The 122,769-nt window shown below is 34.8% G+C and overlaps 6 protein-coding genes across 17 annotated transcripts in view; 4 read left to right on the top strand and 2 right to left on the bottom strand.

Moving 5' to 3' along the window:
• The first annotated feature begins 7,835 nt into the window (after nucleotides 1–7,835).
• On the top strand, nucleotides 7,836–58,886 carry LOC128228959 (interferon-inducible GTPase 1-like). Of its 11 annotated transcripts, XM_052940546.1 has the most exons (16): nucleotides 7,836–7,935; nucleotides 8,671–8,791; nucleotides 33,405–33,507; nucleotides 35,375–35,419; nucleotides 37,268–37,312; nucleotides 38,079–38,123; nucleotides 41,636–41,680; nucleotides 46,054–46,098; nucleotides 46,830–46,874; nucleotides 47,849–47,893; nucleotides 50,457–50,501; nucleotides 53,734–53,778; nucleotides 54,454–54,498; nucleotides 55,103–55,147; nucleotides 56,157–56,194; nucleotides 56,522–58,886. In XM_052940546.1, the coding sequence occupies exons 3-16, from the start codon at nucleotides 33,405–33,407 to the stop codon at nucleotides 57,737–57,739; spliced, it is 1,854 nt and encodes a 617-aa protein (XP_052796506.1). In that variant the 5' UTR covers nucleotides 7,836–7,935; nucleotides 8,671–8,791; the 3' UTR covers nucleotides 57,740–58,886. The 11 variants fall into 11 exon arrangements, with proteins under 11 accessions (XP_052796506.1, XP_052796509.1, XP_052796508.1 ...); XM_052940549.1 differs by lacking the exons at nucleotides 7,836–7,935; nucleotides 8,671–8,791 and adding an exon at nucleotides 32,537–32,743; XM_052940548.1 differs by lacking the exons at nucleotides 7,836–7,935; nucleotides 8,671–8,791 and adding an exon at nucleotides 32,537–32,758.
• LOC128228961 (uncharacterized) lies at nucleotides 18,717–22,273 on the top strand. Of its 2 annotated transcripts, none has more exons than XM_052940560.1 (5): nucleotides 18,717–19,075; nucleotides 19,579–19,749; nucleotides 20,126–20,225; nucleotides 20,484–20,546; nucleotides 21,538–22,273. In XM_052940560.1, exons 1-5 carry the CDS (start codon nucleotides 18,940–18,942, stop codon nucleotides 21,704–21,706), a joined length of 639 nt encoding a protein of 212 aa, XP_052796520.1. In that variant the 5' UTR covers nucleotides 18,717–18,939; the 3' UTR covers nucleotides 21,707–22,273. The 2 variants fall into 2 exon arrangements, with proteins under 2 accessions (XP_052796520.1, XP_052796519.1); XM_052940559.1 differs by having other exon boundaries at nucleotides 20,096–20,225.
• On the bottom strand, nucleotides 20,793–28,354 carry LOC128228960 (putative nuclease HARBI1). The gene is made up of 4 exons (XM_052940558.1): nucleotides 27,526–28,354; nucleotides 27,168–27,267; nucleotides 26,475–26,647; nucleotides 20,793–21,682 (listed from the first exon to the last, which is right to left on the bottom strand). The coding sequence occupies exons 1-3, from the start codon at nucleotides 28,242–28,244 to the stop codon at nucleotides 26,567–26,569; spliced, it is 900 nt and encodes a 299-aa protein (XP_052796518.1). The 5' UTR covers nucleotides 28,245–28,354; the 3' UTR covers nucleotides 20,793–21,682; nucleotides 26,475–26,566.
• Nucleotides 58,887–70,304: 11,418 nt separating the features above from the next.
• On the bottom strand, nucleotides 70,305–77,180 carry LOC128228285 (uncharacterized). Its single transcript, XM_052939501.1, has 4 exons — nucleotides 77,130–77,180; nucleotides 74,430–75,340; nucleotides 72,796–72,873; nucleotides 70,305–72,068 (listed from the first exon to the last, which is right to left on the bottom strand). Exons 2-4 carry the CDS (start codon nucleotides 75,334–75,336, stop codon nucleotides 71,242–71,244), a joined length of 1,812 nt encoding a protein of 603 aa, XP_052795461.1. The 5' UTR covers nucleotides 75,337–75,340; nucleotides 77,130–77,180; the 3' UTR covers nucleotides 70,305–71,241.
• Nucleotides 77,181–84,150: 6,970 nt separating this feature from the next.
• LOC128225924 (interferon-inducible GTPase 1-like) lies at nucleotides 84,151–91,368 on the top strand. Its single transcript, XM_052935818.1, has 4 exons — nucleotides 84,151–84,217; nucleotides 84,951–84,992; nucleotides 89,773–89,810; nucleotides 90,151–91,368. The coding sequence occupies exons 1-4, from the start codon at nucleotides 84,151–84,153 to the stop codon at nucleotides 91,366–91,368; spliced, it is 1,365 nt and encodes a 454-aa protein (XP_052791778.1).
• Nucleotides 91,369–121,354: 29,986 nt separating this feature from the next.
• LOC128228059 (interferon-inducible GTPase 1-like) overlaps nucleotides 121,355–122,769 on the top strand; it is a 22,468-nt gene continuing 21,053 nt past the window's right edge. Inside the window, exon 1 of the mRNA XM_052939104.1 lies at nucleotides 121,355–121,359. Within this exon, the coding sequence (XP_052795064.1) occupies nucleotides 121,355–121,359 (5 nt within the window). The remainder of the gene's footprint in view (nucleotides 121,360–122,769) is intronic.

Here is a 122,769-nt window from a genome sequence, read left to right as displayed (position 1 = left end):
CAATCTAATAACCAGTTTTCCTTTGGAAAACCTGGTAAAAAAACCTGCAAATCTGTATATACTGTGATACAAACATGACACATGCAAACTAGACTGTGTATCATAAAGTGGGCACTGAACAAATATTACCTGTTCCAATGGAATGTGCCAGTGGGGCCTGCACTGGACGAACTGGTGTACTAGAACAGCCTCCTGCTACAGGACTGGGTGTTGCTTGTGGTGGCCTGTGGGAAACTGATGGCGAGGAAACAGCAGACATACGCAGTGATGGTAATGGTGGTGGAGTGTAGGTACATCTTGTAGCAGCAAACAGTGACTGCGATCCTGGACTGTCAGAAGTCAGTGCGGATGATGAGGCTGGCTTCCTCTTTGGTCCTTCATTGTCATCTGACAAGTCAGAATCAGAGTCAGATTCATACAATTTTTTCGCTGGCCTATAAAATAAAAATAAATGTGATTTAACCAAATGACCTTAAATATCATTCATAATTAACGGTGTCTTAAGGGTATTGTACTCAATATTTGTAGTATTTGATTGATTGGACTTTACTGCACAGCAACACACGTTTAAGCCATATATAGCGCTGAAAAAAATTAAATGGTAAAAAGACATAAGGAAAGACTATATCACAGGAGAAGTACAAAGCTGACAGAAGACAAAAATGACAGCTGTTCAGAACTACATGCAAGCAAGAGTTTTCTCACTTGATTAATTTAGTAGGTTTGATGACTGGGAAGCCTTGTGTGAAGTTCCATTGCAATGCACCAAGTGGTTTTTTAAGAAATAATAAAAGTTCCCAAGAGGGGTTTATATGTAAATAAACCACGGTTGCGAGTTTTCATGCGGAAGAATATATTATGAAGGCCTGATAGAGAGATATATTTTCAGCATGAAAACGAGAAAGATATATCCCGATAGGGAACTTATTATTTCGATTCTAACATAATTTACACGATAATATTAAAATGGAAACTATGCTCCGTAACAATGGTGTTAAAACTTAATATTTACCCGAGCTAAAAATGTGGTTACTTACTTTCTCTTTCTTTTGCTTCTTTCTTCATCAGAGGTGGCCAGGTCAGAGGTCTCTTCTGCCTTTTTCATTCGAAGGCTCACCTTTTCATAGTCCTCTGTAAGTGACAAGATGCATATTTTAAAGTATGTTTGTCTACAATAGGATTTTTATTATAAATCAAGAATACATATATATTTTATACAGCTTAAATAAGCTTGTGCCATACAAGAAACACAAGCTCTGTTTATATAGACTTTCACTGACCAGATAATGATTTGTTAACTAAACAGACCATTTAATATATAAACCTAAGTTTAGAAGTCAATTCTTTTGGACTTGGTAAGTTCTGACATTTACCCGCTCTGCGGTAACACCAATTACATCATTTTAATGAATTTCAATGGTATTAATTCAAGAAATAATGTACTGATGGAAATTGTTCAAACATTATTAATTTTGATACACAAATTGCATTCAGTTTAAAATTTTAGCTAGTGCATTCAAAGTTCTCTAGCTTTTCTCAAATCTGGACAGCTTTTATCTTAATAGTATGCTTGTCATAATTTGAACCCCAAAATATAAATGCAGCATCACATGGCTGTCAAAAGCAAAACGTAAAACCCAACCAAATAAACAAAAGCAAAACGCTTACCATCTTGGTACAAGATCTTTTTAACTTGCTCGTAAGTCCAGTTTTCTGATGGCGGCTCTCTGCTCCGTGCAGCTTTTCTTATCCTTAAGTCGGTTTTGTACGGAGGATACCGTACTTCTCTTCCCGAAGCCACCATCCATTCCTTTGGAACCAGGGCAATTTCATTCGATTGAAATTCAACTATGAGATACATAATTGTGCCTAGTGTAAGAAGGGTAAATAGTTATTTGATTGTTCAGTTCTTTGTAAGACAAATAAAGAAATACATATTTTATGTCTCTGATTCACCTTTTGGTAACTTTAAAACCATGCATGTACGGGTTGACAAACCTACATTTTGACATTTTTACTTGTGAATGTTAAAAATACTAAAAAAATCATTATGAATGGTCATTAGTTTACACTACGAAATTGTCCGTGTTATTTATTATGGTTATAAATAGCTTTGTTCGTCTGGCGAACAGGATAGGAGTAATATACCTGTTTTCGACGTTTATCTGGTGAATGCGAAACATTTATTATTGCAATAACCCAACAATAAGTAGCAGCGGACAACCTATTCACAAAGTCATTGTGAAACAATATCGCATTTCAAATTTGATTTTAGTGACAAAAATAAAGAAACCAACCTTTAATTTAATATTCCAAAACTTGCAACCTAGCTCAAACTTAACCAACCTTTAATTTAATATTCCAAAACTTGCAACCTAGCTCAAACTTAACAAACTCTTGGTAAAGGCCATACTTAGTGAAGGCCATACTTGGTGAAGGCCATACTTAGTTAAGGCCATACTTGGTAAAGGCCATACTTGGTGAAGGCCATACTTAGGTTAGGCCATACTTGGTTTAGACCATACTTTTTGGTTTATACCATTCTAAGTTTAGGCCATACTTGGTGAAGGCCATACTTGGTGAAGGCCATACTTGGTGAAGGCCATACTTGGTTTAGAAATTCGTTAATCAAATTCAAGATATGTTAGTATTCAAAATAATATAAAAAATCACCCATAATGTTCTCTCATTTGTTACAGTATTTTGGCTGCCAGTCAAACAGTCAAAATAAGAGTATTTGTTTACATTGTTTGAAGGCCCGCTCCCCAATTCATTCGTAAAATCTTCGGTATTAAAAACGTATTTATCAGTGACATCACACTATAAGCGACCACAAACAAAACGAAACATCCAATAGACTTTATAAAATAATGATTTAAATAAATTTCAAATTTGTTTATCATGAAACATATATTAAACAAAATTCAATAAGCGACAAGATATATATAATAAACCTTCAAATTGTGTGAATTAGTGGAACAACAACAGAATTGTTTTTGTATGGCATCAAAACACATTTGCATGTGACTTCTTGCAATCTAACTGTAGCAATATCATCACACAGTTGGGAAACTTTGAACACTCTTAAATCTGAGGAATGAAGGGGCTCTGTGTAAAAGGAGCTGACAACATGAGACCTAAACCATTGTACAACAAAGACTCTGTCAACTGATTCCTCAGATGGTGTCAAAATGTTTCTGACCAGACCAACCTTTTCACCACAGAGAATACAATTATCTCCCTTTTCGGTCGAAATTACAAAACCAGGAAAAATGGCCTCTTCAAATTGACAATGATCAACAAACTCACGAATGCGTGGACCATTATTATGCCTTTTCTTCACAATTCCTGTATTTGGAATGATCAGCTCTCTTGTAGCATTTGACTTCTCAGACAACCTTCTGATGACTTGCTGAAGAGGGTAGTTAGGTTTACGAACAAGCTTTTTCAAATTCCCTAAATAGCTTTCAAAAGGAAAGCTTGAGTAGCTGTCAAGTTCACCAAACCTCATAACATCATCTGCTAAATGGACTAAACCGTGAACATTGTACACATACTGGTCTTCTTCATATAAATGACCAAACTGTCTCACAAATGTTATGAGAAGTTCATTTGCAAAGTCCTTATAATGCCGACATAAAACTGGGCTTGATAGACAATATATGGAAACACACAGTAACCTGAAATGTTCATACATTTCTTTTGACAAAATTCCTTTGAGTGCAACTTGACCAGTGTATACTAAAAACATTCGAAACTCTGTAGCCTTCCATCTGTCTATTTCATGCAAAGACCGACCTTTTCTAAGAAACTCTTTTGGCAAGAATGACCCAAGATGAGAGATTCGGTCGGAAACACGCGAAATGAATATTGAGCCTTGCCTAGCAACCCCTCTTGTCCAAACCAAAAGAAGCCTTTTCAAAACTCCCAAACACACAAGATGCATGTAGTCTAGAGGAAACTGGCTAACTAGACCTAAACCTGATCGGGAAAGTGGGGATTGACCTATGTGATGATCAGCATATTCCATTTCGTCAAACTGAACATCTGTTCGCAGAGTTGAATTTGTCTCTGTAAATGTAACACGGTGGTTTATGTACCTTCCTCTTTGTATACATTTATCACATCCATAATACCCAGAGTGACCTTTATTTTGCTTGACATATGCTCTAGCTGGGGTATCACAAACTACACAAGAAATTTCCACTTGAATAACCCGGTCTGTTTGTGGCACTTTCATACCAGAATGTTTCATTACAGTGATGTCATTGACCAACCGTTGTAGGTAATTGTTTACACTATTGGGTTTTTCCTTTCCAAGGTAAATCCCAATAGGAAATGGCTTAGAAACAAAAGGGCGACATATTCTGCCTAATATAGGCCAAAACTGTGTGCTTGAGCTTTTGAACAAAGGTAAACCATCAATGTTGAGCTGTACTTGTACTAGAGGTATGTCACCTATATCCAATACGGTTTGAAGTTGAATCTGTTCCAACAAACAGTTTTCTAGACCAAAATGATGGTAAGAACCAGTACCAATACTCTCTATTTCGTAATTTATTTTTGTTTTAAGTAGTGTGCGTGGATCTTTTGGCAGATTAGGATGGAATTTTCTTAACTTTCCAAGGAGATCTCTTACTGCATTTATTGGGATATTGAACAGTGAAACCCAGACACGCAGATCATCTTCAAGTTCTGAATCATCCAATGTGTCATCTGACGAGTCAGAATCAAAATCTGAAAGACACCTATTCTCACATGCAGCATCTATATCAAAGATGCTGTCTTCAGTAACAGAGGGGCAAATTTGACCTAACCTAGTAGATACTCTCGACTCGTTTTCAACAGTATCCTCATGGACAGTGAGGTCACATTCAAATGCAGACACTGACTGTTGAATATGACCCAGATTTGAAAACAAACTTTCTTCACTATGCTGAGAAGAGTCCCCTGATGGTGAAACTGCGCTAGGGTCAGAATTTTTATTATGATCATCATGTGCATTGGAAAGGTCCAGCTGAATTGAAGATAAATGTTTAGCAACCTTTGATTTTACACTACGATAGTCCTTATAATATTTAGCATCCTTCATAATGAAACAAAAAAGCTAAATAAGCAGCAGAAAATGTACTAAAAATTTGAACAAGAAAGCTCAAATTCAACTAATCACAACGGTTTTTGGGATTCAAAACTTTACACTGCTTACATTAAGCAGAGAAGGGCATATTGCATTTCTACCATATCATGAAATCAAAGTCCAAATTTAGAAAGGAGAGCAAGCCAGAAAACGTGGATTAGATAACAAAAAATGTGTCAATTGCGTAAATATATATACAAGTGGTAAACGGTAATTTAAAACAGAAACAAAATTTCAAAAAATAAATATAAAATCTACTGCAATGCCCAAAATCTCGTATTCAACGATGGATTATTCAATTTCCAGAATCGCGAAAATAGGTTACAAAAGGTGAATCAGATTAATTACCATTCATTCGTGATATTTCAACAATTAAAATATTGTTTAAAGACGTTGGTAATTATAATAGGGAATACCTCTAATACATAATTATGTCAGGACTTCCCGGGAGCTTGGTTTATTTTTAAAAACGATTTGATTTTCGAAACCAATATTTACCGATCTTGTTTCTGGCGGCACAGGAAATTCGTGATACGCATGCGCGGATTTTGTATTTTTTTTGTATTATAAAAAATTTAAACGTGCCATTTATACACGCAATGAGTTGGCAGAATGGGAAACTATTTTTGTCATAATGCCTACGAAACGAAAAAAGAAAAGATAAAATATCTTTTCTTATACACCCGTAAACATTTTGTATTTTCATATGGGCTACACAAATGGGTCCCTCATGGGTCCCATAAGGATACACGTGCGTTTTTATCTGATCCGTGTGACTTTAATAAACAATGAAAACACATTAAGCTATGTTTTTTACTACATGCAGCAGTATGAAGGGACCCTCGATCATGGGTACGACCCATATATATATATATATATATATATATATATATAATATATATAATTATAGGCCTAGCCCAGATGGGGCCCACATGGGACCCATAAGGGTAACCATAAAAATTATTTTTCGTTTTTCTCATCGATCTCGAGATTCTGTGTCAAAAGAAAAACATTTTGAAATAATATCAAAACTTATATTTCTCAAACGCATTGTCCTTGCAATGATCAGGTTTTTTTCACTATACATCTGTATAAGGGACCCACAAGGGTCCCATATGGGCATTCCCATGTGGGCCGAGCCCATATGGGACCCACATGGGGCCAATATAGGTACATGTACAAACAATGTGTGCATTTTTTTTTCACCCGAGTGCCTCGAAACAATACAAAAACAACATAACTTTGATAACTGCAAGCAATACTCGGGATGAGTGTCAGAAATATCATTTTTATACTACATAGCAGCATATGGGACCCTAATGGGTCCCATATAGGCCAACCCATATAAGCAGAGCCCATATGGGACCCACAGAGGACCCATAAGGGCAAACAAAAGAATACTATCTGCGTTTTTCATCATCTGAGTGACTTACACCCATCTCAAAACATATAAATATCTATTTCCTAAACACATATTTGTTGCATTGGTCAGTGTTTTACTTCATATCGACATAAGGGACCCTCATGGGTCCCATATGGGCAAGCCCATATGGGCGTTGCCCTTATGGGACCCATATTGGTCCTTTATGGGCAAGCCCATATGGGCTTGCCCACATACAGCCCATATGGGACCCATATGTGCATGTTTGCTGGGGTGGAATGCCTCTATTACCCCAGTTCTGCTAATTTTACATGACCATGTATAGGCGTGCATATGGCTGGGCGTGCTCATTAAATATTCTAGTCGGAAAGTATTTTTTAAAGCCTCATTCAAGATAGTTTTCAGAAGTTCATTTAGTGTTCTCTGTTGATGCACATGCAGACCCTGTACAATGCTAGGAATATGCGATGCAGGTTCGACAACTGCCAAATGCACCCTCTTACACTTATTCCAGGATATACTGTGACTGCGTAGAGACTCTTAAGGGTCCGATGTTGTAAGCAGTCTCGACAACGATTGTGTAGATTGTCAACAACATATAGAACATAGACTTCTCGATTAGCACATGGCCAAGAACGTTGTGTTTTCGAAAAACCGTGTAGTATCAAATTGTAATACTCAATAAAAACAACATAAACTGTCAAGTAAATATGGAAGCCGTTAAAAAAATCGCTACATGCTTATATTGCGCATTACCATAAAATGTTATTGTTCACTGTGATTAAATATTTTTTACATTTCTTGACAGTTTCATATTACATTACTTACCATTAGTAAGTCGGCTTTTGAAGTTGAAACGAAATACCTAAAGCTGATTATCCAAAGGTCAGGCAAGAAAACCTTGGTGGCGCAATATGGTATGCAAGCGGCAGAAAGCATATCTGACAATAGTAAACCTAATAAACGTTTTTAAGTGAAAAAGGTTCCCTTTTCAATTAAATAGAATGATTCGAAACTATGGCTAGTCAATTTGAGTCCAAATGTAAAAGTCCTTGCTTCAACTTAATTAGCAATGCCATGAATAGCAATTATGGAAATCCAGATCATTCGAAATATTATACATAGAATAGTGTAATTAATATATAGTCACCCTAGAACAAAAACTCAATAACTGCACAAATAAACAGAAGCAGATATTGAGTTTCTGCACTAAATTGATGAATTATGCTACCTTTAAGCAAAATATCAAGTCCTTAAGTCACATTGGGGGAGTTCTCAATTGCTTTTCCGACAAGTTCTGCACTAAGGTGATGAATTATGCTACCTTTAAGCAAAATATCAAGTCCTTAAGTCACATTGGGGGAGTTCTCAATTGCTTTTCCGACAAGTTCTCAAGTGATTTGGATAAAGATTTCATGTAAGTAAGCACTATTTTATCTGTTTATTATGAAGTGCCTTCGATGTGTATTTAAATATAAATATTCTCTTTTATAAGAAACCCCTTTACATATTTAAACAATTTTTGATGTGCAAAGTTAACGGAGTACACTTTTGTATGATATTACATGTACTATTGTATATGTGGTATACTATACATACAGTAAGAATATAGTACAAAACATACCCTATATTCGATTTTTATTCTAAAAATCAAGTAATTTTAGTTAATTTCTACATTATACCTGTACCCCAGCCGGCAAGGCTCAATGGGTCCCATATTGGCTGAATATGGGCAAAAATCCCACATGGGGCCATATAGGACCCATGTTATGGTTAAGAATGCCCAGATGGGACATTTTGCTCACAAACACTCACCTAGTTTCAACAAGTGTCGATTTTAAATAAGTGATTGTTCGTACAAGATATAGACCCAATATTCTTTTATTGTAAAAGGGAGTTATCGAGGGTACTACAAGCAAATATTGTACAGACAGTATTTCGACATACACTGGTATCATGGTTTATCACGATGGGATTAAAAATAATCTAATTTTTGTCTGTTCAAGGTTTGGCTGACTCACCCGCCTCCGAACGTTACCAACGACAAATGCTATAATTATCAAAGTCGCAAATTTGAATGTCATAAAGGAAACTAAATTACTGTCGCTTAAATGTAAAACAAAATTGTTGAGATAACCCCTGTATTTCACAGGTATCATGGCAATGATTCACATGCGAATGGGGGTATATATATAACCTACATCACGAACGCCGCCTGTTACCTGACTTGGAGTGTCGCTTAAAAGGAAACACAGATATATTCCGTATAAAAAGTAAGTTATTTTACTGTTGTTTTACAATTCTTTTGATAATCATTCGTATTTATCATTAAAGAGAATTGGGGAATATTAAAACTCGGCTCATAAACTTATATATTTAGAACACGGAAGTAGTGTGAAGGATTAGTAAAAATCTCATTGAAATCTTGACTATAAATAGTCGGTGACAATCTTGGTAACATTTTTTATGCAAACTTTTGTGTAAAAATGAATGTTATTTTACGTTGATACTCTCTGGCATAGCTGAGAAAACCAAGATGACGTGTAAGAACGCCGTCATTTCAGCATACCATCAGTTTATATAAAAGACAAATGATATATTAAAATTGAAATATGTGTGGTGTGAACTGTTTCAACATATACAGTACATTGCAAAAGAAGCTATTTGAATGGTATGGTCGTTTAAAGGTCAATGGTAAAATTGTAGACCAAAAATACTTAATTTAAGCTAAATCACTATTTATAATTAGTTATTAGTCTACTGAAATAAAAGTTATTGTAACTTTTGTCTATGGTATTCACTAAAATAATGAGGCTTCAAAACCACGATTGTCTTATTGTATATTTTGATTATTTTCTTAAAATAACAACATTCCAATTATGTTAACTAATGTAATTTAAGCCATTCTATCACTGCACATGTAAAAGCATGTTGAAAACAATGTACTTGAGTAATAAGTCTGTTGTTTTTTTTAAATTTGACAATGATCTCAATGATCTCTTAAAAGCTGTAAATGATTTTAGTCACCATTGTGTGATGGGTATCAGTACAGTTCATTTGCAAAGAAGCATTGGTAAAATGACATTGTGAAGGTATTTAAAGGTCAATAAATACATTTTAGCCCCGAAATGCTTAAATAAAGCTTCATAACTGATATATTTAGCCTTAAATCAATGGCCATGTAAAAGCATGTTGACAACAAAGTATTTAAGTGAACTGACAGTGTTTAATATGCATAAACACATGTTTAAAGGATACATCTTTCAACTGGTGAGATTTACCCCACCCAACGACTTAATTATGTTGGGTAGGTACTGATAAGTCAAAATGCTCTTCAACAGGCACCAATCAGTATGCGTGATTATTTGAAAGTATGAAATTGATATGTTAATACTGATCAATCGAAAATCGTAGTTTTTTTCACGAGGGACATTGAGAAATAATCCTGTTTGTGAAATTGACACTGATCTCTTAAAGCTGTAGATGATTCTGGTTATCAAGGTGTGATGTTCAATAATAATGGTTTCAAATGTATCAACCAGACCAGCATACTATTTTTTGATACAACATAATTTTATCAGATCTAACTTCATCCACCTATTTCTTGACATGTTGTTTCTCATTTTTACCCAATCACTCATACGCTTTAATTTACTTCATTGGATACCCCCACTCTGTATATTTTCTGTTATTTACTTAATTTCACACCACCGTTTTAATTTTTCAATACGATTCACAATCATTTACACTATCTAACAGTGTAACTACAATTCATTACATTGCACTTAGTTTACACCACTCACTTAATGTTTAAAAGCAGCGTGTAATAACGACAAAAAAAAGACATTTTGACCAACATTATGCATTTTCCATCTTCTATAGCTTACATTTTCATTTGTACTGGTTTGATTATTCTTAATGTTTCTATACCATATATTGTATTGTTCATCTTGATAAATACTGTTTAAACTAATTATAATGGTACTTTTTAATTGCAAAATCAAGAAATATTTGAAGCACGTATTGCTATGTTAGTGGCTTAATTGAAACTAAAACACTCAATTTACCTGTTGATGTACAAACGTAGTTGTTTGATATGGTTATGGTTGAAATGGGTAGATTTGGTAAACAAAACAAAACGAATACAATTTTATATCAAACTGTATAATTTACATGATAGAAATATTTTACATTGTGAATGAGTTGCCAAGATAAAAAAAATCCTCTCGGAGAAGGAATGTTTAAATAACTGCACAATGTTTTAATAACTTAGTTTGTGAAATTGGAATGAAATTAGAAAATTATTTTTGAATAAAAAGTAGAAAAGAGTCAAGAAAAGGGTGATTTGTTTTCTTTTTAATTGTAGCCATTTTATCGCTTAAAGACACAAATATGTTAAAATAACCATTATATTTATCAAAGCATTTTTTACTTTGAAGACTTAATGATTAAACTAATGAAGATATGTTGATTAAGCTACGACGATATGCTTAAATCATAATACCGAAATTTTATTTTGTCTTCTTGCTTATTCATTTAGTGTCTTTTTTGTTCTGTATTGACTTAGCGGTGAATATATGTGTGCTCATCCTTCAAGATTTTATATCATTTTACCATACGTTTAGAGTACAAAGACAAGCTGAAACTTGAAACTTGGTTTTGATAAACTTAAGTGCGTAAAACGTTCAACATTTAGATCATATATCAGCTCTTCGGTTGGTGGTCGCTACTTTATAGCGACATTGTGCTACCAGTTTAGTTGAATTATTGAGGAAAGTCCAATAAAGTTAGCACTTGTATTCGACAGATCGTTTCCTAACAGTAAACCATATGAAATAGTTGTTTGTTCAAATAATTAAAAGGTTATGTAATACAAAAATATCAATTTCTGCTGGTGAACACGTAATCGCACTTTTATCAGTCATCATTTTAATATATCATTGATATAAATGCCTGAAGTAAGTAATGGCCGAAAATAGCGTTCCTGTATATATACGTGCCAAAAATATAAATTCTGAAAATAAATATGATTGCAGTTTATTCTCTGTAAATTCCTTCAATTGTAATAAACTTTACCATTTTATTCTTACATAATTCATTCATTTTACGAACTCTTGAAGCGTAGATATGCTCCGATCGAAAGCTCAGTAGGGATTGCCTGCCACGAAACATTGTGGCGCTTTTATAATATCTCAGGAACACAACAAGGAATTACCTTTAAATAACGAAAATGTCACTCAAAAGGAAAGCATTAGACAAAATAATGATGACAATGCAAATCAAATGAAGTGGGGGTCAAATGATTGCCTCAGAAAAGAATGTTATGAAAACAAATGGCAGCCATATTAAAAAAAGGCTTTAATGAATCCTTAAAAACTTTTGAATGTGAACCAAAAAAAGGTCTCTGAAAAATGAGTCGTCGTCTTCCACATTTCGAATCTAGACCTTCACCAACGGATGTTGTGCCGATTTAAACAGATATGGCCAAAATATTGTGTACAGTCATTACCTCCTTAACAATGAATACTAAAACGAATGCCAATATATCATATTGGTTGAAAATGTCCGGCCATATCATTGTGCTCAATCCTGGCCAGCTGTTTCGTGTTTTCGTCAATAGTCTAAGTGTCAGACCAGCTATTTTAGGAAGTTGTGCAAAACGTGCCATTAAAAACATTTTTAGCGCCCCGGTGATTACAAAACATTCCTTTTTTACAAAGCCACAGAAACCTTAAAGTGTATACTGTTCACCAGTGAACTCCTTTCGTCAGTTACCATCTTAGCTTTCTTATTGCATGACGCTGTTTCGTCTCGCCGTTTTTTTCGTCTTATTCCTCTTCTCCGTAGCTACACACCTTCCTAAAATAGCTGGTCTGACAAGTCCTACATGGTAGAAAGGTGGAGTATGCATTGCCCTTTTCTGTTGGAACCCTGAAGCGTCTGTGTCTCTGATCATATAGAATATCAAAAGCCTTTGACCGGCAGGCATTGACACGTTAGAACACTTGCAGATGCCGGAGTGAATGGTGGGTGATGGGGCTTGTGTCGTTAATTCGACCTATCGCTATAGGTGCAAAGGGTGCAAATATGTTCGGTTGTAAATAACCTGTCATCTGGGTCGTAGGCATTGAACACACGGCCTCCCTGTCTTTCTCTTACATCTGGACAAAGCCATCAGCTTTGGCTTCATAATGTGCTGGCAGATAGATGTCGTCGGCGTCCACTACTTTCCTTACCTTTTGTTGGTTATCCCGTCGCAAGCTACTTTTATTATTTTATTACGACCACTGCGATTTTTTTATGTCCAGGCGACCAAAGGACACTTTGAATGTTTCTTTACCTAACTTTCGAATTGAAGCCCCACGAAGACAGGTTAATCCCATCAACACCATATGATTGTCCTCGTTGCCCCGTGTCTGCTGGAAAGTGACTGGAACGCCGTCCACCTGGCCGCGGATGTATATACCGTCGCCAAGATCCCTGGGCGTCATATCGTATTTATGAACCTCGAACTTGTGCTTGCATCGCCAACAAAAGTTTGACCCGTGACAGTATTTCACTCAGACTTCCTGTCTGTTTAATGGCACGATTCATACTTCTCATTGATCAATACGCTCTTCTCTTGTTTGGTGTTACTTTTGTTTTGGCAATCCCTTGCGAAATGACCCCGCTCGTGGCAATGATGGCAAAGTTGATTCTTCTTGGCGGCTTACCTTGTCCCGAAGCCTTTTTTACTGTTTCTAGTTTTTGCAGCAAGCGTTCTAAAATTTGAAGAAGATGTCAGGCGGGGCAGTTGGAATTTCCTCATTTATGTAAGCCATCTAGACAGCGACACGCGGTCTCTTCAGGACCGAACACGTCTTAGTTGCTCATCGCTGTCCACTTCTGGTTTCCGGTCTTCGACGTCAAGTGCGTCTAGCTGCATTACGGCCCCTCAATCCAGCTTTTACCTTGGTACAGCTCACGACGTTGAACTTGGCCTCGTCCATGTTGCGCGCCTCCTTGTTAAACAATACCGCGTAAAGAAACGTCTTGTCCGTCTATTCCAGTGCCGAAGGGTCTTTTCATACAACCTTTTTTCAATTCTGGTGAGAAGTCCCCAGCACTCTTACAATGTTCATCGTATCTTCCGCTACATTTAACTGCAAATAATTGATCTGTTACAATAATACTGTACCTACCCGTCAGTTCAGTAAACAAGGTCTCTTATTTGCTAAACACTTCTGCTGTAATCTGGGCAAATACGAAATTACTCGATGCCCCTCCATTTTCGGCAATGACTTGTTTAAACGCTTTTCACAATACAAGGCGTGATTGAAAGCGATTGATTCAAAATGTGTCAACCAAACGTTTCAATTCTCTATGTGTTATAGGAGCCACGACCTACCAACCACCTCATATAGATCACCACTTTAGGTAAACTCCTAAGCACGTTTAAAATGCACTCAAAGTTGGCCATAAAAGGTAAAAAAGTATCATGGCTGGGTCTAGTACTCACTAGACTGTAGAAGGCTGGGTGTTGTAGGGAACATGACCTACCAACCACCTCAAATAGGTCACCACTCTAGGCAAACTCGTTCGCTCGCTTAAAACACACTCAAAGTTGGCCCCAGGAAGATATAAAAATAGCTTTATATAGTTACGTGAGATTTTGGCGCGACAGTTAAACCGTCCAGTTTCATTAAGTGGGCGTCGGGCGATAGTAAACTTTTTCGGGTTTGTGAGTTATAATAGCAAATAATATGGATTGACGTTTGTACAAAATATAGAAAACACCGAAACATGGTACTATTTTGATATTGTTGATATTTAGATTGATATAATTACCTAGATATGTTTGCGAGGTTTGAATATTGATACATAAATATTCCAATTTTGCACTGAATAGTTGTCAAAATGATTTGATCTATTTCAAATTCGGGTTCATGACGTTAGCTTCAAATGCCTCCAGACATGCAACCTTTAACTGTCAGTCATAGTTACTTCGCGCATGCGAAGATGGCAGAGCGATCTATGAAATATAGACGACTAAAGTATTTAGACCGACAAAATACTCTCTACGACATAATGTTGATATTCATCGTCAATTCCGCTCTACACGATATGGATCTTCAGTAAATATGGTAAATCCTCAATTGCAATTGACCCACAAATAAGTGCAAACACCAAAGTATAAAATTATTTAACTCATTTAGACGAAAAAAAGATCACTACTGGTAAACGGTCAACCAATACAACTTTGATTTAATTAGATCTTTTTCTCGAAATTTGTATTTGCATAAATTTTAATACTGATTAATGTGACCTGTCTAAAACAGCATGTGAACAAATAAATATGAAATAAAGTGTTTTCAGGTGAGGCATATATTTAACAAAACTTAACAACCTAAAAAAAATAATATCGATAAGCATATACCCTAACTTTAAGTTCTATTAATTGAATTTACATGTCAATAACTTTATATTTATAATCACTAATAAGTGGAAATAAAGAGTATACACATTAAATAGTTGTTTTATGATGACAGATACATTTGGAAATATTAGACATCCTACATCGGACAACCTATAAAAAAGGAATATAGGGATACTAAGGTTAATCACTTAAACATTAACATTTACTTTTGTAATAATAGCCTTACCTAAATCATGTTAGATTAGTTCGAAAATGTGTCGCATACTTCTGCAAATTATTGAATATGAAACTTTGAGTACATATTCGTCTAGTAACAATACTGACACAATGTATGTGTCAAAGTGAAAAGTTTTATTTAAAACATACCTATAGATTTAAGCAATCATGCGTAATTTTAAAAGCGTACTCATTTTGATTCGGGTAAGAATTACTACACCAGAAGTATTTCCATACACTTTTTGCCGAATTAGTTTTACTAAATAATTAAAGCTGAATACTCACTTATGTAACAGTATATCATAGATGTTTGTAAAATAACTAAACATTCGTAACTAATGTAATAATACAAAACGTTACATGATAAACGATAAGACTACAATACACATGTAATAATAAGAACGCATACATGCCAGCTGATCTAACTAAAATGCATTGTTAATTTATATACTATTCTTTATATTATTAAAAGGTCTTCGTTATCAGATGTAATTATTTAGATAACAATTTGCATGTTTGGTCGACGTCTATAAAGTAGTGGTATATATTTACGTCTTATATCAGAGTAAAGGACACATTCCATAACAAAGTGATAATCGGCTTTTTGACATGTGTTTAATTTCCTCTCATTAACGGGTATAGTTACTATTGCCTATCATCCACTCTCGATCATAAGTCTTAATGCAGATACATGTAGCCTTGATAAACTTAATTGAAACCTTTTAATACTTCGTGAGATTAAGTAAGGTTGGAGTTTAAAACGTGCTATATTGTTACAAAACAATGCTCTACTGGGGACTTTTAATCTTCTATTCCAGTTTTGGATGAAATTTTCATTAAGTCTCTGCTTAACATAAACAAAAACCTAATTATCATTCCCTACGTCTTTGAAGAGCCATATATCAAAGAAACCGAGTGAACTTTGCTTGTTCCCAATGTACCTTAAATTCACACGCTACATTCACTACCTCAAGGACAAGGTCAGGAACATTATAGGGTCAAGGAACGAAAGTTCCACAACATTCGATAGTTGTGTGCATCCTATTTGAGATGACAAAAATGTAAATTGAGTACTTGTATGTTTTTATTTAAATCAGCTTTCTTTTTCTTGAATCGTTTACATAATTAAGTAAACTACAAGTGCTATGGTAAGAGCAAGAACCCTCTCGGGATATGTCCACTAATCTAATACGACCCCAATGTTTAATTGACTACTTGTGTTAATTATAGAGTTTCACATTTGTTTGGTTGGCTTTAAATGGCCTTTATGCTTGCCAAATATGTAGTTTCTAATGCCTAAGTCCGAAAATAGGTATTATTTCTGGGACATTGAATAATTCTAAAAAAAAAAAAATATTCTAGGGTTTATGAACTTAAAAAAATTTATAAAGAAATTAAATTGAAAAGAAAATAAGACACAACAAATTGGTTTTGGATGGCATTAGCTATCAAAAATAACGAGTAATTGGATTTTAAAATAGCAAAGCTTTTCTCACGTATTTTTTGGAATAAGAAGGCAAATATTTCCATTCTTCAAGGGTTTCTGTTTTTACATCGACTGACCCTAACGTTCATTTCAATATGTGAGCTAGGGTCGATCAAGCCTAGTTTAATAAGATTATGAGCTTGAATGACCCTAACCATTTCGCTGGAAAATAATTGCACTTTTCCAGCACCTGTACGACCGATTACCAGGGTAATCAAATATGTTGAGATCGGGGTGGCTGACTGGATTGTCTGCCATCATAAAGCGATTTGAACACAATACAAAACTTAAGGAAAGAACTGTTAAACTCAAAGTAGCGGTAACTTCCCTTAGCACTAAGTTAATGCGCTATATGAAGTTGGAAATTTACTAGATTCAAGCAAACATTTTTTTATTATCTGATTATCGAACGATGAAGGTCGCCGATCGCCGAGTTACGAATGTCTGCCGATATAATTGATTATCGGCTATCATCGGCCCATCACTAATGAGTAGGCTGAAGAGAGCTGCACATAGGTTTGTTTAGCACTGAAAGGCCAGAAATGATTTGATCTTTAAGTCTTAATCAGAGCTGCAAACAGGTTTATTTGGCTCTGCAAAGGCGCTATGGTCGCTAAAATTAGTTTAGTTGACACAGAATATGCTTAATAAGAGATGTGCATGTATTTGGTTTGCTCTGAATGATCTTCATCGTCTTTGCCAATATATGATATAATTAAGTCATTATGAAAGAGCTGCATACATGTTTGTTGGGCTCTGAATGGGCTTTATGATTGTCAACTGTGTAATTTTGCACTAATTTTGCTAGATATAGGTTTCATATGTTTTTCTTTGGCTCTGAATGGGGTTCATGGTCGTCAAAGAGTGTCGCTTTTAGAACTGATTAGGCTTGATCAGAAATGCACATATTATTATTGAGCTTTAAATAGGCTGGTGGTTCCCGACCTGTAGTTTTGGAATGATAAGGCTTAATTAAAGCTATTCATAAGCTCGTTTGGCTCTCATTGAATGCGCTTCATTGTTGCCAAAATGGAATCTGCTTGACGACGAGAAGGCTTTATTGGAGCTGCATATGTGTGGTTTTGGTCTGTATATGGGCTGTTTGACTGCCATCGTGTGATCCTTTTGGTACGGAGTAGTCTTAATTAGAACATGGCATTGTTTTGCTCCAAATGGGCTTATAGTTACCACATGTAGATTTTCTGGCACTGCAAAGTCTTTATAAAAAAAAAATCTTGTTTTATTTTGTGTGTACTTCAATCTAGCGAAAATGTGGTCAATTTGGCACTGTGAAGTTACAGCCAGCTGCCTTTGTTTTGCTCTGAATGTGCTTTTATTGTATCAACATTGAAATAAAAGAGAACTGGACTGACTTAAGTATAGATCCTCTGAGGTTTGTTTATATATGAAAATGCTTTACTGTGATCACAAAGGGAATTGTCAGACGTTGAAACATTTTGTGAAAAAGCCTTATGTGATTTAGAATACCGATATAATCGTGCTTTGGTGTTTGCCTGACACATGGTGGACTTAACTGTAGCTGCATTTGTGTTTATTTGGAACTGATATAGATGTGGAAGAGCCCTCCTGTGGTATTTTTTACTCTAGATTATTTTTTGCAGCATATTTTGGATTGATTGGGCACTGAAAACCTTTATAGAATATATTTACATTTAATGGCCACAAGTTAAGCAAAACTAGTCTTATTTGGCCCTTGATAGAGCTTCATAGCCTCTTTGTTATAAGTTCGGCACAAGTTTTTTGGACACACAATGGACTTGAGAACAATCAGTATATGGTGGCTATATAGCAGAATTTGGTAGATTTTGCCAATACTGAGGTTGAATGAGCTCTGACTTAACTTTTGTACCCCCCGGATGGTGCTTGTTTGATAATGTGTAAGCTTGACTGTAACCTTAATAGGGATACAGAGGAATACTGGGGACCCTACTCAGGGGAGATACAAACACTATTTGGCTTTCTAAATATTTATTTGACCTGGAATAGATGTTGTTTTGGGGTTGTTTGGAAGAAGACATCTGGGGCCGTATTCAATACCTATCTGAGATTTTCTCTTAGATTCATCCTTATCTTAATTTGAAATCTTAAATCGGTCCTTAGATTGAAAATGTGAACTAAGATCGAAATCTAAGTCTTATTCTAAGATCCTCTCTTAGAACCACTCTCAGATTCGTCACCAAGCACGCGGTTCTAAATATAGATATTCTGTAGTTTCCCAGCGTTAAAAATAGTAACAAAAATGCGCGGACGTTGTAGAAGTTATGCAGACGATGTAAACAAAGATGGCCGCGAATAACGAGAAAAAGAGAAATCCAAACTTTTCAAAAGAAGAATGTTTGTTAATTTGCAAGCTGATGGGGGAGGAGAGTGGCCACGGCATGTCAAAACACGCCTTATATAAGAAAGGCTATACTTCAAGTAAGTACATCTTGTTATTTGCCAAGTAATTGAAAACTAAAGATAAAATTATCCTTGAAATGAAGAAAAAAATGATCATTCATAACCAATATTACGCTTTCTCATTGATATTCATTTTACTTTGAACACATTATAAATAAAAGAGAACGATAGATTAATTATATATATGCAAATTATTTATTTGGAACAAATTTTTTGCCTAGTTGTAGTTATCCAGTTGCAGGTTTTCCCGTGCGACCCCCCCCCCCCCCCCCAAAAAAAAAAACCAACACACACAAACACTGTTTCCCGGAAATTATAAGCATTTTAAAATAATTTCTATGTCAATATAATTTGTAAATGAAAAGAAGATAATCATGCAAATATTTTATGCTCCTGAAACTTCCTCCTTCTCCCCTAGTTATGGATTCCTGGTCATGACATTTGGATTTATTGATAATTAATAATGAAAAATCATGCATGTACCGTATATTCATTTTTTTATAAAACAAATTGTCCTTAAGGAATCACCTCAGAGACGAAAAGAAAAATGTGGGAGACTGTTGAGAGAAGCTTCAATGTCCAATCTACAGGAATACATAGAACTGTAGACCTTCTAACAAAGAAGTGGGACAACTTGACCCAAGTCCACCGCCCTAAGTTCATGGACTACAAAAGGCAGCTTCATCTGACAGGTTCATATTTTTCTCATTTTACATATATCTATGAAATAGTAATTGTAATATTATAACTACATACTGATTCCCTTTTTTAGACATATTAATAAATTTAAAAAGTGAATTTTGACACTTTCACATACTTATTATGTACATAAATATTTTCTTAATGAACTCTTGATTACATTAAGAATTAATTGAAATGAAATGTAATGACTCAACTCAACTCTCAACTTGCCATTATTTCCACCACACTTGGTGATATTCATATTATACAGTAATTAAAAATAGAAATGATAATACTGTACAAAAGTCACAAATAATTTATCAAAAGTTAATGGAAGCAAAACATAATTTTCTTCAGGAAATGGCCAAAATACAGCCTCCTTGTCAGATTTGACAAATGCTGTCATTGATGTTATTGGCAGGGATGGCTGTGCCATGGATGGAATCGGTGGATCAGAAGAATTTGATTCAACATGTATACAGGAAAGGTATCAATAGATGGAATATCTTACAAACCAAATTTGAGATCTTCAACAATAATGCATAATGCCAATGAACTTCATCTTGCTATATTACCATTGAAATAAATAACCAAATGGGTCAATATGTGAACATATGTGTACTGATTAGATGGTGGAAAATGATATTTTATAAGGCTTAAGTTCCACATCCTACCATATACAGAAATGAGTTGATGTGTGAATTTTCTCAAATAAACAATAATTATTTTAATCTTTATTTTTCAGCCAAAGCAGATCAGATGTTGGTCTCAATTCACAGCCTGTATATCAGTTTGTAAATGATTACACGTAAGTATCTCTCACAGTCACTTGTTGTATAACATTTTCATCAAGCTGTTGATGTCATCTTTGTTATAAAAAGTATTCTTAGCTATTACTAACATATCCATATCTTTTAACAATAACATCTGAATGTAACCAATACATTTTAAACATTAAAATATTCAAACATTGCCATTAACTTACACATTCACATTTCTGAGACATCATATCACTAAGACATTTATATGAATAAGACATTCATATCACTGACAGATTCACATCACTAACACATCCATATCACTACCACATTTTTATCACTAAGACAATTATATCATATCACTAAGACAATTAATTATATGACTTACATCACTCAGACAATCATATCACTAAGACAAACATATCACAAAGACATTGATATCACTAAGACATTCATATCACTAAGGCATTTATATATAACAGGGTGAGATAACACTACAATGCACATTGATATAAAATAACATGAACACAGAAATGATTTCAGATGTATACCGACATGTACATGTAAATATCTAAGGACTTAAATAAAACATAGCACACATTCATGGACTTTTTGGTGCAATTTACTGCTTTAAGAGATGTTTCCTCTTGCCAAAATATCCCCATGAAATTATATTTTCCAAAATAATTAATAAGATTTTCAGTGAATACAGCAATGAATTGCTTAAAAAAGATAACAACATCTTGATAAGACTACCTGGTAGCCATTTTAGATTAAATGCATAAAAAGCTAGAAATAGGTCTATTTTATATTATACTTTCCATTCAAACATAACTTTGTATTTTTCCCAAAGTTTGGAAAGTCCCAATTTGGTACCAGGTTCAATTCCAAAATATATCACAGACATTCTCGGGTATGATCAAGTTGGGAAAAATATTTAAAAATGACTCTCACATTCTAAACAAGTCAGCATAGTGACTTTTTTTACAAGATTTGCAAAAATATGATAGCACATTTTAGAATTAGAGTTTGTAATTCCAGGACATATCAGCCAGTGTTGGAGGCAGATGAGGTTCCTGCCACGTTTCATCTTTCAAGACCTGAGGCTAGCACGACTTCCAAAGTGTTCACAACCTCTACATCATGCAATCAATGTTGCTGTCAGGAGTGTAAAGCAATCAGGCAGCTGCAAAAAAGAAAATTAGAATAAGAAGTGGCTATTTTAGCAAAGCAATTAAAAAAAGAACAATAAAGATCAATATGCACATTGAGTGCTGATGCCAAATTTTATTAAAATTACATACAAATATTTAAGTTAAATTTTGTGGCATTGACAGGTTAAATTTGGAAAGAGATTACAGTAAAGGACCTCTAACTACATTCTTAATATCCGATATATGTCTGTTGCCAATTATCAGCACATTTTAGTACACTTTTATTATAGAACATAGTTATGTATTTTGGTACTCTTTAAAGTCTTTGATTAAAACTATTGTTAACTTGCATGTACCGAGTATTTGGTAATCCACCTTGTTGTTCATTGATGGCATTTCAGAAATTATGCAACTTGTGTTCTGCACAACAGTGTTTTACCCATACCTAAAGTTATGTTTCAAGAGTAAGGCTCCAAATTTGATTAGTCTATGTACATTTCACTCAAGGTATATCCATGTTTAACTTATATGGGGGGAAAGCACTTTAAACTACATGTAATACCACTCTCCTACAGAACCAAAATTTAACCTTAAGCTATTCATTTGGGGTCCAAATTAGCAAAAAGACACATGTGACCATATACTGAAACAAGAGGGCCATGATGGCCCTGTATCGCTCACCTGTAGCTTTGCTAAATAAAGTGAACATTCTGACCTATTATCATAAAGATCCAATGAAAAGTATGGCCCCTAGAGGCCACTCTTTTATTTGTCCCACTGACCTAGTTTTTTACCCCACATGACCCTATCAGTAGGCAATGCTTCAAACCAAATATTTAAGACCTAGTCCTTGTGGCTTCAGACAAGAAAATTTTAAAGTTTTTTCCTATATAAGCCTATGTAAAACTTGTGACACCCAGGGTGAGGCCTCTTTTCACCACAGGTGCACAAATTGAACAATCTTGGTAGCGGGCCACTAGGTTATGCCACATATAAAATGCCAATGTCTTGTTGGTTTAGACAAGAAGTTTTTTGTTCTATATAAGCCTATGCAAAACTTGTGACTCCCCCCAGGATAGGGCCTCTTCTCCCCAGGGGCATAAATTGAACAATCTTGGTAGAGGACCACTTGGTTATGATACATACCAAATATTGAATGCGTAGGCCTTGCATTTTCAGACAAGAAGATTTTTAAACACTTTCCTTATATAAGCCTATGTAAAACTTGTGACCCCCTAGGTGGGGCCTCTTATCACTTCAGGGGCATAATTTGAATAATCTCGGTAGAGAACCACAAGGTAAAGCTACATACCATATATCAAATGCCTAGGCCTTGTGGTTTTAGACAAGATTTTAAGTTTTTACTAAATAAGCCTATGTAAAACTTGCGACCCCCGGGCAGGGCCTCTTATCACTCCAGAGGCATAATTAGAACAATCTTGGTAGATGTCCATAAAGTAATTATACATGCCAAATATCAAAGCCCTAGGACTTCTAGTTTTGGAGAAGATTTGTTAAGTTTTCCATATCTAAGTCTATTTTGACCTCTATTGTGTTCACAAGGTTTTTCTACTAATTGACCTATTGACCTAGTTATTGACGGTAAATGACCCAATATCGAACTTGACCTAGATTTTATAGAGATGATCATTCTGACCAAGTTACATTTAGATTAGGCTTAAGTTGTGACCTCTATTGTGTTCACAAGGTTTTTATACTAATTGACCTAGTGACCTAGTTATTGACCGCGAATGACCCAATATCGAACTTGACCTATATTTTTCTAGAGATGATCATTCTGACCAAGTTGAATTGAGTTAAGCCTAAAATTGTGACCTCTATTGTGTTCACAAGGTTTTTCTAATAATTGACCTAGTGACCTAGTTTTTGACCTGGGTTGACCCAATATGGAACTTGACCTAGCTTATGTTAAGATGATCATTCTGACCAAGTTTCATTAAGATAAGGCTAAAATTGTGACCTCTATTTTGTTCACAAGGTTTTTCTAATAATTGACCTAGTGACCTAGTTATTGACTGCGGATGACCCAATATCGAACTTGACCCAGATTTTATAGAGATGATCATTCTGACCAAGTTGCATTAAGATTAGCCTAAAATTGTGACCTCTATTGTGTTCACAAGGTTTTTCTACTAATTGACCTAGTGACCTAGTTATTGACCGCAGATGACCCAATATCGAACTTGACCTAGATTTTATAGAGATGATCATTCTGACCAAGTTGCATTGAGATTAGGCTAAAATTGTGACCTCTATTGTGTTCACAAGGTTTTTGTACTAATTGACCTAGTGACCTAGTTATTGACCGTGAATGACCCAATATCAAACTTGACCTACATTTTATAGCAATGATCATTCTGACCAAGTTGCATTGAGATTAGGCTAAAATTGTGACCTCTATTGTGTTCACAAGGTTTTTCTACTAATTGACCTAGTGACCTAGTTATTGACCGCGGATGACCCAATATCGAACTTGACCTAAATTTTATAGAGATGATCATTCTGACCAAGTTGCATTGAGATTAGGCTAAAATTGTGACCTCTAATGTGTTCACAAGGTATTTCTACTAATTGACCTACTGACCTAGTTTTTGACCCCAGATGACCCAATATCGAACTTGACCTAGATTTCATAGAGATGATCAGTCTGACCAAGTTTCATAAAGATTAGGTCAAAATTGTGACCTCTGTTGTGTTCACAAGGTTTTTCTAATAATTGACCTAGTGACCTAGTTATTGACTGCGGATGACCCAATATCGAACTTGACCTAGATTTTATAGAGATGATTATTCTGACCAACTTGCATTGAGATTAGGCTCAAATTGTGACCTCTATTGTGTTCACAAGGTTTTTGTACTAATTGACCTAGTGACCTAGTTGTTGATCGCGGATGACCCAATATCGAACTTGACCTACATTTTATAGAGATGATCATTCTGACCAAGTTGCATTGAGATTAGGCTAAAATTGTGACCTCTATTGTGTTCACAAGGTTTTTCTACTAATTGACCTAGTGACCTAGTTTTTGACCTGGGTTGACCCAATATGAAACTTGACCTAGCTTATGTTAAGATGATCATTCTGACCAAGTTTCATTAAGATAAGGCTAAAATTGTGACCTCTATTTTGTTCACAAGGTTTTTCTAATAATTGACCTAGTGACCTAGTTTTTGACCTGGGTTGACCCAATATGAAACTTGACCTAGCTTATGTTAAGATGATCATTCTGACCAAGTTTCATTAAGATAAGGCTAAAATTGTGACCTCTATTTTGTTCACAAGCTTTTTCTAATAATTGACCTAGTGACCTAGTTATTGACTGCGTATGACCCAATATCGAACTTGACCCAGATTTTATAGAGATGATCATTCTGACCAAGTTGCATTAAGATTAGCCTAAAATTGTGACCTCTATTGTGTTCACAAGGTTTTTGTACTAATTGACCTAGTGACCTAGTTATTGACCGCGGATGACCCAATATCGAACTTGACCTAGATTTTATAGAGATGATCATTCTGACCAAGTTGCATTGAGATTAGGCTAAAATTGTGACCTCTATTGTGTTCACAAGGTTTTTGTACTAATTAACCTAGTGACCTAGTTATTGACCGTGAATGACCCAATATCAAACTTGACCTACATTTTACAGCGATGATCATTCTGACCAATTTGCATTGAGATTAGGCTAAAATTGTGACCTCTATTGTGTTCACAAGGTTTTTCTACTAATTGACCTAGTGACCTAGTTATTGACCGCGGATGACCCAATATCGAACTTGACCTAGATTTTATAGAGATGATCATTCTGACCAAGTTGCATTGAGATTAGGCTAAAATTGTGACCTCTAATGTGTTCACAAGGTATTTCTACTAATTGACCTACTGACCTAGTTTTTGACCCCAGATGACCCAATATCGAACTTGGCCTAGATTTCATAGAGATGATCAGTCTGACCAAGTTGCATTGAGATTAGGCTAAAATTGTGACCTCTGTTGTGTTCACAAGGTTTTTCTAATAATTGACCTAGTGACCTAGTTATTGACTGCGGATGACCCAATATCGAACTTGACCTAGATTTTATAGAGATGATTATTCTGACCAAGTTGCATTGAGATTAGGCTAAAATTGTGACCTCTATTGTGTTCACAAGGTTTTTCTACTAATTGACCTAGTGACCTAATTATTGACCGCGGATGACCCAATATCGAACTTGACCTAGATTTTATAGAGATGACCTTTCTGACCAAGTTGCATTGAGATTAGGCTAAAATTGTGACCTCTATTGTGTTCACAAGGTTTTTCTACTAATTGACCTAGTGACCTAGTTTTTGACCCCAGATGACCCAATATCGAACTTGACCTAGATTTTATAGAGATGATCAGTCTGACCAAGTTTCATAAAGATTAGGTCAAAATTGTGACCTCTATTGTGTTCACAAGCAATTGTGAACGGACGGACGGACGGACGGACGGACGGACGGACGACGGACGAAGAGTGATCACAAAAGCTCACCTTGTCACTACGTGACAGGTGAGCTAAAAAATATTTGCCTTTCCCCATGTGGGTTATATATTTAACTGAAAAAGCCATAAGAATAAGTGTTCATGAGCAGAATTTGTATTTTGTTCAATAGTATTTTGCATTGAAAACAAATTCTTAGATACATTATTGAATGTGCCATTGATACTTTATTTACTATTACTTTTAACAAAAGAATACATTTTATAAACATTGCCATAACATGACAAAAGATGCTAAATCATACTTGGTAATGTTAATGTTGAATTAAATTATTTTACCAAAGTATGTTGAAACAAAGTGGTCTCTGTATCTTAGCCCAACAAGATTGTTAGCTTGAGGCTGCACCCTGCCATCATCACCATTTCCACCATTATTGTTGTCTTCTATAGCTGCCATGGGAATGGCTCGCTGCTTGCAAATGTTGTGCAAAACACAACAAGCAATGACTAGCCTTTTAAATAGAAGTTATACATGTATGATATATATATATATATATATATATATATATATATATATATATATATATATATATATATATATATATATATATATATATATATATATAATTATATATATGTATTTGATGATTTATAACTAACATAAGAATTTTAAGAAATTAGCTTCATGATTTTTAAGTGCAATTCCTTTCCTCCTTAAATGTGTATAGTATCACTTGTGTGACCGTTTAAATCTTAATACAAAATTTATTATGAATGTATACTGAAACTCTACACAACTTAACCAACAATATTGAATTCCGTATTGAATTAACATTCATAAAAAACTTGTTGTTGTTATAATGTATTGCTGTACATGAGTTAAGTACTAAGTGTTACAATTAATTATTTAATGTAATTGTATTCTATATTCTGTAACATATTATTATTGTAATGGTTTTATTTGAAGTTAAATTTCAAATAAATTAGGTTACACTTAAATTGTTCATCTTATATTATAATTCACCTGCTCACTTTAACTGGCTGGAGGATTATTTCCCTATGTAGAATGCCAAACCTCCTCTTCAACTGACCTATCCCTCTCTCAACCAAAGCTCGAGTGACTTTGTGGCTCCTGCAATAAATATTATTGATGAAACAGCCTTTGTGTGTATGAAACAAAAATTGAGCTGCTAATGTAATGTTTATCTAAAAGTTGCATCAATTTTTGTTTTGATTCCAATTACATCTAGCAGATCAGACAACAGAATAAAATAATTTGGGCTCTCAATTTAATTTATTCAAAATTTAATCAACCACAATGTTACAAGATCAATACATGTAGGGCTATGCATTTCAGATTATGCGGAGTTAAATTAATTTTGAAACATACCTGTTATAGGCTTGTTCGGCCTGGGTTTGCGGAGCTAGGAAAGGGGTAAGCAGCCACCTTTTGGCTGGATAGCCGCTGTCCCCAAGCAGATGGAAACCGTGTGGCATGTGGCCATTCTCAAAAAGGTTGTTTAACGAGCTTTCTCTTAAAACTCTACTGTCATGCACGGATCCAGGCCAGCGTGCAACAACATCAATTATATTGTACCATCCGTCAAAAACAACTTGAACATTTATACTATGTTTCCCTTTTCTGTTGACATAAATTTCTTCATGTTGATTGGGTGAGGCAATGTTAATATGGGTTCCGTCTATGGCCCCAATGACTTTCGGAAACCGTGCAATCCCCTGCATTTGCACGGCATTCCGTCTGAATTCTTCAACACTAACTGGAAACCTAATAAATTGCCTAATCAACGCAGGTGATGACAGAGCATTAATAACTTCAGTCAACACACGTGACACTGTTGGCTGACTGACACCATGTATGTCCGCATCATTTAACTGTATTAAGCCAGTTGCTAAATATCGTAATGTAATCAAGATTTTTTGTTCAGCATTTAAGGCGTTATTTCTGGCTGCTTTAGGTGAAATGTTAGCCCCGATCAGCTGTGTTAAATAATTGATTCCAGCTCTGTCAAATCTGTATCTATTTATAATATCCATTTCCAGTAGAGTATCGAGATTCGGGGCACGATCCATGATCTGAAATAATAGCATGACATGTTATTTAATCATAATTTAAATTAAAAAATAACATCATGACAAATACTTTGAAAATTTATCAATTTTGGCCGATAGTTTGCATTAAACTTACATGTAGCTTTTTAGTAAAGAAGTACTCCTATTACCTGGTTGCAGCTGCACATTTTTACGAGAAGTATTAACATTCATGAACTTACCGTAGAAATCTTTTCTTTACACAATTTTAAAGATTTCTTTACTAAGCTTATACGAAATTTGATGGGGCAACATGACAATTCATTATTATGATTCTATTTTTTTATAGTAAATATATATATGCTATCTCAGTTCACATGAATGGTTTCCTTTTAATTTATAAGAGATGTATTCTTATGAATCAAATCATTGATATTTTCACTATCATTACTTACAGTTGACTTTATTTCAGTAATATTTTCAACATTGTTTCTTTCTGTTCCGAGATTTACCTTTGGAGAACCAGAAGATATTGAAGGGGGTAACATATGACAAGAATTGGATTGTGATATAAACAACACAAAACAAAACCCTCTTTAAATCACCCCCTTCAAATTGGAATCCAATCTCTATTACATCCAGATAATGATTTTTTTGGCATGTTATGATTTTAATTCGAGGTAACATTCTCCTTTCGAATTCTAAACATGTCTGACTGCTTTAACTATTTTATCACTGACAGTTGACATTTGGACATAACACACAGTCAAACAAATAAATTGACATAATTGTTTATTAACATGTGTCTAAGGTGGTAAACGAATATCTTTCATGTTATTAATCATCAAATGCCACATAAAAAAAGGTTATCGACATGACATAAAAAATACCCATTGAAGAAATGCGAAACGGTTGAAATGAAACATTTCCGGAATATCGCGAAATTATATGATGTAGTTAAGGCGTTCGCTAATGTAATATGCATTATTTTTGCCGTTGGTAGCGAATCAATCAACACCAAAGAATGACAAATCAGACGAATAATACTGTAATAATTCCATGTTTTTACAACTCTTGCATGTGTTTTTAGGTGAGATATTTATTCGACCTTCACATTTCCATTCCCACTCCCTATTGTACAGTAGGTTACAGAAAACCATAAAAACGAAAAAAGGTACTTACTGCTGAGCGACAGGAGAAGACTTTTTTTAAAATTCAACCAAAATCCCCGTAAAATACCGTGATCTTATTATGTTATGAAATATTTAAGGAAGGTAAACACTTCCTTAACTTCTTCAAACGATCTTAGTTGAAATCTCAGATTCTTGAACTTACTAAGTCCAAATCTTAGAATCTGGTAGAATTGAGGACCAATCTAAGAACAAAACGACCAATCTAAGGATGAAACCAATCTAAGATACATATTGAATACGGCCCCTGGTAGGGAAAACACTGAATAAACTTCAAAAGTGATAGTGGATAGGACTACAGAAAGCTCACAAAATACGTTTTATATGAAGCTTACTAAGCCCTGCATGCGCTGAAATAGGGCCATTGTGTGGTAAGCCTGATTTTGATGTTACAAAAGAGATAAAATATAATTAAAACTGGTTGACATTTTAATAATGTTTAGACATTTTCAAATGAAATGTAGAAATAAGTAAAAACGCTGTCGAAATCGGTCCTATTTGCATTTTGACATTCAAATGATTTTGAACTTGACTTTAAAATGCGTAAGTGCATCATCAAACAGATATATCATATATCCATAAAGATATATTTTAATGCCACATGGGAAATTTTGCACCTAAGGTATTCTTTGGGCGCGTTCATATGGTAATTAGGAACATTAAATTTAATAAAATGCAAATAATTTGTGTTGGAAAGAACATTAGACATTAATGAAGCTTATATTACTAACGTACAATATCAATGTCTGTATTTAATACCGTTCTTATTCACTAAGCGATAATACGTTGCAGTAATTTAAATAAAGTAAAAAGGATATATGTCTTTCTAAACAGAAATGTCATAAAAACTGCACGTATTCACGTTAATATTATTCTTAACGAAAAAATAATCAAGAATTTGTTTAAAGTTATCAACTTCTGAAGTATCAGGTGAAAAAGGATTGAAATACCTTTTATGATTAAAAATATTTGATGTTTAGAATTCCATTTTGATAGCATATGAGTGTTCAAGAAAAACCAAATAGCTAAACTTGAAAACAAAATATTTATATAAATTATTGACATGATATTTCCAACATTTCAGTCTTTTGTAGTCTTTCGAGAAATTTCAAAAAAAAGTTTTACAGAAAAAGTTGTATTAATGGCAATTCCCCATCTTTACTTGTTTACCGTAAATCCATGCGAAGTTAAAATAAATAACCCAAAATCATTTGTTATGCTTATATGACATGACATACCTGGGGTAAACAAGATCCCATCTCCAGACTTGGGGCAAGTGTGTTCCCATTGCTAAATTTTCGCTGTATTTATTTACGTTCATATCATCATATTTTATGTTTTCATAAAATCTTGAAGGCATTTCATTGTAAAATACTCAATATAGAAAAATATTGAAAATTTCACTTTGTGAAGGCAAATAAACAAAAGAAATCTCAGCTGTTTGCCTTTTTCGAATTGAGAGGAAAGTAATGTAACGGTCCCCTGTAGGCGGCGGATGTGCGTTCATAATAATGTACCGGTCCGCTGTAGGCGGCGGATGTGCGTTCTTAGTATAACATTTCGTTATAGACGGAAGTACTTATGTTTACTTGGTTGGTAGTATGCAATTTAGCAAAGCCCGGGCTCTGTGTGGATTGAGAATTTACTGTATATAAAGTACAAGCAGACCCCTTCAGGGTCGAGCATGCTTTTCTCTGAAGGGTTCTGTTGGTGTTTGTTGGTCTCGCACGTTGCAAATGGTGGCAGCGGTGGGATGTTGACAACTGCCGAATCGGAGTTGCCTTACTCACGAGTTTCCCAGACCAAGACTCTGAACGAGTCTTTGCGGAGAGAAAAGTAATGTAACGGTCCGCTGCAGGCGGATGTGCGTTCTTAGTATAACATTTCGTTATAGACGGAAGTACTTATGTTTACTTGGTTGGTAGTATGCAAATTAGCAAAGCCCGGGCTCTGTGTGGATTGAGAATTTACTGTATATGAAGACCAGCAGACCCCTTCAGGATCGAGCATGCTTTTCTCTGAAGGAACTGTTGGTGTTTGTTGGTCTCGTATGTTACAAATGGTGGCAGCGCACGTTACAAATGGTAGCAGCGGTGAGATGTTGACAACTGCCGATTCGGAATTTCCTTACTCACAAGTTTCCCAAACCAAGACGAGTCTTTTTGGAGTGGAAAGTAATGTAACGGTCCGTTGTAGTCGGCGGATGTGCGTTCATAGTATAACATCCCGTTATAGACGGAAGTACGTATGTTAACTTGGTTGGTATTATGCAAATTAGCAAAGCCCGGGCTCTGTGTGGATTGAGAGTTTACTGTATATAAAGTCCAGCAGACCCCTTCAGGGTCGAGCATGCTTTTCTCTAAAGGGATCTGTTGGTGTTTGTTGGTCTCGCACGTTACAAATGGTGGCAGCGCACGTTACAAATGGTGGCAGCGGTGGGATGTTGACAACTGCCGAATCGGAGTTGCCTTACTCACGAGTTTCCCAGACCAAGAATCGGACGAGTCTCATCGAAGCGGAAAGTAATGTAACGGTCCGCTGTAGTCGGCGGATGTGCGTTCATAATATTGTAACGGTCCGCTGTAGGCGGCGGATGTGCGTTCATAATAATGTTACGGTGCGCTGTAGGTGGCGGATGTGCGTTCATAGTACAACATTCTGTTATAGACGGAAGTACGTATGTTTTCTTGGTTGGTAATGTGCAAATTAGCAAAGCCCGGGCTCGGATGTATATGGACGGTTTACATTATCAGAAATCTTTATAATAAACTAAGCTGCATGTAGATCGCATAGTAATTTTAATTCAGCAATTATACTTTTCACTGTACTCATGGGATTTTAATTGTTTATGCAATAACTCTCTTCTCTATTAATCGATTAAGACTTAATTATACAAAATATTCCTTAAAACCCAACAATAAAATAATACTATTATTTAAAGTTTTATGCTTCATATTATGTACCGGCATATATCCGAGATAAGTTTCAATGGTAAATGGTCGAGATGTTCCGAATGAGATAGAAGAAACATGAGACGTTTGTTTATGTTCAATTTCATAAAGGAACACGCAGCACCTTTGTAATTGTTACGCGGTATGAATATTAAAGTGTTTGATAATCATTGATTTTAGCATGAAATTTTAGAAGGATTATTTACTTAAGTCTTTCGATGTAAACAATGCTGAATAGACTGCAAGTTCGCTATACAAATGAGATAACATTCATAGCGCATTTGAAATGAAAACAAAGGATTTAACTACAAATACGCCGTCTTCAATTTTATTGGTTGATTGATCTGCTATAATGGAAATACTGGAATTGAGCCGAGCTATATCATTTTAAAATAAAGACGATTTTGTTGCCAAAAAGGTGAACACTATCAAGGTGCTTTTTCAAATTTATGCGGAATATTATGAATACCCGTAAAAAAATCTTTACATTTATACAGAAAGAGAAATTCGGAAATTGTTCTAACTGATTCTGGTTTCATTTAGTAGAAAACCGTACTTAACAGACGTAAGTTTTTACATTTTGTCACTTTTATTTTAAGATAACCTTTCCTTTTGCCTATGTTCGATTGCTCATGACGGAACATATTTCTCAAGCTGTTTCGCATAGTAATGATGGCAAGTTTCTGAAGTGATTGTCGTTTTCAACATAAAAGAGCAGACAAGCTCGGTTGTCGTTTCCTAAGGTGGCACTATATCGAAAGATAACGATCTATATAGAGTATAACGGTTAAAAATAGGAACGGGTTTTGCACATATGTATAATATACTTAACAATTCCACAATGGAATTCCACATGGACGCAGACTTATTTTTTGCTCAATGGGCGAACACAAGACGAGAAGATTCCACAAGCTTGGCAGCAGAAGCATAGATTAAAAACAATATCCAAACGGTCTAGAAGTATGGCAACGGTATCATCGGCTTGCTAGATAAACTGTAAAAGTCTGATTTGCCTTCAGATAGATCAACTTTAATTATGTTATTAAAAAGCTAAGGCTATCACTTAACGTATATTTCAGATGTTCGAGTCGGTACTGTTGACACTTTTATTTGGAATTATCGGGTTGGTTTTATACGTATGGCTAACAAAGAAGGACAATGCTAGAGAGTCACCTATGCCAGGTAGGTAACGCCCTTTATATCACAAATCACACTCAAAATGAGTGCTACTCCTTTTAAAAGCAAAATATATTATACTGTCATAAATACCAGACAGACAACACATTTACTTTCATAGAAATCTTTATTGGTTATACCCAAGGGACAAAAGTAGTGCACAGCCTTTATTACACTAAGTTAGCTTAAATACATAATCCATTAATTATTGATATTGTATTATATTTGTTCGTTTCAAAGCGGGTCTGCGTCTTGAAATACGTTCAAGGAACACTTTTTGTTTTCATAAAACGGTAGATACCTGACTTTGCTAGAAACTTTGGCGAGTTCAAACCATGCCGTATGTCGAGAGTGAGTGGACGCGACATCGCTATTATCCGTGTCAACGGTAGTATCGTAAATCAAACAATGTTCTTTGGAAGCGGGAACGAAATTACTTTGTCCTAGTTAGTCGTTATTATCCATCTTGCACGTCAATATAAGAATATGTAGGACGTTAATAATTGTAATGAAATGGTTTAAAATGATCGCAAGCACTTCCAGCTATACTTGTATGCGAAATATGTCAAACAAGTTTGACTTAAAATATCGCATCTTGTCGTCAATGTGACAATGTGACAGTCTATTACGCCGTTAAGCTAAGCTATCATTGTCAGGACACTGATCATAATCGAGTCTTCGATCAGTCGTGGAAGTGTTTATCAGGTTCAATGAGGTGGTCATAGTCCATACGTTTATTCCATATGGATAACTACTTAATCAACGAGAGTACGAAGGGAATCTAAAAGGTTCGACACAAGGATACGTTTGATCTAGTACACCCATAGTCCATTCGGAGCTCCTCGGCAATATTTTGTGTATGCCGGTACATCAGTTAAAGAAGTTCGTAAATTTTGAATAATATCATTAACTAAATGTGGTGTTTAAGAGTTGTATTTATTGATTTTAGTTTAAATTGATTGCCAGTGAATTGTTTTATTGCAAACATAATTAAGATTCCGAAGAGTTAACTCATAAATTTAACTGCTTAATAAGATTACTACGCGATCTTTTTGCAGCGGATTTAAACGTACATATACCACTTTTTGAGTATGTAAACCGTAAAAATACATCCGAGGTTGTTTTCGATAAAATGGCCGAGGAGTTCTGAATGCCGAAAGTCGGGTTAAACACGTTAGGGTATTCCACTATCATACTTTGCCAGCGTTTTTAATTGTTTTTGATTGTATAAGACTACTTACGACCTATATCATTTTAATCATTCGAATGCAATAGCCTGCGACTTAAGTACACATTTTGGGTTGTCATATTGCAGTCGTACAAAATTCACTCCATTCGCACACAATCTTATACAATATAAACGTCGTGCTACAAACCGAATAAACTGTAACAGTCCCAGGTTTGGCAGCCATGTGTCTTGACGAATCGTTATGACGTAAACAGCTTTTTTTATGGACGGACACCCAATCCAAGTTTTACTAGTTAATATATACATCTTCTAAACGACATCTTAATGTACTTTAGATGACAGTAGTGCAAAGTGAAGCACTCATTTACTGATTTTAACCCCCAGTTTTCACTTAATTTACACTGAGCGTGCCAATGCAGTTATAACCCCTACATTTACCAACGACTACAGTTTGGATTGTGTGTTTGATCCAGTTTGTGTTTGTTGTCCTGTTGCTTTGTATGTGTCTTACTTAGTGTTTGTTTGCCATTGATCATTGTGCGTTAGGATCATTGTTATATTTTGAGGTACTGGAGTGTCCCTGTTGTTTCCAATGGTAATGTATTGCAGAGTAAAAGATATGAAATTACAAACATTAAAAATAAGTTAAGCAATGCGTTGATAATGAGGACGTTTTCCTTTCAGCTCAAAATCAAGTAGACACTGAAGCCATTCATAGCTACAACGAAGGTATGTATAATACCACTTTACCAATATAAGTGATCCTGTTTGCAACAGAAAGGCAAAATAATAATGTCACTGTGTAGAGTCAAAAAAACAGACGCCATATATAGATTCAAGAATACTTACGCAACAATGAAAAATGAAAATACCGACGCCACTGTGTCAAATTAAGAAAACTGATGCCACTATGTAAAACAAGAATACTAACGCCATTATGTACAATCAACAATACTGACACCACTATGTAAAATCTAGAACGTTGACCTAACAAATTAAATTCCAAGAATACTGACGCTAATGTTTGTCGAATCAAATGTTTTAGCTCGACTATTCGAAGAATATGGAGGGACTATACTACTCGCCAAATCGTCGTCACCTATTTTTAATTCACTTCATACTTCACACAGTTGTGAAGGACCATTACACAATTAAGTAACATATTGCCATCATCCGTTAATGCACGAATGACACATTATTTACTTACTAACAGTTTAAAGTTTAGGGGCACATTATGTCTGGTTTAAACATGCACTCATACTCTCAAAAAAGATTTACCAAAATTAGTATTATTGTTTAAACATTCAAATAAAAATTAATAAATGTCGAAAACAATGGTTGGATATCGAGTATATTTGAAAGAAAAACGCATAAAATACGGTATTTCAACCTTAACTGTCCATAAATGCAAAATTTATTGATCAATTAAAGGTTCATCAGTCAAAATTGATGTTTGTAATACATTTGAATGTTTGATTTTGAATAAGAGTGTCACTTTAAGTTATATGGCAAGTTTGAGGTTTCACTAATAAACTACTATTTCCCTTCATTCAATTGACTTCATACTTCAAATTATTGTTAACGGCCATCACACAATAAGGTTAAATAACTCAATTATCCTAAATACAATTTATGGCCCTTGATTGTCTTCGAAAGTTAAGTTGATATATAAAAGCAACTTATGTCTTTTAACTCAGATCTCAAATTCCTATCAGTCAATGGACTTCATACCTCATACAGCTTTGCACGGCTATCAAAAAATGGATTTAATTACTTCATATTGCCCTATATACAAATCAAATTATTGATCGACTTACAAAATTTGGTTTAAGTTGTATGGCAGCTTTGGGATTTAATTCTGATCCAAAAAACGGTAATTCAATTAACTGCATACTTTACACAGTTGTCCACGGCTTACACAAAATAAGATAGCGTAACTTTATATCCACTCAAATTATATTCCATGATTTGTTTTCCTTTTCTTTCCTTTTCAATTGATATTGACAGGCACATATTATATTATTGATGTGTTCATTTCAAGGAAAAGCGGTGCATAGTTGAGCGCGCTGTCCTTGGATAGCTCTTGTTGCAATTATTCTTCTTTCTAACTTAAGACTAAATCTTCAGCTTACGACTTATTTGTCACGTCCAGTATTGGAAAATCAACATCAGTATAAAAAGTCCATTCATCAAACTTTCATCAATCAAAAATAAATGTGTTTAATAACCTAGAAGAAACATACCTATTCTATTATTATTTGGCTGGCAATTGATAATATTTGGTTTCGTTATATCTCCTTTTTTCATATTTAGGTAATAACTGGTACATTCAAGATAAAGATGTCAAATATTGAAACGGTGTTTACGCTTTTCTCTACAAAATTCATGCAAACCATTTGCAATCGTGTTTTTACACGAATAATAGGTGAAAAGATGTCACATTTTCAAAAACCATTTAAAACATATTAATATGTAGTTTTTGTATTGGTTTGATAAATCTCAGTATTCCATTCAATAAACCATTAATACCATTTGATGAGGATGTTCAACTTATTTATAACATTGTTTTCATTTAAGGTCGTAAAGAAGCAGAAACTGAAGACGTCCGGACAGAAATTGAAGGTAAGTGTTTTTTTGATAACGATATATGTTATAGTTGAATATGGTAATATAAACGAGTAAAAACAACAGAATAATAAGTTAATTTGAAATGAAGCCATATGAATAAAATGAGCTATGTTCATGTTTATTCAACAGTTATCAACATTTTTTGGAGATTATTTATACGAGCTTGACAATCATTAACCATTTATCATACAGCACGGGAACATGTCGGCGGTTTTTAAACTCATAAGACGATTGTCGTGTGATTATCGCCAATCTTTAGCAATTGTTCGGCGATAATCCACAACATATGTCGACAATTGTCCGATAATACTCGGGAGAAGTTTACTTTTCACAGCTGCGACGCTTTTTTTCAACTTTTGTTACCAGTTCCGGCGACCTCTTGTCCCCAGGAACCCGAATACCTTTCGCTATATGTCGTATAGATTTGAACTAATGTCGCATATGTTCAGATGGTGCCTATGTGAAAATTTGCTGTTTAAAAATTCTCAACATCGATTAAGCCTCACGTACGATGCAACGTTGTATTCTTGCTTTGTATGTGCCTTACTTAATGTTTGTTTGGGATTGATCACTGTGCGTCAGAATCATTGTTATATGTTGAGGTACCGGATTGGTCCCTGATTTTTCCAATGGTAATTTACTGAAGAGTAAACTCCTGTGCGAAATGATACGAAGTAACAAACATTAAGCATATAGAAAGCATTTTTTATACTATTCTTTATATTATTTAACAATGTATATTTAGGTAAGTCTTTTTCAGCTGAAAATCAAGAAGTCACTGAGGCCGTTCAGAGAGACAAAGAAGGTAAATGTTATATAACATCGGTATAAGTGATAAGTTAAATTGTATAGGATCACGACTTCTGACAGAACGTTGTAAAGTCAACGAAAAATGACGACACTACGTAAAATAAAAGAATAGACGTTACTATGCAGAATAAAGAATACTTACGTAACTATGTAGAATCAAGAATACCGACGTAACTTTGTAGAATCAAGAATACTGACGTAACTTAGTAGAATCAAGAATGCAGACGTAACTTTGTAGAATCAAGGACTCTAACGTAACTATGTAGAATCAATAATACTGACGTAACTTTGTAGAATCAAGAATATTGAAGTAACTATTTAGGATCAAGAATACTGACGTAACTATGTAGAATCAAGAATACTGACGAAACTATTTAGGATCGAGAATACTTACGTAACTATTTAGGATCAAGACAACTAACATAACTATTAAGAATCAAGAATTCCGACGTTACTTTGTAGAATCATGAACCCTGACGTAACTATTTAGAATCAAGAATACTGACGTAACTTTGTAGAATCAATAATACTGACGTAATTTTGTAAAATCAAAAACACTGACGTAACTATGTAGAATCAAGAATACTGATGTAACTTTGTAGAATCAAGAATACTGACGTAACTTTGTAGAATCTAGAACACTGACGTAACTGTGTTGAATCAAGAATTCTTACGCAACTATAACGAATCAGGAATACTGACGTAACTATGTAGAATCAGGAATACTGACGCAACTATGTAGAATCAAGAATACTGACGTAAATTTGTAGAATAAAGAACACTGAAGCATCTATACTGACGTAACTTTGTAGAGTCAAGAATACTGAAGCAACTATATAGAATCAAAAATACTGACGTAACTTTGTAGAGTCCAGAATACTGACGTAACTATGTAGAATCAAGAATACTGAAGCAACTATAATGACGTAATTTTGTAGAGTGAAGAAAACTGAAGCAACTATGTAGAATCAAGAATACTGACGTTACTTTGTAGAATCAAGAACACTGACGCAAGAATACTGAAGCAACTATGTAGAATCAAGAGTACTGACTTAACCTTGTAGAATCAAGAATCCTGACGTAACTTTGGAGAATCAAGAATACTGACGCAACTAAGTAAAATCAATAATACTGACGTAACTATTTAGGATCAAGAATACTGACGTAACTAAGTATAATCAAGAATACTGACGTAACTTTGTAGAATCAAGAATACTGACGCAACTATGTAGAATCAAGAATACTGACTTAAATTTGTAGAATAAAGAACACTGAAGCATCTATACTGACGTAACTTTGTAGAGTCAAGAATACTGAAGCAACTATGTAGTATCAAGAATACTGACGTAACTTTGTAGAGTCCAGAATACTGACGTAACTATGTCGAATCAAGAATACTGAAGCAACTATAATGACTTAACTTTGTAGAGTGAAGAATACTGAAGCAACTATGTAGAATCAAGAATAATGACGTAACTTTGTAGAATCAAGAATACAGACGTAACTTTGGAAAATCAAGAATACTGACGCAACTATGTAAAATCAAGACTACTGACATAACTATTTAGGATCAAGAATACTGACGTAACTAAGTATAATCAAGAATACTGACTTAACTTTGTAGAGTCAAGAATACTGATGCAACTATGTAGAATCAAGAATACTGACGTAATTTGTACAATCAAGAACACTGAAGCATCTATACTGACGTTACCTTGTAGAGTCAAGAATATTGAAGCAACTATGCAGAATCAATAATACTGACATAACTTTGAGAGTCAAGAATACTGAAGTTACTATGTAGAATCAAGAATACTGAAGCAACTATAATGACGTAACTTTGTAGAGTGAAGAATAGTGAAGCAACTATGTAGAATCAAGAATACTGACTTTACTTTATAGAATCAAGAACACTGACGCAAGAATACTGACGTAACTATGTAGAATCAAGAATACTGACGTTACTTTTTAGAATCGTGAACACTAACGTAACTATGTAGAATCAAGAATTCTGAGGTAACTTTGTAGAATCAAGAATACTAACGTATTTATGTAGAATCAAGTATACTGACGCAACTTTGTAGAATCAAGAATACTGACGTAACTATTTAAGATCAAGAATACTGACGTAACTTTGTAGAATCGAAAATACTGACGTAACTATGTAGAATAAAGAATACTCACGTAGCTTTGTAGAATCAAGAATACTGAAGCAACTATGTCGAATCAAGAATAATGACGTAACTTTGTAGAATCAAGAATACTGACGTAACTTTGTAGAATCAAGAATTAAAACACAACTATGTCGAAACAAGAATACTGACGCAACTATGTCGAATCAAGAATACTGACATAACTTTGTAGAATCAAGAATACTGACGTAAGTTTTTAGAATCAAGAATACTGACGTTACTTTGTAGAATCAAGAATACTGACGTAACTTTATAGAATCAAGAATACTGACGCAACTATGTAGAATCAAGAATACTGACGTACTGATTTAGGATCAATAATACTGAAGTAACTTTATAGAATCAAAAATACTGACGTAAGTTTTTAGAATCAAGAATACTGACGTTACTTTGTAGAATCAAGAATACCGACTTAACTTTATAGAATCAAGAATACTGACGCAACTATGTAGAATCAAAAATACTGACGTTACTTTGTAGAATCAAGAATACTGACGTAACTTTATAGAATCAAGAATACTGACGCAACTATGTAGAATCAAGAATACTAACGTAACTATTTAGGATCAAGAATACTGACGTAACTTAGTATAATCAAGAATACTGACGTAACTTTATAGAATCAAAAATACTGACGCAAGAATACTGACGTAACTTTGTAGAATCAAGAAGTCTTACACAACTATGTCGAATCAAGAATTCTTACGCAACTATGTCGAATCAAGAATACTTACGCAACTATATAGAATCAAAAATACTGACGCAACTATGCAGACTCAAAAATACTGACGCAACTATGTTGAATCAAGAATACTGACGCAATTATACAGAATCAAGAATACTGACGCCAATATGTAAAATCAAGAATACATACGCCAAAATGTAGAATAAAGAATCCTTACGCAACTTTTTAGAATCAATAATACTAACGTTACTATGTGGTATGCAGAATGCTGACGTCATTATGTAATATCAAGAATACTGACGCCACTATGAAATTTAAATAAAACATCGAGTATTGGAAAAATAACAGTCTGCCGCCATTATGTATAATAAAGAATACTAATGCCACTATGTCAAGTCAAAAACAATTTGGTTTTAAAGAATGCTAACGCAAATATGTGTATAATCAAAAACAAAAATTCAAGTTTCATGCAAACCATTTTCAATTATGTTTTTACATGAATAATGAGTGATTTCATGTCACATTATCAAAGTCATTTAAACATGTTAATCTAAACATTCCTTTAAATTAACCATTAATGCCATTTGATGAGGACGTTTAACTTATTTTATAACATTGTTTTATTTTAAGGTCGTAATGAATCAGTAACTGAAAAAGTTCGGATAGAAATTGAAGGTACTTGTTACATTCAATAACGATAATACATTATAGTTAAATATGGTAATATGAACGAGTAAAAACAAAAGGATAATAAGTTAATTTAAAATGAAACAATAAATGAGCTAAGTTCATGTCTTTTCAACAGTAATCAACATTTTTGGGTGGATTATTCATCCGAGCTTGATAATCATTAACTCTTTATCATACAGCACGGGAACATGTCGGCTATTTGAAACTAATTTAGCCATTGTTCAGCGATAATCCACAACATATGTCGACAACTTTCCGATGATACTCGGGAGTAGTATATTTTTTAACAGCTGCGATGCTTTATTCTACTTTTGTAACCAGTTACGGCGAGCTGTCGTCTCGGGGAAGTACCTTTCGCTATATGTCGTATATATTCGAACTAATGTCGCATATGGTCAGATAGTGCCTATGAGAAAAAGTGCTGCTTAAGAATTCTCAATATCGATAAAGCCTCACGTACGATGCAACTTTGTCTTGTTGCTTTGCATGTGTCTTACTTAGTGTTTGTGTGGCATTGATCCTTGTGCGTAGGGATCATTGTTATATTTGGAGCTACTGGATTTGTCCCTGTTATTTCCAATGGTAATTTCTTGCAGAATAAACTCCTGTGCGAAATGATACCAAGTAATTGACATAAAACAAAGAGCAACAATCTTTTTTATTTTAGATTTTATAGTTTTTATAGAATTCTGAAGACTAAGTGTAAAACCAAAGATAATTGATGCCACTACTTAAAATAAAACATAAAAGATAATATGTGGAATCAAGAATACTCACGCCACTATGTAGAATCAAGAATACTGACACCACTATGTAGAATCAAACATACTGGACGCCACTATGTAGAATCAAGAATTCTGAAGTTTCTATGTAGAATCAAGAATACTGACGTTACCAAATAGAATCAAGAATACTGACGCCACTATGTAGAACCAAGAATACTGAGGCCGCTAAGTAGAATCAAGAATACTGACGCCACTATGTAGAATCAAGGGTACTGACGTAACTATGTAGAATCAAGAATACTGACGTTACTATGTAGAATCAAGAATACTGACGCGACTTTGTAGAATCAAGAATACTGAGGCCGCTATGTAGAATCAAGAATACTGACGCCAATATGTAGAATCAAGAATACTTAGGCCGCTATGTAGAATCAAGAATACTGACCAAGTATGTAGAATCAAGAATACTGAGGCCGCTTTATAGGATCAAGAATACTGACGCCATTATGAAATATAAATAAACCATCGCCACTGTGCAAAATAAAACATCATGCCGCCACTATGTACAATAAAGAATTCAAGTTCATGCAAACCATTTTCAATTATGCTTTGACATGAATAATGAGTGATTAAGATGTCACATTATCAATGTCATTTCAAACATATAAATGTGAACCTGTTGTATTGGTTTGATAAATCTCAACATTCCTTTATATAAACCATTAATACCATTTGATGAGATGTTTGACTTATTTTTAACATTGTTTTCTTTTAAGGTCGTAATGAAACAGTAACTAAAGAAGTTCGGGCAGAAATTGAAGGTTCATGTTATATTCGATAACGATATACGTTATAGTTGAATACGGTAATATGAACGAGTAAAAACAACAGGATAATAAGTCAATTTGGAATGAAGCCTTAAATAAGCTAAGTTCATGTCTTTTCAACAGTTATCAACATTTTTGGAGATTATTCATACGAGCTTGACAATCATTAACTATTTATCATATTGCACGGGAACATGTCGGCGGTTTTTAAACTCATAAGACGATTGTCGTGTGAATATCGCCAACCATTTCGCAATTGTTCGGCGATAATCAACAACATGTGTCGACAATTGTCCGATGATACTCGGTTGTGGTTTATTTTACACAGCTGCGACGCTTATTCCACTTTTGTTACCATTTGCGGCGAGCTCTCGTCTCGAAGAGGTCGAATACCTTTCGCTTTATGTCGTATACATTTAAACTAATGTCGCATATGGTCAGATAGTGCCTATAAGAAAAAGTGCTGCTTAAGAATTCTTACCATCGATGAAGCATTACGTACGATGCAACTTCGTCTTGTTGCTTTGTATGTGTCTTACTTAGTGTTAGTTTGGCATTGACCCTTGTGCGTAGGAATCATTGTTATATTTGTAGCTACTTACTGGTAATTTCTTGCAGAGTAAACTCCTATGCGAAATTATACGAAGTAATAAACATTAAATAAATACATGTAGCAAACAATATTTTTATTCTATATTTTATAGTTTTTAACAATGTAAAATCTGATCGGTTTACTTTCTGCTTAAAATCCAGTAGTCACTGAAGCCCTTCAGAGAGACAACGAATGTAAATATTATGAAATAACACCAGTATATGTGATCCTGTTTTCATTAGAAATCGTGTAGATAAACAGTATAGTATCAATACTTCTGACGCCACTACGCAGACTGAAGAATTCTGACGACTAAGTATAAAATCAAAGACAATTGATGCCACAACGTAAAATAAAACACAGAAGATACTATGTGAAATCAAGAATACTGACGCCACTATGAAGAATCAAGAATACTGACGCCACTATGTAGAATCAAGAATACTGAAGCCATTATGTAGAATCAGGAATTCTGACGTTACTATATAGAATCAAGGATACTGACACCAATATGTAGAATCAAGAATAATGACGCCAATATGTAGAATCCAGAATACTGACGCCAATATGTAGAAACTAGAATACTGACGCCAATATGTGGAATCAAGAATAATGACGCCACTATGTAGAATGAAGATTACTGACTCAACTATTTGGAATCAAGATTACTGACGCAACTACGTAGGATCAAGAATACTGACGCAAATATGTGGAATCAAGAATACTGACGCCACTATGTTGAATCAAGAATACTGACTCAAACATGTAGAAACAAGAATACTGACGCCACTATGTAGAATCATGAATACTGAAGCCGCTAAGTAGAATCAAGAATACTGACGCCACTATGTAGAATCAAGAATAATGACGCCAATATGTAGAATCCAGAATACTGACGCCATTATGTAGAAACTAGAATACTGACGCCAATATGTGGAATCAAGAATAATGACGCCACTATGTAGAATGAAGATTACTGACTCAACTATTTGGAATCAAGATTACTGACGCAACTACGTAGGATCAAGAATACTGACGCAAATATGTGGACTCAAGAATACTGACGCCACTATGTTTAATCAAGAATACTGACGCAAACATGTAGAAACAAGAATACTGACGCCACTATGTAGAATCATGAATACTGAAGCCGCTAAGTAGAATCAAGAATACTGACGCCACTATGTAGAATGAAAATGAAGAATACTGACTTAACTATGTAGAATCAAGAATACTGACGTTACTATGTAGAATCAAGAATACTGACGCACTTTTGTTGAATGAAGAATACTGACGCAACTATTTCGAATGAAGAATACTGACGCAACTATATAAAATCAAACAAACTGACGCGACTATGTAGAATCAAGAATACTGACGCACTTTTGTTGAATGAAGAATACTGACGAAACTATGTTGAATGAAGAATACTGACGCAACTATGTGAAATGAAAAATACTGTCGCCACTATGTTGAATGAAGAATACTGACGCAACTATGTAGACTAAAGGATACTGACCTCCTTTTATAGAATGAAGAATACTGAATTAACTATGTAGAATCAAGAATACTGTCGCCAATATGTTGAATCAAGAATACTGACGCCACTATGTTGAATGCAGAATACTGACGCAACCATAGAGAATCAAGAATTCTGACCTCATTATCTTTAATCAAGAATACGGATGCCACTATGTGGAATCAAAAATACTGACGCTACTATGTAAAATCAAGAATACTGACGCAAATATGAGGAATCAAGAATCCTTACGCAACATTTTAGAATCAATAATACTTACATTACTATGTGGAATGAAGAATACTGACGTCCTCATGTAATATCAAGAATACTGACGCCACTATGAAATTTTAATAAAACATCGAGTATTGGAAAAATAAAACAGTCTGCCGCCATAATGTATAATTAAGAACACTAATGCCACTATGTCAAGTCAAAAACAATTTGGTATTAAAGAATACTAACGCAAATATGTGTATAATCAAAAACAAAAATTCAAGTTTCATGCAAACCATTCTCAATTATGCTTTTACATGATTAAAGAGTGATTTCAAGTCACATTATCAAAGTCGTTTAAAACATGTTAATGTGAAGCTGTTTTATTGGTTTGGTTAACCTAAACATTCCTTTAAATTAACCATTAACGCCCTTTGATGAGGATGTTTAACTTAATCTTAACATTGTTTTATTTTAAGGTCGTAATGAATCAGTAACTGAAGAAGTTCGGACAGTTATTGAAGGTACTTGTTATTTTCGATACCGATATACGTTTTAGTTGAATATGGTTATATGAACGAGTAAAACAAAAGGATAATAAGTTTATTTGAAATGAAACAATAAATCAGCTAAGTCCATGTCTTTTCAACAGTTATCAACATTTTTGGGGAGATTATTCACCCGAGCTTGATAATCATTAACTATTTATCATACAGCACGGGAACATGTCGGCTATTTGAAACTCATTTAGCCATTGTTCGGCGATAATCCACAACATATGTCGACAATTTTCCGATGATACTCGGGAGGAGTTTATTGTTTAACAGCTGCGATGCTTTTTTCTACTTTTGTAACGAGTTACGGGGAGCTCTCGTCTCGAGGAAGTCGAATACCTTTCGCTATATGTCGTATATATTCGAACTAATGTCGCATATGGTCAGATAGTGCCTATAAGAAAAGGTGCTGCTTAAGAATTCTCAACATCGATAAAGCCTCACGTACGATGCAACTTTGTCTTGTTGCTTTGTATGTGTCTTACTTAGTGTTTGTTTGTCATTGATCCTTATGTGTAGGGATCATTGTTATATTAGGAGCTACTGGATTTGTCCCTGTTATTTCCAACGGTAATTTCTTGCAGAGTAAACTCCTGTGCGAAATGATACCAAGTAATTAACATAAAACAAAGAGCAACAATCTTTTTTATTCTAGATTTTATAGTTTTTAACAATGTAAAATCTGATCGGTTTACTTTCAGCTCAAAATCAAGAAGTCACTGAAGCCGTTCAGAGAGACAACGAAGGTAAAAGTTATGATATAACACCGGTATACGTGATCCTGTTTTGATTAGAAATTGTGTAGTTAAACAGAATAGGATCAATACTTCTGATGCCACTAAGCAGACTGAAGAATTATGACGACACAGTGTAACATCAAAGACAATTGATGCCACTAGGTAAAATAAAACATAGAAGATACTATGTGGAATCAAGAATAATGACACCACTATGTAGAATCTAGAATACTGACGCCACTATGTTTAATGAAGAATACTGACGCCACTATGTAGAATCAAGAATTTTAAGGTTACTCTGTAGAATCAAAAATACTGACGTTACTATATAGAATCAAGAATACTGACGCGACTTTGTAGAATCAAGAATACTGAGGCCGCTAAGTAGAATCAAGAATACTGACGCCACTATGCAGAATCAAGAATACTGACGTAACTATGTAGAATCAAGAATACTGACGTTACTATGAAGATCAAGAATACTGACGCGACTTTGTAGAATCAAGAATACTGAGGCCGCTATGTAGAATCAAGAATACTGACGCAGCTATATAGAATCAAAAATACTGATTAACTATGTAGAATCAAGAATACTGAGGCCGCTATATAAAATCAAGAAAACTGACGCCGTTATGAAATATAAATAAACCATCATCACTGTGCAAAATAAAACATAATGCCGCCACTATGTACAATAAAGAATACTTATGCCACTATGTAAAGTAAAAACAATTTGTTATTCAAGAATACTAACGCAGATATGTGTATAATCAAAAACAAATATTGAAATTCATGCAAACCATTTTTAATTATGCTTTGACATGAATAATGAGTGATTAAGATGTCACATTATCAATGTCATTTCAAACATATAAATGTGAACCTGTTGTATTGGTTTGATCAATCTCAACATTCCTTTATATAAACCATTAATACCATTTGATGAGATGTTTGACTTATTTTTAACATTGTTTTCTTTTAAGGTCGTAATGAAACAGTAGCTGAAGAAGTTCGGGCAGAAATTGAAGGTACATGTTATATTCGATAACGATATACGTTATAGTTGAATATGGTAATATGAACGAGTAAAAACAAAAGGATAATAAGTCAATTTGGAATGAAGCCTTAAATAAGCTAAGTTCATGTCTTTTCAACAGTTATCAACATTTTTGGAGATTATTCATCCGAGCTTGATAATCATTAACTATTTATCATACAGCACGGTAACATGTCGGCTGTTTTTAAACTCATAAGACGATTGTCGTGTGATTATCGCCAATCATTTAGCAATTGTTCGGCGATAGTCCACAACATATGTCGACAATTGTCCGATGATACTCGGTTGTGGTTTATTTTACACAGCTGCGACGCTTTTTCCACTTTTGTTACCATTTGCGGCGAGCTCTCGTCTCGAAGAGGTCGAATACCTTTCGCTTTATGTCGTATACATTTAAACTAATGTCGCATATGGTCAGATAGTGCCTATAAGAAAAAGTGCTGCTTAAGAATTCTTACCATCGATGAAGCACTACGTACGATGCAACTTCGTCTTGTTGCTTTGTATGTGTCTTACTTAGTGTTAGTTTGGCATTGATCCTTGTGCGTAGGAATCATTGTTATATTTGTAGCTACTTACTGGTAATTTCTTGCAGAGTAAACTCCTGTGCGAAATGATACGAAGTAATAAACATTAAATAAATACATGTAGAAAACAATATTTTTATTCTATATTTTATAGTTTTTAACAATGTAAAATCTGATCGGTTTACTTTCTGCTCAAAATCAAGTAGTCACTGAAGCCTTTCAGAGAGACAACGAATGTAATTATTATGAAATTACACCAGTATATGTGATCCTGTTTTCATTAGAAATCGTGTATTTAAACAGTATAGTATCAATACTTCTGACGCCATTACGCAGACTGAAGAATTCTGACGACTAAGTATAAAATCAAAGACAATTGATGGCACTACGTAAAATAAAACACAGAAGATACTATGTGGAATCAAGAATACTGACGCCACTATGTAGAATCAAGAATACTGACGCCACTATGTATAATCAAGAATACTGACGCCACTATGTAGAATCAGGAATTCTGACGTTACTATATAGAATCAAGGATACTGACACCAATATGTAGAATCAAGAATAATGACGCCAATATGTAGAATCTAGAATACTGACGCCACTATGTAGAATCAAGAATAATGACGCCACTATGTAGAATCAAGATTACTGACTCAACTATGTGGAATCAAGATTACTGACGCAACTATGTAGGATCAAGAATACTGACGCAAATATGTGGAATCAAGAATACTGACGCCACTATGTTGAATCAAGAATACTGACGCAAACATGTAGAATCAAGAATACTGACGTAACTATGTAGAATCAAGAATACTGACGTTACTATGTAGGATCATGATTACTGACGCCATTTTGTAGAATGAAGAATACTGACGCAACTATGTAGAATCAAGAATACTTACGCGACTATGTAGAATCAAGAATACTGACGCAAATATGTGGAATGAAGAATACTGACACCACTATGTTGAATCAAGAATACTGACGCAAACATGTAGAATCAAGAATACTGACTCAAATATCTGGAATCAAGAATACTGACGCCACTATTTAGAATCTAGTATACTGACGCCACTATGTAGAATCAAGAATACTGACACGACCTTGTAGAATCAAGAATACTGACGCCACTATGTAGAATCAAGAATACTGACGCACTTATGTTGAATGAAGAATACTGACGCAACTATGTTGAATGAAGTATACTGACGCAACTACATAGAATAAAAAAAACTGACGCGACTATGTAGAATCAAGAATACTGACGCACTTATGTTGAACGAAGAATTCTGACGAAACTATGTTGAATGAAGAATACTGACCTCATTTTATAGAATCAAGAATACTGACGCCACTTTGAAGAATCAAGAATACTGTCGCCAATATGTTGAATCAAAAATACTGACGCCACTTTGTTGAATGCAGAATACTGACGCCACTATGGAGAATCAAGAATTCTGACCTCATTATCTTTAAACAAGAATACGGATGCCACTATGTGGAATCAAGAATACTGAAGCCACTTTGTAAAATCAAGAATACTGACGCAAATATGTGGAATCAAGAATCCTTACGCAACTTTTTAGAATCAATAATATTAACGTTACTATGTGGAATCAAGAATACTGACGTCCTTATGTAAAATAAAGAATACTGACGGCACTATGAAATTTAAATAAAACATCGAGATCTGCCGCCATTATGTATAATTAAGAATACTAATGCCACTATTTCAAGTCAAAAAAAATTTGGTATTAAAGAATACTAACGCAAATATGTGAATAAACAAAAACAAAAATTCAAGTTTCATGCAAACCATTCTCAATTATGCTTTTACATGAATAATGAGTGACTTCATGTCACATTATCAAAGTCGTTTGAAACATGTTAATGTGAAGCTGTTTTATTGGTTTGGTTAACCTAAACATTCCTTTAAATAAACCATTAATGCCATTTGATGATTATGTTTAACTTATTTTTAACATTGTTTTTTTTAAGGTCGTAATGAATCAGTAACTGAAGAATTTTGGACAGTAATTGAAGGTACTTGTTATATTCGATAACGATATACGTTTTAGTTGAATATGGTTATATGAACGAGTAAAGACAAAAGGATAATAAGTTAACTTGAAATGAAACCTTAAATGAGCTAAGTTCGTGTATTTTCAAAAGTAATCAACATTTTTGGGGGGATTATTCATCCGAGCTTGATAATCATTAACTATTTATCATACAGCACGGGAAAATGTCGGCTGTTTGAAACTCATTTAGCCATTGTTCGGCGATAATCCATAACATATGTCGACAATTTTCCGATGATACTCGGGAGTAGTTTATTGTTTAACAGCTGCGACGCTTTTTCTACTTTTGCAAACAGTTTTCGGGGAGCTCTCGTTTCGAGGAATTCAAATACCTTGCGCTATATGTCGTATATATCGAACTAATGTCGCACATGGTCAGATAGTGCCTATGTGAAAAAGTGCTGCTTAAGAATTCTCAACATCGATAAAGCCTCACGTACGATGCAACTTTGTCTTGTTGCTTTGAATGTGTCTTACTTAGTGTTTGTTTGTCATTGATCCTTGTGTGTAGGGATCATTGTTATATTTGGAGCTACTGGATTTGTCCCTGTTGTTTCCAACGGTAATTTCTTGCAAAGTAAACTCCTGTGCGAAATGATACCAAATAATTAACATAAAACAAAGAGCAAAAATCTTTTTTATTCTAGATTTTATAATTTTTAACAATGTAAAATCTGATCGGTTTACTTTCAGCTCAAAATCAAGAAGTCACTGAAGCCGTTCAGAGAGACAACGAAGGTAAAAGTTATGATATAACACCGGTATACGTGATCCTGTTTTGATTAGAAATTGTGTAGTTAAACAGAATAGGATCAATACTTCTGATCCCACTAAGCAGACTGAAGAATTATGACGACACAGTGTAACATCAAAGACAATTGATGCCACTAGGTAAAATAAAACATAGAAGATACTTTGTGGAATCAAGAATAATGACGCCACTATGTAGAATCAAGAATAATGACGCCACTATGTAGAATCAGGAATTCTGACGTTTCTATATAGAATCAAGAATACTGACGCCAATATGTAGAAACAAGAATACTGACGCCAATATGTAGAATCTAGAATATTGACGCCACTATGTGGAATCAAGAATACTGACGCCAATATGTAGAAACTAGAATACTGACGCCAATATGTGGAATCAAAGATAATGACGCCACTATATAGGATCAAGAATACTGAAGCCATTTTGTAGAATGAAAAATACTGACGCAACTATGTAGAATCAAGAATACTGACGCGACTTTATAGAATCAAGAACACTGACGCAAATATGTGGAAACAAGAATACAGACGCCACTATGGTGAATCAAGAATACTGACGCAAACATGTAGAATCAAGAATACTGACGCAAATATGTGGAATCAAGAATGCTGACGCCACTATTTAGAATCTAGTATACTGACGCCACTATGTAGAATCAAGAATACTGACACAACTTTGTAGAATCAAGAATACTGACGCCACTATGTAGAATCAAGAATACTGACGCACTTATGTTGAGTGAAGAATACTGACGCAACTATGTTGAATGAAGAAGACTGACGCAACTATGTTGAATCAGAAAAACTGACGCGACTACGTAGAATCAAGAATACTGACGCACTAATGTTGAATGAAGAATACTGACGAAACTATGTTGAATGAAGAATACTGACGCAACTATGTTAAATGTAAAATACTGACGCCACTATGTTGAATGAAGAATACTGACGCAACTATATAGAATAAAGAATACTGACCTCATTTTATAGAATCAAGAATATTGACGCCACCTTGTATAATCAAGAATACTGTCGCTAATATGTTGAATCAAAAATACTGATGCCAGAATACTGACGCAACTATGGAGAATCAAGAATTCTGACCTCATTATCTTTAATCAACAATACGGATGCCACTAAGTGAAATCAAGAATACTGACTCAACTATGTAAAAAGAAGAATACTGACGCAAATATATGGAATCAAGAATCCTTACGCAACTTTTTAGAATCAATAATACTTACGTTACTATGTGGAATGAAGAATACTGACGTCATTATGTAAAATCAAGAATACTGACGCCACTATGAAATTTAAATAAACCATCGAGACTTGGAAAAATAAAACAGTCTGCCGCCATTATGTATAATTAAAAATACTAATGCCACTATGTCAAGTCAAAAACAGTTTGGTATTAAAGAATAATAACGCAAATATGTGTATAATAAAAAACAAAAATTCAAGTTTCATGCAAACCATTCTCAACTATGCTTTTACATGAATAATGAGTGATTTCATGTCACATTATCAAAGTCGTTTTAAACATGTTAATTTGAAGTTGTTTTTTAGTTTGGTTCACCTAAACATTCCTTTAAATTAACCATTAATGCCCTTTGGTGAGGATGTTTAAATTACTTTTAACATTATTTTATTTTAAGGTCGTAATAAATCAGTAACTGAAGAAGTTTGGACAGTAATTCAAGGTACTTGTTATTTTCGATACCGATATACGTTTTGTTTTAATATGGTTATATGGACGAGTATAAACAAAAGGATAATAAGTTAATTTGAAATGAAACCTTAAATAAGCTAAGTTCATGTATTTTCAACAGTTATCAGCCTTTTTGGGGGGAATAATCATCCGAGCTTGATAATCATTAACTATTTATCATACAACACGGGAACATGTCGGCTATTTGAAACTCATTTAGCCATTGTTCGGCGATAATCCACAACATATGTCGACAATTTTCCGATGATACTCGGGAGTAGTTTATTGTTTAACAGCTGCGACGCTTTTTTCTACTTTTGTAACCAGTTTTCGGGGAGTTCTCGTTTCGAGTAATTCGAATACCTTGCGCTATATGTCGTAAATATCGAACTAATGTCGCACATGGTCAGATAGTTCCTATAAAATTTACTGCATAAGAATTCTCAACATCGATTTGACAATTTGGTACTCATGAATACTAACGCAAATATGTGTATAATCAAAAACAAAAAAGTCTAATTTTATACAATTTGCAATTATGCGTTTGCATGAATAATAAGTGTTTAGATGTCACATTATCAAAAGTCATTTAAAATATGTTAATATGTAACTGTTGTACTTGTTGGTAGATTACACAACTACTATAAATAACCCATAAATACCAGTTGATGAAGATGTTCAACTTATTTTTGACCTATTGTTTTCCTTTAAGGTTGTAATGAAGCAGTAACTGAAGAAGTTCGGACAGAAATTGAAGGTAAATGTTATATTCGATACCGATATACGTTATAGTTGAATATGGTAACAAGAACGCGGAAAAAAATAAAAAGAGAATAAGTTAATTTGAGATAAAGCATTAGGTAAGCCAAGTTCTATTCAATAGTTATCGACTAAACATAAATAGAAATGGAAATATTGGTGTGAATTTTTTTTGAATATATAATAATATTGTCTTAATGGAGAGTTAGGCCAATAAACCTATAAAAACAATTTTGACATAGAACCGAAACAATAAAAGAGAAAAGCAGATGAGCGTGTTTCATGCAAGATGCGTATGAATTATAGAAGTATGAAGTGAGGCACTCGTTAATTGATTTAAACCACAGTTTTCTCTTTATTTGCACTGACCGTGCCAATGCGGGAATAACTCCAGCATTTACCAACGACGACAGTTTTGGATTGTGTCTAATCCAGTTGGTGTTTGTTGTCTTGTTGCGTTGTGTTTATTTTACTTAGAATTAGCTTGGCATTGATCCTTGTGCGTCAGAATTATTGTTTTTTTACTGGGTTTGTCCCTGTACTTTCGAATGGACTTTATTGCAGAATCCTGTAGTAATGATGAGAAAGTAAAAGGATTTAAAACGGCAAGCAATTTCTTGACACTTGTCTTTATATTTATAAAAAATGTATAATCAGGACGGTTCATTTTCAGCTCAAAATCAAGCAGCCAGTAAAGCCTTTCAGAGAGACAACGAAGGTACGTGTTATAATATAACACATATAATAAAACTTGTATAAGTGATCCTGTTTGCAACAGCAACCTTGTAATCATACTGTGTAGAATGAAGAATAATGACGCCACTATGTAGAATCAAGAATACTGTCAATACAGTGTAGAATCAAGAAAAATGATGCCGTACGTAAAATAATAGAATCAAGAATAATGACGTCATTTTGTAAAATCAATACTATTGACGCCACTATATAAAATCAAAAGTACTGACGCCACTATGGAAAATGAAAAACCACTGCGTAAAAAAGAATACTGATTCCACGATGTAATATCAATACTACTGACGCAACTTTGTAAAGTCAAGAATGCTGACGCAACAATTTAGTATTCAAGAAAATGTGTAAAATTAAAAAGATTTCATTTTAAAATTCATACAAACTTTTTGTAATTATGTTTATACATTACTACAAAGTCATTATATTTTACAAAATCACATTAAAGTCATTTAAAACATGTTTATTTGTAGCTGTTGTATTGGTTTGATAAATTTAACTGCTTTTTTTAGATACATCATTAATACCAGTTGATGAAAATGTTCAGCGTTTGTTTAACATTGTTTTCTTTTAAGGTCATAATGAAGCAGTAACTGAAGACGTTCCGACAGAAAATAAAGGTACATGTTATATTTGATACCGATGTACTTTAAAGTTGAATATGGTTATGAAAACGCCTAATCTAACAGCTTCATAAGTTATCCTCCACAATTCATAATATAACACTCTTTTCATTTTTTGTGGATTTATTCATCCGACCTTGACCATCATTCAGTCATACCAAACGGGGACATGTCGGTGCTATTTAAAGTCATAGGCCTTCTTTCTTGTAAATATCGACAATCACTTAGCAATTGTTCGGCGATAATGCACAACATATGTCGACATATCTTTCGCTATATGTCGTATGACATCGCACTTATGTCGATTCATATGGTCGGATGGTGCCTATGAGATTATTTGTTGCTTAAGAATTCTCGCCATCGAGGAAATTCTACGCAAAAAACTGCTATACACATTTGCGCATGTAGTAATCAGTTTACCCAAAGTTCCTATTTGCCCAGCAATAAAGGAATCTTGTCATGGGATATTGAAGAACCATTTTCGTCATAAAACTATTCATTCTCGAGAAATACCCATTCGAGAACATGCAACAGAATAGTTCAAATCAATCTACAATTATAATGTTAGTACCACTGTGTGTATGTCGCAAACTGAAGTATATAATAGTATTATTTTTAAAAACAACATAACTGATACCGGATCATGGTAAAGCATTATCAAACGACAACACATATGAATGAATATAGAAATTAGAAACAAAAACATATTTTCGTGAAACATGTGGCGTGTTTTCCATTTAAAATGACCCGTCGAGTGGTCTTCAATTTGTTCGCCAAACAACGGTCGTCGAGTGGTTGAAAGTCACTTGCGAAGTGGTTGTTGTCGGTTGTCCTTATTTGGTCTGCTATTAACTGATGATGTTTGCCTCGTCATGTGCCGTCAAATGTGGCGATTATCCTTATTTAGAAGCGAAAACCCATTAAGTGCATGTAAAAATGTACTACATAAGAAAAGTTTATACTATTGTTATAACGTCTCCTCGCATATGAATGTTTTCTATTTTAGCCAATGCCGTGCTGAATGCTTCTAATGAAGATTCAATGGTATGTTAATGTTGTTGCCATATAAACACCTTTTACAAGTCATGTTCAGTTTATCTAGTTTTTCATAATTTAACCTATCATCAGATACCAACAGTATGTCATTAGGCACTACCAATGTAATGTTAACGGGGGATGCCGTTTTTGTTTAAGTAGATATAAAGATTTTTATTTATTTATTTTTTCTAATATATTGAAGCCTCACTGTTTTGCTGTTTAAATTAACATCTTATCCTAACTCTAGATAACTAATATAGCAACTTGGCTAATTGTAGATAACTGACACATAAACTTGTCATTGTTTATATTTAATGTTCTTACAACTTTTAGGATTCCTTCGAGGAAATAACAATGACAGAAGAAATGCAATACGAATATGAACAAACGCTAGGCAGAGGAGGATTTGTCGCTTTGCAGAAAAAGATAAACTCGCAGTTGAACGATTGGAAAAATACAGAGATACGGTTTGCTATCATTGGTGAATCAGGATCAGGCAAGTCCTCCTTTATAAACGCAATGCTTGGACTTAGTGGGGACGATCCTCAAGCGGCAAAGGTAGGCTGCAATGAGTGCACGACAGTATGTGAAGAATTTCAACACCCTCAAAAGAAGACATTATTTTTTAATGATCTTCCTGGTGTAGGAACCCCAAACTTTCCGAGAGAATCTTACCTGGAAACTGTGCAGTTTCAACGTTTCCACTTCTTTATATTGATTACAAGTTGTCGGTTTAAAGAAAACGACCTATGGCTGGCTAAAGAAATCCTAAAGAATAAAAAGCACTTCTATTTCGTCAGAACCAAAATAGATGCCGACATAAGATCGGACAAAAGAGCCCATCCGTCAACACACAATCAAGACAACATGATTCAAGCCATTCGAACCATCACAGCCGAACATTTGAAAACAGCACACATGAGTCAAACCAATGTTTTTCTGATAGACAATTATGATACAAGACGTTTTGACTTTGATAAATTGAATGAAAGATTCATTGTCGACGCATCGTCACACATAAAGAAATCATTGATCTTTTCGATATCGACTGGAAGTTCTGGCATTCGAAAGGAAAAGGTCGCTGCTCTTCGTTCGCGGATAAAACGCCAGGCATTGCTTGCTTCAATCGGCTCACTTACCCCGATTCCAGGAGTTGGATTAGCTTGTGAAGTTGCAATACTTATGACGGAAGTGACATTTTACAAATTACAATTAGGAACTGATGCAGAAACCATGGAACAGCTGGCAGCAAAGATGGGTATATCTTTGGAAGCGTTGTACGCGAACACCGGTACGACTTCACACATTCTCTTAGCATCAAAAGAAAGCTTTCTTAGGTTTTGTGCTGAAATTGTTTTGTCTGAAACGTCAGAGACCCTGCTTAAACTGACTATTCCTATTTTAGGAAATTTAGTGTCTGCAGTGGGTACCTTTCCTGTGTGTTGCTATACATTGAACAGATTACTGAACATGTGCAATAAAGAGGCTAAGAATGTGTACAAGGCGTTCGAGCAATGTATGGTTAACAAAACATGTATCAAAATCGAGTGATTTAAAACGAATTAACACTGTCAAAAACAAACGTGTACAATGTATCGCGTACATCAGCCCGGGATAACTTGGTGTTTGCAAATGGCTCTTAAGCAGCAAATCATGATATCTTTTTGGATTTATACAATATAAAGTACTGTCGTATGAATTATATTACTCTTTTGTCATGCAAGTATAACATTTCCCCCAACCTCATATCAGTAGATCCAATAATTTTACCGTGCTAGAAATTCTTATCTTGCCCATGGACGAAGTCATGGAAACTTTGTCTTGTGGCAATATTTAGATTGCTTATTGATTATTTCTCGCTTCAAGTGTCACCATACAATAGTTTTCACGCATCTTTCAAGAAAAAATGCTTCACTCTCCTTGGATCTATTTAAAGACCGATTTGCCTATTAACATAATCTGAATCAATGCGCGCACATCCATGACAACCACGAATTATTGCATTTCCTTTCATTTATTTTCACAACGCACAACGGAGTTCTAGCAAAAATACATTTTACTCAACTTTTTGTTAAGGTGGGAGATAAAAACATCTACCATAGCCGCTTGTGAAGTACATGTTTCACCCAACCCTCGCGCAGGGTGTTTAGCGTGAACTCGGTAAACCTCGTTTCCGCAAAACACCCTACGCTCGGGTCGGAATGAACCTATCTTACACTCTCGGTCATCGAAGATACTTAAAGAATAAACATTTAATTATTTATATTAAGGAATGAGTGCGAACATTGGTCGTAAATCTGTTTGTACCATTGTTTTATTTTTCTTATTGTGTGCTATTGTTGTTCTATGTTTCAAATATGCGTTTGCTATTTAGATATGTTTGATCTTTGTCGTGTTAAAAATTGTAACATTCATTGAAAATGGGACATAATTCGGCTTTTAACATGTTCTATGTTAATTATCGTCAATAGATATGTTTAGCATTAATGTGTTTTTGCACGAATATGATGCCGCCGCCGACAACGTTACCAAGATTACGAACTACTTTTACTTGTGTTTTAGTTGACGCCCGTGCCGTTTAGCTACCAAGATGTAATGTTTCAGTACCCGGTCTTGAACAAATAAAAATGAACAGGGTATAAAGGTAATTGAAGCTATTTTGTAAGGTACAACGTATATGCATCAATATATATCTTATTATGTTTTCACAAAATGCACAAAAAAATCATATGTATAAGCCTGTTTTAAGAACAGACACAAGCAATGTTACCGAACAACTGTTTATATGACTAAAGACACAATAAGAACAGTTTCGATATGTTTAAATAAAAATACCTGTCCTAAATTTATACCCGTTACTGTAGCGATTAAAAACAAATGGATTAGATAACAAATTCCATTTCTACTTTAATCGATGAAAAAAACAACAAATTCGTAGACATAGCTATAAGAGGTAAATCGTGTGATGGCATATCAGTGTTTATTAATGATTTAATGGCGTTACTAGTGACGGTCTTGCTGCTGCTGTCGTAAGCTGATATTCATATTTTCGTAATACCACAGCACCACTCATTTGCCCTGGAACGTCGCGTATTTCATGCTGGGAAGTAACCGGTATTTATTAGCCTTTGTTATTAAAAGACGCCTTCAGCCTGGAAGATAATATGTGACTTATTTGTACTCATCACACGATATCGTGGAATTCTGAAACCATAACTAGATAACCTGTTAGCGCCTGAATGCGAAATGTCTTTAGAGGTAAATGGTAATACGAATCTTATCTAGTTAACCAGCTAATATGCTACTTATTAAGTGGCATTTGCAAACTTAAACTAGTTGACCAGTTAATGCTGTACAGCTTAAAAAGGTAACAGGTGGCAGTACTGCACACTTTAGTGCCAGTTTTTAGTCGTATAATATTTATCTTACCGAATCAGTTTCACGAATATTAACAAGATAGCTGGATAAATATCGCGATGATTTTGTGGTTAACACGAAAGAATTCGCGAACGTTCACAGAAAAGATAAGAAAAAAGGATCGGAAACAGTATTGGTAGGCTTGGAAACATGGAACACGTATTTTTTATATCTTATATAAAAAGGTCACAAGCAGTATTGTAAAAGGAGGATGTTTATTCAAACAAGCATTCTTTAAATGTTTAAGCAAGAAGTGATATCGCGAAGCATGAAATACTTAGTCTCTACTAGCGGGATTATTTACAGGAGTAAGATCAGGAAAAACAATTTTATAAATATTAAAGATATCGTGAAGTTCGCGACATTGGCACATAAATGCTAGATTTGAAATAAATGTTAATTAGACTCTGACATTGTCAACGCTGATTAGTTTTGTTGGGGTTTTTTTAAATTAGGTTCTCTTTGACAATCTTCAGCAACAAGATATATTGAACCATAACACACAGTGACTATAGAGTCTAACATTAAAATGATGTCCTCTACAAATCTTGGGAAAATGTTGTGAAATAAAGCAGAACTGGTTTAATAGCTGTTTCATCATTAACAGCATCTATAAAAGTATAATGCAAGTTTGGAAACTTTGAACTAATCAATTCTTAATCCATTTTCATTGAATTAAAACTTTGACATTTTATGCTTGTAAATTTAAATCGCTTCTGAAGGAGGTTATTGCGGGTCGAAAAGAACAAATCTGGGTAGTACCCCCCAACAGTTAATTTACTGCTGTATGGGGAGGTCTAGTTTTAAAGTGCCTTTCCCATGGGGTAATGTGTTTAAATGGAAAAGTCATTGCCCTGAAGCGATCATACAGCATAAGACAGCAAGAAATGAGATGTGATCAATACTTATATTTACATTTTAAAAGAAATATTAATTGTGATTAAAAACATTAACAGTAGTTTCTGCAATTAAGTATTTGTTTTTAAAGAAGTGTAACAGATGAGATACGTTTGTATGAAAAATGGCTGATTTTGTAACGTCGTATACTATTGGTTAAATGTCGTCGTGCTTATCCAATTTGAGCGCAATATCGAATTTAACAATGACATCAAAAGACCTTGTGTGTTATACAATATGAATGTCAAGTTTTATCTAAACAAAGGACTAGGCGAATGTAAATATATATTAAACAATGCATGACGTTGATGTCACTTCCTTTCTATGAGATTTCTCTTAGATTTGATCCACTTCTAAAGTCTAACAATATTTTTTCAAGGGAACATTGCTTTGGATCACAGTTTGAACAAAGTCTTACCAATCAATGCCAATACTTGGTTCTGGACATGATTCATCAGTTTTTTTAGCTAGGAACTTGTCTGACCCAATGTATACCAGTTTCAATTTAGACAAAGGATTTCATGAAGAAAACATTCTGAATAAGTTTTATATAATATTGGAACCAGAATTAAGTTTGTCTAAGAGAGCATGAACCATTCTTATTCTGTTTGATAGAAAGTCGACCAAATACAATGTATCTAATGTGTTCCAAAGAGTTTTTTTTTTAATATTATACCTTGTGACCTAATGTATTACCCTATGTAACCTACTTTACAAGCAGCTGATACTTGATAAAGGGGATAATTCTGACCAATATATATGCAAAAAGCTACAGAAACATGCTCAGTAGCAAAATGTTTAAACATAAACCCGGTTTAGTGGCAATGGGCAACGCCAAAGACATAGAACACAAATTCACAAACAAGAAACATAGAACAGCAAGTTTAACCGTTATCTGACCGATCCCTATCAAGATATGGTTCTAAAAGGACTACACAAAAAGTCCCACCCCGACGGGGTGCACTTAATAATATAAATGTAAAACTGATAATGATCTCATGTGAAAAAGGTCAGCCTCTATGAAACTGTATTTGAGTTTTCCATACACATGTTCACGATCACTGAATGTCTGTTGAAAGTCACTCAACTGAGCTATAAGGCATAGAAAGCAATTAACAACCATAATTAATAACCGTTAATTTTAAAGAAACGAACATTTATATTTATTTCAATAAGTCCACTGGATTTTTTATCTTCGCTCTTTCCTTTATAAACTGACATACTAGTCTGAGGGCTGCATGCATCTCTTGCTTTTTAACGTCTCTGGAACCTGAAACTTCTACCTAAGCCCCGAAATGGGTGGTTGCTTCGGTAGAAATTTGTGGTTGCGGGGATGACATTTGCATTTACGATGGTTAGAAATGGCTTCAATGTATTTCCGCACGCCTTGCCCAATATCGTGAACAGACATGGTAAATTGCAGCTCGCCAACGAGCATTTTAATTTATTAAATTCAATGCAAAAATATCGTGTAGCCGATCGTGTTCGACCTCTTTGCCGCCATGCACGTGGCTGCGTCTCTTCCTGAACATTTTCTACTTCTTCTACCCTCCTTTTTCTCTCTCAAGGGCGTCCTCGACCCGGCATTGTTAAATCAGGCATATTTAATGGGGTATATTTATAATTAAAAAATAGTCAAGTTAATTTGAAAGAGATTTCCGACTCATAGACCGGTTTAATCTAGTTCAAAATTATATGCACCAATGCCTTTGATACAAACGCACTTTTTCAGCAGTGTTATATTACATATTTCCAAAAGTTTGATAATTCAAAGACACATAATAAAAACATGTTGTTAAAACGATCAATTTTTTGAATTCTTAAGATTGATTTGTACATTTTATAATGACAAGTTTCTATCGGTTGCATTACATTATGGCCATGGTTTATTATACGTTCCTCCGCATTGCATTACATGACTTGTTTTGTATGGATTATATGAATCACATTAAATATTAACAAATTAAAAGATATTTGTTGATTTAGTTAAAAAAACAACACCTCCATATGCGATTTTAAAATGCTTGTTTTAAATTGCAAAGTTTTAATTTAACTTACATTTTTAAACACTCAAACATCTCCTAAGATAATACAGAAGCTGTTTGCTTTAAAGTTGAAAAGTTGAAACGATTTGCATGGAAGAAGGTGTTATTTGGTTTTCCTAAACATGTGAAAACAAAATGCGACATTAACGATTTCTTTTATGTCTGTATTTATATGATCACACTTAACTTGCTAGTAAAAGTGGCAATTACACATTAAACTTTAGTATATATTCATGCGCCTTAATGATGTTTTCGCACGATGTTCTATAATATGTTTTTCTAAAGAGATAAGTGTTTTGAAACAATTTTTGTAAGCCTTTTATAAACTCACTTTCTATTTGGCAACTTTCCTCCTACACCATCAATATTATAAAGGCAAAACTGTGTTTGATGTACTACTTTTAAAACGTCCACAATTTCAGTTGATGATTTTCTTTTTTAATTTTAATGAATTATCAATTTGAACTTATTTGACTTCAATAATTATAAATAAAACATATGATTTGTGTTTAGATTATGGAATGCTAATTAGCATTTATTTGGCGCTTTTTAACTAAGAAATTTGAACGGAACTATTAAATAGAAATGATTATGATTGATTATGAATATTAAATGAGTTTAATGCTTAAAACATGTTTGCATCAACCTAAATCGTGACCTAATAAGTGTTCGTCTGTCCGAAACCTTACTTGATGAACTCATTTGACACCATTTTACATATTGATAATAAGTTAGGCATAAGAAAATGATTATTTGGTACATTTTGACAAAAATACATTTAATTTTCTCCATAGATATTTTTTGAGATTTCTCGTGTGTCTAATTCCTCTTACTAGACAGTAGGAGGTAAAGCTTCACTTGTTTTACAAATGATATCATGTTAAGTAACGAAAACAATATGTATGGTTGTTAATACAATGCTTCTATTAACAATAAAGCCTTAAAAGATCGGATGAAAATAAGGTTTTTGTATAAAGAGTAGGGTTAAATTATATGTATCATTATGGAAATAAAAGGACAGTTCCCTATTTCAGGAGTGGCTTACTCCAAATATTTTCATTTGTTTTGTCATCGCTAAGTTTCAAGATGATATAAACACAAATGGAACGGTACTGGAAGTGAAAAATAAATGTAAAGCAAACTTACTAAGAAATAAGAAGATAACATCAACTAAGTATGACCCTCGTCAATCTGATGAACATTATCACGTTATAGTCCGGCCTCGCCATTATTTCACCTATAGAGAATCGTAAAGAAGTTGTATTGTGATGAATAAATTGTAACTTGCACAACCATGATTTCACCTATAAATATTCGTAAAGAGTTGGTTTTGTGCTGCATACATTATGACTGACTTTGCAATAATATCACCTCTTAATACTCGCATAGAAGTGGTTCTGTGATAAATAAATTGTGACTTGCTTCGCCATGATTTCACCTATAAATAATCGTAAAGAAGTGGTTTTGTGCTGCATACATTGTGACCGGCTTCGCCATGATTTCACCTCTTAATACTCGCATAGAAGTGTTTTGTGCTGCATACATTATGACTGGCTTTGCAATGATTTTACCTACAAATAATCGCAAAGAAGTGGTTTTGTGCTGCATTTATTATGACCGGCTCCGCCATGATTTTCACCTGTTAATAGTTAATACTCGCATAGAAGTGGTTTTGTGATGCATACATTGTGATTGGCTCCGCCATGATTTTTACCTTTAAATAATCGTAAAGAAGTGGTTTTGTGCTGCATACATTGTGACTGGCTTTGCCATGATTTCACCTATAAATAATCGTAAAGAAGTGGTTTTGTGCTGCATACATTGTGACTGGCTTTGCCATGATTTCACCTATAATTAATTGCAAAGAATTTGTTTTTATGCTGCATACATTGTGACTGACTTTGCCATGATTTCACTTATAAATAATCGCAAAGAAGTGGTGTTGTGAAGCGTACATTGTGACTGGCTCCGCCATGATTTTCACCTAAAAATAATCGTAAAGAAGTGGTTTTGTGACTATTCATTTTACGCGATTCGTAAGTATAGCGTGAATTATTTGTCTTGGCGAAATGATATTATTTCAATAGTAGTCAGTCTTGCACGAGGATTTCGTGCTATATTGGTATATTAGTGTGTAGAGTCATTCTACCAGTCGACTTCACTCAGTTCACTTCAAAACCTAAATTTCTAGTTTTTGAAGGTTGTGCAGCCATGGAAGAAAATAACATTTTATATAATTTAGAAAACATTATTACAAATATATTTGATGCTTTTGAAAAGTGTATTTCGGACAGGCAACACGTTTCTTAAGCTCAGCTTTCTTCGATACAAGAGAATCTCGCCCAGCACGAGTCTTTTTTCTTTCCGGCGGAAAGGAAATGAAGAACAGCATAAGGTCAACGCGAAAGATATTTGCAAATTGAAAGAAGCTGACGGCTATCTCCAGGACTCCTTGAGTAACCACTCCGCGGAACCCGTGGCCGAGGCGCACTTGAAAAATTCAGAGGGTATGGACATTTTATCTCATAGACAAAAAATGATTAAGCTTGCGGATTCCTCTGATAGTGGATGTAAAGTTGTCCAAGAGTATGAGGCTCACTCTCTTGCAGAAGACTCGGATGACGAGAAGAAAATCTACGGTGCCCAGATGAAAGCGGACCGGAAGTTACGTCAAGAGCGGCTGTCACGTGGTCGGCTTTTCGCGCCGTATCACGGAGTTCCTTCTTCGGAAACGTCGACGTGAGAAGCAGGACAACTTCTACGATACCTGTGGTCGGTGGCAGACGAGGCGTCCCGGCCTCTGCTTCCGGTGCGGGCGTTGGAGACATTGGCGGGCGGAATGTAAGGTTGTGGTGCCTGACGTGGGTGCACCGTTACAAAAGGAAAATAAGATAAGTAGATCTTTGTTGATTTCTGTTGTAGAAAATTTCAGAGAATTGAAAAAAGTAAATTCAGTGAATTCACCGGTTGGTAGGTTAAATTTTTGCTATATACATTGGAAGGAAGCGGGCGCAAACGAGTATATTTAGATGTCGTAAGGGATGGGTACAAATTACCTTTTCGATAGATTATTAAATCTGTCTTTTTAAATAATAACAAATCTGCATAAGACAAGTAATCACTTAAATGTATTGCCGGTGATAAAGTGTTACAAAATCCTTATAACCTTCAGAATTAAAATGCTTTTGACAATGTTACTCGCATTGATTAATAAGATAATAAATTTATTTATTTATTTTAAAATGGAATGGCAGAGATGTTATTATTTTTACTGGTAAATAATTTATTTAAAAAAATGGTCATCAGAATATTCCAACCAAAACTAACATATGTGACGATTACAGCTAGTTGAATTTCGGGCACCGGTTTGTTTTCTTATTAATCAATGCGAGCAACAATGTCATGGTTGTAATGATTTTGTAACACTTTATCACCAGCAATACATTAAAGTGATTATTGGTATTTGGACAGCATTTTTGGCCAGTCGAGTTACCTGATTCGAGTTATTTTTACATATCAAATGTTTTAAAATTTCATACAATCTTTGTGAATGATAAAGATTGTATGAAATTTTAAAATATTTAATATGTAAAAATAAACGACCAAGAGGGTCCAAATATCAAGTAACTGTGATATAGATATTAAAAGTTAACTTTTAAAATTTTATGGGCTGGGACTGGGCTTCATCCGCTAGTGAATAAAAAACATCTGCGTATTGTCGCTATTAATGTCATCCAAAATTGCCAATGTCCATACTCCACGCAGCCTAGTTATTTCAGTTTCCATTTATGAACTTGTCAATGGAGGTCACTGCGTATGCGATTGTGCAATGAGGTCATCCCCCTTCCCCATTAACGATACCACAATCATCAGCATCATTATCATTATCGTCTTCGTCATTTTCGCTGGCGTCGTCATCGTCGCCGTTGTTTTCATAATCTTAAGTCAGCGGATTTAGTTTTAATAACACTAAAAATTTATTTCATTTTCAAACTGTATTTTAAATAGCCTTCTCTTCTTACAAACACTTCTAAATAATTATTAAAGCAACGGATTCTTTCTCCAAAACCGCCATATGCAAATAGTTACATTGAAGGGTATAAATTCAATTAAGGGATTTATTTGTCATCTTCAATCGAATCCTTGTTATTCACAATCAATACATTATTGATAGTCTGCATTAATGACATTGATGACATCATCATTATGTATTCAATCCAAAACTTAAATAAGAGCACACAAAGCTGCTGCCAACGCTCATCTGTACTTGTTTTAGGACCGATTAATTATTATAATTCGACAATTATTAAAGTCATAGGTCTAATCAATTAAACGAATGTGCGCATTGTCATTCCGGTAGCGAATGCATGTTTGTACAACTCCGACGACACCAAGTTCGACGTCGTTTTCTTTCGTAAAACAGGAACGCTTAAACAATAAGTTACTATTTCACCTAAAAAGTTAAACATGATTGACTCCACGCGTAGTAAAAGCTGCACTCTCACAGATATACCATTTTTACAACTTTTTTATGTTTGGTCTTGGAAATAGCATATTTTTGCGTAAATTTCTGCAAACCAATGATATAAGACTGCTGACAAAAAATCAGATCGCAGATATCCATATTTCCGTTCGAAAATTAATGTTTTATGGCTTAAACCGTTACTAATTATATATAACGGTTTAAGAAAAATGCACAAAACATCAATTTTTGAACTTAAATATAAAAATCTGCGATCTAATTTTCTGTCAGCAGTCTTATATAACTGCTTTCCGTGGGTTTTCGCAAAAAATGGCTCGTTCCAAGACAAAAAATAAAAACAAGTCAAAACGTTCAATATGTGAGAGTGCAGTTTTAAAACACAGTTATTTTACCTAACGATGACATTTGTGTATTCTTTCGTTAATTTCTATTAAATTGTAAAAAAAAGCACATTCTACATAGAAAAGGTAAGTCCAACGATGTAAAGGAGATTCACATCGTTCCTGATGGAGACGAGTTTAAATGGGCGCACAGGAGCAGCGGAAGTGCCGCCTCCCGGTCCAGCACAGGAACCTCCGGTAGTGAGGGAAATCGGTTAGAAGTTGTCCACGATATGGCGGAAGCAAACACGCAAGAGGAAGTTTGACGTCATCAAGCTGAATGCGTAGTAATATCTTACGATGCTACATTTTAAGGTTAACATATATATGTTTCTCAGTTTAATTATATTGAGAAAAAGTAGGGGGTGTTACGGTATTTCTTTTATCCTCTTCTTTAAGTGCAGTTGTGTCTTCTTACCATGTTAACACTAAGACCGTCGCCATTTTGTCAAGGCTTTCCAGTTCAAACTACCGAAAGCTATAACAAAAGAAAAAATATAACGATCGGAAGAAAATATGAACGCTGCAATACAAAAAAGTAGGATATAGTGAAAAAACAAGGCATGGAAACCCTTTACAAGCATTTCTTTTCGTTTCGCCTTATAGTCTGGTAGCAATTTGTGTAATTGCATGGACCTCATGTTACCATATATTTTCATAGTTTAAAAGTTGAAAACAATCATTAACACTTTAACGTCAATTTATATACAGGCCCTATTTCTCGAAACTTTTTAAGTCCCTTATAACAGGATTAAGCTAAGATCAGTATTTTACTTTGCAATAATTTGCTAAATGTTTACTTCTTTAAAAGTTTCTTATATTTTAGATAGGAATTATCTTTATTATAATCACAACTAACCTTTGTTTTATCAAAATCAAATTCAAGTATGTTTTTATTTTATAATAAGCTACTTCAGCCTTTTTAGCTTAAGAAATTTCGAGAAATTGGGGCAAAATACGCCCGTCCACTTTTTATGACATCATGTTTGATGATAAGTGGTGATAAGTGGTGACAAGTGGTTGTATGTTAAGCCAACTTTAGAGAGAGAACACAGTTTATACAGTTTTTTGCAATTTCAAGGGCCTTTTCTTCGGAGTGACAGAGGCAACAAGGCTGATTATCAAACCTGTTCGAGATATCCTGTCAAAACTCACTCTGACCAAAGTTGGTGATGCCCAAACAAAGGCAGCGAACGTTATTGATCGGACACGACCGATTTTAGTTTTTTTATAATTTAATGGAGTTTTCTGCCACCTCAGATAAGTAGATCCAATAATTTAACCATGCTAGATATTCTTATCTTGCCCACGGGTGAAGATAAAATGCCCGTATGGAACTCCTTTTACCACATTGTAATTACCTCCCTTGTTGAAGACTGTCGTCAGTAGCATCAAGGAAATCTTGTCTTATGGTAATATTTAGAACGCTAATTAATTATTTATCGCTTCAAATGAAACCATAAAACAGTTTTCACGCACCATTCAAGAAATAATGCTTCATTCTCCTTAGAACTATTTAAAAAGACCGATTTGTCTATTAACATTAACTGGATCACTGCGCGTATATCCATGACAACCACGTGCTATCGCATATCCATACGCAATAATTTTCACTAAGCAAAAGAGTTCCAGCAAAAAAATACATTTAAACTAAATTTTGTTTAACTGAGGTGGGAGAAAAAGCATCTACCATAGCCGCTCGTATAAGATAGGTTCATCCCGACCCTCGCGCAGGGTGTTTTGCGGAAACGAGGTTTACCTCGTTTCCGCAAAACACCCTACGCTCGGGTCGGAATGAACCTATCTTACACTCTCGGCCATGGAAGATACTTATAATCTCTCGAGTGACAAAAGCCATATGGCTGGTTATCAAATTTTGGACGAGCTATAATGCCAATACACATTCTGACCAAATATGATTTCGACTGGCGAGAGGATTCTAAATTAATTAATCGGACAAGTATTAATTTTAAGTTATTTCTTTAATTAAAGGGCGATAACTCTTAAGTGATCTAAGCGATATGGCTTCTTATTACCATTGTCGACGATCTTATTCCCATACACATTCTCAAACAGTCAAATGATTGGACAAAGGCCTCTTAAGTTATTGAAAAAGACCGATTTGGGATGATTGTTATAATTAAAGGGCGATATATAAATGTCGGGTGACTTAAGAAAAAAGGCTTGTTATCGAACTTGTCCAAGATATTTTCCCATTTCAGACCAAATTTATTGATGCCTGGACAAAAAGGCTTGATCGGACAACATACTGGACACCACTCGCCCACCGGCATGTACACACATCGCAAGTGAAACTATTATACGTCCCGTGAATGAAACTTTTTTTCTAGAACATTCGCCGTTTGTTTTATGATACAACATGACTTATATTTCTCTCTTTTTTATAATCCATAAATAATTAACATACTTGTTGATGCAGTTTTTCTATTATATCTTAAATGTGTTTTAAACATTTGATGTTAACTGTAATGCACACTGGGCACCTTATACCAGCGAACATTTGCGTTAAAGACAATAAATGTACTTAATGCTCATTTTTCATTTCAGAATTTGAAGTCTTTTTATGCTGCAGTTCTGAGGGAGATAGAATTAGGGTAGAAAAAATAGGGGGATGATTTTCATTATTTAGAAACGTGTATTTTGTACAAGTTCAACCCGGCCGAGTTTCGAACCCACGTCCTCCTTCCAAAGTATTGGATAATGTTCAGTCTGAAGATGATAAGACGATATGGCTTTGTTCCTTTTATCCAAAAAATAAGTGTTTGCAAAATGGTAATCATTTATTGGTTTTAAAAGGCAAATTAAGGGCTGCACAACATATTTGTGCAGCTTGTTGGATGAAAGACGAAAGTAAACTGGAACATCCTGAGTGTTCCCCTAATTGTCCTTACTAACGCTAACGTTCATCTATTTTGATCCTGGTCGTGAACTGAAATTATATAATCTATATTTTGCAACATATATGTGTGCGTTGAACTGTAGCGGGTATTTAAAGAGAATAGCCGAGGAAATAAAAACTAAACTTATCGCCACTTTGTATATTGTCTTAAGAATATTTTTGTCAAGACTTTCTCTAATGAAACAGACACTATATTTAGAACAAGTAATGCCGTGCCAAACTATCGCAATTCTATGTTGTTTATATACAGGCAGGTCAATGCCATATATCCATAATTGGAACACAATATCAGATCCTTGGGCCCGTTTCATTTAAACTGTAGATTAAAACTCTGAAATAAATAAAATCACTATGTTGGTATCAGTGTTGTTCCTGGAGATTTAAGATATTTAAAGTTACGACAAATATCAAAAGAGATGCCAATGACAAGAGAAATACAAAAAAGACAGCGAAAACATGGTACAATATCATACATTGAAAGTCAGTGGTTTCTTTTTGGATAATTGATAACAAATCCAAGCCATGGATTCCAACCCAATTAAGAAAACATGTATACTGATAGTCTTTATTTCAGATAGGTAATTGCAGCTAAAGGGAACTTACATTGCACATAATGTAACATTTCTTTCTGGTAGAATATTAATGCTATATTTTCGATGACATTTGAAAAATATTTGGATTTGTACGCACCGCATTCAAAATGCACACAAAGCCAAATCATCAAATCATATTGAGTACGTGTTCTTTACTAAAAACTATAACGATCCGGTGTTCAATACAAATAACGTCATGAAAAATCGTTTCCATGAAGTAGTCCACGTAACATTCTCATTAGAATGCATCAACTAAATGGCAAGGGGTAAGTGAACAATAAGTCGATGTTTCGGACCATTTCACCCCATTGGCTGGCATTATGCGATTGTATTGAACACCTTTAATGAATTGTTGAAGACTTCCGTGACAAGAAGTTTGCCCTGTTGTGGAAAGCAATAAGCAAACAATGGTTTTCCTATCCCCTCCTTCTTCCCGGTCAGTGTCATCTGACCAGTTGACAAATCAAGAATCATAATGTTGTTACTTCTGTAACCAGAGATTAACAGTTGGTCCCCGAGTGCCGTGATACTTCTTGGACCTTTCAATGAAGGCTCCTGGAACGTCTTGATGATGTTCAGGTTCATGTCGAGCTTTGTGATTGTGTCCCTGCTCGTGTCTGATATGTAGATGAAATCAGTCGATTCTTCACACACCAATGTTAAATAGATTGGACATTGGAACAATTCCTTTCCATTGCTATCTCTTTCTATTTGCCCTATAACATGTCCGTTCATATTTAGTACCGCTACCTTTCCATATTTGAAGGACACTATCAACCTTTCTTTATGGTAAGCAATACCTCGGCAGTCACCATCAACTTCGAAATGGTCACCAATAGCGAGTTGTCCTCCAGTCGCAAGGAACTGAACACCCGATAAGGTCATAGTAACAGCCACCCTGTCCCTGGGAAGAAGACATATGTCCCATGGCTGACCCGGTACACTAATCTGGGAGACCAGGCTGTTGGTCTGCATGTCCACAACCTTGACTTTGTTGTTGTTTGAGTCAGCTATCAGCAGTCTGGATCCGGTAAGGTTGAGCATGCTAGACAAGTGGCAGTCCTTGTTGTCAGTTGGGGACGTCATTGGGATGACCATAGCTGATGTAAACCGTAATATAGTCAGGTCTACAGTGGCCTGACCCACTGTAATGAATTATTTATAGTAATTTTAATATATGTGTTACAATAACGTTATATAGGGCAACATATCAAAGTTAAAAAAACATCGTTTGCGTATAGCATTATGGTTTTATTTCGAAATGCCATATTAATTAATATCATGTCATTCATTTTCAATATTTCGTTACAGTATTGAAAATATTTCAACGACATTTTTTAATTTGTGTTCATTGCTCGTTGAATAAATTACAGCGCTAGGTATTATAGCAATTTGAAGTAAACATATCCCATAAGACAAATAATACATAGCACATCATGTGGATATATACGTCATTAAAGTGACACTATTATTCAAAATCAATACATACACATGTATAACAAACATCAATTTTGATTGATAAATTTTTAAGTACTTATTAAATAATGCATTAATGGAAAATATAAATTACTGATACCAAGATTTTAACCGTGTATTTAATAGCAGAAAGAGCAAAAATATTAAACGATTGGTGAATGCTAAAAGATTTACTGTGGTCTACTATAGTCTCATCAGGAAGAAAGTCTGTGCTTTATACTTATTTCTTTTTAATTAAACTCGGTATCCTTTATAAGAACCATTGTTTTCGACATATATTCATCTTTTTTTAATATTAAAACAATATTATTAATTGTGGTAAATCTTGTTTAGGAGTAAGAGTGCATCTTTAAATAAGAATGCTCGTTTACTCAGATGATATGTGACTGTCAGTACCTGTAGGTCTGGAAATTCCCAAATTTTCCCTTGTGCCATCTCCCTGAACTGTGAGTCCTTTTATGCCATGGTCGCTCTCTGCAGTGATTTAAAACATAACTGTCATAACTTTTGGTATCAAGGGCGTTGTTTGTAGTTTGTAGGAATTTTACTTCTTGTTTTCCATAAATAATGTTTAAAAGATCAGCAAAAATGTATTGACGAATTAATCAAGTTGTTAAGATATGCGATGGACAAATTAGCTTTAACCAAGTCATTGGTACTTAAGTTATATTTTTTACCGGTAGACCCCATTAAATTTTGGTACAGTATGAACAGGCATTGTTATTGTGTTCATTACCTTAATTGAAATCAAGTTTCAATTTGCTTTGTTAGCTATCTTTGAAAGTTAAAAAAGCTTGTTTGTAATTAGTCTTTGATATAAATATTTACATATTATTCATCCTCTTAATGAGCCGTTTCAATTGATACCAAAATATAGGATCACTGGTCATTAAAACGCACATTCCTATGGTAACTTCAATACTTTATGAGTTAATGCACTTGTAGTTTCTTAAAATAAGGGCGTTTGTACATCCCGTAATATTTACTCCTCAACTTCCATTCCTTAAATGAACTGCCTTTCGGCAATTGCGTTCATCAACATCTTCGGATATGTTTGGATCGCAATTCATCGCAACAATATACATGAAAACTATTGATCTTGTTATTGTTTGTATTGTGTCAGCATGTCCCGTAAAACATAAATCAACATTTTAGAAAGTGCTAAGTTATTATATTCTTAACGTTTTGTTGCCAAAGGTGTTTTAAAAGTGATTTCAAGTGGTTGATCTTTTCCCGCGTTATTGTGACGTCATTTGAAAAATATGTTTCCGGTAACAGTCAGGTCGTCCTATTTAATGAATGAGTAAGAAAGGATTACTGAAAGGTAATCTGAAATGAAATGAAGTATTTTTTAACGTTTCTTAAATAAAATAATGAACAATTGGTGTAAATATAACGAATGAATTGCGGGGTTGATGTCATTATCGGGGATATAAATTTCGGACTCCACACACTTAAACCAGCCCAATTGCGTTCATACCCGGATAATGACATCAACCCCGCAATTCATTCCTTAAATGAACGTTATTGCTTCTGTTGTAAATATTAGATGATAGATTATGAAACTTTTTCATATAAAGATACCGATACAATCTTGGACTTAAAAATTCCTGTTTTAAACGTAATTGTAATTTGTTTTTAAATTCAGTAAACTACTGTCTTAATCAGATTATGAATATCTATAATTATGAAAAAACTTTTGTATAACGTAATTTAATTACAAAACATGCAGCGTAATTTTATGTAAATTATATTCATTTTGCTCATTTACTTGGTTAACAAACTTATACTTATCCTATAACATATCTACAGTGAATATAATTGAAGTACATACCTTTTATTCTATATAAATCACTTCAAAATCATTTGACATGTTTAGACACATGCAATGAATGTAATGTATTTGTAAATAGAGAGAAATACCTTATTTAGACTATGTCCTATTAGACAAGTCTTTATACACTCTCTGTTATGATCTAATTCATCAAAATTGTTTACAATAGTTTAATTAAATAAATATTCAGATATACCTGATGCGGATGCTATCTTGTGCGGTTCAGTCACAATGTTTTCTAAAGTCCCAAGGCCAGTGTCAGATGCAATAAGACGCTCTGTAGTTGGATCCTTTCTGAATTCGTAGTGGTGAATTACGTTGTCCTTTTTAATGTCAGCAAGGTCATTCTGTAGACCTCCTAATAGCTTCTTAGCTTTTTTGGTCTCTATAAACAACTGTATTATGTTATTTTCTTCTGCTGAAAGTTTAACATTTATTTCTTCTAGCTTGGACTTAAGGTTTGTATATTTCGGTTTCAGAGACTCTAGTAGTTCTTCATCCATGTGTTTCGTCTTCTCTATAAGCTTTAACAGTTCTTGTTCTCTTACTTCAAAATATTTGTTTACTTCCTCTCGATATCTTCTCAGCTTGTATACTTCATTTTTACCTAACTTTGCTACAACGTCAACGTTTTTCTTCACATCAGACGCGCATAAATCAATGTCTTCAAACAACCTAGCAATTGTTTTTATGACATCTCCATACTCTTGGTCATCTTTGAAGGCCTTGGAAATATCTGATATGACATCAGCATGACACGATCGATGGTTCTGTACTGCACAGTGTCCACAAATCAGGGTCTGATGGGCGCTGCAAAAGTATTTGATAGACTCTTCTGGATGGGTCTTACAAGGTTCTGTGTATCCGTGGTTATCCTCGTGGCCAACTATATATGTAGGCATATTGGATTTGTCAAGAAGGTTATGCGATCTAGAAATCTTCTGTTTTCTATGGAGACTTGCGCATTTTGAGCAGAAGAACTCTTTGCAAACGGTGCAGAAAGCCTCAGCAGGGAGGATTTCGTCATCTTGTTCACAGGGCTGGCAGTAGGTTGTGTCTGCTGCAGATGGTCTTGCTTGCAATTTCTTCCCTGGAACCTCCATAGTCCTGATATTTAAGAGGAACAAATTTTAAATTATATACAATATCGTATGCATTCATAAACACCTAACACATTTAAAAGTGTACGATATACATTTTGTATTCCGTTTTTGATGAATATATTTAAGGATAAATGTAAAATTGTGCGCTAGTAACATTGTAACAATTATCATATCTCACGGCCTTCACCACAATTTAAAAGAAATACAATTCTTATGAATATAAGAACGTTTTTTTCGTATATACATAAAAAGGAACGAATCTAGAAGGCTGAGCTTACCCGTGCAATAACCATGACGGGTTTAAAATTATTCACCTATATGCACGCTATTTTTTTTAATTCTGTTCCACACAACATGGGACAAAACAATAACTTCTTCCACATCCCTCGATACTGTTTCCTTACTCCAGTTTAATAGTTTTAGAATTTCAAAATTAAAATCTTATATTTTAAGATTGTACTCACGTGCTAGTTCTCTCATATAAATAAACTTAACATATACTTCAGGATATATGATGTATTTAAATGTCAAAGAATGAATTCAAAATCGAAACTAGATCAACGCATTTTCAGAAAATAGTATATATCGTACAAAAAGATAGTTCAATATCCAAACTTTCATTTAACTTCATGATATATGATGTATGAACTTCGTTAAAGTATAATAATGCCTCCTGAGTTTGTTTGTATCATTTGTATTCTACAGTTTAAAAGCTTGGATGTTTAACTATCATAGAAATGTTTAGGAATGAAATCAAAATCGAAACTAGATCAACGCATACTTTCAGAAAAAGTAATGTAAATGAAACAAACAATCTCAGAAAACATTATTATACTTTAACGATATAAAATAAATGTAAATATGAATGTTATGATTCAAAATGAATCTTACCTTTACTTCAAGTTTAAGGGTGAACACAAAGAATATGATAAATATCATAAAAAGGAGATAAACATAACCAGAAATTAGGTCAAGCTTGGTAAGGTTACACTTAACTATACGGATATCACATTTGCTTTAATTGAATGTAGAACACCTTTCAATAGAAATGATGATATTTTATAAGTTTGGTTGATGGATGTTTAGGCATTTAATAAAATATCCAGAGATAGGCTGGGAAACCAAATTCTATACATTCCACCACTAGGACAAACTTGAAAGACGTTTGTCCAAAAGAGTAATCTTTCATTCTTCTCATAGTTTGTGGGGTTTTTTTCATGAAAACAAAATAGCAAATACACGCCTTTACATGTGACTGTTTATGTGTATCCTTGCTAATAACTGCATGATTGCAATAATGATTCGGTAGTGTTTATTCATTTTCCCATATATGTATAATGACACGAAGGCTAAGCTTTACCGTGCTATACCTATAGTTTGGGTTTGCACTATTCATTTATTCATACGCTAGAAATTAAATTATGTATAAGATTAAGACAACATGTGTGCAGACACTTTTACATACGATAACATACTATAAATATTACATGATTTACTTTTATTGTTTTCAAAAATATAATCTTATAGTGAAAGATTGTACTCATTTGTTAGTTCTTTCATTTAAATATACTAAACATCTTACTTTTTTCAAATGTAATTAAATGAATTTTAAATCGAAACTAGATGAAAACAATTTTAGAAAAGTACATTTAGTTACATAGATAATATCCAAGCTTTCTTATACTAGCATGTAAATTATACAACCAAACCAAAGAAACATTATTATACTTATATGTAATATATACAAATATATAATATAAAAACTAAGTGTAATGATATAAATAATTTTTAACCTTTACTCCAAGATTTACTATGTACAGGAAGTAAACAATAAATATATCAAAGGGAGATTATAAACATTGCCAGAAAGTAGGTTCGGCTCAGTAAGGTTATACTAAACTGATATACTTATCTGTACAGTACGGATATAACCTATGTTCAATTGGAAGTAGAACATGTTTTAATAGCAACCAAATTATAACCTTTTATAAATTTATTTTAAAGTCAATTTAACGATATATATAATTCAAACATTATATATATATATATATATATATATATATATATATATATATATATATATATATATATATATATATATATAAACTAAATGCATTATATATTTTCGTTAAACTTAAGGGGAAGTAACCATAATTTAAAAAATGTATTATGCATGTATCAATTAATTACCGTCAATCAACTCAACCTTTTTTGTTCTTATGGTATGTTGTGTATTTAGGGCATGTGACGTGAAACTACTAAATAAACTTGATTTGCCTTGACATGACCTCTCGTACCGGCGTAAGAGCCGATGTGCTACTTATATACCACATTTCTATCACCGATCTTATACCGATGCGCCGCCCGAGTTTTACCGACGTGCCTCTGCTAACCGGAGCTCTAGCGGAGGGATATCGTTGCGCTGCACTTGTACTACCGATATAGCAGTACAATATAACATCGCTAAGATAGGTAGTAAATATAAGTACATTGGCAGGACTACGGCATCACGTCTGTACCAGTACTGTACAAATTAAAGCTGCACTCTCACAGAGTTGAATTTTTGTCTTGGAATGAGCATTTTGTTTTGCGTAAATGTCTGCAAAACAATAATAAAAACTGCTGACAAAAGATGAGAACGCAGATTTTCATATTTCCGTTCGAAAATTAATGTTTTAAAGCTTAAAACGTTACTAACGGTTTAAGAAAAATGCATAAAACATCAATTTTTGAACTTAATAATATAAATCTACGATCTATTTTTTTGTCAGCAGTCTTATATAACTGGTTCCCATGGATTTTCGCAAAAATTTGGTTGTTCTAAGAAAATAAATATAAAAATTGTCAAAACGTTCAATATGTGAGAGTGCAGCTGTAAGGGCACAAGAAAGCCACCGATACACTACGGGCGCTGCAATGCAGTGCTCTACCGACATTAACGAAGCCATACTGGATAACTGTCGTTGTACTGCCGTTGTAGTGTAATGTTCCCGGAATCGTTAAGTCCGGAGCCTGGAAAATAAACATTTCTGTCTTAATAAAAGTTGAAAAACATTTGACAATTGACGGCTTTCTTTAGGATAAAACTGTGTATTTAATATTAAAGTTTTATGGTTTTAGTATTAAATGTCAAAACTAAGCTGGTAAATCATTATTTTGTACGAGAAAGAAGTTATATTCTTTAAGGTTAATATTTAGGAAAGTTTCTTTGTGTACTTTTAAAAACGGATTCCTAACTATTGGAGAGTTATTAATTAATCAATTAATTTATAATATCTAACATTAGTACAAACCCTTTAGTACAAAGGTGTTCATTCAAGATCCAAAGGACAGCAGCAAGAAATATAGACTTCAATTGGGCTTGAAATCTTTACAAACTAAAATCCGCTTAAAAGCAAAATGTTAACTAATCTAGAGGCTGCGTTACTTTTCTATCAACTATTTATGCTAGTTTATAATATATATTGTTTTAGCGTCTCACTAATTTCCATATTTATGTAATGCCGGGAAAAAATCCAGATTAATATACCAAATATTTCAACATCCGAACGATAATTCTTTACTACAATTCAAATACATTTTATAATTAATATTGTTAACGATTAAATGCATCAATACATAATACAATGAAAACTACTGTGACCAGCCCATTTATAAATAAAAAAATCAATAACAAACCCTGTTTAAGTGTACAACGCAGTATCCAAAACAACAATGAACTAGAGATACCAGCATATACACTCTAACCCTGCAACGGTCAGTGTACAGTTTCCCTAGTCAATTATAACATAGCATTTGTAGCTGTGACTTTGTTTTATATACTCGCTTATATATACCATTGCAAACCAGTTTAAATGGCGAAAAGAAATTAATCTTGATTTATTTTTAGGTCGAAATCAGGCTGTTACTAAAGACGTGCAAGCAGAAAAATGAAGTACGTGTTATATATGATTACCCATTTACGTTAAATTCTTATAAGAAAATAAGACAATTGTAAAGGCAAATTGCGTTTTAGCTTTAGTCTTTAGAAAAAAGCATGCTATTAGTTCTTTTGGGATTATTCATCCGAGCTTGGCCATCTTTTTCTGTTTGGCTCACAAACCTGTATCATTGTTTAGCTTTTTAGTTTCTGGAATAATTCGATCAAATTTAAAGCAAGTCAACATGAAAGATGATCAAATCCTAGGACCACTCTATTGCGAATATTGGCAGTTATTTTGCAATTCATATGTGATAATCCACAACATGCATTGACAATTGTCAACGACGTCATTAGGGATGCATTTTGCTAGGTGTCATATACTATGTCAAGATGGTCTTCGATATTTATACGAAATTCCTTCGGTTTCCCTTTGACACTATTTCGGACATAAACGAAACTTTAATGGCTTGATCATATATACAGATAGCGAAAATGTTAAAAACATGGCAACTAGTATACAACTTGATGCGAAATGGAGTGCCGAGAGATGACGGCAGTTGCTAGTTGGTAGATTTAAAATGTTTATTATTAAGTGGAATTCGCAAAAAAATAACTAGTTACTGCTTTAAGTCAGAAATGCATTTATATATAAGTGGTAACAAGTAATGTTACTTTTTAAGTGGAATTCGCAAACCATAACTAGATAACATGTTAGTGTTAAAAAGTATGAAAAGGTAACAGCTGGCCGCTCCGAATGTGTTATCACAAGCGGACACATTGGGGTGGTCCGCTCCCCCTATAAATATCAAAGTGATATGTTGTTGTCTTTTAATATGATAGAATCAAACATGCATGAATTACGCCAAAAGAGCTCTGAGATGAAATATGACCCTCCCACATAGGAATAGTTTAGCCTCTGGTCTAAATGGGTTAAGTTATGCATAGTTTAGCCACTGAAGACAATCGTAAATTGATAAAATTCAATGTCATAATTAGCGATTCATTGTAATTATCAGTCTTTTAATTTATTATTTTTATAATAATCAACACATCTTTGTTTTTCGTCTTTAAGGAATATCTATCCGACATCTATGCATATATGGTATTTGTAAGCTATTTGGTAAAAAAACGCTTGAAGTGGTCTTAATCTAAATCGAATGTAAATCTTTCGAAAACGGCTTACAAAGATATCAGGGTAACGCATGTATTACTACTGATAAACATTGATAAGCATTCAACATTTGGATTGACAAATCTGTGTAACATTTGGAATGACAAATCTTTTTTTGTATGGCAAGCATCGGGGGGATTTATGTTCTGATCAAAATTGTGTGGAAAACAACGAGTCAAACGTAAGTTCGTTTTGTATGATTGTTTTTATGATTGTATTGAATATCGTAATTGACTTGTATGTTTAACTGGATATGAGTACATACAAACATCGGGATGCTACTTTGCCACTGAACTCTGTAGATTGAGGGCAGCGAAAAGAGTCTGCGAGAAATTTATCCATTGGGCCAAATAATAAACAGCTTAGGAGCTCACGATCGTAATATTTCAGTCGCCAATTTGTTTATCTAATATATCTAACAGTGCAGCATTGTGTGTCTTACTATTGTTTATATATATATATATATATATATATATATATATATATATATATATATATATATATATATATATATATATATATATATATTAAATTAAAACTAATTAAAAAGAAAGCAGAGCTTAAAATGTTTCCTTCCGAATAATTCTTCTTACACTCATAAGTGGTAGAATGCACACTTAAATTTATATATGTATGAATAAGAGAGTTTAATACGTCAACAATATTTAATTATGAAAATGCATTTTGACTGGAAAATCTTAGCAAGGTGTGAAAATGATGATAGGATGGAAAGCAAGAGACAAAGGGGGAGAGAAGAAAGGTGGGTACACAGCAATGGAAGAAGGTGATAGTTAAGATAATTGAAAACGTTTTGAATCCTTGATAGAATTTCAAACCAATTATAATATGATTCTGTTTTGTAAATTAATAAAATCATAGTGTTGCATTATCCATTGTATTTACTGAAAACCTCTGTCAATTGATAGTAATATTGCACTTCTTCTTGTGGCGCAGCGCGTTCATTAAAATGCGAATCATTGATTTAAACACGATATCTTAAGCGGAATGTTTACTTAAGTCTTACATTTTTAAAAAATGGGAATCGACTATTAGTAGGCTACGCAGATAATATAAAATTTCAGTGAACTCAAAGCGCATGCAACTTATCTATCAAGCAAGAGATAACAGGAGTTTATTTTAATAGATTGTGATTTCATTAACAAAGGCAAACATTCACTTGTAAATATTATCATTTTAGGTATTAAGTTTAGAACTTAAAAAATATTTGTACCTTGGTCGCCATTTTTACATGTTCGCGTGTACGATATCTCATGTTGTAATATATTTCCCTACTAATAAAGCTGTAAACTAGAAAAAAATATGCAATACATCAAAAATGCGACTGAAAAGGTTTATGTGTGATAGTTTTATCACAATACACATTAGGGTAAACTAAAGTTTAAACTTACTAATAAGTGATGTAAATACGCAGGAGTGACGTGAATTGATATAACCCTGTACAACATATTAAATGGTGAAAGCATTAAAAGGGAGCGTTGAAAATAAAATAAAACATGTTTATCTCACAACCGAATGCAAGCCCGTATGCAATGTCAGCGGGACAATTTATGATATGAAGAAGATGTTCAATACTGATAAAGTCGACATCCAGGTGCGTAATCGCCCTCTTTGGGCTTATAACTGCATGGCTATCTCAGTAATATGAGCATTTATTTAAACCCGAGACTTGTAATCTTTGTTTCTAATCATTAAAATAAATGACAGGTATGCGCATGAATATGTACCAATGTTCAAGCACAGTGCCTTTCCCTAATCTAAACATTTATGTTTAGACAAATGTCCATATTCAGGCTAAAGACCGCGTCTAATAACGGAAAGATGCCGCATTAAAAGGCTATTCCATAATAACAAATAAAGCGGAAGAGAGCAAATGGTCTCCAAAGGTCGCACTACGGTAAGAATTAGGTACTTGTATTGCGGATATATATGTACTACAAATTCACTTAGCGTTTCCAGGACGTCGCCGTTTTAACAGTATTTGATACGACATCGCTTTACGTACATTTCAGATGTTCGAATGGATACAACTGACAGTTACTATTGGAATGATCGGGTTGGTTTTGTTCGTTTGGCTTACGAAGAATAACGATGTTAAGGAGGCATCAAGGCCAGGTATTGAACGTCACTTATATCACAAATTACACAAAGAGAGCCATATTTGTTTCAAGGCTAGACCCAAATATAATAGGGTTAATAGTACTCCGTTTTGATCAGGGAGGTTGTATTCAACTGGTGAGGATTTTTGCAGATTCGGATTTTTTAAGGCGCATGCCGAGTGAAATCATAATCTGCAAAAATCCACGAGAGTCGAATACGACACTCCGGATCAAAACGCAGTACATAACACTTTTATTATATACATTACTGGATAGATCACTGAAAATCCACATGTTTTATAATAAATGTCATTATTTACGAAGCACTATTTTGTTTTATGACTTCATCTTAACATCGCGCAACGATACTTGTTATGACGTGACGTCACAAGGGTTGAATACGGCCGTATTGCACTGGAGTGGAATACGGACTACCGTATTTTGCGATATGTATTGCGTGTGAATTTATGATGGGTATATAATAAAAAAAATATTTGACAAGTAACGACAAACGGTAAATTTATAAATGCATTGATCCAAACCATTTCATTACAGATTACAATTTAGATTATAATTTTATCATCTGTAAAGTTTCAATGAACATGGCTTAATGTGTTGGCATGCTTAAATACTAATAGGTACAAATCTACAACAGCCATTTCATCATACACTTCTTAATACAAATGTTAATAAGTTGTGTTATCATTACAGCTCATAAATTGTTTATGAATCAAGATGTCCAGACAGACAACACAGGTACTTCAAGTTTATTATTTTTTGTTACGCCCAAGAAACAAAGCTGTGCACATCGGGTATGACACAAAGCTAGCTAGAATACATAGTTAAAAGACAAAGACGACTTATTTAATAATGTATACTTTTTATGTTTCAGAGAGGTTCTTTGTCTCAAAATACGTACTCAGCAGACTTTTAATTTTCATAAAACTTTAGAACCCCCGTCACATTGTCTCGACATTTGCTTTGGTTGGAAACTATGTCCAGTGTAACCATAGGCGATATGTTGTGTCAAGTGATCTGTCGTAAAGGTACCATAATTCAACAAGCTCCTCGGATAACTATATCGTAGTAACGCGTAATTTATTCGCCTTGTCATGGTCCCGATTTTATTGCATATACATACGATAATTCTAGGTCGGAGTTTTTTTATGAAAGAAAATATTTACAACTACATGGTTCATCGATCTATCGATGATTAGACGAATCACAATGAATTTAACAACTTTAATAGACGGACACTCACCCTTAATTTTTACTCGTAATAAATTGATAACTTTTCAACTACATGTCACTGTTGAGACACAATTTTAAGCAGTCATAGAAATACTAGTTCTGTGTAATTCTTAAATATATAATTAATAAATATATTATTTTCAAATACGGTTTATCGGGACAATATATTCTTACGTTGTGTTTCTCTTTTTATTGATTGTTTGGTCTTTAGTCTGGTGCTTCAAGGGCTAGGATGCGATTGGGGTTACTTTTATATTATGGTAAAAATTTGCGAAATAATACTTAATTATAAACATTTAAAATAAGGCAAACAATCTTCAGACATTTGACTTTGACGATTTTCGCCATAAACAATGAGGAGGGTTTTCCTTTCAGGTCGAACCCAGGCCGTCACTAAAGCCGTTCAGACACCCAGCGAAGGTACGTGTCATAAAAAGCAAGAATAGAATCAAGAAGACTAACGCCACTATATACGATAATTATTTCTGACACATGTGTGTATAATCAGTTATTCTGACGCCAAAATTTGGAATTAGGAATATTTATTGCAAGAATACTGACACCACAATGAATAATGACACAATTATGTAAAATTAAGAATATTGACCCGACTATGTAGAAACAATATTACTGAAGCTATTGAATTATACCCATAATCATTAGACAGGGACGTAAAACAAAGTATGCTAACGTTCCTTTGTAAAATCAAGAATACGGATGCAGCTTTGCAGAATCAAGAATATTGACACCACTGTGTATAATCAGAAATACTGACGCCACTATGTAGAATAACGAATACTGATGAGCTATGTAGAATCAAGTATTCTGACGCCACTTTGAATAATAAAGAACACTTACCCGACTATGTAGAATCAAGAATACTGACGTCAATATGTAGAATAAGGAATACTTACGCCACTTTGGGAAATCATTAAAATCTATCAACTATATAATGCTGGTTTGTTTGTTTTTTGGATCCGTATCATCTCGGTATTTTTCATATTGATTTTATTACGGGTAAAATTGACGTTTAATAAATTTTAGAATGTGAAGAAAGGCTACTTTAAATCACAATAATTGAACCATTTTTAAACCATGTTATTCCAGTTGATGAAAATGTTTCATTTATCTTTGATGTTGTTTTTCTTTTCAGGTCGAAATCAAACAGTCTGTAAAGAAATTCAGACAGATGAAGGTACGCGTTTTACTTGAATTAGATATCTATGGATAATATACATAACATTATGACACGCTTTTTAACATTTCTGGAGAAAAAATGCCTTTAGGTCAGTAATTTGAAAAGAGCCATTAGATGAGCTACATTCGTGCACATTTAACAAGTTTAGGGATTATTCAGTCGATCTTGCCCATTACTCAGGATCATGTCTAGAACTATTTTGATGAACTTACGTGCGGCTATCGGCGATCGCTAAGCAGTAAATCGGCAGTAACTAAAAACGTCAGTCGATATTTACAATGACACCTTTAATTTATAGACTAAGACACTGCCAGGACTTTGAGTTGCAGGGAGCTGGCGCCGTGAGGGAGTAGAAATGTTTGGCTAGATGTCGTATGAAATCAAACTAATGTCGCCGCAAATGGCTTATGAGATCATTAGCTGTTCGAAAATAATCGGCGTCGATTATTTCTCGTACATCTTACCATACGCTACGATATTATATTGCGCACGATGTCTTATGTGCTCCCTGACTGAAAGCCACTGATACAACATTGCGAAAATGTGGGACACAACGCGAATATCATACAACTATTGCGACAAAGTGTGTAAAATGATGACTTACCACTACGATATTACTTAGTGAACATAAATGTTCTTTATATCGAGTTCGAATGAACGAGAGAGAAAATCCAAGCGAGTTTACGCCAGCGGGCTTTGAACGTTTATTTAATAAATAATCAGAAGAAAAAGGTTTAGTCAGTATTTTCATTTTGGTATTAAGTCAACAATTTTAAAAATAGTTTTAGTAAATACGTCTTAACAATATGTGGTTGACCTAGTATTACCTTTTCATCGATAAATGCCTGATTTTGCCACGGCATAGAGAGATTTTGCACGTGAACGTTAATCGGCACGGTCATATTGTCGGCGATTGTATATCAAATTATTTGTGTAGTGACCACATTGAAATAATCTGGACAGAACATGTCGACAACAATTATGGGACGTTGCCCAAGCTTATCATTAGATAAACAGAAAGATCGCATAAGGATTGTTGGAAGGCGGGTTAAGCGCAGCCGACGTCGCACTTCGTTTTGGTGTTCACGAACGGACTATATTTCGACTGCCAGAACGGTTCATTCAAACAGGCAACGTTAAGGACAGGCTGCGGTCAGGCAGACCTCGTAAAATGACGCCATGCGAAGATCGATACATAGTGACGTCATCTCGATGTCATCGTTTCATGGTTGCCGGGTAGATTGCAAATCAATTAAGAACTGCCACAGGAACCAGAACTTTCACTGCACGTACTCGTTTTAAGGCCGCACTACTTTGTGCTCGTCGCCCTTATGTTGGCATTCTTCTGAGAGCGCGTCACCGTTCAATATATCTTAATTGGGTTCGCCAACGTCTTTGTCGAATAAGATGGCTATTGAACAGGATCGTTTTTACAGACGCATCCAAGTTTAATCTACAAGGGGCAGATGACAGGGTGCGTTTATGGAGACGCAAAGGTGAACGGTTGGATCCTGATAACGTCATCCAACGTGATCGATACGATTGTGGAAGTGTTATGATATGGGGCGGGATTTCACGAATTGAAAAACAGATCTTCAAACTTTATGTGGAAATCTCAATGCTGTTCTCTATTGTGATGAAACCATTGTTCCCGTCGTTGCACCGTACAATTCCCACCGACATGCTGATGTTCTACAGCAAGATAACGCTCGTTGTACAGTCTCACACTGCACGTTACACACAGCAAGTTTTTGCGGGACATTGACACCCTTGATTGGCCTATGAAATCAACTGATATCTTACCGATCGACGTGACGAACGTAGAAAATATGACCTCAATAACGTTGCGGGCCTTGAGCGGGCTTAACATGAGGAATGGGCGAGAATACCATTTAACGTTATTAGAACACGTTGGTGGGTTGCTCTTATTGAAGAGAGGGATGCCCACACTGGATATTCACATCGACATATTTATTTTTTTATTTTGACCCCTATGCTAAATTTGAAGTGTACAATACTGGAACCAGTTGATATTGTCTGTTCTTTGTTTACACATATTGGATATTTAATAAACTATGTGGCAAGTCAAATGATTTTACGTAAAACTTTTATTTCCGAAAAATATTTCACAAAGTAATACTACTGACTAAACGTTTTCTTCAGGGCATATGTATGACACTGTATCGCACTAGTCACGACGGGAAGGTTTTGCAATAATAAGCATTCATTATCAGTGGATGGGTTTTTTTATTCATATCGAAGACCCATATCATGTGGTAGTATTTTGAATTCGTTTTGTTAATATGCTGATTAACTCAAAGCATATTTTTCAAAGTCGTACACATTACGTCTCAACTTACCGATTGATAATGATTAATAAAGCCGCGCCAAATGACTTGAACGAACCCTTAGTTATTATATGTTCGTGCGTTTCCAAAAATTCAATCTTGATTAACGTAATATACTCCTAAAAATGGCCCTGAATATCGTAGAGACAACTCGTGGCCTTCCGTTTGGCAGTAGATGTCGAGTTATCGCGCTTTATTTCGGGGCTTGTCAGGAGAATGTTGCGAAGGTGTGGCATAAGCTGATGGGATAATTCAGTTTTGAGATACAACCGATCCAGACTCATGAAACCAAACCAAGAAAGCGACAAATGGCAACCTTTCGAATCAAATTCCGAAATTTGCAAAAATACATTCTCGGCGGTTAGTCGCCGATCAGTTTATTACCTTTTGCCTAGTGTCACGTGAAAATTGTTCGATTATAGAAGGCTATTTTCTGATTATTTTTTTTTCTGAATTCAAACGATCTTGGCAATTTCATTACAAACATTTCAGTAAACGTAATCAGCTTTAGCGGGATTTACCTTTAAATACTACTTAGCTTCTCATCTTCGATTTGTAAGAGTCATTCAAATTTTTTGTCGAGAATATTAAGCTAATAATTTCCAGCATGAAGTAATCTTTAAGAAGCTTAGATTTAATAATGTTACTACAAAGATCAAATGCTTTCAATTTGTCCAAGAAACCAATTCACATTGGAGAACTATATATCGCAGACTAGTTTAATGTCTCTAAACGTAAGGCCCATCGTATCACACAACATTTTGATGTGTCAAATAAATCAAAGACCACATTTGCATATACATAAATGATAAAAAAACGAGTTCCTTTTCATGAAAAATGACGTTTTTTCTATTTATATTAACCAGCCGTGTAGTTTGCAACATCTTGGCTGATTAACGGTCTTCTAGTGGTTGCGTCTTACATGCTGAGTGGTTGTTGTTGTTGGATGTTTATGCTCGGTCTGCTACCAGTTGCCGAGGTTTGCCTCACAATGTGCCGTCTACGGGAGAAGAAATGTCATTTTTTAGAAAGTTAACCATTAATGTATATAAAAACGTATAATACAAAAAGAGTATAATATTAAACTAGAGATTACTTTTTTGAAAAAGCGCTTGTCTCCCCTATTGTGTGGTCGTATCTGAGAAAAAAAAAGATGGACATGAAATTTGTAATTATGGACAGGAGACAAACCAACAGTGAAGTTTGGTTTATTCACCTGTATTAAATAGTGAATATCTACTGCGACCTTGACCTTTGACCTATTGATCTCAAAATCAATAGGGGTCATCTACTAGTCATGACCAACTAGCATACCAAGTATAAAGTTCCTGAGTGCAAGCGTTCTTTAGTTATTGAGCAGAAACGAAGTGTGACGGATGTACTGACGGACAGGGCAAAAACAATATGTCTCCCCATTAATTGGGGAGACATAATAAATTCAGTTGAAGCTTTAAGGAGACTTTTTTTTATAAACACAGAATCCTGTCCATGGCTATACTATGACATCTTATCAGTTCTTCCAATCAATCAAACTGGTATAAAATGTAACTAGATCAAAGCATTCTCCTGATATTGCACGGAAATATTTTTTTACATTAGAGGTCACAGCGATGTTGACCTTTGACCTTGTGACCCCCCAAAATATAGGAGTTTTCTAAACCTCATGATCAACCTCCCTACCAAGTTTGGTGAACCTAGGTCAAACCATTCTCAAGATATTGAGCGGAAATGTGTTTTACATTGGGGGTCGCCGCGACCTTGACCTTTGACCTAGTGACCCCAAAAACAATAGGGATCTTCTACACCTCATGACCAACCTTCCTACCAAGTTTGGTGAACCTAGGTCAAACCGTTCTCAAGATTTTGAGCAGAAATGTTTTTTATATTGGGGGTCGCCGCGACCTTGACCTTTGACCTAGTGACCCCAAAAACAATAGGGATCTTCTACACCTCATGACCAACCTCCCTACCAAGTTTGGTGAACCTAGGTCAAACCATTCTCAAGATATTGAGCGGAAATGTTTTTTACATTGGGGGTCGCCGCGACCTTGACCTTTGACCTAGTAACCCCAAAAACAATAGGGATCTTCTACACCTCATGACCAACCTCCCTACCAAGTTTGGTGAACCTAGGTCAAACCGTTCTCAAGATTTTGAGCAGAAATGTTTTTATATTGGGGGTCGCCGCGACCTTAACCTTTGACCTAGTGACCCCAAAAACAATAGGGATCCTCTACACCTCACGACCAACCTCCCTACCAAGTTTGGTGATCCTAGGTCATGCGGTTTTCCAGTTATCGATCGGAAACGAAGTGTGACGTACGGACGGACTGACGGACTGACGGACTACCGGACAGAGCAAAAACAATATGTCTCCCCCAGAGAGGCATAAATAGGATTTCCTCGCATGTATTTATTGACTGTTTTAGCGAATGCCGTGCTGAATGACTCTGCTGACTATTCAATGGTATGTTAATATTGTTGCTTTATAAATTTATACAATACTGTTTTAACCACCATAAAAACTGTTTAAAAGATACGTGTCTAAGTTTAGCCTTGCTGTCCATAACCAATCGTCGGATACCCCCGAAAAAATATTAGGCACTCCTGAAGAAATGTAAACGGAATAGAGAACCGGGGTAGCCGACGATGTTCATAATTAAACACAGATCACAAAGCTTGCAAAAGGGATGGATCCAGAAGTTTGGGCGTACGTTAGGAGGGAACGTTTCACATGTACATAATGGAAAATTACACACACAACGTGACGTTTAGAATGTATATTAAATGTTTCATAAATATTTTAGGATTCCTTCGAGGACCTTAAGATGACAGAAGATCTACAAAATGAATATGAAACAACACTGATCACAGGAGGAATTGCCGCTTTGCAGAAGAAGATCAGCTCAGAGTTGAACCTTTGGCAAAATATAGTTACACGGTTTGCTATCATTGGAGAATCAGGATCAGGCAAGTCCTCCTTTATTAATGCAATGCTTGGAATTAGTGGGGACGATCCAAAAGCGGCCATGGTAGGCTGCAATGAGTGCACGACAGATTGCAAAGAATTTCAACACCCACGAAAGAAGACATTATTGTTTACTGATCTCCCCGGTGTAGGAACACCAAACTTTCCAAAGCAATCTTACCTTGAAGCTGTGCAGTTTGAGAGTTACCACTTTTTTATATTGATTACACAGTGTCGGTTTAAAGAAAATGACCTATGGCTGGTTAAAGAAATTGAAAAACGTGAAAAACATTTTTATTTTGTTAGAACCAAAATAGACGTTGACGTTAGCTCAGACAAAAAAGCCCACCCACGTTCACATAATCAAGTGAGTCTGCTCCAGGAAATTCGAACCAAAACAGCAGAACAATTGAAATCAGTAAATGTAAGCCCAGACAATGTTTTCCTGATCGACAACTATGATACAAGACGATTTGACTTTGAGAACTTGATGGAAAGAATCATTGTCGACGCACCTTGTCTCATAAAACAGTCATTGATATTTTCGATATCGGCAGCAAGTTCGAACATACTCAAGGAAAAGGTAGCTGCTCTTCGTTCACGAATAAAATATCAGGCAATGCTTGCTTCCATTGGCTCGCTTGCGCCGATTCCGGGAGCTGGATTATTATGCGAAGTTGGAATACTCATGAAGGAGGTGAACTTTTACAAGTCACAATTGGGAACTGATAAGAACACGGTGCAACAGCTTGCAATGAAGATGGACATGCCAGTGGAGTCGTTGTACAAGCAACTTGGAATGACTTCGCACATTCTCTTAGCATCAATGGATAGATTTCTTAAGCTGTGTGCTGAAATTGCTGTAACGGAAGCCACTGAGTGTTTTCTTAAAGCAACTGTCCCAGTTATTGGACATTTAGTGTCTGTAGCGGCTAGCTTTCCTGTTTGTTCCTATACATTAAACAAATTGCTGAACATGTGCGAAGAAGAGGCTATCAAGGCGAACAAAGCGTTTGAGCAGTGGGTGATAAACCAAACAAGCACCCCTGTCGACTGACTTTAATCGGATTCACAATGTCAAACACAAATAAATTGATCATCCCGGGATAAATGGTGTTAAGCAGTAGATTTGGAGAACTTATATGAAAACATTATAAAAGTATTATTGCCTTAATAATCTCACGCTATTATTTTATTTACTGTTTGTCGGACTGTAGAAGAAGGTATATTATAACTGACATTTTTCTTTAGGATTATGTTTGAATGTTGTTTTTAAAAGTGATTTTAACCATATTTAAATGTTTATACAATGCGATTGTATGCATGAATAATGTTATTATTCGATCCCATCATGATCTTATGTATATGAATATTTTATCTATGTTGTATTAAAGATGCACTCTTACTCCCAAAAAAGATTTACCACAATTAATTATATTGTTTTAATATTCCAAACAGTATGAGTAAATGTCGAAAACAATGGTTCGTATGAAGGATACCGAGTTTAATCTGAAAGAAAATGCATAGCACACGGTATTTCTACCTTAGTAGACCACAGTAAATCTTTAAGCATTCAACAATCATTTAATATTTTTGGGCTTTCTGCTATTAAACACACGGTTACAATCGTGTTATCAGTAATTAATATTTTTTTAATAATACATTATTTAGTAAGTAGTTAAAGGTTTATTAGTCAAAATTGATGTTTGTTTTACATGTGTATATATTGATTTTGAATAAGAGTGACACTTTAAAAAAATAAAATTATATGCACTTATATGTGTTTATCGTGTCGCCAGCTGGTGTGTAGAAACCTATGTTCATCATTTTAACCTGGTTATGGTATGTTTGGCCAAAGCAAATAATTACTCGTATCATTATTGTCATTGATATACCAATCAGTTCTATGACAATGACAGTTCAAGTTATGACAAACGGTTAAAATAACTTTCAATCAGAAGAAGAATGCGTTACAATGCTGTGTGACTTGATTATGTAAAATAGCTCTGTTATGTGGTTCTTAGTCCAAAGTGTAGCTATTTCTTTTTTTTTGTCATTCATGGCCTGGTTATTCTAAAAGGAAATCTAAGTTCTATATAAATTAAGTGCAAAAGATATGTTCACCATTCATGGTTTGGGGTACAATAATGATGCCGCCAACGACGACGATGCCAAAGTTATACCATTAACTATTATGTTGTTCCAAAAACGAACGGGGAGTAGAGAAGAGAAAGTAAAGCTTTGATAGAACTAATTATAGTTTAAACTTATTGAGTTTAAAACGATTGTGAAACAAGTTATTACAACATTATATTAATCACGATTTTACGCGAGAGTGTGGTCTTGTGTTATTGGAGAAACCGGAGTACCCGTAGGAAACCCACTTGTCCGGGTGACCATAAACCAAACTCACGTAGACATTCATGCCTTTTAGCTTTCACCATGCCTTGTTTCAGCAGCCGGTCTAGATTCAATACAAAACGATGTAGATCTTAAGGTAATCAAAGAATTTTTTGAATAATATTACGTGTCAATGTTTATAAATGGGTACATGCTGATGCACATATTTATACTATGTACACTAAATTGGTAACTGAAATGGAACAACAAAACTTTTCAATGGAATATTGCAACTTGCTATGTGGATTGAGACCTTAAAATAGTTTGTGATCATATAAAAGAAATACCTGACCTGGATAAACAACCGTAACTGCAACTATTAAATCTGCGTCTATATCGTTAATGGTAAATACACAAATTCATGTACTTTTTCAAGTTTACAGTGTTGGCATGAATTGGAGCCCATTTGACGACTTTTATTTTATTAACGGTTCGTTTACTTTACAATGGTTACGTGTTTCTGTATTTCAGCTGTTCTTGAGAACGGACTGGGTATCAAAGCATCTAGCGCCAAGTTGTGTGAGCAAGACCTCTTGTATGGATTAGAACACAATTTTCATTCCTACTTGAATCGATGGAAAAACGTAGTCGTAGACATAGCTATAGTTGGCCAATCGGGTGCTGGCAAATCAAGATTTATTAATGCTTTGATGGGGTTAACAAGTGACGATCTTGGTGCTGCTGCCGTTGGCTGTTATTCAACATTTCGGAATACCAATGCGCATAACTTACCCTGGACCGTCCGTATTTCATGCTGGGAATTACCCGGAATAGGTTTGCCTTCGTTCTCGAAAGACAGTTTCAGTCAGGAAGCGAATATGAGGCGATATGACTAATTAATACTCATAACTAGTTGTCGTCTTTGGGAAAATGACATTTGGTTGTCAAGGCAAGTTTAATGTTATAACACAACCTTATACTTTGTGCGAACAAAAATTGACATAGACATAACTGCTGACAAGAGAGCTCATCCAACCTCGCATAGTTCTAAACATCTTATATCGGAGATAAGAAAAGAAACAAAGCAGCTTTTACAGAGAAATGGCATTTCCATTGATGAACTATTTTTGATAGACAGCTACGAGATTTTGAAATACGATTTTCATAGGTTGAAGAGAATGTTAAAGGAAAAGACAATCGTCATGAAGCGAAACAAACTTCTACGTACATAATTATTGTTACAAGCGTTTGTAAAATATAAAGCAAGAATATTTTTTTATTAATAGTTTTACCCCTTTAAAAACAGACAAGTAAGAATTGCAGTTGTTCTGTCATGCAGTAGGAGCTAGGTAAGAACAATCTGACTGATGTACATGAAGTTCCTAGGTTGTTAATCGCTATGCGTTTAAGAAAGCTGATATTAAATTTGAATGGTGAATGTTAATAATTCGTTCAGAACCTGTTAATGCGACCCGTATTGTACTTGTTAAGGTTGTAAACGGGACTATTGGAATGGCTTCGAAACAAAGCATCTACAAGAAAATTGCGGATCACTATGTAAATGGTGATATCAGAATATAACATTTAATGAACAAAATGGACTAACTTTCAGACGTTGACTGATACATGGATCAATTCTTTGAGATACAACATCTTAAAGTATCAACATTAAGCACCATGAAACCACAACTTGTCAATTTAGGTCAACAGCATTGTTACAATAAAAGCGTACGAATATGTTAAGACGCTATTGGACATTTTACCAAGGCTCATGTGACTTTAGCCGCTGTTTGGTGGTAGGGTAAGAAGGTATTGTGCACCATTTTAAATGGTATCTCGAATATTCAGGTAATTTCTACGTTGGTGGTAACCGCTGCTGCAATCCATTGATAATATTTCTGGCGCACGCTTACAAAGCTTTCCTGTTCATGTTCGTGTAAGCAAAAGGTGTTCACGTTTGTTCTCAAATGTACAAGGTAGGTCTTATCTTACTTACAACGATGATTCCATTTGAATTTGGAGAGAGGCATGCACACCAGCAATATGCGTTTCATCGGTACGTGATGTAACAAGGCTTTCATTTTGCAAGACCGGCAGGAATTTGTACTGCAATAATACGTTTTCCAATAAATAAGGATATGTATTATATAGAAATATTAGAACATGGAAAGTAAAATATATTTACTTCAATGAACGAATGCTTACAGAATGTTTCTGCAAATTATAATTTTTATGAAATTGCAAATGATAAAACTTTGATTATAATACATAAAATTCATAATTTTTGCTAATTTTGTATTGTATTATTCGATGCGAATGACGTTGGTTGGGTTGAAGGTTTAAATTTCCTTTTAAACACACACTGCTGATCATTTTTATTGAAGATAGTTCTTGTAATCCTGTTCACCATCAACTTTTGTTCGCTATATCGTGATTTACCCGATGATGCTGCTACACGGCAAGAGAAGTCGGTCGATATTTTCGCATCATTTTGGCCTAGTCGGACCCTTTGCATCGAAATGTTCTACAGTGAACAGCAAGAAAAAAACTTAAGCGCTACGGCCAGTAAAATGTAAATTTGCTGGGGGGTTAAAGCAGTGTACGTGCACGAACTTCACTCTTATCCCAACAATCCTAAATCAAGAAAACACGTAAAAGGTAAATCTTATCAAAGTTAAACCAATATTGTGATCACAAAAATTATGTCTCTCTCTTGCGCGCACTTTCTTTAAATACCCAATATTATTCAATGATTACTTTATCTATTTTTTATTAATAATCACGAATCTTGCGATGTAATTTCATGATGTATGCAATTTTAGTATTGTTCTGGCATGGACGATCTAAGCGAGATAATCCCCCACCCACACGTCATCCAACCTGCTCATCATTGTTACCTGCCATCGGTTATCGTATATAGTATTTTATGCACACATAAAATTCTCATTGTCCAACAAATGTTTTATTAGCAGTGCCTATATCAGTAGGCTGACCGCGATCAGTCAATCAGGAGATTTGTTAAGGCACGGGACTTATCAGGTCACTTAGCCTCTCATGTAATCTCTGTAAACCAATCAGATTCAGCCATCTCCTTTGTTCACCTCGGCATTATAGAAGCGTTCGACAATTTGGTTTAACGTTTTCAACTTATTGTTCGAAATACACCGTAACTGAGGTTGTTATGTATGACATAATATATATTAAGTTACGTTTCTAAACTTCCGGGGCGGCGACTTGTTCAGCATTGTGTAATTGGTGTGCAAAGTGCGACGTGCTAACTGCGCATCGGGTCATCTTCAAAATTGCGACGAAGATGCATCTTTTCGGACACTCGTTTGTGGAGCGACTACGGGAATTTATTCGTGATTCCTCGGATCTTAGTTATCACTTGAATTTGCAAGGACCACCTCCTATTCAGTACTCGGATTACCCGGGTGCTACAGCTTCATCGGACATACGACCTTGGAACTTGTAAACAGATCATTTCACAACTGCTTTTCCACAAACGCTGGCCAACCTCCGATTGGCCGGCTCAGTGGCAAACACATGATTTAATATTTAAAGAGCTCCTCCCGATTGTGCTGGCCCTTGAAGTATGTGGACACTTACTCTTACACAAATGCATAATTCTCCACACTGATAATGATGCTCCTGTTCAGATTATCAATAAACAGTCGTGTAAGGTAACACCCGTCATGGCTCTTGTAAGATGTCTGGTGTTGGCCTGTATGAACTATATCATCCCGGACCGAACACATACCTGGCAAATATAAGATATTACTAGATCTTCTTTCTCGATTACAGTTCGAGAAATTCCGTACTCTGGCCCCCAACATGGACAGTCAGCCGACCACGGTCCCGACGGATCTACTCACGCTCGCTTGAACCGGGCCAATTTCCGGATATAAGACTTGTCCTTGGCTTCTTCCACTAAAGCCAGTTATAAGAATGCCCATTATAAAACTTTTCACAAAACCTATCAATTCGCCTCCCCAGTTTTCCTGGTTTCTCCTGCTCAATTGGCGCAGTTTATTGCTTTCTGCACCAACCGCCACCTACAGGCTTCCACCGTCACAACTTATTTCTCTGCCTTAAGCTACATACATAAACTACATAGTTTGCCCAACCCTTCTGACTCATTCTTGGTTAAAAAGCTTTTGTATATTCTTCAGTGCAATCATAATTCGGACAAACGTCTGTCATTCCCTACCGCAAACTTGTTGCCTCTATTGAGAGCTCCCAAACAAACGGTCGCAAACCGATACACCAGAGTGCTTATGATGTTTTAATGGCCTTTTTCGGTTTGTTCCGTGTAGGCGAATTTCAGATTTTTCTAAATGTTCCCAAAACGTACTGCAAAGGAAAAATGTTACTTTTCAATATGAGAACACGACGATGTTTCAGTACAAACATTCCTAAGGTCTACCCTGCATTATCCCATTTGCCAGACAATCTTCAGTCAAGCTCTGTCCGTTGACGGAACTATTGTGCTATTTAGCTTTAACATCACACTACACCGGTCCACTCTTTATTTAACGATCAAGCACGCCAGTCACTTCAACCATGTTTCGGTCCATCCTGCGATCATACGTGACGGTTTGTCACATGGATCCAAGCCAGTTCACAGCCCACTCTTTTCGTATTATTGGCGCGACACTGGCCCATCAAAACAACATGTCGGTTTCCCATATTCGCAACTTGAGTCGCTGGAAGTCAAAAGCGTTTAAAATATACATTCGCCAACCCACCTCGCCCCTTTTGACAAATCCCTAACTGTCATTCTATGCGCCATGGTTCAACTGACTGTTCAAGGCGACAGGTATACTCCACTACGCTCCCCTCCACTACGCTCCCCTTTACTTACTCAAGAGCTGCCTGTTTAAGTGCCAACTCATACCAGAGCATTATACCCACCAAGTAGAATGCAGCGTTTTACTGACAAGTGTCTGTACGATCAGGCTGATAAACGGATGGTTCCTCCCACACGAGCTTGATCAATGCCGATGGTTTAAGGCCATGGTTTATCTATTGGTGGATGGCTGCTGGTCAAAAGCCACAACTCATATGTGCAGGCGCTGATGATTAAAGGCCACAGTCCAATATTAATAAATAGTGGGTCGCCACCACATTTGTATGCTTTGTTTCATATGTATTTTATGTATCACATTGCTGTCACGTTTATGATCTCAGTATTGCATTTATGCTTCTCAGGAATACGCCATTTTATGTCAATGTTTCAAAATGTATCACCTCATATGTATATCTTTTGTACCCATACATCGCCTTCAATTGTATGCGTATATCTTTTGGAGTAGTGTTAAATGTTTTATACATATGATGTGTTTATGGTTTAAGGCCGCAACTCGTGTTTAGTATGTATCATCGATGGCTTAAGGACAATATTGAGGTGTCATGCTTTCTTTCAATTGTGTTGTTTAGTAAACATGTCTGTTGGATTTTACTCATTTACTATGAAATAACCAGTGTGCACCCTAACTATTTTTTACTCTTATTAAACTCTTTTAATTCTACCGTATTGCATTCGTTTAAAACATTTCTTCCCCTCGCCGGTCTCTCTGGGTGTCGGTGGCTTTGCCTTTTTGCGGTCTACCCACCCAGATATTGTAATACGGGAAACATAAAGTAACACTGGTCAACGTATTCTTGTTGACTTTGATTTGATTTTATAGCATTTTGAATAAATGCCCATTATCAATCAACGCACTGTGTTTCTTGTATTGTTTCCTACATACATTACAAGTTCAAACGGCTTTCGGTCGCCTTTATTACATTAGAAGTGTACAATATATAAATACAGGTATATAAATTAATGTTTGTATAAACACGGGTTATTGTAAATATCTTTACAAATTTACTTTAATTCTGGTGCTTAAAGAGTATTTATTTTTATAACAAGGTATACCTTGTTTCTGGTTTGATATAGCCAAAACGCATTTTGTTTAGTATAACACGCGTGTAATATAGCACTGCTCTATTCCTGTTGGTAAGATTTATACAAAACTAAACAAAATTACGTTTGAACGCCTATCTTACGCCTCATAACGTAGTCAATTGACACCTCGGTTATAAATTACGCAGTTACTTCATCGGGCACCTCTGTAAAGGTCTGCCTCATCACCGAATACCTCTGTATTTCGATTATATTGTTTTTAATCGGATCCGTTCGTTACTTCATCAAACTCTGGTTCCTCATCAGATTCCTCCGTTATTGTACTACGCGTACACATCCTTTACTCTATAACTATACTTTGCATCATCGGATACCTCAGTTATTGTACTACGCGGACACCTCCTTTACTCTATTACTCTACTACTCTGCACCATCAGATACCTCAGTTATTGTACTACGCGGACACCTCCTTTACTCTATTACTCTACTACTCTGCACCATCAGATACCTCAGTTATTGTACTACGCGGACACCTCCTTTACTCTATTTCTCTACTATTCTGCACCATCAGATACCTCAGTTATTGTACTACAAATGTTAAAGACAATTCATATGGATAAATATACACTTTGAAAAGTTTACATTACTACAACTTAATGGGCCTTAAATAAAGACACGTGATATTCAAATTCCGAAGAGACTTTTTATGCGAATATAATATACTTTTGGTTTGTTGCATTTCTGTAATGACGTTAAATGCAGTTAAATTCATAATTTTTATTATTCTAGTAGTTAAAATGTCAAAAAGGTTTAGATATGTCAGTTGGATATAAATACACTTTGAAAAGTTAACATAACTAAATCATTCTGAGCCATTACAGTTGGTTCGGTATTAGATTTGGGACGCAACCTTCCAAATATGACAATTTTAATAGCAAAGACTCCGATACCGTCTGTCTGAAAGCAGACCTTAGTATATTAATGCAAAAAAAAAACGTGCAGTTAGTTATATTTTCACCAAAACAAGTATTTGTTTTATATATCTGCACTAAATGATTACGCAATTAACATAACGCGATATGTCAGTCAAACTAGCCGGTCGATACCCGGCTGACCAATCAGCGTCTAGATTACGCCGGGCTTATCAGTTTCTCGTTGCTATCCGCCTTGACATCCGACAATCTGCACTTTTCTTCACAAACCGTAAGCTGTTTTCTATGCAAATATGTTTCTCATTAATGAATGATAGTTAAGACAATGAAGGAAATCCGAAATACTGACAGTTTCCCATAATGCTTCTCAAATTATGCTTTCTATTGTACTTGTTTGATATCAAATTTATCTTTCAGTAAATTATTTTAACCTTTGAAATGTATAAATCGCTAATGTAACAGTACACAATATACGTATATTTTCCGATAGGCTTTAAATATGAAATATAATTATTATATTCAGTATTAGTGTATAATATTGACGAAATTGGTCTCCTTTTTGTCTGTTTAAAGTAAAAATTAAAAGCATATACATTTGCTTTTAAGTTGGTTTAGACATACTTTGAGGGGAAAGACAACTCAGTTAATTTGAGTTATATACTTTTTTATTTAGATAAAAGATAGAAAATCATTTCGGACTATTGTTTATTGGTCCGTTATATCATATAACTAAAGGTCACAACATGTAAATATGTAAATATAATACAAACTCAAAATCATCTATGTAAACGACGCAAATCGAAGTATAAACTTGTGAATATGACTATGATCATTCTAACTTCTTTGTTGCTTCATTTAATACAGATATTTCTGAAATTAAATGTTAATTTTGGCTAAAGGCACGCATTTCCTGCTATTGCCAATAAACAGAAACTGATACTGATACATTAAGAGAAGCATTAAGGTAGATATATCAAAACTATTAAATCGTTAAATTTGTTTCCGAATGGAGAAAGGAAGAAATACAGCAAAATCCATTTGAGTTTCGACATTTGATATAAACAAACGTCGTTTTTGTTGACTTTCGTAAAGGAAATAAATACTCCAATAAATTTCCTTCTCTAAATTAGAGTTTTAAAAGAGGCTTTTGTTTAGTTTGTGTTTTAACTTCCCTCGTATGAGAAAAGTCGATTTGTTTATACTCGTTAAACATAATACCGCTTTTTGTTGTTTTAAGATTGTATGCTGTCACATTCTGTATCTGTTGACTTGTTTAGCTGGTGTAGCTTTCCTTCACTTCAATACACACAAATACAAAACTTACTCATACGCGCAAGTCATATATAGAAATTGGGCAGATAGCGGCTAATTTAAATGAAATTAAAACCGAAAAAGGGAAATATTTAAACAGAGGAGTATAAAATAAATTGAATATTACGATAGGACACTTTTCTGGTGACCTGTTTCACGTCTCGTTCGTGCGTTTGGTTTCGACGAAGACATGTTTACACACGGAAGTCGACGTGATACAGGTCACCAGAAAAAGCGTCCTATCATAATATCCCCTAAATATTTACTACCAAACCATGTGTATTCAGTCCATATATATGTATTGATTAAAGCTCTTGGTTAAAACGGTTGAAGAAAACGTATTTCGTGCCTTGCTACGGGTCACCGAACTATAGTAATTTTACTTTATTACTTTACATTTATATAGTTCTCAGTACATTAGGAAAAGGCTGCGAACAAAAATACGTTAAGGGCGTTGCTGAGGCTGTTTCGCATAGTTAGACTTCTTAGAGGCATAAATGCGCCTCGTGAGAAATATCACTACCCTGAATACCATTCTATAACATCCTATAGAAAACAACAAAATCAATAGTTTTAAATGGTATTATTTTGGAAGTCTCAGTGAAGCACTTGGGAAACCGATTAACATATTAACACACAGCATTAACTAGCAACATGAGCAAAGTATGTCTCTGTAACAACATGCATGACAAAAATAGAGCTTACAGACGTAGTCGACTGGCTTGGGAAAATTGAATACCCTCCTTTTGGGGAAAACTCAGAAACCTCTGCCCGTTCGTCATCCAGATTTACAGGATGTGTCTCGTACTACTTGATGTCGGGTCTCATCACCCATTAGCTCTTTAACAAGGATGTATAGAAAATATATCAGTTTTATTATTCATTTAAAGGGACTTTATCAAGCTTTACAAATGTATGTAACATGGGTTTGTTCGTTGAAGACAAATGAAAACAAATTGATCATTGATATAATGAAATTGCTAAGTAGCAGAAAACTTTCACAATAAACATGCTCTTGTAAATCTCGCTTGAACCGGGCCAATTTCCGGATATAAGACTTGTCCTTGGCTTCTTCCACTAAAGCCAGTTATAAGAATGCCCATTATAAAACTTTTCACAAAACCTATCAATTCGCCTCCCCAGTTTTCCTGGTTTCTCCTGCTCAATTGGCTCAGTTTATTGCTTTCTGCAACAACCGCCACCTACAGGCTTCCACCGCCACAACTTATTTCTCTGCCTTAAGCTACATACATAAACTACATAGTTTGCCCAACCCTTCTGACTCATTCTTGGTTAAAAAGCTTTTGTACATCTTCGGTGCAATCATAATTCGGACAAACGTCTGTCATTCCCTACCGCAAACTTGTTGCCTCTATTGAGAGCTCCCAAACAAACGGTCGCAAACCGATACACCAGAGTGCTTATGATGTTTTAATGGCCTTTTTCGGTTTGTTCCGTGTAGGCGAATTTCAGATTTTTCTAAAGGTTCCCAAAACGTACTGCAAAGGAAAAATGTTACTTTTCAATATGAGAACACGACGATGTTTCAGTACAAACATTCCTAAGGTCTACCCTGCATTATCCCATTTGCCAGACAATCTTCAGTCAAGCTCTGTCCGTTGACGGAACTATTGTGCTATTTAGCTTTAACATCACACTACACTGGTCCACTCTTTATTTAACGATCAAGCACGCCAGTCACTTCAACCATGTTTCGGTCCATCCTGCGATCATACGTGACGGTTTGTCACATGGATCCAAGCCAGTTCACAGCCCACTCTTTTCGTATTATTGGCGCGACACTGGCCCATCCAAACAACATGTCGGTTTCCCATATTCGCAACTTGAGTCGCTGGAAGTCAAAAGCGTTTAAAATATACATTCGCCAACCCACCTCGCCCCTTTTGACAAATCCCTAACTGTCATTCTATGCGCCATGGTTCAACTGACTGTTCAAGGCGACAGGTATACTCCACTACGCTCCCCTCCACTGCGCTCCCCTTTATTTACTCAAGAGCTGCCTGTTTAAGTGCCAACTCATACCAGTGCATTATACCCACCAAGTAGAATGCAGCGTTTTACTGACACGTGTCTGTACGATCAGGCTGATAAACGGATGGTTCCTCCCACACGAGCTTGATCAATGGTGGATGGCTGCTGGTCAAAAGCAACAACTAATATGTGCAGGCGCTGATGATTAAAGGCCACAGTCCAATATTAATAAATAGTGGGTCGCCACCACATTTGTATGCTTTGTTTCATATGTATTTTATGTATCACATTGCTGTCACGTTTATGATCTCAGTATTGCATTTATGCTTCTCAGGGATACGCCATTTTATGCCAATATTTCAAAATGTATTACCTCATATGTATATCTTTTGTACCCATACATCGCCTTCAATTGTATGCGTATATCTTTTGGAGTAGTGTTAAATGTTTTATACATATGATGTGTTTATGGTTTAAGGCCGCAACTCGTGTTTAGTATGTATCATCGATGGCTTAAGGACAATATCGAGGTGTCATGCTTTCTTTCAATTGTGTTGTTTAGTAAACATGTCTGTTGGATTTTACTCATTTACTATGAAATAACCAGTGTGCACCCTAACTATTTTTTACTCTTATTATACTCTTTTAATTCTACCGTATTGCATTCGTTTAATACATTTCTTCCCCACGCCGGTATCTCTGGGTGTCGGCGGCTTTGCCTTTTTGCGGTCTACCCACCCAGATATTGTAATACGGGAAACATAAAGTAACACTGGTCAACGTATTCTTGTTGACTTTGATTTTATTTTATGGCATTTTGAATAAATGCCCATTATCAATCAACGCACTGTGTTTCTTGTATTGTTTCCTACATACATTACAAGTTCAAACGGCTTTCGGTCGCCTTTATTACATTAGAAGTGTACAATATATAAATACAGGTATATAAATTAATGTTTGTATAAACACGGGTTATTGTAAATATCTTTACAAATTTACTTTAATTCTGATGCTTAAAGAGTATTTATTTTTATAACAAGGTATACCTTGTTTCTGGTTTGATATAGCCAAAACGCATTTTGTTTAGTATAACACGCGTGTAATATAGCACTGCTCTATTCCTGTTGGTAAGATTTATACAAAAATAAACAATATTAAGTTTGAACGCCTATCTTACGCCTCATAACGTAGTCAGTTGACACATCGGTTATAAATTACGCAGTCACTTCATCGGGCACCTCTGTAAAGGTCTGCCTCATCACCGAATACCTCTGTATTTCGATTATATTGTTTTTAATCGGATCCGTTCGTTACTTCATCAAACTCTGGTTCCTCTTCAGATTCCTCCGTTATTGTACTACGCGGACACCTCCTTTACTCTATTACTCTACTACTCTGCACCATCAGATACCTCAGTTATTGTACTACAAATGTTAAAGACAATTCATATGGATAAATATACACTTTGAAAAGTTTACATTACTACAACTTAATGGGCCTTAAATAAAGACACGTGATATTCAAATTCCGAAGAGACTTTTTATGCGAATAGAATATACTTTTGGTTTGTTGCATTTCTGTAATGACGTTAAATGCAGTTAAATTCATAATTTTTATTATTCTTGTAGTTAAAATGTCAAAAAGGTTTAGAGATGTCAGTTGGATATAAATACACTTTGAAAAGTTAACATAACTAAATCATTCTGAGCCATTACAGTTGGTTCGGTATTAGATTTGGGACGCAACCTTCCAAATATAACAATTTTAATAGCAAAGACTCCGATACCGTCTGTCTGAAAGCAGACCTTAGTATATTAATGCAAAAAAAACGTGCAGTTAGTTATATTTTCACCAAAACAAGTATTTGTTTTATATATATGCACTAAATGATTACGCAATTAACATAACGCGATATGTCAGTCAAACTAGCCGGTCGATACCCGGCTGACCAATCAGCGTCTAGATTACGCCGGGCTTATCAGTTTCTCGTTGCTATCCGCCTTGACATCCGACAATCTGCACTTTTCTTCACAAACCGTAAGCTGTTTTCTATGCAAATATGTTTCTCATTAATGAATGATAGTTAAGACAATGAAGGAAATCCGAAATACTGACAGTTTCCCATAATGCTTCTCAAATTATGCTTTCTATTGTACTTGTTTGATATCAAATTTATCTTTCAGTAAATTATTTTAACCTTTGAAATGTATAAATCGCTAATGTAACAGTACACAATATACGTATATTTTCCGATAGGCTTTAAATATGAAATATAATTATTATATTCAGTATTAGTGTATAATATTGACGAAATTGGTCTCCTTTTTGTCTGTTTAAAGTAAAAATTAAAAGCATATACATTTGCTTTTAAGTTTGTTTAGACATACTTTGAGGGGAAAGACAACTCAGTTAATTTGAGTTATATACTTTTTTATTTAGATAAAAGATAGAAAATCATTTCGGACTATTGTTTATTGGTCCGTTATATCATATAACTAAAGGTCACAACATGTAAATATGTAAATATAATACAAACTCAAAATCATCTATGTAAACGACGCAAATCGAAGTATAAACTTGTGAATATGACTATGATCATTCTAACTTCTTTGTTGCTTCATTTAATACAGATATTTCTGAAATTAAATGTTAATTTTGGCTAAAGGCACGCATTTCCTGCTATTGCCAATAAACAGAAACTGATACTGATACATTAAGAGAAGCATTAAGGTAGATATATCAAAACTATTAAATCGTTAAATTTGTTTCCGAATGGAGAAAGGAAGAAATACAGCAAAATCCATTTGAGTTTCGACATTTGATATAAACAAACGTCGTTTTTGTTGACTTTCGTAAAGGAAATAAATACTCCAATAAATTTCCTTCTCTAAATTAGAGTTTTAAAAGAGGCTTTTGTTTAGTTTGTGTTTTAACTTCCCTCGTATGAGAAAAGTCGATTTGTTTATACTCGTTAAACATAATACCGCTTTTTGTTGTTTTAAGATTGTATGCTGTCACATTCTGTATCTGTTGACTTGTTTAGCTGGTGTAGCTTTCCTTCACTTCAATACACACAAATACAAAACTTACTCATACGCGCAAGTCATATATAGAAATTGGGCAGATAGCGGCTAATTTAAATGAAATTAAAACCGAAAAAGGGAAATATTTAAACAGAGGAGTATAAAATAAATTGAATATTACGATAGGACACTTTTCTGGTGACCTGTTTCACGTCTCGTTCGTGCGTTTGGTTTCGACGAAGACATGTTTACACACGGAAGTCGACGTGATACAGGTCACCAGAAAAAGCGTCCTATCATAATATCCCCTAAATATTTACTACCAAACCATGTGTATTCAGTCCATATATATGTATTGATTAAAGCTCTTGGTTAAAACGGTTGAAGAAAACGTATTTCGTGCCTTGCTACGGGTCACCGAACTATAGTAATTTTACTTTATTACTTTACATTTATATAGTTCTCAGTACATTAGGAAAAGGCTGCGAACAAAAATACGTTAAGGGCGTTGCTGAGGCTGTTTCGCATAGTTAGACTTCTTAGAGGCATAAATGCGCCTCGTGAGAAATATCACTACCCTGAATACCATTCTATAACATCCTATAGAAAACAACAAAATCAATAGTTTTAAATGGTATTATTTTGGAAGTCTCAGTGAAGCACTTGGGAAACCGATTAACATATTAACACACAGCATTAACTAGCAACATGAGCAAAGTATGTCTCTGTAACAACATGCATGACAAAAATAGAGCTTACAGACGTAGTCGACTGGCTTGGGAAAATTGAATACCCTCCTTTTGGGGAAAACTCAGAAACCTCTGCCCGTTCGTCATCCAGATTTACAGGATGTGTCTCGTACTACTTGATGTCGGGTCTCATCACCCATTAGCTCTTTAACAAGGATGTATAGAAAATATATCAGTTTTATTATTCATTTAAAGGGACTTTATCAAGCTTTACAAATGTATGTAACATGGGTTTGTTCGTTGAAGACAAATGAAAACAAATTGATCATTGATATAATGAAATTGCTAAGTAGCAGAAAACTTTCACAATAAACATGCTCTTGGAAATCTCGCTTGAACCGGGCCAATTTCCGGATATAAGACTTGTCCTTGGCTTCTTCCACTAAAGCCAGTTATAAGAATGCCCATTATAAAACTTTTCACAAAACCTATCAATTCGCCTCCCCAGTTTTCCTGGTTTCTCCTGCTCAATTGGCTCAGTTTATTGCTTTCTGCAACAACCGCCACCTACAGGCTTCCACCGCCACAACTTATTTCTCTGCCTTAAGCTACATACATAAACTACATTGTTTGCCCAACCCTTCTGACTCATTCTTGGTTAAAAAGCTTTTGTACATCTTCGGTGCAATCATAATTCGGACAAACGTCTGTCATTCCCTACCGCAAACTTGTTGCCTCTATTGAGAGCTCCCAAACAAACGGTCGCAAACCGATACACCAGAGTGCTTATGATGTTTTAATGGCCTTTTTCGGTTTGTTCCGTGTAGGCGAATTTCAGATTTTTCTAAAGGTTCCCAAAACGTACTGCAAAGGAAAAATGTTACTTTTCAATATGAGAACACGACGATGTTTCAGTACAAACATTCCTAAGGTCTACCCTGCATTATCCCATTTGCCAGACAATCTTCAGTCAAGCTCTGTCCGTTGACGGAACTATTGTGCTATTTAGCTTTAACATCACACTACACTGGTCCACTCTTTATTTAACGATCAGGCACGCCAGTCACTTCAACCATGTTTCGGTCCATCCTGCGATCATACGTGACGGTTTGTCACATGGATCCAAGCCAGTTCACAGCCCACTCTTTTCGTATTATTGGCGCGACACTGGCCCATCCAAACAACATGTCGGTTTCCCATATTCGCAACTTGAGTCGCTGGAAGTCAAAAGCGTTTAAAATATACATTCGCCAACCCACCTCGCCCCTTTTGACAAATCCCTAACTGTCATTCTATGCGCCATGGTTCAACTGACTGTTCAAGGCGACAGGTATACTCCACTACGCTCCCCTCCACTGCGCTCCCCTTTATTTACTCAAGAGCTGCCTGTTTAAGTGCCAACTCATACCAGTGCATTATACCCACCAAGTAGAATGCAGCGTTTTACTGACACGTGTCTGTACGATCAGGCTGATAAACGGATGGTTCCTCCCACACGAGCTTGATCAATGCCGATGGTTTAAGGCCATGGTTTATCTATTGGTGGATGGCTGCTGGTCAAAAGCCACAACTCATATGTGCAGGCGCTGATGATTAAAGGCCACAGTCCAATATTAATAAATAGTGGGTCGCCACCACATTTGTATGCTTTGTTTCATATGTATTTTATGTATCACATTGCTGTCACGTTTATGATCTCAGTATTGCATTTATGCTTCTCAGGGATACGCCATTTTATGCCAATATTTCAAAATGTATTACCTCATATGTATATCTTTTGTACCCATACATCGCCTTCAATTGTATGCGTATATCTTTTGGAGTAGTGTTAAATGTTTTATACATATGATGTGTTTATGGTTTAAGGCCGCAACTCGTGTTTAGTATGTATCATCGATGGCTTAAGGACAATATCGAGGTGTCATGCTTTCTTTCAATTGTGTTGTTTAGTAAACATGTCTGTTGGATTTTACTCATTTACTATGAAATAACCAGTGTGCACCCTAACTATTTTTTACTCTTATTATACTCTTTTAATTCTACCGTATTGCATTCGTTTAATACATTTCTTCCCCACGCCGGTATCTCTGGGTGTCGGCGGCTTTGCCTTTTTGCGGTCTACCCACCCAGATATTGTAATACGGGAAACATAAAGTAACACTGGTCAACGTATTCTTGTTGACTTTGATTTTATTTTATGGCATTTTGAATAAATGCCCATTATCAATCAACGCACTGTGTTTCTTGTATTGTTTCCTACATACATTACAAGTTCAAACGGCTTTCGGTCGCCTTTATTACATTAGAAGTGTACAATATATAAATACAGGTATATAAATTAATGTTTGTATAAACACGGGTTATTGTAAATATCTTTACAAATTTACTTTAATTCTGATGCTTAAAGAGTATTTATTTTTATAACAAGGTATACCTTGTTTCTGGTTTGATATAGCCAAAACGCATTTTGTTTAGTATAACACGCGTGTAATATAGCACTGCTCTATTCCTGTTGGTAAGATTTATACAAAAATAAACAAAATTAAGTTTGAACGCCTATCTTACGCCTCATAACGTAGTCAGTTGACACATCGGTTATAAATTACGCAGTCACTTCATCGGGCACCTCTGTAAAGGTCTGCCTCATCACCGAATACCTCTGTATTTCGATTATATTGTTTTTAATCGGATCCGTTCGTTACTTCATCAAACTCTGGTTCCTCTTCAGATTCCTCCGTTATTGTACTACGCGGACACCTCCTTTACTCTATTACTCTACTACTCTGCACCATCAGATACCTCAGTTATTGTACTACAAATGTTAAAGACAATTCATATGGATAAATATACACTTTGAAAAGTTTACATTACTACAACTTAATGGGCCTTAAATAAAGACACGTGATATTCAAATTCCGAAGAGACTTTTTATGCGAATAGAATATACTTTTGGTTTGTTGCATTTCTGTAATGACGTTAAATGCAGTTAAATTCATAATTTTTATTATTCTTGTAGTTAAAATGTCAAAAAGGTTTAGAGATGTCAGTTGGATATAAATACACTTTGAAAAGTTAACATAACTAAATCATTCTGAGCCACTACAGTTGGTTCGGTATTAGATTTGGGACGCAACCTTCCAAATATAACAATTTTAATAGCAAAGACTCCGATACCGTCTGTCTGAAAGCAGACCTTAGTATATTAATGCAAAAAAAACGTGCAGTTAGTTATATTTTCACCAAAACAAGTATTTGTTTTATATATATGCACTAAATGATTACGCAATTAACATAACGCGATATGTCAGTCAAACTAGCTGGTCTGTACCCGGCTGACCAATCAGCGTCTAGATTTCGCCGGGTTTATCAGTTTCTCGTTGCTATCCGCCTTGACATCCGACAATCTGCACTTTTCTTCACAAACCGTAAGCTGTTTTCTATGCAAATATGTTTCTCATTAATGAATGATAGTTAAGACAATGAAGGAAATCCGAAATACTGACAGTTTCCCATAATGCTTCTCGAATTATGCATTCTATTGTACTTGTTTGATATCAAATTTACCTTTCAGTAAATTATTTTAACCTTTGAAATGTATAAATCGCTAAAGTAACAGTACACAATATACGTATATTTTCCGATAGGCTTTAAATATGAAATATAATTATTATATTCAGTATTAGTGTATAATATTGACGATATCATGCGGGGTTTTTTATTTAGAAATTGGTCTCCTTTTTGTCTGTTTAAAGTAAAAATTAAAAGCATATACATTTGCTTTTAAGTTTGTTTAGACATACTTTGAGGGGAAAGACAACTCAGTTAATTTGAGTTATATACTTTTTTATTTAGATAAAAGATAGAAAATCATTTCGGACTATTGTTTATTGGTCCGTTATATCATATAACTAAAGGTCACAACATGTAAATATGTATAAATAATACAAACTCAAAATCATCTATGTAAACGACGCAAATCGAAGTATAAACTTGTGAATATGACTATGATCATTCTAACTTCTTTGTTGCTTCATTTAATACAGATATTTCTGAAATTAAATGTTAATTTTGGCTAAAGGCAAGCATTTCCTGCTATTGCCAATAAACATACATTAAGAGAAGCATTAAGGTAGATATATTAAAACTATTAAATCGTTAAATTTGTTTCCGAATGGAGAAAGGAAGAAATACAGCAAAATCCATTTGAGTTTCGACATTTGATATAAACAAACGTCGTTTTTGTTGACTTTCGTAAAGGAAATAAATACTCCAATAAATTTCCTTCTCTAAATTAGAGTTTTAAAAGAGGCTTTTGTTTAGTTTGTGTTTTAACTTCCCTCGTATGGTATGAGAAAAGTCGATTTGTTTATACTCGTTAAACATAATACCGCTTTTTGTTGTTTAAGATTGTATGCTGTCACATTCTGTATCTGTTGACTTGTTTAGCTGGTGTAGCTTTCCTTCACTTCAATACACACAAATACAAAACTTACTCATACGCGCAAGTCATATATAGAAATTGGGCAGATAGCGGCTAATTTAAATGAAATTAAAACCGAAAAGGGAAATATTTAAACAGAGGAGTATAAAATAAATTGAATATTACGATAGAACACTTTTCTGGTGACCTGTTTCACGTCTCGTTCGTGCGTTTGGTTTCGACGAAGACATGTTTACACACTGAAGTCGACGTGATACAGGTCACCAGAAAAAGCGTCCTATCATAATATCCCCTAAATATTTACTACCAAACCATGTGTATTCAGTCCATATATATGTATTGATTAAAGCTCTTGGTTAAAACGGTTGAAGAAAACGTATTTCGTGCCTTGCTACGGTTCACCGAACTATATTAATTTTACTTTATTAATTTACCTTTATATAGTTCTCAGTACTTTAGGAAACGGCTGCGAACAAAAATACGTAAAGGGCGTTGCTGAGGCTGTTTCGCATAGTTAGTCTTCTTCGAGACATAAATGCGCCTCGTGAGAAATATCACTACCCTGAATACCATTCTATAACATCCTATAGAAAACAACAAAATCAATAGTTTTAAATGGTATTATTTTGGAAGTCTCAGTGAGGCACTTGGGAAACCGATTAACACATTAACACACAGCATTAACTAGCAACATGAGCAAAGTATGTCTCTGTAACAACATGCATGACAAAAATGGAGCTTACAGACGTAGTCGACTGGCCGGGAAAATTGAAAACTCAGAAACCTCTGCCCGTTCGTCATCCAGATTTACAGGATTTGTCTCGTACTACTTGATGTCGGGCTTATCACCCATTAGCTCTTTAACAAGGATGTATAGAAAATATATCAGTTTTATTATTCATGTATAGGTACTTTATCAAGCTTTACAAATGTATGTAACATGGGTTTGTTCAACTTGATCATTGATATGATGAAATTGCTAAGTAGCAGAAAACTTTCACAATAAACATGCTCTTGTAAATCTTAAGAATAAATTGAATTGATGTGAATGGATCGGTTCCCCAAAGCTGAATGCCTTGACATTCATATGCGTACATTGTGTACCTTGTGCTTATAAATCGCGAACTGGCGATTATTTCATTATAAACAAGGAAAATAATTTCCTTCTTATTCGTTTAACTCAAATGAAGGAAATAATATTTTGCCTGTTTGCGATCAATATTGCATAAATAACCCCGATATGAATTTAAATCCTCAAATATATGCAATTGAAAGGATAAATGTTCATACACTGAATCGCAACAGGAATGTAAATCGTATGTCATGAACGTTTTGGGGTCGTAAATTAAAATAAAAACATAAAAGAGCTACGTCTATTTTAATTCATCTCGATTGTTCATTGAAGTAAATGACGTAAAGGCGTTTCGTGGTCATTTCACGTTGTCCTTTTGGCAGTTAGTTATTAAAAGGATAAAAGTGTATTTAATGAATCGCAACAGGAGTGTTATTCGTACATTGTGAACTTTTCTTGGGCGCAAATTAAATAAAAAAAAAAACATATGACGGAGCTGCATTATACTCCACATAGACGGAAATTAATATTTAAATCGAAAGTTCATTTTTCGAAAACAGACTGCAAAGAGGGTCGAGTATTCATTTTTGAACTTTAAACTGATACCTGACAAACATCAATACTTGTCAACATTAACATGCACGTAACATAAATCTTAATTTGTAAGGCGGGTACCGAATTGATTACTAGTCTTATCAAAACTGTGCGAGAAAAAAACCCGGAGCAATCGTAAGTCATTTTTTGTATTATGCTGTGATTGTATCGAATATCTTGAACGTTTTACGTTATTATTTTGCAAACTAGGAACGTAGTAGGCATAAAGAGTCCAACATACCAGTACAACTAATGAAAACAATAATAATAATAATAATGATAATAATAATGATAAGTCGTTATTATTATAAGTTTTATCATTGTTATTTCTATTATTGTTATTTTTATTATTATTATTATTATTATTATTATTATTATTATTATTATTATTATTATTTTATTTTCCAAAATTGGCGACGCAAATTATAGCGATTTTTACTGCGGTATTGTCTATGGATTTGTTGTTTTGTTTTGGTTAGTTTCATGCTGTGACGGGATTTTGATTTTGGATTCATAATGCTCATGGTAAAATAAGATTTGTAATTCCTGACAATAACTTCCTCGTTTTTGTATATCCGACTATGCGAATTACGAATGACTAAAGGTGTAGTACCATCAGTTTTTGCTTTCATGCATGTAAAGTTGTGTGAGTGAGCGTGCAGAGGCCATTATGATAAGCAGGATCAACTGAAGCACTGATAGCTGAAGATTCTTGTTTGTTTTAGGCTTGATATCACATTTATGTTTACCGTATGTTTGATATAAATACTGAACAGCTTCAAATTTTAAACAGTCATGAGGCCTTTTTTATTTGATTCTATGTTTTACGAACACAGCCGCTCAAAAAAAACTCATTTTTAAAATAAAATGTGATTTCGGTTTTTCTTTATTTCCGCCGATGAAACTTTATCGCGGCAAATCATTAAAAGCAGAGGACATCGCAATAGCTGTAAAAAATATTGGTGTTACAAACATTTCTGAAAAAGTTTAAGCCAATGAAAAACATTCATCGGACTTGCAGGCTGGTGCTAAAAACCTGGTATCCGGTACCTGGTATCCCCCGGTATCCGGTATCACTTTCTGATACCGATGTTGATATCATGGTTAATATTAGATGATAAATCAAGTATCCACGGTCCGTTATTAATTGCATACTTTAAATAACACGGTATCAACATAATCCGGCATCATAAACTGTGATAACGACTTTTCTCGATATCGATACCTGGTTCCGGGTTTAAGCTCACCCGGATAATCCTTTGCGGCAGGGTGACTTCCGGTTTATTTCCGGGTTATAACGAAGTATAATAACAGCGATAAATATGGACTTATTATCGTTCCAGGTTTGAATGTCATCAGCTATAAATCGCTTGAATGTTTACCTGGACAGTTTAGTTCTGGTGGGTGGGGTAGATGGTTCAGAAAAGACTGCGGTTACTTTTCTTATTGGAGTATTATTAAAACAAAACATATGATCTATTCTAAAACATTTGTTTTGAAAATTAACACAAATAATACATTAGGCTGTTTTACTATCTGACAGTGATAATCGATAATGAGGATGTCTGTATGTAGATTACCAGGTACAGTATAACTATGTAATAGTCTTATGAATAAACATATATAAATCATCATCAATATAAATTATGATATTTATACTGCTCTGTGTGTTTTATTACTATGTAATAAAAATTTTACTTAAAAAGAGTAATTATGTTATGCTGTCACCATTGTAGTGTTCTCAGCTTCTAAATGATTTGTTACTAGTTAGTTATGTTTAAACATTATGATGGCCACCGGACTAGTCACATACACCCTGGCCTGGAATTAAATCGGGGTCCTGATTGTCTTAAAACCCATCCATAAATAAGTCTGAGATTAACTTATTTTTTTTTATAAAAAATATACTTTTAATGTTCCATTCCTTTCTTTACAGATATGATTCAAATATGCTGATGTTGTCTACTGAGACCATCACTTTCAATGAAGAACATCACTACAATCGGTTGGGCTGCTAGATTGGTAGCAACATGATGTAAGCTAGTGCATGTTGAAACTCTATTGTTGGTTGGGCATCTATTGCTTACTGGACTGCTTTATAGGATGGACCATACGTGTTGGTTGAACAACCGTTACTATAAATGGTTGGACCGGAAGTGTTGGTTGGACCACCAGTGTTGTTTGGACTGCTTGTTGGACAGAATGTGTGATGGACAACTAGTTATATTTGAATCACTGTTGGATAGACAGCTTTTGTTTTATCAGACAGCTATAATCAGTTGATTTACAAGATCCTGGATCGCTAGTTCCTGGCGGATGAATATTCCCTGTAAAGAAGGAAACAAAAAAGCTCTTTTGCTAACTGTAACAATGACATGGTTCGTGAATTGGTATCAGACAATTTGCAGCCAAGACAACACAGTGAAGTGACAGCCGATTCCTTAAACTCTAAATGGCAAATAAATTTACCGAAAATAATTGATTTTTTATGTCACTTGTCTATTATAACATGCATTTACAAAGTATAAAGAGTGATACATGAAAATATGAGTGAACTTGTCAGATAAAGCAAAAACAAATGTGCACACACTTACATATTGACTTGACATTAAAATAGAAAATCATAGAGAATACATCATAGCTTTTGCTTTTCTGTGTGTGTTTTTTCCCGACCAAAAAATAAAATTCCAGAAATGTAATTTTATTTGTAGTTTTATTTCCTCCTCCTCTGACACTTCACAACTCTGGTCGATCGTAAAACATATAATAAAAAAAGCCTAATTGAAATGAATTCAAGGAACTGGCCACTATAAAAAAAACTCAAAGACACAACATTTAGTAAACAGAAAAAACATACTAGCCACTGACCAAGAGGGAAAAGATGAGAGGAAGTATATTGCCCTACATTGTTTTTGAGATTCAGCTACAAACAAGCACTGTACAGATCCACAGGCTATGAATTTCTCAATATTTACACTAGTAACGATCTTGTTAGGCAATTGAGTTTCAAATTAAGTGTTTTTTTCTCTTCCATTTGATGAAAATAAGACATTGATATGTGCATTACCACACTGTTTTTTTTTTGCTGATAACCTTGCTTGACATGACAAGCGAAAAAATAAATTGGCAACTAATGAGTCGGTGACATTCTTTTTTCATTCAGTTGAATGCACTAGTTTTGCATAGAACGGGCAGTAGCTGAGTCATGTGGCTGATTTATGACAATAAGGGTTTTGTCTTAGTGATCACTTCTGTTTTAAAATACTGAAGGCTCGTTTATTATCTCGATATTCACAATATATCAATTTAGTTTTATAGCCTTTCGATCGACCTCGCACTTAAGCTTTCAGCGATTAAGCGAATTATCAAATATCACGCAGAACCAAATTGATAAAATTTCACGAACAAACAACTTTACTTAGATCTTACAACACTGTCTGTTGAAACTATGGAAATTGAGAAATGTGAAGATATAGATTGAACACTGAAAATAAGTCATAAGGTAAACTAAGGATTAAGCAACCTATCTATGGAACTTTAAACTAACTCTTTTAAAATGGGAGCTGCAACCAATCGTTTCTTTTCGTTCTCTTATCTTTTAAAATAATTACAACATTCGTTCACAAATTAATGTTTCTGTTATTCTTAAACAAAACTTGACAAATGACCCCGATATGCACTTAATGTGCAATGAACTATGCAATTACTAATATGCTTACATTTAGAAAGAGCTATGATCGTTGACCTAAAGCATATGCCGGCCTCCATGTTGGTTAACGTCAAATGAGGAGGAAGGAAGGGTGCTAGCCCTTTAAGATAATTATGCAAAACAATAAAATCCCGGGCTCTGATGGATTAACTGCAGAATTTTAAAAATCCTTTTGGAAACACATACAACAACACCTTATTAAATCATTTAACAGGACATTTAACACAACTTCAGAAACAGGGATTAATAACACTTATACCGAAACTAAATAAGGACCTTGATGAACTAACTAACTGGAGACCCATTACATTACTTAACGTAGATTATAAAATAGCAACTAAAGCCATTAACAGTCGAATAAAAATAGCTTTTCCATCAATTATAAGTCATGAACAATCTGGGTTTGTTAAGGGTAGATATATAGGAGAAAACGTAAGGGTATTTTTTGAAATCATAGAATATTTTATAGACTTTGCTAAAGCTTTTGACAGTTTAAACCAGTTTTATCATTGAATGCATAAAATCATTAAAGTTTGGACCAGATATTTTAAAATGGGTAAAACTCTATTCACAACAACATTCAGAGTCTGATAATTAATAATGGAGATACATTGCAGTCATTTGGACTCGAAAAAGGCGTTCGACAGGGCAGCCCATTGTCGGCTACATTGTTTATAATTTGCTTACAAACACTATCTAACTATATTGCACTAAACGACGACATAAAAGGTATTAAAATTAATGACAAAATTATAAAGCAAACCTTTTTTGCCGATGATTCAACATTTTTCAATAATGGTGACAAAAAATCCTTTGAAACACTCGTAAAAACCCTAGAAATGTTATCAAAATGCTCATGCCTAAACCTGAACACCAATAAATCAATAATTATGAGAGTGGAATCATTTCAAAACTCAAATATACAATTTTGCAACACCAAAAATGGATATCCGATTATGCTACCACTTTAGGAATGACATTTACAAATGACAGAAATGCAAATATTACAAGAAATATATATGATAAAAAAATTCAAGAGTTTAGAAACGTATTAAAACAATGGCAACACAGAAAACTGACACTGATGGGAAAAGTTACGGTAATTAAAACGTTTGCTTTACCTAACATCATTCATCCATTTACTGTACTAGCTAATCCAACTAAACAAATGATAGATGATTTAAAAAATACACTTTTGATTTTATGTGGAATGGAAAACCGGATAAAATAATAATAATTATTCTTTACCAAGACTATGAACACGGTGGACTTAAGCTTACATATATAAAAATATTTTTGAATTCAATTAAAGCATTATGGATAAATATACATATAGACCCGTTAAATAATGGAGACCGGAAAGTGTTCTTTCATTCAAACCTAAAAAACTACGGTAATGAACTACTACTAGAATCAGATTTTGATCAAACAGTTATAAATTATAAAACACCAGAAGGAACTTTCCTAAATGATGTACTAAAATCCTGGTTAAAAATAAAAACCGCATTTTATGAAGAGAAGTCAAACATAAATGTAATAAAACAATAATTTGGAATAACAAAGAAACGGTCACACCCTGTATTTTAAAGAATGGTATCAAAAAGGCATACAATTCTTCGAACACATATACGACTACAACGTAGATGAGTTTTACAGTTTTGAAGAAATAAAAAGCTTATACGACATAAATAAAAACGATCTCTCAAAATATTTGACACTAGTTAATTGTATTCCAATTCATTTGAAAACGAAAATTAAATCCGAGAATATCAACCAAAACAGACCCCAAATAATTACAGATAAAATAAAGGAATCGAAACAAACAAATAAGTTTCTATATTCGACACAACAAAAAAGCAAAATCAAGCCATCATCAGAAACTAAATGGCAACTAACATTCCCGAATATAGAAAATATTGGATGGAAAAAAATATATAATACAATTTATATAAGCTCGAATGATACACCATTACGAAGTTTTCTATATAAATTCTTACTTAGAATAATACCCACAAATACATATTTGCATAAATGTAGAATAAAAAGTTCTAACTTTGATTTTTGTGATTTGTGATTTTTGTAGCGTACAAACCGAGACAATAGATCACTTATTTTGGGACTGTCAGAAAGTTAAACCACTATGGAGTGCCTTAAATGACTTTATCAAACAACGATCGATACATATCGTTATAACGAAAGAAATGGCATTTTTCGGTATCCATATCAAATTTAAACACATACCAATATGTAATTTCCTTATTTTATTAATGAAATTTTATATATTCTCAATGAAATACCAAAACACTATCCCATCATTCAATGCCTATTTACAATACTTAACTCTTAGACAAAAAAATGAAGGAGATATCGCAATGCAAAACGATCGAAAATATTTCCACACTCTCAAATGGAATATATTAAAATTATAATAAATTTTAAAATAATTAAGATACCGATTGTAAACAGAACCAGAATGCATATAAATAGTATAGATTCTTTTTTTTTCCATTGTTTTACACAACCACAAAATCATCAATAAGTGAAGGGGAAGTGTAAGTGTGTGTATGTGTGTGCGTGTGTGGGGGTGCGTGCGTGTGTGTGTGCGCGTGTGTGTGTTTTGTTTTTTGCGCGTGCGTGATTAGTTTTTGATATTCTGAAAATATGTTTTTGACTTATAATGTGTTTGAGATTATCATTCAGTTATTATATTATCTATGTTCAAAATAAATGAGAAAAAAACTCGGCTATTCTTTTACAGTCTGTTCCACCATCAGGTACCTCAGCTATTCGATAACAGCCTGCTCCACCATCTGGTACCTCAGCTATTCGATAACAGTCAACTCCACTATCAGATATCTCAGCTATTCCATAATAGTTTGCTCCACCATGAAGTACCTTAGCTATTCTATTACAGTCTGCTTCACCATCAGGTTCCTCAGCTATTCTAATATAGTCTGCTTTATCATCAGGTTCCTCAGCTAATCTATTACTGTCTGCTTCACCATCAGGTACCTCAGCTGTTCTATTACAGTCTGCCCCACCATCAAGTACCTCAGCTGTTCTATAATAGTTTGCTCCACCATCAAGTACCATAGCTATTTTATTACAGTCTGTTTCACCATCAGATTCCCTAGCTATTCTAATAAAGTCTGCTTCACTATCAGGTACCTCAGCTTTTTATTACCGTCTTCTTCACCATCAGTTACCTCATCATTTCTGTTACAGTCTGCTCCACCTTCATTTACATGAGCTATTCTATTACATTCTGCTACACCACCAGGTACACTAGCTATTCTATTACAGTATGCTCAACTATCAGATACCTCATCCTTTTTAACAGTATGCTCCACCATCAAGTTCCTCAGCTATTCTATACACATTCTGCTCCACCATCAGGTACTTCAGCTATATAAGCACATTCTCTTCTATCAAAATGTACTTCAGCTATTCGATTACAACCTGATCCACATCAGGTGCCTAAGCTATTCCATAACAGTCTGCTCCTGCACCAAGTACCTAAGCTATTCGATAACAGTCTGCTCCACCATTTAGTACCTCAGCTATTAGATAATAGTCTACTCCACCATCAGGTTCCTCGGCTATTCTATTAGAGTCTGCCCCACCATCAAGTACCTAAGCTATTCTATAATAGTCTGCTCCACCACGAAGTACCTTAGTTATTCTATTACAGTTTGCTTTACCATCAGGTTCCTTAATTATTCTAATACTGTCTACTTCTGCTTCACCATAAGGTACCTTAGCTTTTTATTACCGTCTTCTTCACCATCAGTTACCTCATCCTTTCTTTTACAGTCTGCTCCACCTTCATTTACATGAGCTATTCTATTACAGTATGCTCAACTATCAGATACCTCATCCTTTTTAACAGTTTGCTCCACCATCAAGTTCCTCAGCTATTCTATACACATTCTGCTCCACCATCAGGTGCTTCAGCTATTTAAGCACATTCTCTTCTATCAAAATGTACCTCAGCTATTCGATTACAACCTGATCCACATCAGGTGCCTCAGCTATTCCATAACAGTCTGCTCCTGCACCAGGTACCTCAGCTATTCGATAACAGTCTGCTACACCACCAGGTACATTAGCTATTCTATAACAGTATGCTCAACTATCAGATACCTCATCCTTTTTAACAGTTTGCTCCACCATCAAGTTCCTCAGCTATTCTATACACATTCTGCTCCACCATCAGGTACTTCAGCTATTTAAGCACATTCTCTTCTATCAAAATGTACCTCAGCTATTCGATTACAACCTGATCCACATCAGGTGCCTCAGCTATTCCATAACAGTCTGCTCCTGCACCAGGTACCTCAGCTATTCGATAACAGTCTGCTCCACCATCTGGTACCTCAGCTATTAGATAATAGTCTACTCCACCATCAGGTTCCTCGGCTATTCTATTAGAGTCTGCCCCACCATCAAGTATCTAAGCTATTCTATAATAGTCTGCTCCACCATGAAGTACCTTAGTTATTCTATTACAGGTTGCTTTACCATCAGGTTCCTTAGCTATTCTAATACTGTCTACTTTACCATTAGGTACTTTAGCTGTTCTGTAGGAGTCTGATCCACAATCAGGTACCTTAACTATTATTTTACAGTCCGCTCTACCACCAGGTTCCTCAGTTGTTCTGTAACAGTATGCCTCACCACCAGGTACATCAGCTTTTTTATTACAGTCTGCTTCACCATCACTTACCACAGCTATTTTATTACAGTCTGCTACACCATCATATATTTCAGCAATTACATTACAGTCTGCTTTACCATAAGATACCTCAGCTATTATATTACAGTCTGGCCACCATCAGGTACCTCACTTATTATTTCGGTGTCTCTCCACCATCAGGTACCTAAGCTATTATGTATGAGTATAATTGTCACCAACAGGTACATCAGCAATTTTATTATAGTCTACTTCATCATCTGGAACCTCAGCTTTTCTATAGGAGTCTGATCCACCATCAGGTACCTAAGCTATTCTATAATAGTTTGCTCCACCATGAAGTACCTTAGCTATTATAGTACTGTCTGCTTAACCATCAGATACCTCAGCTATTCTATTTCAGTCTGATTCATCATCAGTTACCTCACCTTTCGTGTACAGTCTGCTCCACCTTCATTAACCTCAGCTGTTCTATTACAGTCTACTCCACCATCTGGTTCCTCAGCTATTGTCTTGCGGTCTGATTCACCATCAGGTACCTTAGCTTTTTTTTACAGTCTGCTCCGCAGTCCGGTTGCACAGCTTTTCTATAACAGTATTGTTCACCATCAAGTACATCAGCTATTTGTTTATAGTCTGCTTTACCATCGTGTACCACAACTATTCTATCATAGTCTGCATCACCATCAGGTAACTTAGATATTTGATTTAAGTCAACTCCACCATCATATACCTCAGCTATTCTATTACAGTTAATTTCACCATCATATATCTCAGCCATTCGATTACAGTCATTCCACCATCAGATTCCTCAGACTTTCGATTACAGTCTGCTCAAATATCATGTACCTCATCTAATCTATAACAGTCTACTCCATGTCAGGTACCCCAGATATTCTATTACAGTCTGCTTCACCACAAGGTACATTTGCTATTCTATAACAATTTGCTCAACTATCAGGTACCTCATCTATTATTTTGCAGTCTGCTCCACCATCAGGTTCCACAGCTATTCTATAACAGTCTGATCCACAATCAGATACCTTATCTATTTTGTATAGTCTGCTCCATAATCAGGTACTCCAGCTATTCGATTACAGCCATTTCAACCATCCGATTCCCCAGTTGTTCGATTACAGTCTGCTCCATCATCAGGTACCTCATCTATTCTATACCAGTTTGCTCCACCATAAAGTAACTCAGCTATTCTAATACATTCTGTTCCACCACCAGGTACATTAGGTATTTTATTACAGGTAGCTCAACTTCTAGGTACCTCATCTATTCTTTTACAGTATGCTCCAGATTCAGGTTCCTCGGCTATTCTATAAGTCTGATCCACCATCGGGTATCTTAGCTTTTCTTTTGCAGTCTGCTCCAACATCAGGTACCTCAGCTATTCTATAGCAGTCTGATCCATCATCAGGTATTCAGCTATTCTATAGCAGTCTGCTTCACCATTAAGTACCTCAGCTATTATTTTACTGCCTGTTTCACCATCAGAAACCTCAGCTTTTCGATAACAGTCTACTCTACCATCAAGTATCTCATCTATTCCATAACAGTCTGCTCCACCATCAGGTACCTCAGCTATTCTATTACATTCTGCTTCACCATCAGGTACTTCAGCTATTCTATTACATTCAACTCAACCATCAGGTACCTCCACTATTCTATAACAGTCTGATCCACCATCATGTACCTGAGCCACTCTTTTGCTGTCTACTCCACCATTAGGTACCTCAGCTATT

The sequence above is a fragment of the Mya arenaria genome, chromosome 3 (genome assembly GCF_026914265.1).
Source record: "Mya arenaria isolate MELC-2E11 chromosome 3, ASM2691426v1".
Taxonomy (NCBI): domain Eukaryota; kingdom Metazoa; phylum Mollusca; class Bivalvia; order Myida; family Myidae; genus Mya; species Mya arenaria.
Note: the sequence above shows the minus strand (reverse complement) of the source record. Positions and strands in the feature narration are given on the sequence as shown.

Excerpts from the sequence above, each read along its gene's own strand:
- LOC128228961 (XM_052940559.1), top strand. The coding sequence starts at position 18,940 with ATGGCCGCGAATAACGAGAAAAAGAGAAATCCAAACTTTTCAAAAGAA. Across the intron at positions 19,076-19,578 it reads TAAGAAAGGCTATACTTCAA|GAATCACCTCAGAGACGAAA; the intron begins GTAAGTACATCT and ends ATTGTCCTTAAG. Across the intron at positions 20,226-20,483 it reads TCAACATGTATACAGGAAAG|CCAAAGCAGATCAGATGTTG; the intron begins GTATCAATAGAT and ends TTTATTTTTCAG.
- LOC128228959 (XM_052940546.1), top strand. The coding sequence starts at position 33,405 with ATGTTCGAGTCGGTACTGTTGACACTTTTATTTGGAATTATCGGGTTG. Across the intron at positions 33,508-35,374 it reads TAGAGAGTCACCTATGCCAG|CTCAAAATCAAGTAGACACT; the intron begins GTAGGTAACGCC and ends TTTTCCTTTCAG. Across the intron at positions 50,502-53,733 it reads ATTTTGGACAGTAATTGAAG|GTTGTAATGAAGCAGTAACT; the intron begins GTACTTGTTATA and ends TTTTCCTTTAAG.
- LOC128228960 (XM_052940558.1), bottom strand. The coding sequence starts at position 28,244 with ATGCTATTATTTCAGATCATGGATCGTGCCCCGAATCTCGATACTCTA. Across the intron at positions 27,268-27,525 it reads GCCGAACAAGCCTATAACAG|GAGCCACAAAGTCACTCGAG; the intron begins GTATGTTTCAAA and ends TATTTATTGCAG. Across the intron at positions 26,648-27,167 it reads TAATCCTCCAGCCAGTTAAA|GCTAGTCATTGCTTGTTGTG; the intron begins GTGAGCAGGTGA and ends TCTATTTAAAAG.
- LOC128228285 (XM_052939501.1), bottom strand. The coding sequence starts at position 75,336 with ATGGAGGTTCCAGGGAAGAAATTGCAAGCAAGACCATCTGCAGCAGAC. Across the intron at positions 72,874-74,429 it reads CAAGATAGCATCCGCATCAG|AGAGCGACCATGGCATAAAA; the intron begins GTATATCTGAAT and ends AAATCACTGCAG. Across the intron at positions 72,069-72,795 it reads GGGAATTTCCAGACCTACAG|TGGGTCAGGCCACTGTAGAC; the intron begins GTACTGACAGTC and ends AATTCATTACAG.
- LOC128225924 (XM_052935818.1), top strand. The coding sequence starts at position 84,151 with ATGAGGAGGGTTTTCCTTTCAGGTCGAACCCAGGCCGTCACTAAAGCC. Across the intron at positions 84,993-89,772 it reads AGAAATTCAGACAGATGAAG|CGAATGCCGTGCTGAATGAC; the intron begins GTACGCGTTTTA and ends TGACTGTTTTAG. Across the intron at positions 89,811-90,150 it reads ACTCTGCTGACTATTCAATG|GATTCCTTCGAGGACCTTAA; the intron begins GTATGTTAATAT and ends TAAATATTTTAG.